Source organism: Zootoca vivipara, chromosome 1 (genome assembly GCF_965207765.1).
Source record: "Zootoca vivipara chromosome 1, rZooViv2.hap1.1, whole genome shotgun sequence".
Classification (NCBI taxonomy): Eukaryota; Metazoa; Chordata; class Lepidosauria; order Squamata; family Lacertidae; genus Zootoca; species Zootoca vivipara.
The window spans coordinates 50101643-50223538 of record NC_142582.1 but is presented as its reverse complement, the minus strand read 5'-3'; the positions used below and the strand labels follow the sequence as shown (position 1 = coordinate 50223538).

Here is a 121896-nt window from a genome sequence, read left to right as displayed (position 1 = left end):
GCAGCCACACTGCTGTTGGGGAGGTGGCTTTGCAGCCCCTCCATGGCAGCCTCTCCTGTGTACTTGGGCTGAGTGTGTTAGCTCCCACATCACCATTTCAGCTGTGTGTGGAAGGTACTGGTGAGCAGTTTTTTGTCTGTGGAGGCTCCATCCTCACAGGGGGGCCAACTTGAATAAAATATTGGGGGGGGGAGAGGTAAGCCTCGCCCTGCATAGTTGATCACAAGTCACGGTGTATGCACACCATAGGAATGGCAATGCCCATAAACATTTTTTTTGGGGGGGGTAGCCTGACTCTCTCTAATATTTTATTGGGGGAGGGGCGAAGGTACCTCAACCCCTAGGAGTTGGCTCCTATGCTTCCTCAGTCACCATTACCAAGTTAGAAGGCCAATGAAATGATGGTGGAGGGGAGGGAAGCCAGCATCCCTGCCTGCTGCTTCACATTCACCCTGCTTGTAAAGTCCACATCTATGTATGTGGTTTGCAGTTGATTTCTCCATAGGCATCAAGAGGCAGCTTCTCCTTCCTCTCAATCGGCAGCTTGAGGGCTCACAGACTTTGGCACAATATATAGCAAGAGAAGGCAAGGCAATCTCTAGCAGGAGTGGGGAATCTCAGAGCTCTCCATCTGGCCCTTGGAACTCTCTCCAGGCCATACTCTCACTGCCCCCTCCCCTATTTTTGCCCAGCTCGAATGTGTCCTTGGAGATGTGTGTGTGGGGGGGGAGAAGCAATCTGCTCCCCATTCCCTCCTGTTCTAAAAATAAAAAATATATTCACAAATAAGGATGACACGCGATTAAGCAGTTGTTAATGTCCCCCCTATCTTTTTGTGCCACGACTCCCCATCTCTGTAATGCTCTCCCCAGGGCGGTATGCCTGGCGGCTTCCAACATCTTTTCACCTCCACGCTAAGAGTTTTTTTTAAGGCACCCAAGTATTTGAATGTTCATAGTTGTTCCTTGCTTGCTTTTTGGATGTTTTAGCTGCTTGCTGTTTTGTGGTGATTGCTTCTGATAATTTCATGGTGGGAAATATTTACTTGGGGGATTTCAGTGTGGTCACTTTTCATGTGCGTCTTTAATATTTACTTGTTTGCTGTGCAACTCACCTTGAGACCTTTGGATGTAAGATGAATCATAAATGAAGTAGTAATAATAAGAAATCGAGGTAAATACCATAATGCTTTCCAGTTTGCTTGGATGGAGAATAGGGTATGTGTGAGAGGGAATTTGAGAGGGTATAGAAAAGTAGTCTATTGCACAAAGGTAAATTTTACATTTGTTGCCCTGCCTACTTTTGCCTCTTGCTCCACCCACCTCTTCCATGTGACACTCATAAGGTTGCCCAGAAGAGAATGTGGCCCTCAAGCTGAAATAGGTTCCCTACCCCTGGACTAAAGGGAGGTTTAAAGCTAACACTATCTATCTGCATTCTGATCAATGACTGTAAACTTCCACAAGCCTTTCAGGCCAATAATTTCATTTCTTAATGCTTAAGAATGGCAGCAGACATACGGGTATTTCTCAAATCCTCAACAGGGATTTGAAGCACATTAAAGGTACTAGAGTGAGTGTCATAAATGTAAGTACAAATAATGCTAATAAAAATACATTTTGTAAACAAACACCATCCATTTCCCCCCAGGCTATTTCATTACCATGATGGGAATTGATAATTTTTAAAGGTTTCAGAAATCCAAATAGCTCTGGTTCTCCTACAGCACCTACTGAATAGTGAAGGCCTCATAAGGAACACCATCTAGAGCCCAGACTCCTGTATGAGGCAGGAGCAGCCATTGACCAGGAAGCCCCTCCCTCTACTCAGTCCATCTACCCAGAACAGACAAGTCCTAGCTATCTAATGATTAAAGAGCAGGGCTGTGTAATTGAATGGGGGCAATTTGTCTATTAATTAAAACATTCCTAAGCTGTCCTATATCTGTTGATATTAGAGCAGGATACAGCAATAACATAACTCATGAACCCTGTACCTGTATGTGTGAATATGGAAAAGCTAAGGCTGTACAGTATATACATGCGTACCTAGAAGGATCCATGGACCGTTTGCAATATTCTTTATTTACACGAGGACGCATACGAACAGGCTGTACGTAAGTGGCCTTATAATGATGATGATGATGATGTGTGTGCGAGCCTTAAACTATCGGATTGCACAGTTGTGCATGCATTTGTGTGGTCATTTGCAACTGTGTCGGTAGGTACTGCAGTTGTGTTTCAGCCACACACTGTGATGCAGCTGCATGCCCGGGCTGGAAAGTCCGGTGGATAGTTAGCAAAAAATATACAGGGACTGAGTCTGCCAGCATATAAATAATCTATGCAAATATTTGTGACTGCTGGGTGTTGCGCCTGTCTTGCGCGAACGTGTCGTGCGCCCATTTCTCCCGATATGCATCCTGCTGTGTGCATGGCGATGCGCGCCTGTGCGCGTGTTCTCAGCGTTGGGCCGTGCACGTGTGGGCGTGCATGCAGCATTGGAGCCGTTACTTCTGCAAAGGATGTGGGCGCGCAAGTGCGGCCGGGGTTGCACGGGATGGCTGTGCGCGTCTCTGCAGATGCGTGCGTATGTGTGCGAGGGTGCATGTCTCAGGGTGTGCGGTTGGCACACGCTTCCCGGCCCGTCCTTTTCCCGCCTGCCCGCCTGAGGGCTCCTGCACGGGCGTGTCGGGACTCGGGCTTGGGGCGCTGGCTCGGCGGTTGCTCGCTGCGCGTGGAGAGCTTTTTGCTGCCTTCCCGTCCCGTCCAGGCCGAGAAGAATCCGCCTCCGCCGTGGTCGCCGGTCTCGGCGCGCTGCCTCGTGCGCCCTCCTCCCCACGGCTCGGTCGCCAGCTGCCCCGGCGGGAGCAGCCGCGATGAGTGGAGGGGCGGGCTGCGGGGGCCGCACGTGCCCGCCGGGCCCAGCCTGACCCCACCCTTGCCCCCTCCCTTCCCCCCGAAGAAAGATTACCCTGCCCTGATAGAGCCGCTGCAGCCCCTGCTTGCAACTTCAGCAAGCCGGGTGGGGGGGGGGGTTCAAAAGTTGCAAAGGAAAGAGGGTGTGTACATAAGACAGGGAGGCAGAGAGAGAGAGATCTTTGCCAGCCTCCTTCTTTTTCTTCCCAGCGCTCTCGGATGGGGGGGTGGAGGAGGAGGAGGACCTGCCCGCATGGAGCTCCGAGGACAACCGTGGAGCCCGTTGCTACCTTCACGGACGACGACTAACCCTCGACGCCTCTTCGAAAACCAGCTGCCCTGGTGAAGGAACGAGAAGGGTGGGGAAGAGAGAGAGAGAGAGGGCAGGCCCGAGGTGCTCGCTGCAGTTTGGGCTTGCAAATCTTTGCAACGAGCTGTCGAAAAAACAAAACCACCTCCCTCTCCCAATCCAAGGCGATCAATGAGGTCCTAAAAGAGCAGGGGAAAGTGACAGGAGTAGAGAGAAAGAGCGCAAATCGGCAGCAGCAGCAGCAAGCAAGCAGCGAAGAGACAACCTACCCCCATCCCCACCCTACTAGCCCTTAAACAAGAAGAACCAGCTGGTAGACAGACTAAAACTTCCAGCAGCCAGGATGGGACAAACTCTGCTTCTTTGGCTCTGCCCCCTGCTTCTCCTCAGTCTCTGGGGCCAAAGGTAAGACCCTCGCCTTTTGGTTTTCTCTGGCTTCCCCGCTTTCCAAACCCTCTCCACTCGTTGGCAAGGCCTTTACCACGCAGCCGGGAATTGACTGCCTTCCCCCCCTCCAATGCCCCCAGCATAAGCACCATGCTAAGAGGAGATTAATTACATATCCCCTCCTAATGCAGCCCCTCGAAACCCCCAAGGGCTTGGAGGAGATGTCACTTGGGAGCCGTTTCTATAATTACAACTCTCCCAGGAATGCAGTGTCGAAGCAGATTTGTCTCTTTTACGAGTGGTTCTAGTCATCAGGATTATTTCACGCCTCCTCTCTCCCCCACCCCCCAGCACCTTATAATCCGGGCTGTCATCTCCCTCTACACTCCATCCGTAATGGTGAAATTCTTGCCAATGGGCATTTGCTCTGACATGAAAACATTTTGGGGAAGAGCCTCCATTCCTGTCAGTTTTTGAGTTCGGGGTTAGGGGTCTGTGCCTCTTCTCCTGGAAGTGGTGCTAGAGAAATTGGGGGGGGGGTTGGGCTCCTGGATGTCGCTCTCATTTACCAGTCACAATTCCCGCTTTGGAGCCGGGAACAGAATTTAAGAGTCCCAATGTCATGTACAGAGCAAAATCCATTGGTTTTATCCTCTGGGTAAGATTGACACTATCTGCGACTAGAACAAAACACCAGTTTGCTTGAGGCCATGGGTAGCTCTTTTCGGTCGTGCTGAATTCATTCATTTGAGACTCTCAGAAATTTGGCAGTCTTTTCTCCAAGAGGGCCTTACTCATTCTTCAGCACAGGATCCTTCTGGTGTGCAGGAGCAGGTGAAAAATCTCATGGTTTCCCAAAAGTCAGTTGTACTACACTTAGCTAAGCCTTAATAAAGTGTGTTGTATAGGATATAAACCCAGTGATCTGTCCTGCTCTGTGTTATCATAGGTTGTGTTCTACAGTATTACGATGGTAGTCTATTAGGGGCCTCACTTTTTTCTCTTCTTTCTTGATTGGGTAACCTGTTAGGGTGTGTTGGGTCCTTCTGTAGTCCCAATGGCTTTTGGTTTCATTGCAGCTACCCAATTTAGCAATTTTATGTGGAAGTGCTGCAGAACCAACACCCTTACCCCTATTATCTGACTGGAGTTTAAGCACATGGTTTGAGTTCTGAGTTTGAGCGTGATAGATTTTGTTCAAATCCCCGGCTTAGTCATGAAGATCACTGGGTGGCTTTGAGTTTCTATCCCATCTCGCTCTCCCTTTAACCTTCTGTATAGATTTATAATGATGAACAATTGGGATTGCCCTTGTTGAGATTTTTGGGAATGGGAAAGTGTGTATGTAGGAATAGAAAGTGAAAATTACCCACAAGGACCAGTGCTTGCGGCATTGGTACTGAAAATGTGTTAACCCAAAATAGGTTTAACAGTGAAGTTATCAGCAGAAAATGAACATCCATTCATAGAAGAAGAGGAAACTTGGAGGATATAATCACCAATATCTATTCTAGCAATGGAAAGGAAGCAGCATTCAAAGCATATGGGATGGGGGATCATTACCTTTCTAGTTTAGGGACTGGGAGAGAATTTGGGGTCTAGTGGAGAAACTGGATTCCTGTGTTCGCTTCTGGAGTCCTGGCTGTTGTATCATTCTGTGGAATTAGCAGCCACTTTGTCCCCTCTTTGTGAATCATTTAAACAGAGGAGAAAAATGTTTATATACTTTGTGTTTCTCAAAGACCCAGCGGGATTGGAAGCATTTTCTCATATATACACATGCCTATATAAAAAGGGTGGTGGGGAGGTGATGATTTCATTAATCAATCAATCAATCAATCAATCAATCAATCAGCATCATGTTTGGAAAAGGCTCGGAGATGCTTGGATGAAAGGCATGCGCCAAGGCACGCAGAGGGCTGCTCTCATTAGGGAGAAATGCTGCGCTGTTCTGAGCTGCCTTGTTATGAAAGACACACAATGTCTTAATCGTTTTCTTCGAAGGGCAGGTCCCTTCCTTGAGGGCTAGAGCCTGATCAGTGCCAAAGAGCAGAAACTCCTCCCCTCTGAGTTTGGGGCCCGGTTGTTTTGGGGCTCAGAATGAGCCTTGCATTTGGCACAGACTCTGACACTGGCTCTTCCTGGGAGCCCTTGGGCCAGTCCCTTCCCTCTTGGTAAATAATATACTGTACAAGGTAACTGTCTCTCAGGCTCCTGTAAGTGGGTGCAAGGAAGGAGTCATCTCTTGGAATGGGTTGTGGGGGAAGTGAGCTCTTCCTAACACCCTGAGCCATATACATCCCTCTGCACATGAGTGATCTTGCGAATTCTGCTGTCAACTGCGAGTCAGGCAGTGGATACTAGATTTCTGGCTGTGATGTTAAATTTCAAAAGGAAATACTACATACTCCTTATCAAGAGGCTGTGGTTAGAAGGGCCACAGACACAAATTAGAAACAGGGCATGTTTTAACTATCAGACGGTCATACCCAGTTAAAGCTGGTGGGGACACCTAGGATACAGTGCACTTCCCTCCTAGGAGTGTGAATTGGTAAGAATAAATGCATTGCTCATTTTTGTTTAGCTTTAGTCCTGCTCTCTGTTAGATATCAGATGACCACACTACATTTGGGTGGTGGTGGGGCACATAGGAGGTACAACCAGTGAAATAAGGGGATAATGAATGGCTTATAGTAGCCTTCTCCAGTCTTGTGTTTGGGACCACAACTCCCATAATTCCATGTTGGCTGGGGCTGATGGATCCAATAATGACAGGAGGACAAACTTACTTTTCCTCTGCGCTTTCCAGGCACTGCCTGCCCTTTAAAGCTCAGTGTCCAAGCACTTTTTTTTGCTCTTGAGTTGTCCCCATGGAAATCTGCTCTTTACAGCTGAACTGGAGCAAATGGCAGTCCACGGAAAACACAAATTGACGTTTGTTGTGCATCGGTTTTAAAGAGCGGGTTTTTGCAGGGAAAGAAGAGCTCTTGGATATGGAGCGCTAACGTTTGGGCCTGTGCCTGGAAAGCATGGGGCAAAAGGTAAGTGTGGATAAGCCCCAGGTTGAAGAGAGGCCTGTTCTGAGAGCACATCCAGTCTGGGTGCTTGAAAACAGTCAAATGCACCTGATTCAGATTGAAACGTGGATACTTTTTTAAAAAATTGTTACTTGCTGCCATTTGCCTTGGGATTGCCCAGTCTTTGCCTGCTTTTTCTTTTTCCTGATAGGGCTTTTCTGCCGTGCCAGCAGAGGTGGTGAAAAGCAGAAATGCCTCAGAACATTTGCTTGTGATGGCAGTGCTATGCTGGAAATTCACCTGCTGCATTTCTGCCTTTTGCCACACAGGTGTTGAAGGTAGAAAATAATTCGGCATCTCTGCCAGCCGTTACAGTCTGCAGCCCAGAGGCCGCAATCAAGGCTTGGGAGCCTACATTTTGCTAGAGCTTGGGAAGGAGATGGTGGGGGGAAGGCCTTCTCCTAAACACCTCAAGGCTCTAGCATCCAGGTAGGAGAATCTACTGTCTCGGATGAGTACAGGTGGTCAAATCACATGTTCTCAAACAAACTTCTGATTTTCTTTTGTGATGATGCAGGGACATTTCCCATTTACAGTATTTTGAATTGTGGGGAAGCTACAACATCTGTTTGAATGGAGGTCATCTCAAGAAGTGGAAGACTCAGGCTTGCCTGTGCATTATTAGCCTGGAAAAGAGGAGACTGAGAAGCGATAGGATAGCCATCTTCCAGTATCTTCTTGTTTTCTCATCATCTTGTTTTCTCTTGCTCCGGAGGGTAGGACTCGACTCAATGGATTCAAGTTATAAGAAAGGAAATTTTGACTAAACATCAGGGAAAACTTTGTGACAGCAAGAGCTGTTTGACAATGGAATGGTCTCCCTTGGGAAGTGTGGACTCTCCTTCCTTTGAGGTTTTTAAGCAGAGGTTAGATGGCCACCTGCCATGGATGTTTTAGTTGAGATTCCTGCATTGCAGGGGGTTGGACTAGATGATCCGCAGGGATCCCTTCCAACTCCACGATTCTATGATTCTGTACCTTTAAAGTGCATTGGAAACACATTTCCCACCTTTTAGGATTTTGGGCGCTGTAGTTTATCCTTCCAATACAATTCCCAGTAATCCTTAAGAAACTACAGTGCCCAGATTTCCTTGTGGGGGGAAATGTCATTTGAATGTGGTTGAAACACATAATGTGCACTCAGCCTCCTGTTTCTTAAGGTTACCTCAGTTCAAACAGGTATCACGGCTCCCTCTCTCCTCCCCCCATTTCGGGATAAATGGGAAATGTTCCTCATTTCATCATTGTGTGCTACTATCTGCCTCCTGATTGAATCTCCCCCCCATCACAAAACATTTGTGTTGAAAGTCTGGGTTAGGATTAATAATTATATATACTTCCTTCCCGCTCTCATCTCCATTTTGCTTTGTTTTGTTTGTAATAGTTATTTTTGGGTTAGTTTTTTCTCTCTCCACCCCCTACTGCCACCCCTCCAAAAATATAATTTATTACCGTTGGAACTTGTGTTAATTAAAGCAGTAGCAACCACAGCCTGTGACCTGCGGGCCTTTCACTGTGAAATCGTGTTTCAACTCATTTAGTGCTATAGAGTGAGAGGGTGGGGGGAGCACAGGTCAATCAGATTCAAAGAGCAGACATGGTAAACTGCCCTTCTTGACACTTCCATCTTTCCTCTCCCCAAACTCTGTGGGTCTTTTTGCTGGAATCTGCCCCCTTCCATAAAGGTCCTTGTGCTTTTAGGTCTTGACAAGGACATGTGCATGTGGTGTTTGTGTTGCAATGTCTATTTGGGGAGGGAGAATGAAGAAAGGGGGATTAAGGAAGTCTTGCTTCTGTGGGGGTGAGGGATGATCTCCGCCGGGGAGTAGGAGGGATGTCGCTGTATGTCGGTTATTTGGATGGCAGGATGTGAGGGGGAGGAAGGGACACTGGTTCGGGTGAGACTTGGATAGCACAAGAAACTTGCCTGCCAAATGGGATAAGTCCAGTTCCTAAGACTGACAGACACTTGCTTCTCAACACTAAAACAGTGGAAGGATGCTTAAGGCTAGGGTAGGTGGGGGGGGGGATGATAGTGCCAGTGGCGGATCTTGGAGTCTCCGATTTCAGCAGCACCCCATGTGATACTAAAATTCAGCACTCCTCAGCCTCTTGCCCTTCATTCTAAATCATAGTTGAAATGCCCCCTGGGGCCCGGAGGCTCTGTGCCCAGTGTGATTGAACCAGTCACGCTCCCCTCTATCTGATAGTGGGTTGGGCGCTCAGAATCCAACCCAACCATCCCTTGGCCATCATGAGCCACCCCAAGTGAGTGGAATAGGTTCTGTTCAATGAAGATGTCAAGGCAGCGTCTGTTTGACACTCTCCACCAGGATGTAGCTGCAAAGGGAGAGAGAAGGCCTGTTGCATTTAATCCATGGGGAATTTACCAGTGTCCCAGGTGAAGGTCCGGGAAATTGCATTTCAGATCTATTATAATAAACACATAGAGGAGAACTGAGGCACAGTGGCATGTAAGGCAAACCACTGGGTGGGGGTGGGCGAGAGAGAGAATTGGTTATGTACATGCATGGATTAATGTCTGCGGTGTGTGTTTCTGCTTAACATCTGCTTATGCAATTGAATGGATAGAACAGACATTGTTGTCGGCATCCCTCTGTCTTGAGAGACAATGGATTGTGTCTCCAGGGGGGTGAAGCCGGGGGGGGGGGGGGAGCAGCACTGAAGTGACCTCCCTGGGCCACAAGCTTAGGCAGTGTGTATGGAGGTCCTGGGCTGCCCAGACAACAAGACCCGTTCACTGATGTTGCCCAAAGGAAAGCAGAGCAATATGTTCAGCACCCTGCAGGAGTTGCCAGTAAGGAGGCATACAGTACAGTATGTATATGTGTGTGTATTTTATGTGGGTGAGGTGTGTGTGCGTGTGTGTGTGTGTGCGCGCAAGCAAGCAGTGCTGGACTGTGGTTGTGTGGGTGTAAAAGGGAGTATGGTGAGTGAGGAGCTTGAGTTCATGATTCTAACAGGTCTTTGCAAATGCACCTACTTTCTGATCTTGTGTTTGCTCTTACAGTATTCTGCAGTTCCCACATTACAGATGTGTTAAAGGGGCAGGGGGTCCAGTGATGCCCAAGAGCCAGTGTGGTGTAGTGGTTAGAGTGTCTTACTAGGACCTGAGAGACCAGGGTTCAGATCCCTACTTGACCATGAAGCTCACTGGGTGACCTTGGGCCAGTCACTGCTGCTCAGCCTTCACAGGGTTGTTGTGGGGATTAAATGAGGAAGGGGAGAACCTTGTACAACGACTAGAGCTCCATGGAAAAAAAGGTGGGATATAAATGCATGAAATAAGTAATATACAGAGTTGGTGATAGGGATGAGACTTGAACTCGGGGCCCATGGATCGAAGTACAAATTTCTGTCCACTAGACCAATTGGATGAGCTTTTTATTACTTTGGGGTGGGGAAGTACGGAGTGGAACGTTCCCTGAGTAATAATCTCTGTGGGTTGCTACATGCAGCCAGGAGCAGGAGCTGGAAGAGGCATAAACCGCCCCAATATATTTGCAAAACTAGGTGACTTGTTTCTGGGTGAACATACTGTACACTTGCCTCCTGTTCCTAAGCATAGTCAGATGTAAATAAGGTTCATGGATTTCAGGGATCTTTCATAGAATCATAGAATTGTACAGTGAGAAGGGACCACAAGAATCATCTGGTCTAGCCCCCTGCAATGCAGGATCTTTGCATCAATACATACAAGATTGTAGTCATAGTGTGGACTCATCCCAGGTTTTTCACAGTTCCCATGGCAAGAGGGTAAGTGGTTTGCCTACATGGATGAAGTACAGATTCCACCCTGTGTTAATGATTGTCTCAGTACAGAAGCAGAGGATGTTAGCTTTTCCCAATTAGTTAAACAAGGGTGTGATCCTGCGTACATGGCATCTGATGCCTGGTAATCAGATTTCAACACTATCTGGATGTGTTGGGGTGACATATTGCAGATTTGCTACTGTGTTTCCTTTTTATAAGACAGGAGGGTGGAGCTTATTTTGTGTGTGGTCCTGGGTAAAGTTTGCCTTTTCTTGGCAGCTTAGCCTCAGGTCTCCTTAAGTTGCAGTGCACTGGTTTGATATATGTTGAATCTTGACTGTTGCAATAAATGAGACCTGACTATGTCTGAAGAAAAAACGTCATAGGGCTGCTGTTGAATGGGTCAAAAGGTACCTGCTTTTTCTACTTGGTGCCTTCTGTTCTGTGAGAGCGACACACCTGTGATACCTGGTAGACCAACAGCATGGGGGATGCTTCTCCTGCATATCCTTAACAGTGCTTGCAAATCAAGGAAGAGGTGGGGAAGGGTTGAAGGAATGTTATGTTGTTTAGCACCACCATAGGCGTTGGAGTCATATTAAAAAAGAGCAACCCTGTACTTCAGCTTTGCTGGCTGATAAGACATAGGATTTGGCAGAACTCCTGCTATGCTGACAAAACAGGAGATACATTGACACAGAACTGCAAATCTGCTGTGCCAGTGAGATTATGCTGGTGGAAGTACTGAAACAGAGGGGAGTTGTGGGCAAGGTGGGGTTGGCACAGGGGAGGAGCAAACTTGCACTGTCTCCTCAAGACCATGATCACACCCCTATTGATGGTGCAACTTTACACCCCACAGACCTGGAGTAAGAAACCTCCCTCCTATTAACTAATGGGAGGGGGTTTTGCTTTCTGTTTTTTAAGCTGCCTGGATACTCAAGGCCACCCCATCATGTTGTCACAGTGGAGCATAGGATATGGATATATGTCACAGCCAGTACAGTGGTACCTCTGGATATGCGCACCTTTGGTTGTGTATCCTTCATGATGCAAATGCAGCAAACCCGGAAGTTTTTTCCGGGTTTCGCTGCATGCTCAGAAGCGCTCTACCACAACATGCGCAGAAGCGGCACCTCCGGTTGTGAATTCCTCGGGATCCGACCGAAGCTCCGGAACGGTTCCTGTGCGCAACCGGAGGTACCACTGTCTATAAACTTTGCACAAAGAGACCACAACTCTGATGATAGGATGTGTGTCCCTATGATAGAATTTGTCCCTATGCCATAGACATTTTTTAAAGCCCATCAAGGGGGAACACTGGTGAGTGGAAGCTCTGGAGAAAGGGCGCATGATGCACAAAGGGAGCATTTTGCACTAAACAACCTACCTCCAGAACATGCATGGGAACTGGAGCGCATTGCAAACGGGTCTTTGCTTAGAATGCTCACAGGTACCTCATATTGGGACTTCAGACACCAATTTCCAGCACATGGGTGTAGCTGGGGTGGGATGGGGATGGGGTGGGGTGCAGCTGTCCCCCCCCCATCAAGTAAATAAATAAAAATACTGAACTAACTGAACAATTATATCACAGATAATTTGGTTCTCCCCACCTAACATAATTCCTGCCCTCCTAAAATAAACCCTGCCTATGCCCATGACCCAGCAGTGACTTCTGCACCTGGGGAGGCCAGGAGACAGCAGTCCACACAGGTAAATGCAGGGGAAAGGGATCAGATGATTTAACAGATAACTACTGCAACTGCCTCTCATATATCTGAGTCTGTTGCTGTTCCTCCCCAACAGTGAGGGGTGGTGTTCCCCCTATACAGGGAAGGTGCCCACCCCCATATGCAGATGAGCCCCCTGTTGGCAAAGGCCAGACACTCTATCCCAATCAATGCCACTGCTGTTTCCAGGGATGCTGAGAGCATGACAGCTTTTCTTATGCTGTTCTGCAATTTTCTGCATTTGTGTGTTTCCGTGGCCCCAGCAAGTCCAGGACAGGGGCTATTCTGCTCTCGTAGTAGCAGCAGCATCTCTCCCGCTCCCGTGTACCTGGTGCATACATTTGCTCTGTAAGCCTCTTCGCAGGAGGAAAGCATGGATTCATTAGCTGAGGGGAAATAAAGGTCTGGCAGCTGGTTGGAAGTGGGGGTACTCTCCATCATGCAGAGGACACACCTGTGCAATAAATGGGGAACTAAGGTGGTGTACACATTACTGGCGTAAAACTCTGCTAGGCTGTTCCTTTTCCTCAGTTCATAATGAAGCTGGCATAATGGGAAGATGCATCTAAAGGCAGCATTTCATAAGAAACAAAAGGATAGATACAGGATAGATGGTGGATTGTAACTAATGCCATTTTTGTACTGCTTTCCCAATTCAGCAGTGGGAGAGCACTGGATCCAGAATAAACAGAAGTGTAGTCTACATCCCAAAGGCTTATCCACACTTGCCTTTCCTCTGCTCTTTCCAGGCACTGTCCATGATTTAAAGTTCTGTGTTCAAGCTCCTCTTCCCTCCCCCCCCCCAGCTTTTTTCCACAGAAACCCACTCTTTAGAGCTCAATTGAAGCAAATGTCAATCCACAGAAAACCTGAATTGACAATTGCTCCAATCCAGCTTTAAAGAGTGGGTTTTCATGCGGGAAGCTTCGGGGTGGGGGAACACACACTTGGATATTATGGCATGCTAAAGCACAGACCTGTGCCTGGAAAGAGCAGGGCAAAAGGTAAGTGTGGATAAACATGAGTTGTGACTTGTGAAGGTTTCCAGAGCTAAACCTGAGAATGTTAGGATTGCTGAAGAGGCTGAGAATTGTTTTAGATGGTGAATCTGCCAGGTTTGAGTGGCTGCCGGGCAATATGCCCTTAGGGGGCAGGGTGTCCCACTGATGATGCTTTGTTAGCCCCTTCCACCATTATCACAACCCCCCACCCCTACCCCGCCACCATCCCTGTCTGTCTTGTCTGACTTTTCTTTCCCTTCTGCCTTGGTCACGCATTCTACAAGTGTTGGTGGCAGAAAGGCTGATACTAACTACCCCACTTATTAAAGCAGGCATGGGTAATCTCTGGCCTCTAGGCCAAATGGGACCACCAGAGGTCCTAATTTGGCCTGCAAGGGGTGTTTTTACCCATAGTCACTCAGCAGACCCAGACCTGCTTAGCTTCAGCAAGGTGGTGGGTTCATGTATCTTTTGACCATACCCTGGGACCAAGCAAGTAGAGGGCTCTGCTCTCTCTCATTCCACTTGCCATTGCTTGGATGCTCAGAGAAGGCAGGTGAGCAGGCTACCCCAATGAGAGGAGGAGGACTAGGAGGCTCTAGAGAGTGGGCAAGTGTATGGGCTTCAGCAGATGTCCATTGAAACCTCCTACTCCTGACGCCAGCCCTGAGTTGAGTTCAGATGGGTTCAGGTGACTTTTGTATGCAGAGAGCTGCCGGGTAAGCACTAAGGTGTTATGGTGATGGGAGAAACTTGAGCTGCCAGTTGTCTGACTGCCAATAGTGCTTTCTGAAGGCATGGGGAACCTTTTGAGGTCAGGGATTGGTACAGCTGCCAGATTCAGAAGAACAGGTATGGGGAACCTTTGGCCCTCAGACTACATGTCCCGTCATCCTTGGCCATTGGCCTTGCTGCCTGGGGCTGATGGGAGTTGTAGTTCAGCAACATCTGGAAATCCACAGGTTCCCGATACCTGGAGTTTAAGGAAGAGTCACGTTGTGTAGAGAGAAGATACACAGCATGATGTACAAAGAGTCCTACAAGGTGGAAACCTCCCTCTTACACAACTATTAAATGCACAGCAGCCCAGTCCTCTGCAGAAGCTGGTAGCTCTGGCCTCAGCACCAAGAGAATGGTGGCAGGGTGTGGAAAAATGCTCCACAGGAATCTGGGATCGTCACTCATTCTTACGCAACACATGCTCACCATCTTGCTATGCTTTTGCTGGTACATGGTTAGAAAAGTGACACAGAATCTCCCAGGCAGCTGCCACCTGCGTTATGCAGATGTGGGCGGCTGGCAATTTTGATCATATGCATGAGCTTATTCTCTAAGACAGGCTTGCATGGCTTGTGCTAGCCTTGTCTCGGCTGAACAGAAATGGTGTAGTCCTGCTCCGAAACAGATGATTTGTAGACAAATATGAGTGATGGCCGTGATCTGAGCAAGAGGAAATTCTCTGGCTGGGAGAACAGGCCAGTTTCTATTGCCGATGTGAAAGCCGTGACCCAGCTGGTGTAAGAGAACTCAGTACCTCACTCCTCCACCTTTGATCAAGCACTGTCATTAGTGAGTTATAAGCACCTTTTGCATCTCCCCTCAAATTGAGTCATTAGAGGCTCGAGTTGGGAGTCCCTGTTTTTTAAAACCGCCAAAGGGAGCACTTTGCCGTGTAATTAAAGCCTTCTTGTCTGTTAACCTGCGTCTCTCTCGCTCCCTCTGTTCACCTGGACTGGTAACTCGCTAGGCTATTCACAGATCGAGGTGGTTGTGGGAGGGCTGGGAATATTTAGACACAGGAGCATGGGCTGGTTCTCTCCCCCTTTGACAAATCGTAGGCGAGGATCTGAATCAAACTGCAAAGCTGATTGCTGCGTTGACAAGAAAAAAACAGAGTTATTTATAGAAAACAATACCATGGCACTGTGTATGTCACAGTAAATGTACAGTACAACTCTTAACTTATAAAGTCCTGGACAGCTTAGGACCAGGTGATCTGAAAAAATGCCTTTCCCCATACTGAGCTGCCCATTCACTGAGATCTTGGTTGGGGCCCCTGTTAGTTATGCTGCAGCCTACAGAAGCTCATCTCTCAGCAACTTGGAGGAGGGCCTTCTCCATGGTGGCCCCCAGTTTGTAAAATGAGCTCCCCACCAAGGTACGGCAGGCTCCTGCTGTGGTGAGCTTCTGCCAGCTGTTAAAAACCTATTTGTTTACTTAAATTTTCTCTCATCTCTCTAAAGAAGAAGAAGAGTTTGGATTTGATATCCCGCTTTATCACTACCCTAAGGAGTCTCAAAGCGGCTAACAATTTCCTTTCCCTTCCTCCCCCACAACAAACACTCTGTGAGGTGAGTGGGGCTGAGAGACTTCAGAGAAGTGTGACTAGCCCAAGGTCACCCAGCAGCTGCATGTGGAGGAGCGGAGACGCGAACAGTAAACAGTTGAACAGTTCATGGCTACTGTATTCAAGATGTGTTACATATTTTGTATAGGATTGTTTCCATTGCCTATGGAATTGTTTTTTGAATTATTGATTTATTATATTTGTTTGTCACAGAGGGACCCAAAGCAACTTACATAAAAAACCAGTTAAGGACATCCAATGAAGAAAAAAAACTAAAAACACAGCTAAACGAATTTGCATGGAATTATTTTATTGTACACCATCTTGATGTTATTTTAATGGAAGGCAATATAGAAATACTTTAAAGAAATAAATATGGTCCAAAATGCAGAGATCATGGACAATTCTGAGGGAACACCTTTCAGTTCATCAGAATTGTAGAGTTGGAAGGGACCATGAGGGTCATCTAGTCCAACCCCCTGCAATGCAGGAATCTTTTGCCCAGTATGGGGTGCAAACCCACAATGCTGAGATTAAAAGTCTCATGGTTTACTGACTGAGCTATCTGAAACATCTGTTGCTATTAAACATCCAAGTCCCAAATTAGAAGAACATACCGGTAAATGAAAGTTCTGCCTGATACCAACATCTAATAAGATTCCCTTCTGTGCAACATGAAAATGCCCTTGAGACACTCACCTGGTGCCAAGTTTGCTTTCAGTAACTTGCTGTATAATATTTATAACTCTTTCGTTTAATATTTATGCTGCCTCTTTTTTTTTACTCATCACATATTGTGTGAATACTGCAAATTATGCCTGAAAATTCTGATATAGACCTTAGCATTTGGACAATACAGTGGAACCTCGTGTTATGTACCATCCTCCTCGCGAACGCTGTGGGTTACGAGCTCCGCTAACCCGGAAGTAGATGCCCCTTGTTGCGAACTTTGCCTCGGGATGTGAGCAGAAGTCGTGCGCTGGCAGCGCGGCAGCACGCCTCGTGTTATGAGCAGTTTCGGGTTATAAACGGACCTCCAGAATGAATTAAGTTCGTAACTGGAGGTACCACTGTAACCTAATGGATAATTGCCAACAACATTCAACACAAGTGGTTTGGGAATCTGGTCTTTAGATAAATTCAGCTTTCTTTTTTAAAAAAAGAGGTAAATGGTTATCTAGCTTTCATGATAGCAAAACTTCAAAACTGGGGGGCTGTGCAAGGCTTCCAATAGTGATGGTGGACTTGCTCACTTTGCTTATGGAAGTTAAGAAATAAAGACTTTAAATTATGTGTTTTAACTCTGTTGGCTATCTTTGTAGCCCTTTCTATATTGACCCAGGGTACTTCTCTGGAATTCAGCATAGTGCTAAGTGGGCTATGCTTCCAGGGAATGAGGTCCACTCACATAATGAGACTTTTCCACGATTTGCTGATTTAGGGCATTGGGGGCAGGGTGTCCCATTGAACAGGCATCATTACACACATGCAACAACTTAGTTGAATTGTGCCCTTTGTCTCAAAAAGGTAGAAACTTATATGGATTACTTTCTTCCTTTCATTTTGTAAGGGTTACTTTCTAAAAACTCAGGGTAAAGGAATATTCATAAGGGGCAAGGAAAAGTCTGTTTATAGAATGCAAATACAAAACAAGGTAGATCAGTAGGGTATTTTCCATAAAAAATGCACTATACACTGGAAACTTCATAACCAACATGGAAGCAGTTGGGCTAGTGAAATACAAATTGAACATACTTACGTAGCTTCAACCTGGGATGTTCTAGCTCTAAGAACAATCATGATTTGGAAGCAGCTTTCAAGGGAGATTGCAAAGTTTCCCTTGCTAAAAGGTTTACTTTTTTCCTCTGCAGTTTGCAGTGTCAGCTCCAGAGATACCGTAGTTGCAGCAGTAGGTGTTGCCCAGCCTGGATCTTGACATTTTCTTCCTAAGAAAAAATGTTAGCTTTGAAGGTCACTTTGGTGTACATGGTGATGGCACCACTGACTTGTCTGTTTTCTTCCCAGCTCCTTATCCAACGAGATTCTGGGCCTGAAGTTGCCATTGGAACCTGTGCTTAATGCCAACACGGTGTGCCTGACCTTGCCTGGTCTGACACGGCGACAACTTGAGGTGTGCGTGCGGAATCCTGACGTGACGGCTTCTGCCATTCAAGGCATCCAGATCGCCATCCACGAGTGCCAACACCAGTTCCGCGATCAGCGCTGGAATTGCTCGAGCCTGGAGACCAAGAACAAGATCCCCTATGAAAGCATCATCTTCAGCAGAGGTTAGAGTTCTCTTCCTGCCATTGGCTCTGTGAAAGCTCTTCACAGGCAAAAATGGTCACATCCTTGTGGGCGCTTGGCTGGCTAAAAATCTGAGAGCAACGAAAGAAATGATGGAATGGGGATTTGTTGAATATGGCACCATGTTCCTGGGTTTTAAGGCAAGCTCATAAATACCCGTGATACAGAGGTTTCCACAGGTGCTTTATTGTGAAATGGAAATCTGATAGTTTGATCACATTGAAAAAGAATCATTTAGATTTGGACAGAGGTGGGCTGACATCTGTTTGTTTGTTTGACTACAATTTAGTGTTCGAATTTACAATTCAGGGGTGTGTTCTTGGGAACTATCTGTTTACATTAAGCTGAATTGGTCTTGTGTTATGTTCTTCTGTTTCTGAACCTGCCTTGCTGGATTTCATCAAGGTTCAGCATTCTTTGCAAGAATCCCAGCTGCTAGAAGCAACCATCAATGTGCTTGTGACAGTTTTGAGGAGCAGTGGCCCTGCCTAACTCTAGCTGATTGGTAGAGCTATTAAGAAGGGGGATGAGATGCATCATAGAAGCCTAGAGGTGTTCAGCACTATCACTCTTTCTTTAGCCTCAAGACATACCAAACCCATTCTTAGCTACAAAGCAATATGAAAGCTTTGTTCAGAATATTGCTTAGCAGAGGACAAAGGTAAGAAGACCTTAGGAATTTCAGATTGTTATCAAATGGAAAGCCCTAAGGAAATATTTCGGTACTAACTGAATGAAACAATTTCCACACACAGGCTTTCACTAGTGGGTGGAACTTAGTGCTGCATAATATTATGCACAGTCTGAGAATTCAAGATTAAAAGGAGGAAGGACTATTTGCACACTGTTGACACTAATCACCAAAAGGAGGGAGACTTAGGCCATGATCACACTCGTGTTTGCTGTGTGCTCACTGTGTCTTGATTCAAAATGGTGCTTAGCACCCAAACATGGGCATAAACGCCACCTCAGGAAGCCTCATCCTGAGTTTGGCAACATTGTCTTGAGATGCGGCCCAAACTACAGTGGTGCCTCTACTTACGATTTTAATGCATTCTGAACGCACATTTGTAAGTCGAAAAAATTTGTAAGTCAGATCCCATAGGAATGCATTGGGAGAAAAAAATTGTAAGTAGAAGCAACCCTATCTAAAAATTCGTAAGTAGAAAAAATCCTATCTAAACCACATCCAAGATGGTGGGCGGAGCTCCATTCGTAAGTAGAAACATTCGTAAGTAGAGGTACCACTGTATATCACAATGAAGTCATGTTTAGGTCCACCATTTGATTCAAAATGTCAGCCAGCATCCAAACATCAACAGTGAGCTCTACCTCCACCTCTGAAACACTTGTCCCAACTTGTTTGGTGGCAATATCTCAAGAGGTGTCCAATGCATAGAAAACAAACAGACAAACCACTTTCCAAAAGTAGATTGGTTCTAAACTGTCTTGGCTTCTGCAGGTTCTGATACTTTTCTCTTAGGGATCCCTACCCTGACCCACCGACCCCCACCCCATAATTTCCCGCTTCCCCTCAAGAGGAAACGACTGTCAGCTTAAGACTGTAACCCTATACACATTTATCGGGGCTCGAGGCCTGTTGGGCTTCATAGTAAATGTGCTATAGGCTTGTGCTGTAAATTCTCTAATCCATTGTGACTGTACAGGCCCTGCCCCAGTCTGTTGTAAAAGCAGGGCAGTATCCTCTATTCTGCTTTACCCTCCATTGTCCAGTACCGTTGCCCTCCAGAAAGCTTATGAAGCCATTCCTTCTAATGATCAGGACCATACAAAGCTACTAAGTTTTTGCACTTTTCTGTTGCTTTTGCTTGAATCGTGGAACAAGAATTTGACTCCTCAGTCGAAATAGAGCCTGTTTGAGTGGAATTCCATAACGTTCCCTGGACCTTGACAAGGATGTGCATGTGCAGAGTGATGGCAAGGGGCAGATACATGAGTCCCTTGTCACCTGCATTAATGCTGCTTGTAAGGGGAAGGGTGAATTGTGTCTTCCTGTGTCTCACCTGGGAATTTCTTTTGCTTACGAGGATGGTTCTTGGTAACCTAAAGTGACAGATCCCTTGAATCTTTCATGCCTCTTCCCACATCCGCTGCCATCAGCTCAGCCATGCGTGCTCCTCACTTTAAATAATTTGTAGATCACTCCATTCTTCCCCATACCAGTCCCCGATCTTTTACGCCTCATCATCTCTTCCAACCAAGTGAGAGAGGGAGGGAGGGAGGGAGAAAGAAAGAAAGAAAGAAAGAAAGGGAGAAAGCCCCATCAGTCTCTCAAGGCTGAGGAACTGGCTGCAGAAAACCGTCTCCTTCCAATCCTGGCTCAGCTAGGTGGACTGAAATGAATGGATGCCCAAGTTCTGGTTACAAGACCTTCTGAAGACTTGATAGAAGGTAGATGTGAAGCAGTTTTGTAGTGTGGGAACAAAGATGCTTGGTATAAATGCTTGTGTCTTGCCAGATCCAATAAAATAAGGGTGCATCTTGATTATTATTTCTCCCTGGTAAACTGTTGCAAAAAAATCATGATAGAAGCTGATGCACTGCATACTGCACATCATGGAAATAGGGGTGGGGTTGGCCATTGTTAATGCATTGCTTCCTGGATCCCCCAACTTCTATTTATGCCAAGCATTTCCTTAATTCAACCTGTCATTATGCATACTACTTCTGAACAGAAGTCTCTCCTTCCTTCCTTCCTTCCTTCCTTCCTTCCTTCCTTCCTTCCTTCCTTCCTTCCTTCCTTCCTTCCTTCCTTCGATAACCCCCCCCCAAGGGGGAGGGGGTGCTAAATGAAGCATCTGCAGGATCCACTGAGGCAGCAGATCCCAATGTTAGTCTTTCTTTCCCCCTTTGTTCCTGATGTAGATCCTTCCCCCACCTCTTTTTCCCTGTTGGGAAGGGAAGCACCATTTTGGGGTCTGCCAAAATGTATTGGGCCAACCCTGAGGCTCTAAGTATGATCTGTGGAGGAGAAATGGTGGACAGAGCCAAGGGCTAAGCATTCCCTCCTCCTACCATTTCTCCATTCTAAATTCCACTTCCCTCAGCCTGCCGCCTTTTTCTTTTAAATGGTACTGCGGCTGTTGCACATTTGCATGTAGCATATAGCTAACTTTTTTACACTCCAATGTTTGGGGGAAAGGAATAAAGTATAGTTGCATTCTGACCTGCTATTGTCAACAAGAGGACCATGTGGTCCCAGTGAAATGTGGCCAGATTCTTCCAGCCTGGAGAGTCACAGCTTGGAAAGTTTTGGCAGCTCTAGGATCTGTAATGTTAAGAAAGGTCCCCTCCAGACAGGAGCAGTGCAATCGTATTGGGGAAGCATCTCGGAACAACTAATAAAGCCGAATGGTGTGTGAACAAACAGTATGAATCTACCAACGAAGTTAATGTTGAAGAACCATTGCTTTGACACTGGTGATCTTTGCTTCTATCAGTACACTAACCTTAGTTCGCTTGTCTTTCCAAGTGATGTGTAAAATTTTTGGGAGACACCGTTGATGGAGTTGGAGATGTTATTTATAAGTGGTCCATGTTTCGCAAGTGTACAGGAAAGTTGGTAGTACAATGACTTTCTAAACAAGCATTTTTGGTTTCCCTGTGAATGTCCCAGTCCTCAAACACTCTGCACTTTAATTGGAGAACAGCCTTTACCAAAGGTGTCGTGGACTTTGAAGAAACACGAACTCAGGGCAAAAAGGAGAAACGAGTTAAGAGGAAGGCACTTTTGGCAAACCCTCACTGGAATCAACTCCCACACGGAAACCTATTTCCCCACGGTGGAAGGATGTGTGGGTCCAGAATTGGCCTCCACAGTCATGGACTCACTGTTAAGACTGTTTTCATGAAAGACAATCTTACTCGGCTGCGAGTGATCTCCAGAGAGAAAGAAAGAGATGAATCTACCACTAATGTACTGTTACTGTGCCAAGGATATGTTGGGACCAGTCTAAAGGGTCCCTCAAGTTCTACCTCTTTTGGTGCATATCACTTGGCATGTTCTGCAGCATGATGTTGAAGATCATTAGCTGGACATGAGTTTGACACAAGCTTAGTTGGGATAGTGAAAGTATGGATTCCCTTGGGTGTAGAGGACAGGAAGATCAGTCAAAGTATTCTGCTCTCTTTCTCCCTGTTTACCTTAGATTTGTCAGTTATACAACTGTATACTGTTTGTTTTTAGGAAGGCCATGAGGAGATGAATAATCCTCCTATTGCTTTCTTCCTTTTCCCCAGCCTGGGGGAGCTTATGATTAATTCTCCTCCTCTTAACATTTCTACCTTTTCTCATAAGAAACTAACAATTTCCAGCTCCCAGCTATACTTCTATCTGATTAAGGTACTTAAAACATTACTGCTATTAAATCCTGTCCAGAGAATCTGTTTAATAGTTCCTTGATTCCTTGGGCTCTTGCCAGTACCAGTTTAAATGTTACATTACTCTCTACAGAGCAGGATCCCAGCCAACCAAGGCCTTCTCTGCAACATCCTAAATTTTGAATCTCCCCAAAGCTCCCACCAGCTGCCTGCAAATGGGATTAGGCTCCCTCAAAATTCTCTGAAAATCAGGACATGTTGGCTGTTACTACACAACTTAGGAGTAGCGGCTAGCTTTCCAAGCCCAGTTTAGCTGTGGAAGTTGGTAATAAAGCCAGTGCACTGACAATCACAATGCTTTCTGGGAGGCACAATGATAGGGCATGGTAGAATGGAAGAGTTTGTAACATGCAATGTGTGCTTATGAGACCTTTCCTGTGCGGCATGGAAGCAAGCGTAAAAGGATGCGCAAGTGAGTCACACTTGCTCACAAATGTCTCTTCACACAAATCAATGGAACCATAGAATATGCACAACCCACTTGTATATATCCTGCTAGCACCTCATTGCCACATGCAAACCCACCTTTGTGTCAGGAGGGGGGTGTCATTTGTCTGTGTCCATCTTTGTTAAAACTGTCAGGTGAAAAAGAGTGCCATTTGGCTGAGTTGAGGGCCTCCCAAAATATGTTTCAGCATAGGGCTTGTCCTCGATTCTCATTGCTAGGCTATTCTCGCCACAGCTCTTTTGCAGTCCTAGAATGTTGAAACTTCTGCCTAGCCATGGATCCAGAATTCACTGGTTCTCAGCCTCAATGCCTTATCTGTAAAATGGGGTAACCTACATATATTTCAAGTTTATTATGATGCGAAAGAAATTGACCATTAGCAGTGTTTAGGCATATATAGCTAACAGCGGGTAGGATTCACCTAAGCAACTCCATCAGCTTGCACAATGGGACTCTCCGCTCCCCCTGCATGCCCCCAGTGCCCCTGAAATTGGCTTGGAGAAAAGGCATGCTGAGGGAGGAGAGGGGGAACACTTTTGCAGATGGAAAAATCGGAAGATCGACATTGAATTCCACCTTGGAAATCCTGCAAAGAGGAGGCTGTCTCTTACCTCCCTACCACAGCCCTCTGCAGCTAGAGCGAGCAAGGTCTCAGGGGCTGCTTTGGAAGATGGAGGGAGGCAAGTTAAGATCCGCAGCAGAGAGCTCAAGGTCTGGCGTGTTGCCAGTCCCTGGCGGGTTCACCTGCAGTTTAATTAGGGAACGAGGGAGATGGGGCAGAGGAGAGGGAAAGGGAGGCATGTTTCAACTGGCTGGCTGCATAGCCTTTGGAGGAGTTGGGAAGGGGGAAGCAGTAGGCAGCAGCATTTGGGACATGGCAGACTCTCCCTGCGCCCTGGGCAGGAAATCATCCAGTTTTGACATTGCTGGAGGAACCGTGGAACTAACTGAGGAGCCCTCTGTTACTAGGGCACACTGCAGTCAGCTCAGATGCTGTATACGAAGAGGAACTCCATTGGAGAGACGTTTTAGCAATTAGTTGTAGAAGAACAGAAAATCAGATTTACCTTTGCGTGCTCAAAACTTTATCATATAGCAACATCTCATTATTTTGCAGTATTTATGCAGCTGTGGGTGTGTAGTTTTTCCTCTGCATTTTTGTAGCTCTGTGGGAACTTCCAGCAGTATTATATTCTCTGGTAATTGTCGTACATTGTGAACAAGATGTTCACAGTATGAATTTCCTTGCCTACATATTTAGCAGACAAAAGACACTTGCAAAAACAGCCTCTCCTAGCAGGCTGTTCATGTTGGTGACGCTCCTTTACAGCCCACTGCAAAGTGAGGATCTGTTGGAAACGGGATGGTGGCAGAAGGCCTGCTGTATCCTATGAAAGAGACATGTGCGGTGTGGTCTAAATTCTGCTGTGCTGGCAGATGACAGTGCAATGCCTATGGAGTTATGCCATTTTGCACTTGCAATACAAAATGCAGGTGTAAGGAGCAAAAATTGGGCCAAACAGGCATGAGAAGATATGTGAAGCTGAGATCTTGTTCTGAGCTCCCTCAAAAGTTGGTTCGACCATGTTGTAATGACACTTATGTTCTATATGCCCACACTGCAAAAATGTACTGGAGGATAGGGTTGTGATTCATTCGGGAGCAAATCATGCACAGGAGTATACATGTAAAGGAATTCAGCTGCATGGCATGTATGTGATGTAGCATGGGGCTACATCAGTCTGCCCCCATGTCTAGAAGGTTGCAGTCACCCAAGTGAGAACGTGGTGGAGATTTTCCACAGGCATTTGCTTTAGCACTGTGAGTACAGGGTGCTTGACTAGATGCGCCATTGGTGCTTCTTGTGTTCTTAAGGGGAGCTCTTTTGCACAAACAGCCAAGGCAATGACAAATATTAAAAGAGCAAATGAATGACACTTGTCCACCCTCAGAACTTTATAGGTCCTCCTGCTGCAGAGATGAACTGTTACACCCTGGCTGCATTCGGGGCTGCAGGAACAGAGCAAGGTAAGCAAGACAAGACCTTGGTCAGGAAAGCAGAGCCTATGCTTCAGAGTATGACTCCTGAATACCCTATATACCCCTCTCCCTTAAGCAGCCCAAGAAGTCCTGAACACTCAAAAGCACCCAGGAGCACAAAGTCTCCCTTTGCAATGTGGCTCAAAGTGTATAGTCATACCTCGGTTTAAGTACGCTTCGGTTTGAGTACTTTCAGTTTAAGTACTCCGTGGACCCGTCTGGAACGGATTAATCCCCTTTCCATTACTTTCAATGGGTTAAGTGCGCTTCAGGTTAAGTACAGACTTCCGGAACCAATTGTGTATTTAAACCGAGGTACCACTGTGGAAGACAGGAGTGCCTGTCATGCTATGGTCCATGGGGTCACGAAGAGTCAGACACGACTAAACGACTAAACAACAACAACAACAACAACACTGTACTGGCTTAACAGCGCACTCTTGCAGACCACAACCCTCTTCTCTCAGTAGATCAGTACCTGCAATGTCCTGAGAAAGGCTATAGGGAACACAACCACGTTTAGTGAACACTGACCCCTCCACTCCACCCCCAAACACTAATGACACTTTTTTTTTGTAGGAGCAGACTTGGGGATACACGAAGCAGAACAAACTTTAACCAGAGACAGAGCTCCACGGCAGCTTCCTGTACAGGATAGATGACTATTGTCTCAGTGATTGCATTATATTTCCCAAGAGGTGACATCAGGGGGAACTGCTGATGGGAGAGCAGGAAGCGGGACTGGGTGGGTGGGTGGCAACTTTAATGTGCCAGCTGCACATGGACACCCAGTCACAGGAATTGCTTCTTGGCAGCTGTTGCTCATTCTTAGATTCTATCTCCACCTTTATGGAGATGGTCCCCAAAGGCAAAGTTGTTTCTGCAACCAATGCCCAGCATGCCGTGTAGACCACAAGCGAGGCCTATATCAGCAGTGACCTGTGGGGAACTGGCTGTCCCAGTGTGGGGTTTCCACCTTTTTTCACCCCCAGACTTCCTGTCTCTTGGAAGTGGGCTGCAGACAGGATTGTAGCAGGTGGCAGACGTACCCAGTGTGGAGATTTAGTGGTGGGGGAAGCTACCCTCTGCTGCTGGGCTGCCTGCCAGCCATCTAGTCCTCAAGGAGGTCCTGCGCAAATAAAAAAAAACATGGTTATGAGATGTTGTCAGAACTCCCTCCGCTGTTGATGCTGCTCAATAAAAACAATGACTGTTTCAACTGCCTGTCTCTGTTTCCTGTTGGTCAGCTGATAGGTAAGCTGCACTTCTAAGCAATTCTGCATTTCAGACATCTTCAGGATGGGACATGCAGCTGGGGGAGAGAATATGTCCTGGGCTGCAGCTCCACCTGAACATTTTGTCTCCTTTTCCCATCTAAACTTATTGTTGCCAGCAGGTTGCCCAAAGATGGACTTTAGTGGCTTGTAGTCACTACGTTTCCATTTTAGAAGTGTGAGGGACAAACTCACCCGCTTCTGTTTCCCATTGTTTTACACTTTCCCACTGAATTTCCAGCCTGTTCAAGGTACTGTCTCTTTACTGTGAGTTGCTGCTGATGTGTTCATTTCCCCCTGTCTCTTTGTCCCTTGTTCCTTTCTCTTCCAAAATGCTTGTTTCTTCCACACTGAAACCAACAGAAGTGCACTGTGTACAGATTTGTGTACATCATATGTGCAACCTTTGGCACCACTGTGGGACTTGACCTCTCGTTCTAGAGGACCTGTTCATGCAGGCTTCTTGCCCACTGAGCTACGATGTAGGGTAGCTGTTGTGAAAGGAATAACACTCCTTCCTTCTAATTCTGGCCTTGACTACTGTCCTGTCCAAAAGTGGTGTTTTTAGGGTTGTTTGCTGCTGACTATATCTAGAACTGTAGCCCTGAAATTAATCACACCCTCTCCTGGTGATCACTGCAAAACTACTGTGACCTGATCACAATTCTCCCAGTGTATAATTTTGTTCGTGAGATAACTTTTATAGGGTTTGTTTAGTAACAAATAATCATTGCAATAATCATTGCGTATCAATTTTCAGTAGTAATAATAGCAGAATGTGTCGCACATAAAATAACAGCAATCCTGTATGCATTGCAATAAGTTTTCCCGAAGAAGCTAATAAAGATCACCACCCTTCAGTTAACTTCCTCAGAGTTTCGACATAGGTGGTTTTCACCTTCCTTTTGCTGAGAGAATGCAAAACCTCCCCCCTTCCACATTTACTTTGATATTCCCTTTTGTTTTTTGTTCAAACCACCGCATGGCCTCTTTGATCATCGTTTGTGCAATACTGTCTGTGGCAGCCTTTGAACAACATACTGAGCACCTATCATCCCACAACTACAGCACTTGCTCTCTGCACTTCCTTTCCTTGGATGGGATGAAAATCCTGGTTTAATAGTTAAATAAATAACAATGTTGTGCTTGGGCTTCTGGGACCGAGAGGTCCTAGCCTACTGTTGATAGCAAATATTTATATCCTCCTTCCAGAGCTCTTGGGAAAGACTTGCATATGGTTCAGAGAAAGTTTCCCATCAAGGCAGCTTACAGGACCAGACCTGCATAGCTTCAGTAGAGAACTGTGTCACATGCCTAGTTCAGATAATTCAATCAAAAGGAAAGGAAAATCACAGCTCAAGGATGGTGGAATACGCAGGACAGTGAATGCTGAAATTAGAAAGTTTGGACATGAGCTTCAGTTGGAAGCTGTAGCTAGGAACAAAGATAGAGAAACCTGAGAGGGGGGGGAGCATGATGGTGGGAGCTAGGAATATTTGGATGCAGAATGAGGGCTGCTTCCAGGCAAGTTTTTCTTGTATATTCTGCTGTGTTCCATCCATACCAGTGGACATTGCATAGCTGCCATAATGGGGGAAAGGAGGGTCAGTTTTGCTGAGTGGCCACTTAGAAAACAAGTTGTGAGCCATGCTTTAAAATAAAATCAATGTATTGAATGCTAGCAGTTCATTCATCTAAGCATGATTGCTCATTGCTATTCATGAAATGTCAAAAAAAAAAAGTTTGTTATGGATTGTTTTGAAGTTTCTAAGAAAGCATGTTGCTAAATGGTGGTGACCAGAAAGGGTTCTCACCCTCCGCCATAGGTGGACAACATGTGGCCCCAACCTCATTTTTGTTAGCCTCCCAATATCTCCCCAAGTTGCCGCAGTCTTCTGTCCTACTTCAGTTTCTTCTTATATTTCCTGGCTTTTTATAGTGTTTCTCCCCTTTTCTATATAGTTCTAAAGCAATTAGAAAGAGCAGTATTTTATTTGCTAAAACTAAATGTCATTACTTACTCACTTTTCGCTTGGTTGTTTGGCTTGGGGAGGAACTCTCTCTCTCACCCCCCCCCCAGTTGCCTAAAAACTTGTTGGTAGGCTGTTGCCATGTGTATATCTAGCAAAGTGAGAAAGCAATTACTTTCACTTGCTTTCCAAAAAAACCCCAAAAACTGCACTGGTCTGTTTTACTACTGAAAAAATAAACATCACCTCAGTATATTTCCTTGTGAGTAACTTCATCAAACCCGGTGGAGCTTACCTGCATAGGTTTGAGAATTCTAATTGAGATAGCCATGATGAAAATTGAAGCAGGGTGGTCTTTGTTTTGGATTAGTCAGAAAGTTGTCTTAGCACTAGAATGGGGTTATAAAATGGTACCTGCTACAAAGGTTATAGTGAATGTGTGCTGAACTGTGATAGGTTCACCATCCTGATAATCAGATACTGCCTCAAAAACCAAGCAGAAGAGTAGATATTTTGCCTTCTCTTCTGCTTTCAAAAGTATCTGACCTTCTGCAGTAAGGAAAAAAAAGACAGAAGCAGCACTAGGGAAAACATGAGAGGATTCCAGAATGTGAGTGAACAACGCGTGGCAATTTGACACTAAATGCTCAATGAGGAAGCAACCTGGTGCTCACTTCTGGCCTCTGGGGTGTTTCTTCTTTGGTGTCCTGTTCAGGTCATGAAGAAGAGTCCATGGGGATGGGCGGGGGGGGGGGAGGTTGTAAAGCAGCACCAAGGAGAGCTCCTGGTGAGCAACATGTTCCAGCAGTGTCTGAGACCATAATGAATCCTTTCATGCCTTGGCAGTTGGGGAACCCCATGCTGGGTTCCACCCCAGCCTTGAAAAGTGGGTGGCCTTAAAGGGTCAGCTCTTGGCCTGGAGGCTTGCATTTTGCTGCCACTATGGGAGATCATGCCAAACATGCTGCCTGTGTTTCCCTACAAACTCGTGTGTATAGTATGAGGCCCCTGGGAGGTAAGCATGCCGGTCCTAGGCAGTGATGCAGTCTCTGGTCCAAGCTCAGGAGTTCCCAGTTAAGGGATCTCTGTCTTCTTGGTCCCAGAATCTCTGGAATCTTATGCTAGGATACCCCTGGTTCAGTGGTGGTGCCTGGTTCCAGCGCTGCCTTGGTAACACTATTGGTTCCTCAGCCTTTGAGGCTGTCATGATACCAAACTAGCAATCACAGTTGCCCACCTGGGAGAAAAGCTGGGAGCAGAGGCTGCAGGCAGAAAAATCTCCTTTGACACATTAAACCTGGGGCCCTTAATGTAGTGTCTGTGGGTACCACAGTACCCTCAAACACCTCTCTTGGAACCTGCCACAGCTTTCTGCTCTTCTTGTTTTTTAATTGAGTGTGTTTTTTTATATTTACTTTGGGAGATTTGGTGAGAGGGTGCCTGCTTGCTGTTTGTTGGCAAGATGTTGCCTGTTTTGGTGGGGCATAGGTGTTTTGTTTGTGGGGTTTTTTTGGGGGGTGGTGTTTCTAAGATTGGCAGTTTCTGTTCTGTGAAGTGGGTATTTTGTGTTGTCCATTTTGATTTGTTCATTTCCAAATGCGCCCCCAACTTCCCAAAATGTTGGGGAGCCTGCATTAAACAAACAGGTGTCATTGGGGCCTCTGGAATCCTCTTGGCTGGTTCCACTGGGTCTTGCTTAGAAAACTGGGGTGTTTATAGGATTGCTACCTCTTCTGGCAGATGAGTTGTCATTGCTCACTTGCATATATGAATAGAGTTAAATGTGTGCGAATTAAAATTCCAAGACTTCTCATTAATGCCTGTCTAAGCCAAAACAACATACTGGATAGTTAGGAAACTGGTTAGCCTGATTTACTAGGCCAGATAGCAATCCGCTTATTGGCTGGTTCTATTGTCCTAAATAAAAGCCACCAACCCCCTCATAAACACGCTTAATCACAAATGTTATCTATCCGACGTGTACTTGCATACTTCATAAAACACACATACTTAATCCTGCGTGCATAGGATATTTTGTCATGGGGTGTGTGTGTGCGTGCTTACATGTGTTACAGCTTGTAATATGAAACCTTCCTTGGCAGCAGACTTTTGAGCAGAGTTTGTCTTCTCTCATTGATAAACTCAGTTCTGGAAATTCCCCTCTGCACAGTGAAACAATGCTGGGCTATGGGGATTGCAGCCTGCAGCTTCTGCTGTGGGAGCTTGCGTGACTCCAGCGCATCTCGGAGAGTATAAACAAAGCCAAAGCCAGAAACATGCTCTAATTATAGCTGGCAAGCTTTGCAATGGTGAGAGACTCTATGGTGCCTAAGAGTTCCCATCCTCACCTCCCCATTCAAATTGCTCATAACTGAAGGGTCTGAATGGATCTCCAAGGTCACCTAGTACAACTCCTGACCCCAAGGTTTGACCTTTGGCAGCAGCCTGAGATCCAAGCAATAGTATGACACCAGAGCACAGGGGACTAAAGGACAACTACCTTAACACTGCACCCCTGTGCACTCTTTTAGCTTCGGAGTGAGGTCCATTGTGTACAGTGGAAATAATTTCTAATAAGTAAGGTAATAAGTAAGCATAGGCCTAGTCTGCCTGTTTGTTTATTCAATATATTTATATCCTACCTTTCCCCCAAGTTGTTATAAAATACAAAGTAGTCAAAAACAATAGTTAAAATACAACAAAACACATTTAGAACCAGCATTAGAATACGGATTGCCCAGATAGCAGACCAGTGGTCAATGTACTCTGCACCAAGTTTTCAAAGGTTGGTTTAAACAGGAAGCTCTTTGCCTCATCCATTGCTGCAGTGGGCCTTAGTGGGATCTTCTCACCCTGGCATGATGGTCTCTAGGGCTTTCCAGGCTCAAAGCCCAGAATGCTGGATGGAACTCTATTCTGGAAAGTGTAAGGCAGCAACTACCATGGCTGCCAAAGAGGCCTTAGCTGCATGGTCTTGCCTTTTGCCCCCTTGAATCCTGGTGGAGGAGAGGAAAGTAGTAACTGCTCCATGTTTTTGTTTCTGTCTGTCTGGATCAGGTGGTCAGTGAAGGACCTCTTGTAGCAGAGGGAAGAGGACTGTGTTGTGGAGACTGAGGCTCAGTACATTCCAGAGCATTAACACCCAAGGGGCAGTCATAACTCTGGACTATTGGCCAGTAACCTCAGCATAGTAGGAATTGTGCATCATTCAGCAGAGTCTGAAGCGGGTGACAAGAGCAAGTAATTGCTACAGATTTGGACAGTGAAAGTGTGGAGCTACAGCTTGTGTTCAGATCTGACTCACCTGTACCCCCATGTTCAAATAAGCATGTCAAGAGGAAGCCAAGAATACACAGACAATATCCTGTTTTCCCTGTACAGTGGTACCTTGGGTTACAAATGCTTCAGGTTAGAAATGCTTCAGGTTACAGACTCCGCTAACCCAGAAATAGTACCTCGGGTTAAGAACTTTGCTTCAGGATGAGAACAGAAATCGTGCTTTGGCGGTGCAGTGGCAGCAGGAATCCCCATTAGCTAAAGTGGTACCTCAGGTTAAGAACAGTTTCAGGTTAAGAACGGACCTCCGGAACGAATTAAGTTCTTAACCAGAGGTATTACTTTATTTCCTTCTCCCATAGTCCTCATGCTGCCTAGTACAGACTCTGTCTATAAAGTCACCAGCCCAGCCCCTGCCAGAACAAATTTTAATAGCTCACTTGATCACACAAGTGAAGTGGGCTTGGGGGGTGGGGGAATAAATTTATTCCAGTTTGCAAACTCATTCTTCCTTAATCATCTGGAGGTGAACTCTACTCACCTATTTCACAAGCAAGGCCTAGTGTGATGTAAGGCAAGAGTTGTGGTACAGGAGCCAAAGAACACCCCTCTCCCAATGTGCACATATAGAGGTCTAGGAGCTAATCACCCATGGAGGCGACAGGGACTGTTTGACAAGATAGCATTCACAGGCCTTAGGCCATCAGACAAGGGGATGAACAATCAGACAGTGCTTAAGCTTTGAAGCTGAGCAGCTGTCTGAAATAAAAGGACACCAGTCCCTTATCTGTCATCCTGAGGGGCTGGGATCAGAACTGCTGCCTCATCTTTATCAAGGAACATAGTTTGTTGTTTTCCTATGGGCCAAAAGACAGTGTGATATGGAAGATCCATGATCAGGTCTCCAAATGCCTTTTTCTTTGGTTAAAAGCAGCTGCTGCGGAGTGGGGCTGAATGAAGGGTAGGGCTATGGCGCTGAAGAGGGGCTGGTTAACCCTTCACCTATCCCCAAAATCCCTTGCCTGAAACCTCTGTTCCTTTTAGGGGATAGGGTTGCCAAAGGTGTAAAGTGCTGTGATTTGTGCTGTGACTTGAAAAGGCCATGCCTGTTGGAATGCCTGCTATGTGTCTGACAGCAGGGGGCCACAACAAGGACTGGGGAATCTATCACATTCCAGGTGTTGTTAGACTTCAACTCCCATCAGCCCCAGCCAGTGTGGGATGAAGGGAGATGTAGGCAAGCAAAATCTGAAGGGCCATCCCTTTCAGGTTTCGCCATCCCTGGAATAAGCTCATGGGCAAACCGTTTGCAATAGTGACTAAGTGAAATGTGCTCTTTCTTGCAGGTTTCCGTGAGAGTGCTTTTGCCTATGCCATTGCAGCCGCAGGGGTGGTACATGCTGTCTCCAATGCATGCTCCCTGGGCAAGCTGCAGGCATGTGGCTGTGACCAGAAGCGCCGTGGGGATGAGGAAGCTTTCCGCCTTAAGCTGCACCGTCTCCAGCTGGAGGCCATGAACCGAGGCAAGGGGATGATGCATGGAGTGCACTTGGAACACATGCCAGCTGAGGCCCCAGGCCTGCAAGACTCCTGGGAGTGGGGGGGCTGCAGCCCCGATGTGGACTATGGGGAGAAATTTTCCAAGGACTTCTTAGATTCCCGGGAGACCTACCGAGACATCCACTCTCGCATGAGACTGCACAACAACCGTGTTGGCCGGCAGGTGAGCTGAAAGCGCAGCGATGGGTTGGGTGGGGAGTTGGAGTCAAGGCTTGGAAAAAGGTTTCTGGGAAGGAGTCAATAACCCAGACAGTTCCTGATCTATAGAAATAAAAGAGGCTGATCATTCCAGCTCAGACACTCATGTACTTGGTTGGTCCAAGATGGTTTGTATAGGGCTGGCGTAACTGAGAAATGCTGTCTGCATTTAACGTGATGGCAACTTCTGATGCAATCAGATGCAGACTTGAGTCAGGGCTTATCCACACTTACCTTTTGCCCTGCTCTTTCTAGGCACAAGTCTGTGCTTAAAAGCTCTGTGTCTGAGCATTTGTTTCCTTTTTCTTTTTTTGCCCTAGAGCTTTCCCCTCACCCACAGTTTAGCATTCAATGGGAACAAACATCAGTTTGGGTTTTGGGCATATTGCTGTTTGCTCTGATTGAACTTTAAAGAGCAGGTTTTCATGGGAAAAGCTCCAGAAGGGTGGGGAGAAAGGGCGCTTGGACATGAAGATTTAAAGTGTGGACCATGCCTGGAAAGAGAGGAGGAAAGGTAAGTGTGGATAAGCCCTCCCATAGTGTACTGTGCTTGCATTCTGCCAGTGCTTGATCCCTGCCTGGAGCAATCTGAGAACCAAGAGCATCAATTGTGGTTTTGTTTACCAGCAGAAATGATAGCATGGTAGGGCCATCCTCATCTCTGCTTCCCTGATGCACAGTTTCTCATATTTGCATTTTAGATGAAACAGAAGTGTGGAACGTGCAAGAAAATTATGGTAATTCAAGAGATTTCTTGTTCTGTTTAACTACTTAATCCATAAGCAAAGGCCCCATTGCTCTGCATACTTAAGTCTCATTCCAAGCTCACTGGAAAGCAAATAGAACACCCATGATTAGAAGCAGTTTACTTCTAATCACTGAATGCTTAGAAAACGGCATGGACTGGATTCATCTATTTGTTGACTATTTATCCCACCATGACCAGAATGAGTATTGTGTTATGCTTTGCTTATGAGACTGACATGGCATTTGGCTGGACACGATGTGCATGAGAATGCTGGACCCTCTGTTTTCTTACACTGCTCGGTGGATTTCTGCTTTCCATAAGAAGTGAGCATAGATCTGGCTCCAGAATTGCAGCAGCAACCTGCCCAGCATAGGGATGGTTTTCATACCATGATACCTTCATGAGTGGCACAAGGGAGCAAATTCTTAAAGTAAATATAGAAGACCATGTTTTCACTTTTGCCATAAGAAGAACCCGCTGGACCAGGCCAATGGCCCATCTGGTCCAGCATCCTGTTCTTTCAGTGGGTGACCAGATGCCCGTGGGAAACCTGCAAGCAGGACCTGAGGACAGAACACTCCATTTCTGAAGTTTCCAGCACCTGGTATTCAGAAGCATGTGGCCTCTAACACTGGAGGCAGAGCATAACCACCATCATGTCTAGAAGCCCTGAATTTGCCTAAAATTTACTAGCTAAAATGCATGCATATCTGACATGCACAAACTGTACAGTGACCAGTTCCAGCACTATATTTTCCTGGTGCAAACTGCCTTGTGAAATGGAGCCTGTAAAGTGGCAGCTGGTGTAGCCACAGTCAGCCCTTTGTAACATGCTTTTAAAATCCTGACCCTGTGAACACACAGACACCGTCTCCTTGCACAAAAGTAGCTCATGATGATTAAAGCTGTTGATCTGCTTAATGATCTGCATGCACATCTCTGAAATTGCTCTGTATTCAGAATATTTGTTGTTCACTGAGGAACAATCAAGCTGCAGGTAGCAGAGATACTATCTGTACATGCATTTGGCAAAGTAGATTCTGGCCCATCAAAACTTACGCTACAATATGTTGTTGTTGTTTAGTCGTTTAGTCGTGTCCGACTCTTCGTGACCCCATGGACCATAGCACGCCAGGCACTCCTGTCTTGCACTGCCTCCCGCAGTTTGGTCAAACTCATGTTCGTAGCTTCGAGAACACTGTCCAACCATCTTGTCCTCTGTCGTCCCCTTCTCCTAGTGCCCTCAATCTTTCCCAACATCAGGGTCTTTTCCAAGGATTCTTCTCTTCTCATGAGGTGGCCAAAGTATTGGAGCCTCAGCTTCACGATCTGTCCTTCCAGGGAGCACTCAGGGCTGATTTCCTTAAGAATGGATAGGTTTGATCTTCTAGCAGTCCATGGGACTCTCAAGAGTCTCCTCCAGCACCATAATTCAAAAGCATCAATTCTTCGACGATCAGCCTTCTTTATGGTCCAGCTCTCACTTCCATACATCACTACTGGGAAAACCATAGCTTTAACTGTACGGACCTTTGTCGGCAAAGTGATGTCTCTGCTTTTTAAGATGCTGTCTAGGTTTGTCATTGCTTTTCTCCCAAGAAGCAGGCGTCTTTTAATTTCGTGACTGCTGTCACCATCTGCAGTGATCAAGGAGCCCAAGAAAGTAAAATCTCTCACTGCCTCCATTTCTTCCCCTTCTATTTGCCAGGAGGTGATGGGACCAGTGGCCATGATCTTGGTTTTTTTGATGTTGAGCTTCAGACCATATTTTGCGCTCTCCGCTTTCACCCTCATTAAAAGGTTCTTTAATTCCTCCTCGCTTTCTGCCATCAAGGTTGTGTCATCTGCATATCTGAGGTTGTTGATATTTCTTCCGGCAATCTTAATTCCGGCTTGGGATTCATCTAGTCCAGCCTTTCGCATGATGAATTCTGCATATAAGTTAAATAAGCAGGGAGACAATATACAACCTTGTCGTACTCCTTTCCCAATTTTGAACCACTCAGTTGTTCCATATCCAGTTCTAACTGTAGCTTCTTGTCCCACATAGAGATTTCTCAGGAGACAGATGAGGTGATCAGGCACTCCCATTTCTTTAAGAACTTGCCATAGTTTGCTGTGGTCGACACAGTCAAAGGCTTTTGCATAGTCAATGAAGCAGAAGTAGACGTTTTTCTGGAACTCTCTAGCTTTCTCCATAATCCAGCGCATGTTTGCTATTTGGTCTCTGGTTCCTCTGCCCTTTCGAAATCCAGCTTGCACTTCTGGGAGTTCTCGGTCCACATACTGCCTAAGCCTGCCTTGTAGAATTTTAAGCATAACCTTGCTAGCGTGTGAAATGAGCGCAATTGTGCGGTAGTTGGAGCATTCTTTGGCACTGCCCTTCTTTGGAATTGGGATGTAGACTGATCTTCTCCAATCCTCTGGCCATTGCTGAGTTTTCCAAACTTGCTGGCATATTGGGTGTAGCACCTTAACAGCATCATCTTTTAAATTTTTAAATAGTTCAGCTGGAATATCATCACTTCCACTGGCCTTGTTATTAGCAATGCTTTCTAAGGCCCATTTGACTTCACTCTCCAAGATGTCTGGCTCAAGGTCAGCAACCACACTACCTGGGGTGTATGAGACCTCCATATCTTTCTGGTATAATTCCTCTGTGTATTCTTGCCACCTCTTCTTGATGTCTTCTGCTTCTGTTAGGTCCTTACCACTTTTGTCCTTGATTATGGTAATCTTTGTACGAAATGTTCCTTTCATATCTCCAATTTTCTTGAACAGATCTCTGGTTTTCCCCATTCTATTGTTTTCCTCTATTTCTTTGCATTGCTCATTTAAGAAGACCCTCTTGTCTCTCCTTGCTGTTTTTTGGAAATCTGCATTCAGTTTCCTGTATCTTTCCCTATCTCCCTTGCATTTTGCTTGCCTCCTCTCCTCCGCTATTTGTAAGGCCTCGTTGGATAGCCATTTTGCTTTCTTGCATTTCCTTTTCCTTGGGATGGTTTTCGTTGCTGCCTCCTGTATAATGTTACGAGCCTCCATCCATAGTTCTTCAGGCACTCTGTCCACCAAATCTAAATACTTAAACCTGTTCCTCACTTCCACTGTGTATTCATAAGGGATTTGATTCAGATTGTATCTTACTGGCCCAGTGGTTTTTCCTACTTTCTTCAGTTTAAGCTGGAATTTTGCTATAAGAAGCTGATGATCTGAGTTACAGTCAGCTCCAGGTCTTGTTTTTGCTGACTGTATAGAGCTTCTCCATCTTTGGCTGCAGAGAATATAATCAATCTGATTTCGATGCTGCCCATTTGGTGATATCCATGTGTAGAGTCGTCTCTTGTGTTGTTGGAAGAGAGTGTTTGTGATGACCAGCTTGTTCTCTTGACAGAACTCTATTAGCCTTTGCCCTGCTTCATTTTGAACTCCAAGGCCAAACTTGCCAGTTGTTCCTTTTATCTCTTGATTCCCTACTTTAGCATTCCAATCCCCTGTAATGAGAAGAACATCCTTCTTTGGTGTCATTTCTAGAAGTTGTTGTAGGTCTTCATAGAATTGGTCAATTTCACTTTCTTCAGCACCGGTAGTTGGTGCATAAACTTGGATTACTGTGATGTTAAAAGGTCTGCCTTGGATTCGTATCGAGATCATTCTGTCATTTTTGAGATTGCATCCCATTACAGCTTTTGCCACTCTTTTGTTGACTATGAGGGCCACTCCATTTCTGCTACAGGATTCTTGCCCACAGTAGTAGATATGATAGTCACCCGAACTGAATTCGCCCATTCCCTTCCATTTTAGTTCACTGATGCCCAGGATGTCGATATTTATTCTTGTCATCTCATTTGTAGATGACGCTACAATATATTTTAGTTTTTAAGGTGTCAAATAATCTTTTTTCCTCTGCATTGCACATACTGAGATGTAGATCAGCCAGTGCAGTAACCCCCATCTTGGAGAAGAGCATTTGTGAGGTTTCAAGAAAAGCTTGATTCAGTCAAGCACATTATTCTGCTGATTAAGGTTTGAACGCTAAAATACTGAACAGTTTGAGTGGGTGGCCACCCATGATCTGAGCTAGGTTCAAGCCTCTTTATTCCCCCACAACTAATAGTTCTACAGGAAAACCCAGTGAGAGTTACTATTACTAATTCATTACCTGCAACTTGAAAGTGGTTTTATAATAACAAAAGATGGATGAAGAAGTTAATTGCTATGGGAAGAAAATGGCAATGAACATTTTCAGTGGAAGTAAGCCTAGCAAAAATTGTGCAGTCATCTCTAAGTTGTACAGCTGGGGAGGGCCAACTTTTTTCTATTGATGGACACATTTGAGGGTCACATTCCCGTGGGAGTAATCTGTCAGACAGCAGTAGAGTCAGAAGTGGGTACAGCTACTCCCTTTCTGTCTTTTTGCCACCCACTTTCTCCCCTTTTCCTTTTCCACCTGTTTTTCCCATTTGCCACTCACAAGAAGTTGAGCCAAGAGTTACCGATTGCTCACCTGCATTGTATAGGTACACCTATCTGATCTGATGCACCCATTTCTAATAACATGCAAACAGAAAAAAGAGGGATGTCTTCATGGACTTGTCCACTCCCTTGAAGAGAATGGGGAAGCCCCTTAGAGGCAGGGGGGCTTCCAGGTGATAGGTTTCTTGAGCATTCATTCTGATTTGTTTTCAGGGAGGTTAGATGATATTGCATCAAAGCAAATGTTATCCCACACTTGCTTTGATGCAGTTTCACCTAACCTCCCACACTTTCCAGTGCATTATCCCATCACTTCCCTCATTTCCAAAAGTCTTATCTTTTGGGAGGTGCGTTTGTTAGTTGACTTTCCAATCAACTATAATTGCACAACCTGAATTTGATGGTATATGAATCCTACCTGAATCTCACCTGAAAATGGCAACAGTCTGGAAGTGTTAGGCAAGCGTTTGGATGGATTAATTTATGCAGCAAGATGATTGATCGGAGGACCTCTTAAGGCTACTATATACTTTGCTAGACAAAGTTCTTCAGCAAAAATAGCTTTTGGCTGCTCTTGATAAAGAGTGTATTTACCTGTGATCAGAGCTGTGTGTAGGGGACCCAGGTGGCGCTGTGGTTAAACCACTGAGCCTAGGGCTTGCTGACCAGAAGGTCGGCGGTTTGAATCCCTGTGACGGGGTGAGCTCCCGTTGCTTGGTCCCAGCTCCTGCCAACCTAGCAGTTCGAAAGCACGTCAAAATGCAAGTAGATAAATAGGAACCGCTACAGCGGGAAGGTAAACGGCGTTTCCATGTGCTGCTCTGGTTTGCCAGAAGCGGCTTTGTCATGCTGGCCACATGACCTGGAAGCTATACGCCGGCTCCCTCGGCCAATAATGTGAGATGAGCGCGCAACCCCAGAGTCGGTCACGACTGGACCTAATGGTCAGGGGTCCCTTTACCTTTACCTAGAGCTGTGTGTATTCTGTGACCACTCTATGCAAGTGTAGAAGTAGGCATTGGAGACACCTTAATTTCATTTTAACTTCAGTTGTTCAGGTCAAAATTCAAAACCAGCACTTTGAATTGTTCCTGGAAAGCAGCAGGAAGCCAGTGCAGGTGTTCAAGCACTAGTATAATGTGTTCCATATTTTAGAGAGAAAGATTACTTAACAATGCATTTTTTTGTAATTTAAGAGAAATAGTGTTCTAATTATAGCTTAGTGCACCAGACATCCTCAAGGGTAGTATATGCAAGTGAAAACTGAGTAATGCTTAACATTGCAAATTAAATAATAGAGATGCATGACTGCAGGAATAAAAGCTTGTCACCGTAAAATGACTTCTCCCAGCACATTCACTTCCTCTATTACCTCTCAGTCTGCATCCTAAAAAGAAATGTTCCTAAAAGTTGCATCCTTGAACTCAGAAGACAATCTGCAGTAATTTGGGATTGTTGCGCATCATAACAGCCTTCAGTCTTTTGCCAATCAGTTTATTTTATTTACAGGTAGGTAGCTGTGTTGGTCTGACGTAGTCGAAACAAAATAAAAAAATTCCTTCCAGCAGCACCTTAAAGACCAACTAAGTTTTTTATTTTGGTATGAGCTTTCGTGTGCATGCACACTTCTTCAGATAAATCTAGTTGGTCTTTAAGGTGCTGCTGGAAGGAATTTTTTTAGTTTATTTTATGATATACGTTTAAAGTACCAATTACCTGAAGTGGCCACAATGTATGTATTTGGATTCACCATTCCTAACTATAAAGTCGGCCCCAGTGAAGATCAGTACTTGAGATACATCACATTAGGATAGAAGGAAACCCATGAACTGTGTCATGTTACTTATAAGTAATCTAAAAATGAGGTGTACAAAAGAGACATCCAGTCCTATAGGGCTAACTTCTATTTATATGAGTTCATCAATTACAAGTATTGAAGGTTGGTACATCCAGATCCTGAAAGTGCTCCAGTGCCTTACAAGAATTTTCTAGAAGGGGTCATGGGTGGCTTTTCTGTCTCTGCATGACTTTGATGTGAAAAGCCATACATGGTGAAGCTTTGCCTTCTGTGTACATTGTAAAAGGTTGCAGGAGTCCTCTCACACAATAACACTGCTCAGTATGCAGTGAGCTGGGGAGTTGCTCTAATAGGACTGTTTTAAGAATCCTCAGTAAAAGCAGCTGACTGTCCCACTGATATATACCACTGAGAACTAACTCACATATGTGTTAAGCAAGACCGCTTCATGCCAGCACTGCCAAGGGCTGCTGCAACAAACAGCAGTACCAGCCTTTGGGAGGCAGAGACGCAAATGGGCATCAGAGGAGGCAGGGAAGGAAGGAAAGAGGGACAGAGGCCAGCGCTGCCTGAAGCACCCTGACCATCATTCAAGGCACCCCAGGGTGCCACGACACACTGGTTGAAAATCACTGGCCTGAAGTGTTTTCCTTTCTATCATTCCTTTGAGATGGAATGGTAAAATCTGCAGTTCAAATGCCCTTGCTGTGTTGATATAGGAGAAATCTAATCCAGGTTAATGACTGCTAATACAGGTTAAGCCTTCCTCCTGTAAACAAGCTTGCCCTAAGTCTGACCTTTTGGCTCCTTGACAAGGGGGAAGGAGCCCTGCACTCTGCCTAATCCATCAGAGTCAGACCACTCGGCCACTGCTTTGTATCTGTGCTTTTAGGAGAACCATTGTTCCACCAAGGTTGGTACAAGAATCAGTGCTTTTGAAATCCAGGGAAATCTAGGTTGTGTATGGGATACATGGATGGAACAATATGCCCAGGCTGATCATGGAATCTCCTTTTAAAAAAATCTGTGGGAGGATATGTGACATATAAGATATTATGCTTCAGTGAGGAAAGGGTCTGAGGAAGATGCTCCGCTGGATCCCCAAGAGCCAGGGCCGGTGCGTCCATTTAGGCAAACTAGGCAGTTGCCTAGGGCGCAAAAATGGAGGGGGTGCTGGCCAGCCTGCCCCACAAAACCCCCACGCCACTGCCGCCCTCCCACGGCGCGCGCGCGCTCCTCCCGCCTATGGAGGGGACGCTGTGAGTTCCTCAGCGGCTGCAGCAAACGAGCGGTGGCGGTGGCAGCAGCAACGCCTGTAGCTGAAGCCTTCAGCTATGGCGCTGCCGCTTGCTCGCTGCAGCCGCTGAGGAGCTCACAGCGCCCCCTCCATAGGCGGGATGGCACTGAGCTCTCCTTTTGGCTTGCGCTCCTCCCGCCTATGGAGGGGATGCAGGGGCGTCAGCGGCGTTGTGCGTGGGGCGTGACACATGCGTCATGACACATGCGCCGGGGGGCGCCAGAAGGTGATTTTGCTTAGGGCGCAAAAAGCCCTAGCACCGGCCCTGCCAAGAGCCGATAAATCTGACTGCTAATGGCAGCCAGAAATTTTATTTGAGTGACTAACAGGGAAATCCTTGAGTGTGTTCCACCGCAGGATTACCCATTTTTCAAAATACTGGAAGCAAACAAGGAGGCGGAAAATGTCTCTATTAAAAAGATGTTAGAGCAAGTCGCATACTAGGATGCAGTATCAATGTTAGGAGCTGGGAGGGAGGGATTGCTACAAACAGTGTTAGAAACTGAGATTTGAAAACTAGAAGCTAAATGGCACCTTAAACCTAGGTTATGGGCACCCTTTTTTATAACAAGAATACAAAGCTGAAAATGAATGAACTGCAACTAAAATATTACATTCATTTTTCGCATGGTCTACTCCTTCCCCACCCCCCTAATATTCTTAAGAGGGTCTCTTCTCCAGTCTTCAGAGAGTAGCTGGAAGTGGGGAGGCAGAAAAAGGTCCTCCTTTCCTTCCACTCTGCAGTTTTAATCTGTAATCTTAGGCACAGTACTGCGCCCAGAGCTCAGAAACTGCTCACCCTAATGAAATTCTCTGTCGCAAAATGTGCCTAGAACAATGGGAGTTTTGAACACTGGCTACAAATGCACCTTGCCCATTGATCTTTGCTTTGTGAAGCTCTTTTGACCAGTGGCAGTTAAAAAGAATGCACTTATTTTACTTCTGTGGAGCAGAAAGGCTCACCTTGTTGCTAGAACAGTGTTTGACTGCTATATCCAGCCAAAGTGTGTGGCTCTCTTTCGTCTCTTAGGACTAACCTGGAATTGCTTTGAAGCAGGAGAATGATGGTGTGTGTGTTTGTGTATACATGATATCAATATGTTTGATAGGCGTGCAATGAGAAGACGATGGTCAGTGCCAGGAGACAGCAGAGTAAGATCCAGGCAGGATAGGAGCCACAAAAGGCCCTGTCAAAGAGGCATATATCCAATAATGGTGTTTGGGCCTGGCAATAACACATGCAGCTGCACAGTTTGCATTACATTGACACCCAGCTACCCCAGCTGGGTTCTGGGGCTGCGCTGCCCACAGTGCTCCAATGTAGTATTGCTACAGTGTATTGAAATGGTGTATTAGACTTACCCAGTGGGCACTGATCGCAGTGCTTTGCTGCCTACCTCTGCCAGCCTTATGCTATCATTTGGGTTACCCTCACTGGAGTTTACTGGCACAGAACGTGCTCCACAAGAGAGCATTCTTCAGAAAAGACTTTTCAGACCTATAACCTGGCTCTCAAGGTGATAGAAAGGGCTTGTTCCTGTGGCGGGTTTTAGAAGGGAGACTTGGGTGGGAGGAATGGGACACCTCTCGATTGCAAGTTAATTTAATAAAGCAACAGTTCTCATTAATATGAACAAACTAGGCATATTTTGAGGAGCCCTAATAGGATTTTTTAGAACTGGCCCATGATGATGGGATACTTGTCCCCAATTTCTTACTATGTTAAGCATCTTTTTCTTTAAAAAAAACATTTTGAGTCCCTCTGCCCTTCTCCCCTCCTGGGACCAGTTTTCCACCGGATGCTTTCTTTGTGACCTAAAGGGCAGAATATTGGGAGTGAAGAAACTAAACCTTGGCTCCTACCAGCACTATTCAAGGAGACCCACATTCTGGCTTCTCCTACGAAGCCTTTCCTGAAACATGCTGGTGGGTGTTCCACCCACTTGCAGAAACTGTCCCTTGCTGACAAAATTGCAGTAGATCCCTTGCCAGAGAAAAGAATCTTTGTGGTTTGTTTCTTTAAAAAGAAAAAAGGAAACGAAAAACTCACTACAGCTGCAATCCTATATATACACTTACTTGGAAGTAAGTTTCATTGAACTTGGTGGGATTTTCATACAAGTAAACATGCAATAGGCTTGTACTGTGCAGCTGTTCTTTGAGATTAGGTGTCCTTTGAACAGTTGTACTTTCAAGCTCAGTGTATTGGGCTGGAGAGTGAGCGGAGGTGGGGGAGAGGAAGACATGCCCCTGCCTGGTTGCTGTGAATGACCTTTTGTTATCCCCTCTGCATGGTATAGAGCTCTGATTTAGGAAAGATGGCTCTGGAGGGCTTCTCTGAGGGGGAGCACCATTGTCCTCCCGCTGGTTCCTTCGGGAAGCCCCTGCCTTGGGCAGGATGGGAACTTTGTTCCCCAACACCCTTCCCCAGTAGGGGAAGCACACAGGAAATGGTTTCCAAACCACTAGGTGGGTTGCAAGGGGGATAATGGCTCCAGCCTATTAGTGCTCTGTAATTTGGTGCTAATTTCCTTTATTACAGTGTTCCTGCACAGCAGGGGGTGGTGCTTGCTGCTTGAAGCATGTGTGGGGTGTGTGTGGCTGATCTTGCCATCGAATCTGTGCAAGCACTGGGGCTAGCACTTGGTGGAGAGATGGCACTGGCTTGCTCTGCAGGCTGGTATCATGTGCCTGCCTTGGCCCCTTTTGCCTCTCTAAGAGGCACGGAGGCGCTCGCTTGGCAAGGCAGTCTGTGCTGCAGCTGTGCTTGGTGAAGGGATGGATCTGTGGCAACTGGCATTGCTGTGGCATTAGGAAAACTCTGAGCTAGCAAGGCTAGAGCTGCACTCATGAAGGACATAACTTGCCTTGTTGGATCAGACCAAAAGTCCAGCTGGTCCAGTCCTCTTGTCACAGCCAGGTCACCCTGGCAAGCTTCTAAAAAGGCTCTAGCCTCTCCCTATTCTTTGGTTCCAGCACCCATTAATCAGGCTTATACTGCCCTTGAATATGGAGATCTTATTTTTTAAAAGCACTGCTGTCTCAGGTTGTTAGATGTAAGTGAAGGTGACCTGCTGCACAGACCCACACCTACCCCCCCTTCTGACTTAAAGCCATGTGCTATTATGTCCTGCTGCACTCAATGGTGTTTCTGGATATTTAAAGCAATTCACAGTAAGCAAGAAGTAAACCAGGCAAATGCCTGGCTATTTGGCCAAAGAGTAGGAGACTATGGGTGTGGGCTCTATGCCAGACTTGTGTGAACAGAAGTCAAGATAGCACAATCCAATATGCTGAAATTTGTGTCTAATGGAAACATTACTTTTGGTACACAATTATATACAGAATAAACAAAGTCCCATTTTCTCCCTCTACACATGCACTTGCCTGACAATGCATGCAGGAGCAGGTGTCATATAGCTAAATGGAGCAGGTCTGCACACTTTGTGACTTGTCATAAAAAGTGTACTATGGGTTGCCAGGAGCCTGATAACACTTGTTTTTGCCCCTTCCTGAGACTGCAGGAGCAAGGTGATTGTCAAAACAATCTGGTACACTGAGTTTGGCTTGGTGGGTAAGCAAACTGTTACACACACACACACACACACACACACACACTTACAGACATTGGCAGTTTTCCTGATAACATTCTTAATTCACTTGTGGTAGAATCTACTATGTATTGGAATGCCTCCCAGGTGCACTGATTTCCTGCTTGCAAATAGAGCAGAAAAGACTGCTGTTAAGTCCAAGCCAGTAGCAAGAACAGTGTATAAAGAGCTTTACAGCATTTGTTCTATTTTGCCTTACACATCCCAGCGAGGTATATCATGCTGAGAAATGGTGTGTTGCCAATTGCCCCTCAAATAGGTTATATAGCTGGGCACAGACTGGGCTTCCCAAGGCCCCCATCTTGTCCAATCTTGCCTGTTGTTCCAAGAACAGACACAAGATAGAACAGTCATTGTTGTTTCCTGATGTTGTGCTTTGAATAACCATTTGAGGCAGGCAGAAATTCATAAGGTGGAGCTGTGTTCTTGCATGCAGCAGTGAAAGGCAAAGAGACTATATGGATCCATTTGTAGGATCTTCCCCAAAGACTATAGATATGGTGTATAGTGGCCAGATGCCAAAGAGGGCAGGGCTTTTGCCCCTTTAATAGTGATGTCTGGGCTAAGAGGCATCAGTTTACTCTGTCAGTCCCAGCTCTCTCCTGCCTTTGCCCACCCATTAGGAAGACGGGATTTCCCAGGCTGGAGGCAGTCACCTCTCCCCTGGTTGGAACATGCCTGCCTGACGGTCGGGGAGGTACAAGCACACTCCACCACTGCTCCAGGCGTCAGTACACATAACAGGCAGGGGGCCATAATCCTGCTCCCTCCAGATCTTAGAGGGAGGGAGCAGCATGTGGTGGGCGAGCTGCATTCAAGCAGCAAGTAGGCTTCTCTGCCTAGCCACCTATCCAACCTATCCAAACTTGGATAAAGATCATTCCCTCTCTTCATAGCACCTCCCACCATCTTTGCACATGGGCTTTTCCTTGGGTAGAAGCAACCTCACACAAGGGCACTTCTGCCCAGGAAGCCAGCAAAAGGACATCCTTCACGAGTCTTTTCACCCACGCATCTTGAGCCAGGATGAATCCAGCATTAAGCCATCCCAGGCTGAGGCTTGTTCCATTTACAGTATTTAAAATGATCTTATGCAGGGAATCACACCTTGGGTGCTTCTTTCCAAGTTGCCCATCTTTATCCCTAGAGGAACTCATAGGGGTGGCTTAGCCCCCTGCTGACCCTCCCTCCCTGTTGCTTTCTTCTCAGGCATTCTCTTCCCAATATACGTGGACCAGGGATGGGGTACCTTTGGCCTGCCACATGTTGCTGAACTACAACTCCCGTCAGCCCAGCATGTGGCCAAGGATGATGGGAGTTGTAGTTCAGCAGCAGATAGAGGGCCAAAGATACCCCACACCTGACCTAGGCCTTCCAAGCACACATGCAAGGTTAAACAGAGAGTTAACTTAACCTTCAGGGCCTCGTTACATGCCAATCAAGTGGATGCTTCTGTTGTACAATGCATCTAATTCTCTATTAGCCCCAAGGTCTTCTGCATCCCAGTGCCAAACCAGTCACCTTAGCTGGATCCAAACATAATATAAGTTAGATGCTACGGCCGGACCCTCTAGCTCAGGGGCAGGGAATCTGGCCCTTCAGATGTTCTTGAACTCCTGACAGCCCCAGTCACCATGGCCAACGGTCAAGGATGATGGACGTTGCAATTCAGCAGCAGCTGGAGAACCACAGTTTTCCCCATTCCTTCTCTAGTTGGTGATTCCACCCCCCCCCCAAAAAACCCCCGTGAATCTCAGCTTTGGGACTTTTTTTCTAGTACCGAGAACACATTTGAACATTCAGTATAGGTACCAGGCAGATGGGCAAAAGCATGCTCCCTCAAGATCCTGGAGATGGTTGGTCATACAATAAGTAAGCTGCTCTTCCCTGTGCTGGAGGGAGATCATTTATGCTGGTTATCCCAATGAGTTTGCAGCAGTATTTCTTTCTCCCTGTTTTAGCTTTAAGCCTCTTGTGAGTATTTTCAGATATCTCAATGTTCTCCTCCTCTGTATCAATCCTTTCTTCTTTTTCTCTGCATTGCTGCTGAGACCCTTCTTTCTAGTTCCCAGCCCTTTAATCAGTCCTAAACTTGCACTCTCTGTTCCCTCCATGGATCCCATTTCTCACCCTTCCACCTGGCAAACAACTCATTTTCTCTGTTTTTATTCTGAAGAGTCTTGATTGACCCTGCTCCTTCCCCTTTTTCTTTTTCTTTCCTCCCTAATGTGTCTCGTTTTGATCTTCAGATGATAAACTTGGGCAGGGCCCACTTTAATAACAATAATCATTTCAGTCCAGAGTCCCAGATGGAGCTTCAGATCAAGTAAAACTCAGAATAAACACAGTTGCAATAGTTAGGGCTTGGGAAACCAAATCAGGATGTTGAAAGTTACATTTCTTCTCGCAGAACCAGAAATTTGGAATCCAAAACAAAACTCAAATGTCTCTTCTGTGGCCTTTATCTATGCAGTTGCTCAATACTTGGAAGTAGTACACACACACACACACACACACACCTTTCCATTTGAGAGGGAGGGGTGATTACACATTGTGCTGTTCCTCTCTGCAGCTTCAATTTTTTAAAATTGCATTTTAGCTTTAGTTTTTTCCTGCAGAAATCATGAAAGTTAGCTTTTACACTTCTTGCCTTTATAGTTACAGAAAGGAACCTTAGCACCCTGTGTACTTCGCAGCAAGACTCCAAAATAAAGTGTGTTGGGGAGGGGGAGAGAAGCACCTTTTTGAAAACACGGCTGTTTTCTCTTTCTTTTTAAATGAAAAGGTCCTGTGATATGACTGTTGTCTAAATCTGAGTTACTGATGCATACATTTAGAGCATCAGCTTCATCTTTCATTCTCACTCTGCAAACAGCCCTACCCTCTTGCAGCCGTGTAATCCCTGACCGCACGTCGCTGCATGTAACCAGGTACAACAGCTGCACCCATACAGGGTTGAACAAACTATCCTCATCCCACCTCTTAATGAACACCATAGCAACTAGGAACAGTTTGGATCTATTTATATGGAATCCTGGGAAGGGCAAATGCCTCTCACACCTACATCCCACATGCGGAAGGACCTCTCCTCCCTCCGTTATAGGTGACAATGATTAATCACATTATTGAAATTCAGATGTACCAGGCTGAGTTCAAGCTGTTACAGCCTTTAACAACTTGGGACTAATTCCTAAGCCTTTCTCTCTATGTGCCTACTGGATCACTTCGATCTGTGTTACTTGCACTTTTTACAAGTGCCGTAGAATGTTAATTCTGCACTTTGGTGTGGCGGCTGTGTCAGTGTGACTCTGGAACTCTCTGCCTATTGACGTCAGGCAGGTGCCTCTACTATATTGCTTAAGGGCTTATTCACACTTACATTTTGCCCTGCTCTTTCCAGGCAGAGGCACTCTGTGTCTGAGCAGTTTTTTGTTTTTGTTTTGCCCTGAGCTTTCCCCATGAAACCCCACTGTTTAAAGTTGAATCAGTGCAAACATCAATTCGGGTTTCCCACAGATTGATGTTTGTTCCAATTGAGCTTTAAAGAGCAGGTTTTCACAGGGAAAGCTCCAGAGGGGACAGGGGAAAGGGCACTTGGACATGGAGCTTTAAATCACAGAGTGTGCCTGGAAAGAGCAAAGGAAAGGGAAGTGCGGATAAATCCTTGATACCTGTGGGGGGGGGATCTGTTTTGGCAAGCCCATCCAGACACATGTTTTAGGGCTAATCCACACTTCCTCTTGTTCTACTGCTTTCCCCTAGGGAAAACCGCTCTTTAGTGTTTAGTCGGAGCAAATGGAATTTGAGTTTCCCCCAGATTGCCATTTGTTCCATTCTATTGCTAAAAAGTGGGTTTTTCCTTGGAAACGAGTAGGTCAAGTGGAAAACTGCTGGGACCTGTGCTTTCTAGGGACGGCACAAGCGGAAGTGTGGACGAGCCTGCAGTTACATTTGTGTTAAACAGTTATTGATGCTAACACTGTTTGTAATGATGCTTTTGTTTATATTTGTTTTTAGTTAGTTTGTGTGTTAGCCAGGTTTTATATAAAATTTTAGTCCTGTTCTTTCAACCTGGAAAGTTGGGCTGCTGCTGTATTCAAGGTTTGTGCTATCCGGCTTCGTGAAAGTAGCAGTTTGAGCTGTGGTGGCTCTCTTTGGCCCAGCAAGATGAAGCAAGCCATTGAAGAACCCTTTGTGTGGCCACTTGTTTCAACTGGGCAAAACTGCATAGAGAGCCATTTGCTTCAGCAGCATGCACTGGTTCCAAGGGATGGCAAAGCCAAGCTGCCCATTGGGAACAAGGTGTGCTAGAGGGGAATACGAAACTGCAGTGCAAGGCAAAGCTTTAACTGAATTCTGCTAACCACTGTCTTCTTGTGCCCCTGGCAGGTGGTGATGGAGAACATGCGGAGGAAATGCAAGTGCCACGGCACCTCGGGGAGCTGCCAACTGAAGACGTGCTGGCAGGTGACCCCTGAGTTCCGCCTGGTAGGCTCCCTGCTCAAGGAGCGCTTCTATGGGGCCATGCTGATCCGGCCCCACAACAGGAACACAGGGCAGATGGAGCTGAGCCACGCCCGCCAGAGGCGCCGGGCCGGTATCAGCGACCTGATCTACTTTGAGAAGTCACCGGACTTCTGCGAGCGGGAGCCGACACTGGACTCCATGGGGACGCAAGGGCGCTTATGCAACAAGACCAGCCCAGGCATGGACAACTGCGAGAGCCTGTGCTGCGGGCGGGGACACAACATCCTGCGGCAGACGCGCAGCGAGCGCTGCAACTGCAAGTTCCATTGGTGCTGCTTCGTGGCCTGCGAGGAGTGCCGGCTCACGGAGTGGGTCAGTGTCTGCAAATGAAGACCGTGGCCCCTGCTGGATGCTCCAGAGACTCTGCAGTTTCTACTGGGCACAGTGGAGCCCTGCAAAAAGCAGGAGGCATGGCTTGGGCAGCCTAGCACGTTTGTGTTTCACATCATCTCCCTGGCACTTCCTCTCCTCCTTTCTGACTTGTGCATGAGCACTCAAGGGGTTCGGTTGTACATGGGCGTTAGTCGCAAGCCTGGCACCTCTGAAGCACAAAGAGCTGCACGCCAGTGGGCTTAGCTGGAATCCTTGACATTAACTCCAGCTGCTTCTGGCCACTGGCATCTCCAGCTGTGGTTTGAAGGCCCAGGAGACACCTACGTAGGTTCCTTCTGCAGAACCTCACTCAGTCCTCCCCCCGTGATGTATCTTATAAATCTCACACTGGGATCATAGAGGTGGCAGGCAGCCCTTACAGAACAAAATACCTGTTTTTTCTTTTTTAAAAAATCCTGGGTTGCAATCATAGAATTGTAGAGTTGGAAGGGACCACGAGGGTCATCTAGCCTAACACCCTGCAATGCAGGAACCTTCACCCAACATGGGGCTCAAACCCACGACACTGAGATTAAGAGCTTTGTGCTCTACCGACTGAGCTATACCAGCTGCCACATTTCACATTGGACCAATTCAAGACCTGTTTTGGTTGCCGCTAGTATCTTTGTTATTCAGGAGAGGGAGAGAAAGAAATTAAAAATGCTGAGTTTGTTTAAAATAAATGTTTCTAGCAAGAGATTGAAGGGTGGGGGCACAGAGACCTCTGACTCCAGTGTCCCATACAGGCACTGTAGGCATGTAGTATGATGGTTACTGTGGTTGGTAAATTATTTTATTATTGTGAGAATAAAAGTGAATCGGAGATGGTGTGTGTCTGAGGGTGTAATGATGGAGAAATGAAATTTGTTGTTGGGTGAAGCCTAGGGAAGTCTACTTCCTTTGCATGGCATCTCACAATAGCTCACATGTGCGTGCTTTGGTTTATGCCAAATCTGCAAAATGGAACTGCAGGAAAGAGAGCACATGGAGGCCCCCTGGAAAGAAACATGCAAGTCTCTCCTTCCAAAGCTCAGCAGTTGAGCTCCATGGCACTCATTCTGATGGGTGATGATCCACCAGGCAGCCTTCACACTGGGAATGTTATATTTATGGTCTCAACATGCATACACTGCTGAGCTTATTTGTGTGGGGCGATTGCCACGATACTTGCAAATTCTGAGGACTGCTGCCGCAGCTGGAAAATGTTTGCTGGATCAAGGCTGCAGTGGTGTCTCTAATCCTGTCCAAGAATCTGCTGTACTTAGGAAAGGGGAACAGGGGTGACACTGGGGAGGACCTCAACATTTCCTAATTTGCAAAAGCACAAGAGGAGAAGAATGATCATTTAATAGCGAGAGGGAAAGGCTTCCCACGCATCAATGGAGCAGTAGCAAGGCTCTGGAAAGAGTCCCAAGTTACGTCTTTCCAAGACATAAATGACTTGAGACTGGGTGCTCTTGCTTGCTGGCTATGAATGCCCAACGACCCTTTTAGGTGGGCAGCCTGGGGTCCCAACGTACGGGCAGAATGTGCAAAGGATTTGGGGCCTGTGCTTGTGTGGTGGGGATTCTGGTGAGAAGCAAGCTGTTGCATCCTAAACAGCCCTTGTTGCCCGCTTTGCCCTGCATGGGCTGGGTAACGATGAGTCACCCTATTGGTATCTGGTGCTGTCTGATAAATCCCCACCCTGCCTATAATGTTGGCCCTGAGGCCCTGCAAAAGGAACACCAGACGGGAAGGGAAGGGAAGAGTGGGCAGGGTGCACCAGTCTAGCCAGGGGCACGGTGCACAGGCCTCGCCAGGGAGGAGCTCCCTGCAACCTTGTTTCATAAGGCTCCAAAGCGCTACAGGTTGGTTGGTGGTGCGTGGTATCTTAGTTTCACATTCTGGAGCTGTCAGCTTTTATTTATTTATTTAATTTGCACTCAGCACCTGGAAGGCCTTTCTATCTATGGAGGGGGCACACGAGATTCTCTAGGGCCTCTAGATGGATGAATCGGGGAGGGCAGAGAAGTCTACCACAATGCTCACTACAATATTGGCACCTCTGGAAGCTTACCTTGCCAACCCCTCCTTCTACAAGCTCTCAGTGTGCTCAAGGTGTGCTCAGGCTGCAAGGGGAACTCGGGAGCAGAGTGCCTGTTAAATTTTGTTTGTTTTACTTATCAGATTTTCCACCGAAACGGTAAATCCTATTCTAATAGCAAGAAAATATGGGATGGCAATGTCATATGACGAGACTGCTGTCATGTGGATATGGATGCTGCACAGAGGCCACAATAAAGTGTTGTGTGGAAGTGCCCAGAGCTTCTGTCAAGAAAAAAGATGTCAACCTCAGGAATAGTTTTGCCTTCAGCTGGGTCTTATTGCTGTTCTGTCCAGAAGAAACATACGTGCATGTACATGTACACACACAGAGACATCTGCATAGGCTGGCCGTCTTTGTTTTCCATGCCTCTACAAAGTCTTATGTAGTGTAGCTCATCCTTTACCCTGTGAGCTTGCTCGTCTTGGCCTGGTGCCTCAAGTTCCTTCAACTCTCTGCTTATGGGTCTGCGTAGTGGTGGTGGTTGGTCTCTGTGAACATTGGTAAGGAGGAAGGCCAACAATAGGTGGAGCCAGAGCCAATGACAGGCAGGGCCAAGTCTCTCTGGTTGAGTTTCACATAGGAAAGACTAAGGAAGAGGAAGTTGGCAGGCAGTGCCACCCCCAGGACCGGGTGGAAGTTAGAAGGCAGGCAGGCAGGCAGGTTGGGAGCTGGCTGGTGGCAGACTGAGGCTGGTAGGGCAGTGCCTCATTCATACTCATGGGCCGGCCTCCACTGGGTATGGATTAATCAGTTCTGCTAATTTGTTCCATATGAGTGCAGAGAATTCATTTTTCAGTCTTGCAACAACTGTTGATGGAGGACTTTTGCTGACCATACTGACTATACTGACCACTGGTGCTGTGTCATAGTTAAGTTGTGAGTTTGATATGAAAGCTTACATCTGATCTGCTAGAGAGAGTCTAGAATACTCTGTTCAGGAGCAACTTTAAAAACATTTTGTGTCCTGTGCAAATTATGAAGATGACTCGCCCGCCCGCCCCACTTGCTAATGCCTCTAATTCTCCTGGTTCCTCCTCACACTTCTGGCTAGATCCTGTGCCATTGCTGGCATTCTAATTCCTCTTTCTTTCTTCTTTTCTCACTTACATGCACTCTAACTCAATCTCTTCTCAATCTCAATCTCTTCTCCCCTGGCCCTGCCAAATGGCAACCCCTACTACAGTAGTCTCTCAATGTGCCTTTTAAACTGAGCCTTGGCCCCTGGGTCTCAATGTGTGGTTGCTGCTTCCACACCTGATCCATGAGATGTAAGTCTCATCAGTTCCTGGCACTGCCGAGACATGCATTCTGATAGCATCAGCCCATCCGTGTTTCCTTCTCATTTGTATCTGTATCAGAGGCGAAATCTGTCTGATCCTCTGTTCTGAAGCAGACCCTCCAAGTCTCCCTATTTTCCAGAGAAAGTCCAGGATTTACAGAAGCTGTCCTGGTTTCTGATTTGATCCCGGAATGTCCTGCTTTCCCTTAGGACGTCCCTATTTTCATGGTAAGGTCTAAGCTCAGTGCCCTCACACACTTCATCCTGTTGCCCCACTCCTTAAATGCTCTTGACTCTTCCTAAACCCATGTTGGATCCCTCTGTTCCTATTAGCATTCTCCACAACCACTTTGCAGGCTGGGGAAAGGAGTGTGTGTGTGTGTGTGTGTGCGCGCGCTGCTGGGCAAAGCAGGGGGGAGAGAATTATCTTCACACATCAATCACACCTCAGCCCTTTGAACTCAGCATCCGTTGGCAAGCTCAAAGCAAGGGGGTTTGGCTGGGAGCCTGTGATCTTGCTTGGCCACCGCTGATGATAATGCACGTTCCCAAAGCAGCCCTGCCCCTAGCTCAAGCTACTAATCCCGCAGCGCTCACCCCCTGCAACAGCTGCACAGTGCTCACCTGTCCAGCAAGGAACATACACCAGAGGGTGCTTGATATAGCTTGTGAGGAGGGACAGCAGCAGGCATTCTACTAATCCCTCCCGCCAACACATGCACAGACATACATCACGAGAAGAGCCTTGCTGGATCAGACCAAAGGCTCATCTGATGAAACATCAGAACCCCAATTTAAATCAAAATAAATGCTGCAAAATGGATCAAATCTCCCATCTGATCTCACCATATCCCACAAAACACTGGGTGAACTGCTTGCCTTTTTTTCTTTTGAACAATTTAATTTTAAAAACTGGAACATGACACATATCTTACATAAGGGCCAGTATACTAAGTTCTTGCATCCTAGCTTGTCATACAAGCTCTCTAGCTGGTAGAGGTAGAGCCAGTGACAGGCAGAGCCACCCGCTTTAACTGTGACAGCAGGCAGCTGGGAGCTGGCTGTGAGTAAACAGCAATGGCCCTTTTGCCCCAGTGGACCAATCTCCAATGCAGTCTTTTGATGTGTCTGAGGCTGTTAGTCAAAAAAGTCATTAGTAAGATTGCTGGGCTGTAAACTGGAGAGGTTTATTTTACCTTTAGCAGTACAGTGGGAAGGCCTGTGCCTTCTCCTTTCTCTTCTTCCTCTGTGCCAAAGCCAGTAGCATTCTAGTTTTGTCAATGGGAAGAAGGTGAGGGACAGAACCCAGGAAGGTAAAAATGGCACCTCCAGGTTGCAATCTGGCAACCTTACAGCAAAACCATTAACAAAGCTGCTTTCTGATCACGTTTAAAAAGAGCTCTGCATTCCAATGAAGCCATTTCCCATTTGATGCTGTTTACCAATAAGCCCAGGTTTGAACAAACACCCGCCTAGGGAAGCGAGTGGCCACATCTCGTGGGAGCAGAACAGACAGCAAGCAAAATCCAAAGGTCTCTGCTTCTTTGGGAAGGGCACATGAGAGGTTTTAGTACAGTGTTAGGCAACTTTACATCAAGCACACTGGAGTAACTGCGTGGCATAGAAGGGTCTTGCATGCAATGCTGTGATCTCCCTGACATCACCTTTGCTGGGATGTGGCAGGAGGCACAACTTAGTTGGACTGGTAACAGTGGGGAGACACCAGGCATGCATCTGGTTGCATCCGACAGCACCAAACTGGTGACACACACACATGCACGTGAGTTAACACTATCCTTTGTTACAGTGGGTGAGAGGAAATCTCTTGCATATGGGCAGACCAAGTTCAGGTTGATAATGCAAGAGCCCGGGATGAATTTTGACAGGTGCAGCTTCTTTCAGTCTAGTGCTGCAGCAGTGGGACAACTCCTTTCTACGGGATCCTCAAAGGAGAATGGCCTTTTTGTGGAATATTTCAGCCTAGATAAACACTTCAACTTCTTGCTGAAAGTGAATGTTTTGTGACAAGAGAACTGTTGCCCAACACGAGGAGAGAAAAGTACTCTGTACATGCTCACATATTCAGATGCACTTTTGTTAACTATTCCTTCATGTGTTCAAGGCCTTGTCCCTGCTACTGAAAATATGCTCGCAACAACCCTACATGGTTGGTTAGGTTGAGAGATGATGACTGACCCAGTGTGTGACATGGCTGCCTGTGGATTTGAATATGGATGTCCCTAGAGCTAGTATGGCATTCTAACTCAGGGGTTGCCACATGTGTCCTCCTTTCCTGGTGCCCACAGGCTCCTCTCCCCTTGCTGAAATTAGGCATCAGAGAAGCATTCTGATGTAGCCAATAGAATAGATTGCAATGTGTGCAGTTCTTTGGTGCCCATAATAATTTATCCAAATTGCAAATGTGCCCACAGGCCCAAAAAGGTTGGTGGTCCCTGCTCTAACCACTATACCCAAGCTTTGCTAAGCCCTGAGTCTAGGGATGTAAGAAGGTGAGCAGTTTGTGTTCCAACTTGTATTTCTTACAATGAGCGATGTTTCTATTATGCTGCAGTTTCGTTTCTGCCAAATACAAAGTCTGCAAATTTAATGTAAGTTATATAACTTACCTACTTATGTAACTTATGTAATTCATTTCAATATAAAGGAAGCATCAACACAGTGTAAAAATATCATTGTCTGTGGACCTAAAAACAACAGTGATGTGAAGGAAGACCAATCAGATTCACTTTAGTGATTTCCATTTCTGAGCACAGAAAAACACACTAACTGCAGCAACTTCCACTTCACTTTCCATTTTTGTTGGACTTCTTTGACAGCCCAACCTTGTCAGAAAAAAGATGGCAAACCTATTCCATAAGCACCAGGTTAAGACCAACCTGAGAAGAACAGAGAGCTGGTGGTGAAGCTGTCCCACTGCTCTGCTTAAAGACCCAGAAAACTAGACAATGGGTGAGCCTGCTAACCACCTGAAATGTCATTATATATAGGCTCTTGCCTGTCACAAGCCCCACTGGGGAATCTTGGCACACTAATTGATGCGTGCACGTTCTTGTGGACTTCCAAGTTGCAAAGCAGAAGTTACAGGCTAATAATCTTATGAGGGGGTGTCTGTATGCTTCAGAAATTGCAAGTATAATCAATTAGTCCGTTCTTTTCCCCAGACATCTTTATGAGTTTTAAAACTTAGCCCAAACTCCTGTTTGCTTAATTTTTCTGAACTGCTTAATTCCTTTCAGTTTCTGGAAAGTTCTAGCACTGATCAGCAAATATTTTTATATCACACTGGGATTTTCCCTTGCTGGAGATCACTGCATCTCCTGGAGGAAGGTAGTGAGCAATTGTAAGAGCTCTCCCTCCCTCTCTCTGAGTAAGGCTTTTGGTATTTATTCCCTGCTCAGAACACCCATCAGAGGAGAGGTATTCCCCCAGGGGCACTGGCGATGCACAGGGAACGCCCAGCTGCAGACATATTCCATTCTTGCTTGAAAAGGAATCTGAAACAAGGTGGGGGAGCAATCACAGCACCACCCCAACCAACTCTGCTCCTGTTGTCGGAGGTGACAGGCAAATCAAGCGCTAAGGAAGAAGGTCCCCCAGTTCTTCCAGAAGGCCAGTGACACCCTTTCTTTTCTATTGCTCAGGTGAAGAAAAATATTGTTTCCAAAAGAAGGGCTATAAATCAGTAGCTCAAAGAAAGACCTTCCATTATTGTTTCACAAGGCCCAATACATTTTGCTGTCTGAGTTATAGCAGCAAATAGCACCCGAGCCCCAAGTCAAGGTGCATAGTAGCTCTGGGATGCTTGTGTTATTTTGGCACTTAAGGCAAAAAAATCCCACAAATGTCTCTCACTGGCAATAAAAGTACAAGACTGTAACAATAAATGAAAACCTAGGAATGCGCTGCTCTTTCATGACATTCAAAATCATGAGGCTGCCTCGCTTTGCCTAATGTTTAAGGGCTGACCCTGCACAAAGTTTTGATGTTCTGGGTCCTTGGATCGCCCAGCCCCAACTTGTGGTTCCCCACTTCTACTTCCTAATATCTTCATTCAAAGTGGATAACTATTATCCAGCCTCACCTTTTATTTCTTACCCTGCTAACCTGATCTCAGTCTTTGACTCCACTTTCCCTTTTGAAGTCTTTGACTCCACTTTCCCTTTTGAAGACCCTAAAGCTGCAAAGTGCAAGGTAAAGTTGGCCTGCCTGTCATACCAAAAGTGGCCAGGACAGAGGGAAAGTGGGTGGGAAGGGTCTTTCTCTCACGTAATTCATGGAATGGCTTTGTACTTGGAGAACAGCTGGGCGAGAATAAAAATCCATGCCTGTGATTCTCCCCAGAGCCCCCTAAAATCCCACCCTATATGGGGATTTTTTAAATTGCTCGGCATAGAGAGTAGACCAGCTGTGCTTTGTATCACAGCAAGGTCCTTAATTTAGCTGTTTACGGCATACTCAGCATAATGATTAAATCTTCTCTTGGTAACAAAGGAGGTTCTAACATGGCTGGAGAGCTACTCTGGAAAACAAAAAGATACAAAGGGGACAGTGAGAAGTCTTGAAAGAAGAAGCTGAAAGTGAGAGGAACATTCCAAGCAGAATTCCACATCTTTGCAGGATGCACATTTTACTCATAATTTTCATCACGTTACCCTAGCTTTTTTTTTAATGCAAAGGTGTCCAAATGGTGATCCAGTAAATCTTGTGCCAAACTTCTCCTCGCTCCAGTTAAGCATTTGCATATCTGCGATTCATGATTGCAAGTGAAATTGATTCAGTTCTGTTTATTTATTGCATTTATATTCCAACTTTTCCTCCGGGGAGCTCAGGGTGGTGGTGTACATGGTTCCTTCCTCCCCATGTTCTCCTCACAACAACCCTGTGAGGTAGGTTAGACTGAGAGACAGCGACTGGCCCAAGGTGAAAATGCCTTTTACTTTACGTGTTCTTATAACTTTCTCCTAAGAGTCATTCTTACGGCAAATGAATGCATTTACCGCACTTAACCTCCAAAATCAGATACCCCAACCCCAACCCCCTCTCTTTTACAGTGGAAAGCAATCTTCAACATGCTTATTGCTACTAAAAATTTTGCTTAAATCTGGTTATTTTTGAACAAGGCACTTATACTCATTTTTAATTACAAAAATCTGATTTCAATCAAAATTGGACTTAAAATAAAAATGCATTTGTCTCTACTCGGCTCCTTACCCAGCTCCTTGCCCATATAACCTAGGAGTGGCGATTTCTGAAGGAGTCACTGGAAAAATTCACATAGCTGCCAAGTTCTCCCTATTTTTGAGGGAAATTCCCTTATGCTGAATAGGCTTCCTCGCGAGAAAAGGGAAAACTTGGCAGCTATGAATTCATGAGGTTGCCGGTGCTGAGCAGGAAATACCTATATGGATGGATTCATGCCCAGTGCCATTCACTCCCTCAGCTGTGGAATCAGGTTGAAGTTCTCGTGCTGCAAAGCAGCTCCCACAGCTGGTTCGAATCAGGCCTTGCCTATCCTAGTTCAGCCTAGAAGTCTCTGGGCCTGACTGGGCAGCAAAGCCACTGTGTCTGTAGTTGCCATGGACACCAGGGCAGAAGAGGGGCAGCAGTGTGTGTCAAAAGCCTCTGCCTGCTCCTGATCAGCTTGGAGGAGATCAATGGGCCGGGTGGGGCCTCACCCTCTAATCCACCCTCTCATGTGGGTGCCTGCAGCTGCCTGTGGTCGGCCCCATCCCCAGCTCTTGGGTGCTGGGGCTTTCCAGCTGCAGCTTAATTACAGCCCAAGGGATGGAGAGTACGCAGAGGCAAGTTTGGGTGTTTGGTGGGGGTGGTCCACAGTGGCTGGGTTTGGGGCTTCTCGGCTCTCGTGGCCCAGAGATCCTTACATTGTTGCCTGCCTGGAACAAGGTGGGAATCCATCCAGGCCCATCCATGCAGCCTAAGAGATGCCAAGATATTGGCGCTCACTGAACAAGAGCCAAAGAGCCAGCTTGGGAAGAATCAAGGCCAAAACTCCTAGGCCTGACTAGAAGTTTGTGTGAACTCTGCAGATGGTGAAGAACACATGCCAGAATCGTGCAAGAGGAATCATTGGCAAGGCAAGTTAACAAGGAAAGTGTTCTCTGATGGAGTGCTAGAGCTGAGGGCCAGACTGTTGTTGGTGTCCGTCTTAGGAGTAAATAGAGGAGTGTGCCTTTGGGAGTGAAGTCAATCTGTTGGAAGCCTGCTGTGGCTGTAGAGACTGACACAGGAGAGAGAAATATTTCACAGCTCCTGGTTGGAAAGAAAGGCAGCATAGACATCAAATGAATAATATCAGTAACAATAATAATGGCATGTGGAAGTCTGCAGGTCACCTGGGACCCAGTCCTGCATGGCACAGATGGATGGAGCAGGTAAGACCAATTGAACCAATGAGACCTACTTACAAGTAATTAAATGTATATGCTTTTTTTATCTTGAAAGGCCCACTAAATTGGGCTATGCATATCTTTATTTATTTATTTATTTATTGAATTTGTATCCAATTGTATCCAATTCCGTCCAAAGATCTCAGGGCAGTTCACGGCATAAAAATATACCGGTACCATAAAGCCACAAAGTACATAATAATAGCAAAAACAAAGCAAACCAATAACCCTTTCCCCAAAACATATTTAAAAGGTTAATCTAGCAGGGTCTACAGAGAGATGATCCCATCTCTGATAGCATTATTTTCATAGGCTATACATAAGATTATAGTAAGCTGCTTTTTACCAGAGTTTTTGGTCTACCTATCTAGTTCAGTCTTGTCTATACTGACGGGCAGCAGCACAGGATATCAGATAAGAGTCTTGCCCACCTTTACTAGGAGATGTCAGGGAATGAACCTGGGACCTTCTTCCCAGGCCCAAAACATTCTGCTGTCAGAGGTGGAGCAGCAAGTTGCACACCTCCTCCCAAATCAAAGTGTGTGGTACCCAAGACTGATCGTACACCCTTTTCATATCTGAGGTAACAAATTCTACAAATAACTGCCTGGGAGTAAAAATACAACAAAAATACTTTGAGTATATAGGGTAAACCAGCAATCTGCTGCCCTTTCATGACACCTAACATCAGTAAGCTAGTGTAGGTTTGCAATGTCAGGTCAATTATTACTTAAAAAGACAAATCAGCTTTAAACATTTGCCCACAGACTTTCAAAATGTAGTTGAACAGCAGATCTGAATTGTTTTTAAATGACATAAGACTTAAAACAAAAATTGAGGCGGCAAGCTTCATCTTCAAAAAGACAAATTCCAAATTCTATATGAGAGAGAAGGTAGGGCTTATCAAAACCTCTTGTCCCACTGCTTTCCCCCAAGGAATACCACTCTTTAGCGCTCACTTGGAGCAAACAGCAATTTGGATGAAAGGCAGTATAGAAATTTAATAAACAACAACTACAATATTCCAATGTACGGTGTGCTGCCCTGGATGAGATAACTTTTCCACCTGCACAGAGCAACTTTCCTCCTCTCCTCAAGGGAGAAAGTGTGGTGCTTTGCATTGCATGCTGGGTTTGGATTCAAAACTCACCTGAGCTACAGACTTAGTAGATGGGGGTTGCGAGGCGGAGGGAGGGGGGAGTTGGATGAGGCTTCAATTACCCTTTTGTAAAGCGGGCCTAGTAATTGCCTCCTTCTCCTTGTATGATAGGGATAATAATATAGTACTTCAAAGTGTGTGCAAATGCCAAGTACATGATTAATAGGAATAATAAAGTGCAAACAGGGCAGTTTGCGCTGAGCATTTAAGTGTTTGTGCTGCCCCCCAAACAACAGGCTCTTCCAGGTAGCCATGGACCAAGCCTTGCATTGGGCTTGGAAGAGCCCAGCCCATTTCAGTTCCCCTGTACTGTCTGCAGGGCTGGCAGAAAACAGGTTGGAACTGGCCAGGGAGAAATCCTCTTTGATGGTGGATGTTCTGCTGCCCTGAACTTCTGAGAGTTCAGCCCAATTCTGTGCTGGGTGAGGGGATGGGCCAGGCTACTCTGAACACACACAGAAAGCTGGAAAAGATGGACCCTGTGACTTCCTTCTCTTTGAAGCATCCAGCATCTTAGTGACATGTTGCCTTTTCCAGGATTTGCCTCTTCTGCTGAAATAAACTGAAATAGTATTTGTAATTCCTCATTCTGAGACCTGGCTGGAGGTCAATGCAAGTTGAGATGCCTTGAGGATGCTATGAGCCATAGGCTAGCAGAGGCAACCTTGATTCCTGGCAAGTTCTATTTTTACTTGTGGAGTGCCAGTATAACATAGTGGATGAGAATGTAGGCATTGAGATGGACAATCTATGGTTCAACTATTGTCTCAGCCAGAGACTTACTAGGTCACCTTAAGCAAAGCCATTCTTTTATTGTCCCTCATCTGCTATATGCAACACTAATACTGGGCTGCCTTTCAGGGTCGTTGACCTTTCAGGATTGTTGACTTGGCCCCTCCAGCTCCGTGATTCTCACTGCTTAAGCCAGGTGTGGGGAACCTGTGACCCACCAGATGTTGAGCACCATTGGCCATAGCAGCTGGGGCTGATGGGAGATGGAGGACCACACGCTCCCCACCCCTGATGTAACTGGAAACTACTGCAGCAAGACCATGCTGCAGTGTAGCAGCCTGAAAGCTACTTCCACTGTTGGAGACAATATGCTTCTGATTGCCAATGACTGGAACCCACAGGAGGGAAGAGTGCTGTTGTGCTTGAATCCTGCTTGTGTGCTTCCTGCAGGCATCTGGCTGGCATTATAAGAACAAGATGCTGGACTAAATGGGCCACTGCCTTATCCTGCTGGATCTTATGTTCTTAGCTTGGGGTTTATGACCTCAATCAGATTTTTTCTTTTTCTTTTTAAAGGACCAGCTCAATTCATTCGGTGATAAGAATATTGACTTATTTTATTCAATTACTAAAACGTGAGAGGATTTCCATACTGGTTGTTAGTGCCATTCAGTGCTGATTTGAGGTGCCTATAAAGCATATCCGACCTGCCCTGCTTGTGTTTTATGTATGTATTTATTTGTATTTATAGCCAGCCAGTCCCAGGGCAGGTTAACAACAACAACTGTATATCAGGAGATGTAAAACATCTGACCTGCATCTGAAAGGCGTTGTCTGTGGTATGGGCACATTCTTAATGCATTGAACATTTTACTGGGTTGAGCATTTCTCCATGGGGAAATAGGTGTTTAACCTTTTAAAAAGGGGGGGAGGGGAATAAAGCGATTTATTGTTGATACAATAAAAATCCAGCCGCTAACATTATTTACTGTTGTTGTTGTTGTTGTTGTTGTTGTTATCATCAGCATCTACATCAGTATCATTAATTAATTAACCCCCTTTTACATTAATCTCAAGGTGATTTATATGTCCACAATGAGGAACACCAGATTGCTTCAAAAACAAATATGTGCTGTATAGAGTAGATTTGGTGTGCTGAAGTTGTTGTTAGTCTCTCTGTGCGAGTCTCTGCCTAGGCATTATTATTTGGATGCATGATTTGGGTTTACTATGGCAGGACAGATAAACCCAATTAGAAACCCAGTTACTGAGAAGGAATCAGGACTTGAAAAACTGGTTTTCTGATGCGGAGAAGAGTAACAGAGCTCAGAGACTCAACATACCTTGGCTGCTGTCAACATATTATCTGACCCTGTGTCTTGAATTGCAGCTTGATCAGAGGACATAGAAAAGGGTATCCTAAATGCTGCCACCACCACTCCACAAAACCCCCTCAACTTCCATCTGCATATCAAGTTGCTGTTAAAAGCTTTGGTAAACTGGTAACAGTATGAGCAATAGCTGGAAAGCTCACCATTGTTACTTACTGGGGTGAGTGTCCCCTTGTGGTCCCTTCCAACTCTAGAAGTTCTATGATTCTATAATTTGTTTGCAGCAAGGTTAGACAATGTTGCATCAAGCAAATGTTACCCCACACTTTCGAGTGTGTTTCCCCATCGCTTTCCTTACTGCAAAAAGTCCAGTCTTTGTGGGAGGTGGGTTTGTTGCACAAGACCTCCACAACGGATCACTGGGCCATCTAGCCTGGCACTGCCTCCATTTACTGGCAGCACAACTCTCTAGGGGTCCAGACAGGAGTCTCTTCCAGCCCCAAGTGGAGATGCCAGGGACTGAATATGAGACCACTGAGCTGCAGTCACTGGAGTCACTGGGTGGTGTAGGCAGGATTGAGAAGAAGTGTACATGGTTACGCTATTCTGTAGCTCGCTCGTAGCAGAACCCATGCCAGTAGAGGCTGGTGTGGCTCGACCACTGATCTGCCCCAGGTTGGTTGGCTCTTACCTTGCTTTGGGACCTGAGGTGAGCTGCGGTTTGATGATCCAGCACATTCCCAGCTGCTTGGGCGAGGCCAGATGCCCAAGAACGATGCCATGTCTAGCCAGGCTGCAAACAACCAAACTCCGGCAGGCCATAACTCTGTAATTACTGCAACATAGACAGTGGGGCTGGGGTGGGGGGGAGAACAATTCAAACCTGCGTATATAAACACTGCTGTGCTATCTTCTCCCTGGCATCACCCTCGGGCTCAAAGAAAGCTCTAATTTTAGGGCTTAAGAGTGGGGGTGGTTGTTATTGAAAGGGCTGTGGCCAAACAGAGCTTTCATCTCTGCTGGCTGAGGAAGAGCACATGGGGTTTCAGGATGGGTGACTGGCTGCTGGGAGCCCTTCCCTCAGATGCAAGGGCAGCTCCGGATCTGGGGGTGACGAAGCCTTGTCCTTTATAGCCTGCATTTCCCTGGCACTCCACCCCGTACCATCCTAGCATTGCACTGCTGATCAGACATTTCCATTGGGTGGGGCCCATTGGGGGTTGCACAAGAGAATCTGACCCAACTGCTAACTCAGAGGTCTCAGCAACAGAAAAATCATGGCTTCCTGGATTATCTTCCCTGGCAGGATTCTTTATGACCCCTAACAGATGCTCATTGGTGTCCTACGAAAAGCTTCTGTAGGATATGGTTCCAAAGCTTCCTGGGGTGAGGAGATGAGTTTGCCAGGGGACCCCTTCTTGCCTCAATTTCAACCAATTCCTTCTTGTCCCTGCTTTTGGTTGACCTTTGGAAATATTTAATCTCCCTCTTCTTTTGCACAGCTTCATAGAATCATAGAGTTGTAGAGTGGAAAGGTACCCAAAGGGCCTGAAAGCCAAACCACCTGCAATGCAGGAATCACAGTTTGAAACCTGGAATTTATGGTTTCCTTGAAACTTTATGTCCATTACATCTTGCTTTCACTGTTGACCTTTCCTAAAAATGTTGGTTGTGAGGCAGATACTTGGGTTTTGGAGGGTTTTTTTGTATCGCTGTATGAAATGTCTATCAACAAGGCAGATACTGGATGCATGGAGGGAAGAGAAACAGGCTTAGATGTGACAATTGGATCTAAACAAATCTGCTCTAATATTTGTGGGTTCTTGATGTCTGCTTGCTAATCCCCCTGAAATTCTTTACAAATTGGGAACCGTGCGTGTGTGTGCGTGTGTGGTTGTTTATAATTGTGAGCCATATCCGTGGACTGTTGTATCATAGTCTTCCCTGATTTCCAGTGCTTTGTGTAATATCTGCTAGGGACCTTTCTCAACAGCAGGGCATAAGAACATAAGGAGGACCAACCAGATACCTCTGGAAAGTCCTCAAGCCAGACCTGAGCACAACAACACACTCCCCACTTGTGCTTTCCAGCAACTAGTGTTTCAGGTTCATACTGGCTATGATACTGGATACACAGTCATCATAACTAATAGCCATCGAGTGCCATATCCTCCATGAATATTTGTAATTCCCTTTTGTGAGAATCTGACTGTTACCGTGTCATGATAAAGTGAATTCCATAGGTTTATGTGCTGAATCTCTCACCATCCAGCTTCATCGGATGGCTTCAGGTTCAAGTATTATGAGAGAGGGTGAAAAATGTCTCTGTCCACTTTGCCTACATTGTGCATAATTTCAACCGGGGGGGGCGACTTTTTTCAGCCCAAATGCCACATTCTATCATGGTCAGCCTTCTGGGGGGCCACCTACCTGGGGTTGGTTGGGCCAGAGGCAAAAATAAAAATAAATGATGGACATATGTGACTCTTGCATTTATACAGTCAATCAGCAGGGTACATTCAATCCATGTAAAATCTAGAGGTTTATACGCACACATTTTCCATTCAAGCAAGCAAGAGGCGTTATTGCAGTTGAAGGACGTATTCCAACCAGGCAAAAGAGGAGGAGGTGGAGCAGGGCCAGGAAGGGGCGTGGCATGGGAAGACTCTCAAGGGCCAGTTAGAAAGGGCTGGAGGGCCACTTTGGCTCCTGGACCTGGGCTTCCTGTTCCCTGATCCTTCCTCCCTTGCCTGCCTATTTCCTAAATTGAAAAGCCCCAAATGTTGTAGGATTTCCTCACAGAGGAGTCACTTCAGTCCCTGATCATTTTGGTTGTTCTTTTCTGGGGGATCTTGGCCAAAATGCATATCTTAGATACATTTATATAGCACCTTTTCCTCCAAGGATCTCAAAAGGGTGTACATGGTACTACACCCCCTTATTTACTCCCCACCACAACCCTGTCAGGTAGACAGTGACTGGCCCAAGGTCACCCAATGAGGTTCATTTGAACTCTGATCTCCCAAGTCCTAGTCTAACACTTTAACCACTACAACACACTGACTCCCCACTGTGCTACTGTAGTTTCTGAGTTCTCTGTAGCTCTTCATCAGGCTGGATGGTAAAACTGAGCAACAGGAGCACAGGCAGAAGAAATAAAGAAGAAATAATGGCTAAAGCCAGGAAAGTCTGCCTCTGGTGATAGTCTTAAGTCGAACACAGGAGGAGGCAGCAAGCATTCAAGTGAACCTCTGTGAATGAATGGAACAGCAACCCCAAGTGAACTTAAATAGAAGCTGGTCCCACTGAAAATAATGGTGCTTACTTCCAATTAGGTAAGCAGAGTTAGGATCATGCCATTGGAAGCAGGAGACTTTTCAGCACAGTATTCACATGGATGGGAGACTAGCAATGGTGCCATTTTGTCAAAAAGTCTTCAGCAAAACTCAATAGCCTGGTGTTTTCACAAATGAAGGGATGAGGTCATAGAAGGCTAACTCTGCATTTGGAAAAGTGGGGAGAAGTTCTTCCCTTATCTCATTCTTGCACTTCTCCCAGCCCCCTGTGCTGGTCAAACTTTTCTCCCAGGTGCTGTTTTGCACCCTCCATCAGGCCTGTGGGATCTTGTATGTTTGTTCTTGTTTGCATAGCAATTATTCTTTCTTTCTTTTTTTTGACTCGGCTAGTAATTAAACTAAATATTTTTTAAAACAGTATGGGCATTCAAGTGTAATGAATTGGCCCTAGCAACCACTAGAGTGAGACATTGGGCAAAGATCTGGACTACAGGGAAGATGCATAGCTTTATTTTGTGTTTTCCTCCAGGCATGCCAAGCGGCAAGCCTTAGGGACATAGGTCAGCCTCTTTCTTCATCTCGCTTAGTATTGACTGCTGCTCTGGCTAGCAGTGATTCTACAGGGTTTCAACAGGGTTTCAGAAGTCTCACATCACTATCTACCTCATTGTTTTGAATCTGAGGACCTTCTGCATGCAGAACATGACCTCTGCCACTAAACTATGGTCCTTTCCCAAGTTCTTCCATACACTCCAAATATTCATAAAAGAGAAGATAACAGGTACACTTAGTAATAGGAGAAAGCACATATTTTCATTAAATATACAGTATTGCCAAAGAAGATGGGTCCTAAAGCATTAATATGTAAGGTCCTGTTCTCAAAGAAAAGTACTGTGCTCAGAGTTCTCAGTCTGTGCACTAATACTCTGCAGAGCTAAAAGTACCTACAGAAGTGTATCAGGATATACCTAGACTGCAAGCCTATTTGTATAGGATTGGGATTGAGCTGGATGCCCTCTCAGGGTTCCTGCCAGCCCAGCAATATTATAGCTACAAGATCTGAGTCTGCAGAAGGGGTGTGTGTGAGGGGGGGCGGGACAAAAAAGTGGGCCTGAAGCTGGAAAGTGCACACAGAGGCCTGACATGTTCTCGGTACAAGCCATGCTTTTGGAGCCTGTCCCCTTAGAAACCTAATGGGGGAGCAGAATCTGTTGATGTGTTAATGCCATGGACCCTTCCATCTTATGCTCAGTCTGTATATATGTGTAAAAAAAATCTTATAAATCACACAGGCACCACAAACTGACCATCATTTCATTCCAGTCTCCAGAGGCCATTCAAACCCAAGGGGTGTGCTGCTGCTGAGACCCTTGAAACCTCTCACTTTGTAGGTTTTGTACCACTTTAACAACCATGGTTCCCTCACCCCAATAATTTTGGGGATGTAATTTGATACAGTGCTGATAATTTTCTCTCCCTGAACTCTGCCCCATAGCTTCCCAGACCTGCACTTCTAAAGGTTCTCTGGCAAAAGCCCGGTGAATGATTATTAGATCAGTCTGAGGCTGTTGTGTAAATATGTCCTAACATTCTGCCCAAACCAAAGTCTTATAGTGCTTTTAGAAGACGCCCAGGTCTGGGCAAACCTCAGGAGCCAAGGAATTCCAGAACTGGGGAGAAACTACCAAGAATGTCACTCTGCATGTCCTTGTTTGCCTAATATGTTACATACAAATGCTGTGCTTAACTGCTTTAAGATAGGAGTAGGCAACTATTTTTCTGCTGAAGGCCTCATTCTCTTAGAGATAGCCTGCCAGAGGCCACATGCATGAGGTCTGTTCTCTGCCCAACCGAGGAGGGGATTTCCTTTAAAAGAATGGATCTGGCCAGATCTGTACTTTCAAAGTGCTTAGCTCTGCCTGCCTGAGTGGAGATGTCTTTTAGTATGTATGTATGTATGTATGTATGTATGTATGTATGTATGTATGTAATGCAATGTATGTATTTTCTTACATTTATTTCCCACCTTTCTTCCATGATGAAACCCAAGGTTGTGTACCTGTTCGTTCTCAGGTGGTCACCCATCTAAGCACTGACCACACCACACCCAAACCCTGCTTAGGTTCAGCAAGGTGACAGCCTCCTGTAAGTGCATTCAGACTGACATTTTGAAAGCAAACAGCTTACTCTGAGCTTTGCAGCCCAATGGTCACATTATGTATTTCACACTTTTTAAATAAGAAAAGAGGGGGGGCGCTTAAACTGGGTACTTTTATATTGAAGGGGGAAATAGCCATGTGAGCCCAGTCTGGAATCTGCTTCCAGTGTGACCTGTGACCAAATTTTTGCTCTGATGACTATTTACCTTGTTTGCAACCAGCAATGTGCATTTGATTGTAGCAAGAAATGAGTACAGAGCCACAATCTAGATCAGGAACATAGTCTGAATAGGGACTACATGGCTTCTTCACCTCTATCACCACCTCCTCCTCCTCCTTCTTTTTCTCCTCCTCTAAATAAGTGACCAGCTTAAACTTGCTTTTTTGAAATAACAAAACTTGTAATTTGGCTGTAAAAATATTTTAGAATTTCATCAGCTATGCCTAGAAGACAACAGGAGGTTGGACAGTGCAGATGCTGAAAGAATGGTGTAATGTGCTTCTAGCAATCAGGCCCTCCTCAAAGGTGGGCTGCTGGATCCTATCTCAGCAAGTGTTTCTCAGCAGTCCCCCAGGGCATCCCACACAGAGGGTATTGCAGTTGACTAGCTTCAAGGTTATGAACTGCATTATGATGGTCTCCAGAGACCAAATTTGAAAGCAAAGACTGTAGCCTTCTCTTAAAGTATTTCCATCAGTCCAAAGGTGGAGAACCTGTAGCCCTCTGGAAGTTGTAGAGATACAACTTCCATCATCTCTCACTATTGGCTGTGCTGGTTGGCTGAGGATTGGAGGGGAGCTGGTACGATTTCCCCATTTCTGTATCAGTCCAATTCCCTGTAACTCTGAAATGGATCGTGACAATTTTTCAAAAGTTCTCCTCTGGCAAATACTGGTAGATTTGAGTCTGGATTCCATTTGTGTGTATGTTTTGGGGATGAGTGTTGTGGGGTAGAGAGAGGGCGGGTAGAGACGGCAAGAGTGAGCAGAAAGAAACAGCCTTGGCCTGTGGATTCCCTTGTAATCAAAAGCAGGTGACCCTGCCAAGGGAGAAATGCCCTTTTTTCTCCTGCCATTTTGTGGCTGCCTAAGTACAGGCTTCGTCACTCGCGCAGCCCGGCTTGAGTTGGGTGCTTTTGCCAGCACCGCGTGTGCCTTGCACAGCTGGTTTAAACAGCAGCAGCTGTGTGAAGCGGTGACATGTGGCACACTCCCCACCACGACCCCAAACCACACTCCCACACATTTGGGAGAGAAGGAGAGGGAGGCAGGCATAGAACGAGGAGGGGTATACAGGAGCATTTCCCCAGCGATCCACAAACAAAACAAAACAAAAAACCCTGATGAGGCTTTAAAAAAGGGGGGGATAAAGGGGTTGTTGGATGCCTCTTCTTGATATAACTGGTGTAGCCTCATTGTCCCCAGATCCTCTCCCACAAGTTTGAAAGGATTTCAATGTTTGCGAGCCTTGCTGTGTGACTGGGTCACACTTTGTTCGCTGATTTCCATCCTGTCCAAGTTGCCTCAGTCTGTGCATTCACAGAGATTATACTACCTCTGACCATTTATTGAGCATTCGTCTTGATTTGTGAGGGGAGGTTAGAAGACAACGAGAATCGTCCTCGTTTGCTCGTTGAGTGTTTCTACATTTCCTTTTTTGTTTTCGTGTTGACAAGCCCTCTGTCCATCATTCGTTCATGCCACACTTTCTTAACCACAAAAGGCCTGTTTCTTTCAAAAAGTAGATTTGTTGCACTAAGGCGGCAAAGCTAAATTCCCTGTGACCTGCTATGTGCTTGAATCCCCACAAAACCTTGATAGTCTGGAGGCACTGAACAGTAGGTCTGTGACCTCTCGCTTACAGAAAAAAGTTTTTTTCCACATCCTGCCCGTGCTTCTGGGATCTTGGGGTACATAGAGGAAAAATTAGGAAACAGAGAAGTTGGAGCAGGAGACCTCTAGGGAAAGCTTGTTTTAGAAAGATATAGGAAGAGGATGAATTTAAGGGGAACCAGGAAACCTTGACATGATTGTAGGAGCAGGCAAATTCTCCCAGAACCCAGGAGGAATCCCTGAGGCATTGGGTGGTGATGGAACCAGAAGACCCCTTATCTTGTCCCTTGCCTTTGAAAGAACAACACAACAGTCTTCCTCAATGGCAGGCAATGGCTAATTACATATTTGCATATATTGAGATGTAGTGACCATGGCTGGTGAGAAATTGCTGCTATTTCTCCTGTACCCTTCAGTATCTTTCCATACCAAAACCATTTCTGTCTGTTGGTCTTTAGCTGTACAACACTAGTGGTGCTGTTAACTCTTGTTGGCAGTCTGTAACATGATCCAGGCACTGACTCTAGAAGTGGTTTCTGTGTATGAGGCATCAGGGGCGTGGGGGACCTTTCTTAGCTTGAGGGCCACATTCCCTGGTGGGCAACTGTCTGGGGCCACATGCTGGAGGGTTGACATGGCCAGAGGCAAAAATGGGCAGAGCAGTTGCTCTTACCTTTATACAGGAGACAACATTCTGGCCAGGCAAAAGTCAGAGGTTTCTATACACCTCTCCTGCATGCAGCTCTCTGTTGTTGTTGTTGTTGTTGTTGTTGTTGTTGTTGTTGCTGTTGCTGTTGCTGTTGCTGTTGCTGTTGCTGTTGCTGTTGCTGTTGCTGTTGCTGTTGCTGTTGCTGTTGCTGTTGTTGTGTTGCTTACTACAAAAAATTTTCTCAGTGACTTACTTTTTAAAACTAAAGGATAGAATACCAAATTAAAATACATAATTTTTTTTTAAAACACATTACTAATAATAATATAAAAAGGGCACATCCCACAGCACCCAACTATCACCTATCCATTTGCTATTCAGGCAAGCCAGACACAACATTGTCACAGTTCAAGGATAGCTTCCAGCCAAGCAAAAGCACTTTAGAAGGGAGCAAAGTAGCAGCAGTGAGGGATGTGTGATCACTGAATGGCCCTTGGCTAGCTGACCAGCTAGTTATGGAGTTGCCTATATGCCCAAAGTAGTGGGGTTGCGATCCAATCTGTGATCTTGAACGGTCATCTGCAAAGCTTCCTTCCTGTCCACATCTAACATAGATGTAACCAAGATGGGGATGTGGGGTAGGAAATCCAAAAGGCAGCTAGAAAGTCTGTGCAGCAGAACTCTAAAAAGACCAGTCCCATGCGCACATCTGGCCAACAGGTGCTGGGAGCAAGCTGGAATGTGAGTGCCCTCTGGTGGACTGAGCATCTAAGTACAGAGACATATACACTGACCAAAGAGACCACATTTGGGGCTTTGCTAAAACACAACACCAGTGCAGATGGGATGCTGCTCCACAGGAGGGCAGGAATCACCTCCCTGCATACAGAGAGCAAGCATGTCAGGAGGCCTAGTTGTCATGAGAGTTTTCTATGTGAAGGGTTTGGGGGCTTTTTGAAGCAGAGGGACGGAGCATCCCAACATGCAACCCCTCCAACATCTGAGCTTGAAATGGCATTAGCCATGCTGGGTTATACCAGAGGCCTCCTGTTTCTCAGAGTGGCCACCCTGATGCCCATAGGAAGCTCACAAGCAGTTTAGGAAATACTGTAAGGGAGTATGTAATGGACTGGTTTCAGTACCACCAATTATATGAGACATTCAAAATGGATAAACAAAAAGGTTTTGCCACAGAGATTTCTAGATTTGAATCTGACATAGTAAACTCAAAATCTAAAACACTCTCTAAAGCAGGGGTCCCCAAACTACGGCCCCCGGGCCGGATGCGGCCCAATCGGCCTTCCAATCCGGCCCGCGACGACCCCCGCCGCCCGCTGCCGCCGCCCGCTCTCACGGCGCGCGGCGCAGCGACGATCTAAAAAATCGGCAAAAAAACGCCGAAAATCCTTTGTGCGCATGCGTATGGGCCTCTCCCGACCCGGAAGAGGTCATTTCTGGTGCACTTCCGGGTCGGGGGAGGCCCATACGCATGCGCACAAGCGATTTTTGGCGATTTTTTCCCGCCCGTGTGCGTGTGCGCATGCGCACGGGCGCGCACTCCCCCGCCCTCCGGCCCGCTGCGCGCGCACTCCCCTGCCCTCCGGCCCACCGCGCGGTCGGCGCGGCGGGCACCGGCCCGCCGCGTGGTAAGTCTGGGGACCCCTGCTCTAAAGCATACCAACTGAGGAGGTCACTGCGGCTATGGTTAAATGGTCACAAGATTTTGGGTACACAATAATCATGAATCAGTGGGAGAACTTGTTGAAAACAGACTGGAGATTTACAGCTTGTTATTCTTTAAGAGAGAACTTCCTTAAAATGCAACACTGATGGTATATAACCCATTGGAAGCTCTCCAAGATGTGTAAAAGTGTGCCAAGCAACTGTTGGAGGTGTAAAGAAAAACCAGGGAATCTGTACCACATGTGGTGGCAATGTAAAAAAATCAAGACGTTTTGGGAGGATAGCCGTTTTGAAATGGAAAAAAAGGTTAAAAATATCCTTTAACATGAAACCAGAAGCCTACCTACTGGGAATCACAGATTCAGCAATCCCTAAAAAGGCAAAGGCAATTTTTCTTTATGCTATGGTCGTGGCAAGAATACTTATTGCGACAAACTAGAAAAATGGTAAAATCCCTTCAAGATCAGAGTGGATTCAGAAAATGACTGAATATGCAGAATTAGAAAATCTATCAGAAAGAATAAAGAACAAATCAAAGGAAGTATTTATTTCAAAATGGGAAGTCTTCAAAATTTATTTGAAAAACAGTAATGATAATTTAAAATCTGTAGCAGGATTTGAATAATTCCAGTAAGAATTCCAAGTTAGATGGAAAACATATAAATTACAACATATTAAAACCAAAATATGTTATGATATGGCACTGAACAATAGATGAGAAATAGAAGTAAGGAGTAGATGGGAAGTCTTAGAAAAAAGAGTATTTTTATGTTAAAAATACTGTGAAAATTATTTATGTACTGTTGTCGTTGTGGTTGTTGTTTGTATGTTAGTTTGTTTGGTGGAGGTGATGAATATTTGTTTATGTATTTTCCCCTTTTTTTCCTGTGATGTAATAAAGTGGGTAATAAAGAGCTTTTAGGAAGTTATCATTTAAAAAACTGAAGTTAAAAAATAAAATAAAAAAGATATTCCAGCAGGATTTGGGATTCCTGCTGGGTCTGCCTATGTGAACTTGGATATTTTGAGCTTGTAAATGAGAAATTTGCATTCTGACAGCTATCCTGAGCTGTGTCCAGCCTAGGATGATTCTGGGACACTTAGAACTGGGTCATGCCACTTAACTTACATTTGGCTCAAGGAATGTTAAATTGACTGGTTTTAGTTGCCTTTCCTTACATTGTACAATATGAGTCAACACAAAAACCACACCCAGTGTAAAGGTAGCATCCTAAATTTCTCGAGCTCATCCTCTCTCATTTTGGAGAGATGAGGTGCTGGTGGTTTGTGGGTAACAGAGAAGGTGGGTTTTCCCCAGCCACTTTGATCTAATGGCAAAACTATTTCTTTCTTACCTGATTTGGCCACAAACCTGAAGGCTGAGATACAGGGATGGAAAGAGACATAGGGATCATCTAGTCCAGGCATCCCCAAACTGCAGCCCTCCAGATGTTTTGGCCTGCAACTCCCATGATCCCTAGCTAAGAGGACCAGTGGTTAGGGAAGATGGGAATTGAAGTTTGGGGATGCCTGATCTAGTCCAACCTCTGTATTTGTATGTAACAGACGAGAGCAGTGTGGCACCATATAGCCACAGCATAGCCCACAAATATGTGTCACATTTGCTGACCAAAGGGCTGTTAAGGATAAGTTAAAAAAGGTAAAGGGACCCCTGACCATTAGGTCCAGTCGTGACCGACTCTGGGGTTGCGCGCTCATCTCGCATTATTGGCCGAGGGAGCCGGCGTATAGCTTCCAGGTCATGTGGCCAGCATGACAAAGCCGCTTCTGGCAAACCAGAGCAGCACATGGAAACGCCGTTTACCTTCCCGCTGTAGCGGTTCCTATTTATCTACTTGCATTTTGACGTGCTTTCGAACTGCTAGGTTGGCAGGAGCTGGGACCAAGCAACGGGAGCTCACCCCGTCACAGGGATTCGAACCGCCGACCTTCTGATCAGCAAGCCCTAGGCTCAGTGGTTTAACCACAGCGCCACCTGGGTCCCCAAGGATAAGTTAGAGACCCCAAAATTCAAGAAGGAAATTTCCTCCAGCTATGATGAACTACCAGTACTGACATTGTTTGGCTGGGGCCTGGACTTGCTATTGCTCTGGAACCTTACAACATGCCTCCCTTTTGCTTGTGGCTCACAGTGAGGAATCTGTTGAGGCAGATAGTCCTATCTTCAGGCACAGAGGAGGGACTCTTTTGGTTCCAATCCCACAATTCCATGAGCAGAAGGATTATTCATGGAGTAGGCTGGGAGATCAGGAGCTAGAATGTGACCAGAAAGGTCGTGCCCGATAGTGGCATCATTTTGGATGGAAGCAATTGTCCATATTAACTTGGTAATGGGGAAACCCCTAAAATCCTCAGATGTTCACACCATACTGAGTTATATTCTAACATTATGGGCCTTGACAGAGGGGTTACATAATTGGACTTTGTGTGCCTTGTTGGTGGCCAAAAGCTGGAAGGAGTGTACGTCTCCCCTGATTGCTCTGTGGTTGGGAGACTGAGCCACTCTTGCACCATATTCAGCTAGCATCACTAAGAGAATAAACACTCAGACATCTGGGACGTGTACTTGTTTGCATGAAGTACATGCCCAGCGGGCTCTGTTGGGACCTATCCCAACTCAACCAAACCCCATTTCCCATTTTACTTTTGTTCTGATTGTATTTATTTAACTGTATGGTAAAGGTAAAGGGGACCCTGACCGTTAGGTCCAGTTGCGGACGACTCTGGGGTTGCGGCACTCATCTCGCTTTATTGGCCAAGGGAGCCAGCGTACAGCTTCTGGGTCATGTGGCCAGCATGACTAAGCCGCTTCTGGCTAACCAGAGCAGCGCAAGGAAACGCTGTTTACCTTCCCACCTATTTATCTACTTGCACTTCGTGCTTTCGAACTGCTAGGTTGGCAGGAGCAGGGACCGAGCAATGGGAGCTCACCCCGTCGCAGGGATTCGAACTGTATGGTACTGCACTACAAATTGCTATTATCTGGTGTTGGTGTTCCACATTGGCAAAAATGTGGGGCACAATAAAATAATGTTATTGGATACCTGGCGTGGGGACGGTCTAATCCCAAATGGCAGTGGGAAGAGGTACATTAATTAAACCAGATTTCTAGAGGGGCACAGAGGCTTCTCTGTGTTTTTTTCAAACAGAGCAGGAGTGGCCCACAGGCCTCTATCTGACCCATTTTTAAATCTTTTTCATGTCTTTAAAATTCATTATGTCCATTTATAATAGAAGCAATGTAAAAGTCTCCTCACAATTGACAGTTCTCAGTGTCAAAAGGGTAAACAAATTCCTTACTATTGTGGCGTCATAATGGCGGCTCGCTGCTTCCTCCCGGGACCCGACTTCAGTTTCCAGGGGGATTTTCCCCAATCTAAATTAAGAATTTTTGCAGGGATTTTGATAAATTTGATCCTTCTCCCCTTTACCCTGCCTCCGGGGGAAGGAATTGAGTCCAGTCCTTGATATTTAAAAGATTCCTTTCACTTTTCCGGCTATAGGCAAATTAACTGCATTGCAGTCCTTACAATGGGGGAGATCGACTTCCTGTTTAAATCTCCTCCCGTGGCCAATTCATTCCAATTATTAGAAAAATTCATCAAATTCCTCCTTTTACTCACGGTATCCAATGTCCTCGAATTTTTTCAATTTATAGGAAGAACCGACCGCTGTTGCCTGGCAGGGTCGCAGCTTCATGCCTCCGAGGTAGCTTTGTTCCGATGCGCCGCGATTTGCTCCGACCCCCTGCTCTCTCGGCGCCCAAAAATAGACAAACCGGGGGAGGGGGGAGCTTGCTTCTGGCATCTGCCGGATCTATGTCCCCAAAAAGCTCGATTTGGGGTTTCTTCTGGGGGGCCGCTGCGCTGGAGCAGTCCCCCTCTTCCTCGAAAGCACACCATTCTCCTCAGCCGAGGAAAACGGCACCCCCATTGCTACGCGATCGACCGGAAGTCCCACACCCCAAGTATTTTTACCTGTCTGGAATGCATCCTTGAACTCTGATAATGCCTCTTGCTTGCCTAGATGGCAGATACAGAGGTGTGTGTGTGTGTGTGTGTGTGTGTGTGTGTGTGTGTGTGTGTAGATACTAACCTACCATACACAGCATTCTCCTGATCCACCCAACTTGTGGAAATGTGTCAACAAAAGAAAGATGACCTGACTTGTTTTTGAGAAACCTGTGCTGGCTCTTAGTAATAACAGCATCCTTTTCTACGTGCCCACAGACTGGCTGCTTAATTATCTGTTCTAGAACCATTCCTGGTATCAATGTCAAGCTGACCGGTCTGTAGTTGCCTAGGTCTTCCTGACTCCCCACCCCGCTTTGAAGATGGCAACAATGTTTGCCCACCTCCAGTCTGCAGAGGCCTCACCTGTTCTCCAATCATTCTTAAAGATTATAGACAGAGGCTCTGACATTATTATGGTAGCTCAAACGTTCAGGTATCTTATTTTTTATATTGTGAACCCTACTATTCAGAGTTCATGACCTACACCAATCTGGTACCCACTGCTGATTATAGTATAGCAGATCAGAAACAAGGAAGAGACTGGCGTGGGCAAAATCCATAGTGCATGCTCAGACTGCAACACATGCATGGCGGTATCCCTTCAAAACTGCTATGCAGGCATAAACCCTACTTAGGTGCTTACATTTTGGTATATTTGTGACCTTCCATGCACTTGTGTGCATGGGTCAAGCTGTATGTGTGCATGCATTTATGCACTCATGATGTGCAGCTTGGTGTGACAATCCCTAGTTTTTGTGCAAACACACCTCTGCAGAGGCACCTCGCTGGCCTCTTTTGGAAACAGAATACCAGACTAACTGGGTTGTGGACTGACCCAGCCAGGAGAGTCCTGTGTCCTTTTGCGTGCTAGCAAGCTAGGTGTTTGTATATCTGTAGGGCTCATGCACCTGCATGCATCTCTTTTGTGTTTTGCTGTGTGCATTTACATGTCTGGGTTTTTGTTTTGTTTTGTTTTCGGCATGTCACTCATGTCTCCAGGCCCAGCTCACTCCGCAGGAATCTCTAGCCGCCGGGCCCTGTTCTAGATGAATACACTTGAAAGCATTTTTTCTCTCTTAGCTACTAAATTTCCCTTTGAGAAGAAAGGAGTTGGCTCACTTCATCTTCATTAGTGTCGGGGAGCATTGGGGGGGGGCTGCTTTTGCTGAAGTGCCACCCCTTCCAGAACTCTCACTTAGCCCCTCCCTCCTGTCCTGATATGGGCTTCCAGCCAGGAGGAGGCGGCTTCCTTCCCTGCACTGACCAGCCTCTCATTTTAATCCAAAAAGGTACCACAGAGGATATTATGGGATACCCAGGTTCATGGCTCTCAGTTCACCCTTTCATACTCATTGTAATTATTATTATTATTATTATTAGTAGTAGTAGTAGTAGTAGTACACCACCCTTCAGCCAAAGATCCCAGGGCTATTCACAACAGAAAAATACAAAATGAGAATACAAAACACATAAAAAAACCAAAAAACAAAAACTCCATTCCACAAACACATTTAAAAAAGCCAGAGAATGTTAATCAGCCGAATGCCTGGTTGAAATGTTTTCGCCTGGTGCCTAAAGATATGTAATGAAGGCACCAAGCCTTTTGATACTTTGCTGTAGAACTTCCAAAAGTTTCTTTGTTGGTAACTTTGGAAGTGTTACCATTGGCTTTGTTATACCTCAGCGCTTATAGTCTGTCATACATTTTGTGGATGCAGATGCCATGGTTCATGAGATAGGTGCTCTAGGAAGATTGTCAGTTGCTGTTCAGGAAAACGGTTTCCACACACTGACTTATGCCAACCTGTTTTGTCTACCTATATTCCCCCCCCCCATTCCAAATCGTGCTGTGTCATACAAGTGGAAATCTACATCAGTGATGACTTTTCTTCTGATTACTACAGGGATTACTACAGGGACTGTATAAATATGTGTATTCGTCAACAAGAATTCTCAATTGAGATCGAAACATTAGTTAAAATCTTCTCCAGCCCCCTAAAGCAAGAGGATGACACAAAAAGGAAGTCTCTGTCAAATCTCCAGTGCTCCCCAGAAGTCTTGGAGAATAGGATATATCATGTGCTGATGCAGTGAATTCTGGGAGTTTGTTCCCTAATTAAATTAGGGGGAAATAAATCACTAGTGCTTTGAAAGACAAAATATTAAGAGAATCAATCAGCCCAGTTAGTTCCTTCTGTTTGTCTTCAAAGGAATCCTTGGAACTCTTTAATGAGTAGGAGGCAGTGTTTATGCTGTATATGAGTAGCACAGGGAATGTGATGCACTGATTTATAGATGGTGTGTGCATCTTAAGGCCAAAATAAGTGCAGTGTGAATATACAGGTGCCTGCGTTCTATTTGCATTTCCCCCCACTGTGAAACTAAATGTGAAACGGATATGGGAGGGGCAGTTTAGATCTGGGCAAGGGCATGAGCATTAAACTCCCCAGCACTGCTGCTCCAAACAAAATCAGAGCCCACCCCATAAAATTAGAGCCCCTTCCCCCATTTACTTTATGCGACAGCTTTAAAGTTCAAAAGAAAAAACTTAAAGAGATAGGAGTATTTCCCTGTAGTTCCCTCCCCCCTCACAGAGCTACAATCCCATGCACCCTTAACAAACTACAGTTCCCACGATTCTTGGATGTGTGTGTGTGTCATGTGCTTTAAATGTGCATTGAATGTGTTTCACATGCACAGTGTGGATCTGCCCTTGACTTTCAAGTGACCACTTTAGGTTTTGACACTGAACGGCATTTGATTACACTTCACACACATCCATGTACTTGCCACTTTCTTAGGTCTTCGTGCATCAGAATGGTTGCCGCAATGAGTCCATTGGCATTCTAGGGAGCACACTTTTTAATGCCAGTGGCTGCTATGCTCTTCACACATGTGAAACTCTGTAGGAGCTGCTTCTGCAGGGGCTCCTACACCTACTCTCCACCCCCGCAGCTGTGGTGTGTGTCCCCCGACACAGATCTCAGACATGTCTGTGGTTCACCAATATTCCAGCCACAAAGGAGAAACCATGAAGGAAAGAGCATCATCCGGCTAAATGGATATTAGTGTTAGAAGTGAGGGAGGGCAGGAGGGGCCCTAATTGATCTCCCATTTATTCAAAGCTCCTCTCATGCAACTCTGTTTTGAACCACAACTTCCGTTAGCCCCATGCCAGCAACTAGGTATTGGGAGTTGTAGTCCAAAACATCTGAAAGGCACCAAGTTTTGCAAGGGCTGCTGCCATGTTTAAGGGTGGCATTTCAAACTCTAATGCAAAACAAAACATTGACCTGAATGGGTTTCTGGTAGATTTAATCCAATTGTGCTTTTGATAAGCTGAGAAGGGCTAGCTGAAACAGGGGCCTTCCTAAGATGTACAGGATCAAGAAGAGGATGGTGGTGTACTTTCTAACCCTGTCCCACCTACCAGAAGAAGTCCTGTTAGTCACTATTGTTGTTTTGGGTAACACCTAGTAACTAGCTGACTGTTACCGGTCTACTTTTGTTAAGCTTTGGTGAGGGAATTAATAACAGGGCCTCTCTCCTCTTCTGACTTTTTAATGTTTGCTTTTAATCGATGATCTTGCCCGGCTACCGTTTTATCAACCAGTTTGAATTCATGCCACTGCTGCTTGCAGTGGGGCTGTGATGATGGTATCTAATTAGCTAATACCAGAGCAAATGCCTTTAGTTATGAAAAGAGAGATCATCTTCATCACAGATTCCATCAATTGGTCAATAAATGTGCTCGAATCCATCTTGCTCCATATTGTCATATGCATTTGATGTTGCTATGTTGGTTCTGGTTTGGGAAGCTCCTTCCCCACCAAGGCCTCTGCTCCTATCCCCTGTTTTTGTCCCCACAGTTCTCATCTAGATTTAAGCCAGCCTCGTCCAAAATCTTCTGGACCATGGACATTATGAGTTGTCCTTTATCTTTCATGCTGTCCGAATGGCAGGGGTCTGCTTTTCTGTCGCATGACCTGAATTTTGGACCACAGCTCCCCTCTGCCCTGTCATAGTCACGGGGAATGTAGCCATATGAGGAGGTGTTGCAATCACGAGGTCTACAGTCTTTGTTCTTTTCCAGCAGGTGCTGCTGTATCTGCTGCAGTGCTGTTACCAGAAGCTCTTTGGCATACAGATCCAGGGATTGCTTGTCCGGCACCTTGGTTCCTGCTGGAAAATGTTTCCTTGGGCATGAGCCACCTGCTCTTTCCTTTCCATAGTCACAAGACTCCCTTTTCATGGATGCAAACTGCATGCCCTGACTGCAATGGCCCCGGGGCCCCCCTGCTTTATAGGTTGCAAAGGCGAAGTTTTGAGCTCTGTACTGCTTATCATCTCCCAAGATGAGTTTAAACAAGCGCTTCACCATGACTTCCAAAATCTCTGCGGTCTTCTGGGTTCCAGCCTTGTAAAGGTTCCTCTTCAGTCCACAGACAAAATCAGAGTCTGTCATGAGCGCCCCTGTGATGTTGTGCAGGTTTTTCATGGAGGAGTCTATTAAGTCTGATACGATTTCCCTGGTGTGCTTCATAAGTACCTCTTTCAAAACGGCACATGCTGGCGGAGGGTGCCTACCTTTCTGGACTCTCATGGTCTTCAGGAAAGACAGCATCATGTCTGAAGCAACCTGATTTGCATACACCATCATCCCTTTGTTTATGGAAGCCATGTCATCTTTCCTTTCTTTGTCCATATACATGGCTTCGTGTTGCTTGAAGTCGTTGTCACATGAAAATGGGTCGTCCCTCTTGATAGATATTTCTGGAGGTGTCTTGCATCGTTCCATATTCTCAGCTGCATTTGCCTTGTTCCTGTTGCCAATGATATGGCGGGTGCATTTCCCTGTGCTTTCCCATTTCTCCTTGATCTCCTTGCGTGTCATTTCAACAACTAAGTTGCAGAGCTTATTGGCGTAATAGGCAATGTCATCTGAATTCCCTCCCTCACTACCGGCGCTGGAAGAAGTGTTGTTGTTGTTCCTGGATGCCAAGTCAAGCACCCTCTTTCGAGGCGTTTTTAAGGATGTCAGCGCTTGCTGGAATCCAACTGCATATTTCTGGAGGTCATTGTTGAGCCAGCCGACAATATTGTCGTCATCAATGGAGCCTTGCTTGAAAAGGCAAACTGCTCCCTCAGTATTAAAGTAGCTGTTTTGCTCATTGTCCTTGATTATGATGATCTCCCTCTCTTCCATATTCACCAAGTCCAGCTCATTGGCAGGGTCAGAGGTGTTCTTGGATGGGCCAGTAGCTACATCTCTCTCCTTTGAGTTCAGGTTGGCAACATCGACAAAGCAAATCACTTTACGTTCCTGGTCTTTATGTGTATTAGGGCTGTAGAGGTTTATCTTGCACACACCAGCCTGGCTGCTGAGCCAGTCAACTTCCTGTGCCATCTTTGTTGGTTACAAGTAGAAATGGATCAAGAGCTGTGCAGTGTTCTTCTTCCAGCTGAGCAGCTTGGATGACCCGGCCAGACTTGGGATGTTGCCTCCTCTTAATCTTCCATGCTCTTCCTACCTCCAGGTGGTCTTCTCACTTATGTGGACACATAACAGCAGTGGTGACTTCACAAAGCATCAGTGTCTTCCCACCAACCAGCAAAGAGTTGCCAAATGCTTTAGCAAGAGTGTGCCTTTCCACCACTACTGTAACCAGGGCTGTAGAGAGTCTTTCTTTTCAGATGAGCTGCTTTGGTGACCCTGCAAGACTCAAGATGTTACCTCTCTTATCTTTCCATGCTCTTCTGCCAGCAAAGGACATTTTCACTTGTGTGGACATGTAGCAACAATGACATCACAAAGCATCCAACCCACCCACCCACCCACCCACCAACCAACCAACCAACCAACCAACCAGGGAGGTGCCTGTGTTTTAGCTTTGTAATTTTTTTAAACTATCATCTAGATGAGGATTAAGGCAATTCCTTCGAGCAGTCAATTTGATGATCAAGAGAATAAGTGGAAGCATGTGGATCTCTGAGCAGGTAAGAAAGAGACCCACTAGGAGGCAGACCCAGTTTGTGTGTTTCATCCTGTTTGATCTTTTGATGGATCCACATTTCAGGTTAACCTGGTACTTGCTAATGCTATTTTTCACAAAGTATGTTCACATCTTTCTCAAAGTACATCTTACATCTTTTCACAAAGTATGTTTACAAGTTACTCATCACTTTTTGTAATCATTTTTGGCATTGCTGAAAAATGCCATCTTTTTTGACACTATGCAAAAATGTTTGCTTTTTGGTTAAAATTGCTATCATTTCCCGATACTGATGTCAGCATATACAGCCAAATCCAATTGGTTGCTTTTAGTCCCATGATTTTATTTACTGGTGTCGAAGAACATCATAATGTCAGATGCTAAAAAGCATTTACACATACAGTGCTTTGATAAGTGTTCAAAGTGCTGGGATTACATTTTCTTTTAATCTTTACAACCTATCCCTATAAGGTAGTATTATTGGTTCTGTGTTGCAGAGGGGGACAGAAGCTGAAGGGGAAATTGTTGCTCAAGGCCACCAAATGAGCTCTATGGCAGAAGTGAGAGACACACCAGTGTAGTGTTCTGATGCTGTTCTGCTCATTACATGATCTCTGATTGGCTTGGATCACCCACAGGGAAATTTCTGCTCCAGCAAAATTATTAGATTCAGTTGCCAGAAGCAATCACACCAATGTGATATGTCTGGCAGCCATCCCACGGTAAGCCAAAGGACACCACCCCCACCCCCGGATTGAGCCCATTTGCATTATATTTTGTCTCATCATTCTCCCAGCCCCTTTTGGATAGCCCCTTCCCCAGTGCATTGGGAATGGAACAATTAGCATTTTGACTGTATTCCAAGGATGTTGCATTTGCTAATGGATTATTTCTGCTGGATTTGCCGCTCTCCACTCTTGAACAGACACAGGTGGGCAGGCCAGCTGTGAACCAGATTGGGCAAAAAGCTTAGTCCACATCCCAGGTTATCTGTGCAAGTGGTCGCTTTTATGCCATATGCTGGGATGCTGTAATCTTTCAAGCATGGGCTTTAACAAAAAGGAACCAGTCAGCTTTCACAAGGCGAAGGGAATAAAGAAGCCAGAGAAGAACAAGCCTGCCTCCTGGTGGCGGATTCTGGAGTGGTACCCAGCAGCAACATTAAAATGAGCTCTGAGGCCCCATTAGGTAAAAGGTAAAGAGACCCCTGACTATTAGGTCCAGTCGTGACCGACTCTGAGGTTGCGGCACTCATCTTGCATTATTGGCTGAAGGAGCCGGCGTATAGCTTCCAGGTCATGTGGCCAGCATGATAAAGCCGCTTCTGGCAAACCAGAGCAGCACATGGAAACGCCGTTTACCTTCCCGCTGGAGCGGTACCTATTTATCTACTTGCACTTTGACGTGCTTTCAAACTGCTAGGTTGGCAGGAGCTGGGACTGAGCAATGGGAGCTCACCCTGTCACGAGGATTTGAACCACCGACCTTCTGATTGGCAAACCCACAGTGCCACCCATTAGCTTTCACCAAACTGTTGCCCCCCAGATGTTTTGGACTATGATGGCCATCCGTCACAGCCAAGCACTACGTTGGCAAAGGCTGTTCCACTGTTCTGCACTCCAGGGGCTGAATTTCTTATTCCTCTGGGATTAGATCCTCCATTGTTTTGCCCTGCTGATGAGATTTTATTAAAATACTCTCTGGCCTTTGGCAATATCCAGGTGAGCATTACTGGCTTACAGCACCATCTCGTACCTGTCTCAGAAGCTCAGTGGGGCTTAACTCCCAGATACACAGGTATAGGCTTGCATCCTTAAAATGTAGCATAGAAGAGGAATGCTGCCATTCTTCAGGAGAATTGGAAGGGATGCTGTGGGGACCAAAGTTCAAATCCCTACTTGGTCATGAAGTTCACTGGGGGCTGTTGGGCCAGACACAGCCTCTGAGCTTAACAAACTTGTGGGGTTGTTTTGAGGATAAAATTGAGAGGGAGAGAATGATATATATCATATTAGGCTCCTTGGAAGACAGGTGTGATATAAATATACAGTAATAGGTAGATAAATGGGCGTAGCCAGGATTTATGTTGGGGGGGGGCAGAACTGAGCTATCTGGAATATGACTGATCAGTTAACTGAGAATTACTGCCCATGGGTAGGTAGGTAGGTAGATTTGGGAGAGGGAAGTGCAGATAGATTTAAGGAGCTTCTTTCCCTGCCTCCTGCCCACCAATATTATGTGTGTTTGACCCGCCTGTCTCTCTGCAGATGCTTCAGGGTGCGCTGATATATATTTGATATGCAGTGTATCTGTTTAAATTCTCAGGCTGGGATGGGTGGTGGTGCAAAATTGCTGCTGCCTAGGCTCTTTGTGTCAGGCCAGTGGGTCTGGTCTCGGGGCGAGTGTCACATTCCTCTGGCAGCCACAGACAGAAACGGTTGGGGGGGTGACTTAGTCCGGCTCCCCCTCTGTGTGACAGAGCAACATTCTGTCTGGTCCCAGCCCCCACTTAAGCTGCAGGTGTGTGGGTGACGGGCAGGCAGCTCTCCCACTGACAGGCAAGGAGGCTTTGATGCCAGGGGCTGGGGGAGGAGGCAGCCCATGGACCCGAGTTCCTTTCCCATGGGCCTACAGTAGCTTTCCACATGCACCCTCCATCTCTTCCCATGACATAGTTTGCATTTCTCTCTCTATCTTATCTTGCTCTTGTTCTCCCTCGCCCTCGCCCTCTCTCTCTGTTCACTCTGTTCCCAGCTGCGCCCCGGTTGTTTTATGGTTCTCAGCCCTGGGCCTCCACTAGATCTCCACCTGTGCCCCCACCAACCATCCCGCTGAAGGAGGAGATGGCAGGTCTCCTTGATAACAGACAGGCAAAACAAAGACCTTCTGTGCCACGATGAGTAAGGGAAGAGCAAGGGGGGTGCAGTGGATGTCTTGTACACACCGGACAAAGAGACCTGATCAGTAGATTTGAGTGTGTGCATATGATGTGCAATTGCTAAAATATTGTACCTGCCATTTCTGGAGCTGACATATACTGGACTGGCTGGGACTCTTGGTGTGTGTGTGTGTGTGTGTGTGTGTGTGTGTGTGTGTAGGGCCTGTTGTCGCACTGCACTGCTCTGCTCTTCCTCTAAGACAGCCAGAAATGGCTGCCGTTGGAAGTGCAACACCGGACTCAGGATAACTCACAGCCTGATGTTACCATCCAAACAAAGGTATTTCCTGGCCAAATCCCAGAGCTCTCTTCCCAGCGATCAGTTCCATTCAGTGAAAAGTAGTACTGAACTAGCGCTAACTGGCCTTTGAACACAGTTCCAAAACGGAGGTGATAAAACTCTCTCCACCCACTCCCCTTCCTCCTTCTCCACAGTGTTTAATATTCCTTGCAATGACAGATTCCTCTTTTTATTTCCCTCCATGTTCTGGCCAATAATCTCTGAACAAGTGGCAATTATTTCCTGCCCAGCTGTCTGAAGGTAGCAGCCTTGCTGTCGATGCCAGCAGTAAAATGCCCTCTAAACCAGGGAAAGAGAAGCGCTGGGTCTCCAGGAGGTATTGGAGTACAACTCCCACTATCCCTGACTATTGGCTGTGCTGGCTGGGGCTGATGGGAGCTGGAGTCCAACAACATCTCGAGCACACTAGATTCCCCATACCTGCTGTGGACTCTGTGTAACTGGGAAAGGCTTACACCAGCAGCTTCTGTAGCATATTAGAAGGAGCTGGTTCTGTCAAGCCCTTTCCAATGACTCTTGATTCTCCCTGGTGCATGTATGTAGAAAAACTGTGGAGCAGAGGCTGGGGTCGAAAATCAACACCTACCCAAAGACTTCCAAGCTGGCCCCAAGCACATCCATGGATCCCCGAAACACCCACCCCCCATTTATGCCCTGCTGTAGCCATTTTCTCCCAGGGCTCTTTAATGAATCCCTGTCCCACAATGTGAACAGCAAGTCAGACTTTCACAGAGCCCATTCCCCATCATTAGGCACCTCAGCTGATTATTCCTGTGAATGAGTCAAGAAGGCAGGAAATGGGTGTAAACACCTAAAGGGCCTAAAAGGCAGGTGCTGCCTATGCTGGTCTTTCTGTTTTTGTTCACCTATGCAGTTACTGTTATTTTTTCCTGCCTTGCTCTGCTGGATCCAAGAACACCCCGGGGCCCATACTTCTATCACTGCTATGCAGTGTGCTGGCATAGATTTGATGTTCCCTGATCTCAGAAGGGGCAGCAGAATTGGGGCAATTCATGGTCCCCTTCATATAACAAGCACAAGGCAAACTTGGTAGCTTTTCTCCATGCTAGAAAAGCTACCAAGTTGGAAGTGATGATAAGTAGTGGAAGTGATGATATTCCAGCTGAACTATTTAAAATTTTAAAAGATGATGCTGTTAAGGTGCTACACCCAATATGCCAGCAAGTTTGGAAAACTCAGCAATGGCCAGAGGATTGGAGAAGATCAGTCTACATCCCAATTCCAAAGAAGGGCAGTGCCAAAGAATGCTCCAACTACCGCACAATTGCGCTCATTTCACACGCTAGCAAGGTTATGCTTAAAATTCTACAAGGCAGGCTTAGGCAGTATGTGGACCGAGAACTCCCAGAACTCCCAGAAGTGCAAGCTGGATTTCGAAAGGGCAGAGGAACCAGAGACCAAATAGCAAACATGCGCTGGATTATGGAGAAAGCTAGAGAGTTCCAGAAAAACGTCTACTTCTGCTTCATTGACTATGCAAAAGCCTTTGACTGTGTCGACCACAGCAAACTATGGCAAGTTCTTAAAGAAATGGGTGTGCCTGATCACCTCATCTGTCTCCTGAGAAATCTCTATGTGGGACAAGAAGCTACAGTTAGAACTGGATATGGAACAACTGATTGGTTCAAAATTGGGAAAGGAGTACGACAAGGTTGTATATTGTCTCCCTGCTTATTTAACTTATATGCAGAATTCATCATGCGAAAGGCTGGACTAGATGAATCCCAAACCGGAATTAAGATTGCCGGAAGAAATATCAACAACCTCAGATATGCAGATGACACAACCTTGATGGCAGAAAGCGAGGAGGAATTAAAGAACCTTTTAATGAGGGTGAAAGAGGAGAGCGCAAAATATGGTCTGAAGCTCAACATCAAAAAAACCAAGATCATGGCCACTGGTCCCATCACCTCCTGGCAAATAGAAGGGGAAGAAATGGAGGCAGTGAGAGATTTTACTTTCTTGGGCTCCTTGTTCACTGCAGATGGTGACAGCAGTCACGAAATTAAAAGACGCCTGCTTCTTGGGAGAAAAGCAATGACAAACCTAGACAGCATCTTAAAAAGCAGAGACATCACTTTGCCGACAAAGGTCCGTATAGTTAAAGCTATGGTTTTCCCAGTAGTGATGTATGGAAGTGAGAGCTGGACCATAAAGAAGGCTGATCGCCGAAGAATTGATGCTTTTGAATTATGGTGCTGGAGGAGACTCTTGAGAGTCCCATGGACTGCAAGAAGATCAAACCTATCCATTCTTAAGGAAATCAGCCCTGAGTGCTCCCTGGAAGGACAGATCGTGAAGCTGAGGCTCCAATACTTTGGCCACCTCATGAGAAGAGAAGAATCCTTGGAAAAGACCCTGATGTTGGGAAAGATTGAGGGCACTAGGAGAAGGGGACGACAGAGGACAAGATGGTTGGACAGTGTTCTCGAAGCTACGAACATGAGTTTGACCAAACTGCGGGAGGCAGTGCAAGACAGGAGTGCCTGGCGTGCTATGATCCATGGGGTCACGAAGAGTCGGACACGACTAAACGACTAAACAACAACAACTCCATGCTAGAAGGGGAGAGATACATGGACAACCAGAGACCAGCATACAATAACAGAACATACAAATAGAGTTGTGGATTGGTCATAGATTTAGTGTCCCCCTCTGGTGGCAAGAATCAGAACTCTGGAGCTTGGCTTGGCTCTCTCTCTCTCTTTCTCTTTCTCTTTCTCTTTCTCTTTCTCTCTCTCTCTCTCTCTCTCTCTCTCACACACACACACACACTTTTTCACTTTTAGAATGCAAGAATAACACCCATTCACCTTCATAAGATGCCAGTTCCTATGTCTGTGTGTGAGCCTGGGTGAGCTAGTTCTTCAAAGACAGGTAATTCTATTGCAACTCTGCAAGATCAGGTGAACCTGATGCAGAGATGCAGCAAAGTTATTCAGTTATTCAGTTCCATAGCTGCCTGGTGGTGCCTGGAAGGTGAGTCCAAAGAGAGATTGGGGGGGAGTATACATAGAGGAAGGCAACGAAGTGGTAGCTCTCTCAGATGGCAACTTGGGCAGCCCAAGTTTCAAACTCCAGATCCCTATGCCTTTGCCACTCTTTCTTCCAAAGCTGTCAGCCTCAGTCTGCCACCCACAATTTACCCTCTTAGGCCTTTTCATGTGGCACTGTGTGTGCAATGTGTTTCCCAAGTCTCATACAGAGAAGTAACAAAGTCTGATGTTCTACCCTTGCCGCTCTTCACACCCTCCCTCTGTCTCCTTTTTGTCCTTCAAACTCTGCCAATGGTTTTACTTCTCAGCTCGGTACATATTGTTGCAGGCCCCGTCCCTATAGAGCAGGGGTGTCAAACTCAAATTCATCGGGGGCCACACCAGCAGTTTGGTCACCCTCAAAGGGCCGGTTGTATCTGTAGGACTATGTGTCCACTCTTTATTATCATAAATTATTGTCACTGCATTCAATTATTACTGTTTTTTGTAATAATGTAAGTAATAACTAGCTCTGAAAGCAGAAACATAGCCAGAATAATGGCAAGTAGATATTCAAATGTACAATTATTGTACAATTTATTGAAAAATGATTTTTGGTAACTGCACTGGGTGGTGGAGGCTCGCTAGGGTTTCATGCAGGACCTTTGCAGAGCTACTAGTGCCTGGAGATGCTGGGGTCCTTCTGCATGCAGGACAGATGTTCTGCCAGTGAGCCACCACCCTTCACAAAAGGGACTGGCTGAGGTTGACTCACTGGAGCTGCTCTCCTGGTTCCAGGGTTTAAGGGCCAGAAGTATAAAGCAGCATCCTATGTTTCTGAGGAGAGGGAGAGGGAGAGGGAGGGAGGGAGGGGAGGAAGGAAGGAAGGAAGGAAGGAAGGAAGGAAGGAAGGAAGAAAAGAGGGAGTGGGAGGGAGAGAGGAAGGAAGGAAAGAGGGAAGAGAAAGAAGAGTAGGAAATAAGGAAGGGAATAAAGAAGGAAAGAAAAAGAAAGAGGGAGAGAAGACGGAAAGGGAGAAAGAAGGAAGGAAGTAGAGGGAAAGAAAGAATAAGAATGAGGGAGAGGAAGAAAGATGGGAAGGATGGAAGGAAGTAAGGAAGGAAGGAAGGAAGAAAGAAAGAAAGAAAGAAAGAAAGAAAGAAAGAAAAGAGGGAGTAGGAGGGAGAGAGGAAGGAAAGAGGTGAGAGAAAGAAGAGTAGGAAAGAAGGAATAAAGAAGGAAAGAAAAAGAAAGAGGGAGAGAAGACAGAGATAAAGAAGGAAGGAAGGAGAGGGAAAGAAAGAATAAGAACGAGAGAGAGGAAGAAAGAAAGGGAAGGGGGGGGGTCACCGCCTTTATTCAGCGCCAAAAAAGAGCGTGAAGGGACCCAGGGGCAAAAAGCATTTCCCGTGCAGCGTGAGGCAGCGGATGTCAGTTTTAGGAGAAGTGCGTAAAGCCTCAGAGTTGCACGTTCGTGAGGCTGAGCCGCTGCTGAGCTCACGTTCATGAGGCTGAGCCGCGGCAGGAGGAGGAAGAGGTGAGGCAAGAGGAGGCGGAGGCGGAGGCTTGCCGGGTCGGTGCCCGGCAGCGCCGTGCAGAGAGTCCCGAGCCTCTGGGACACAGCAGTGCTCTGTAGCACTTTGAATCCTCCTCCACACGGCGCTGCTGGGTGCTTTGTCTGTGCTTCAGCAGCAGCAGCAGCAGCCGTTTCCAGGCGCCGAGCCGTGGCAGGAGGAGGAGGATTCAAAGTGCTACAGGGCACTGCTGCATCGCAGGGGCTCAGGACTCTTCTTGCGGCGCTGCTGGGCGCTGACCCGGCAAGCTGCCTCCTCCTTCTGCTGTGGCTCGGGGCGCTCCACGCAGCGCTGCTCTGGCCGCCTTTCTACCCCCCCCCCGGCCCCAGCTGTTTGTCGGTGCTTTGTCGGCGCGGCGCTTCAGCAGCAAGGTCCCGCTGCTGGGTCCCGCTGGCTGGGGCGCTCGGCGGGCCACATGACGAGGTCTGGCGGGCCGGATTTGGCCCCCGGGCCTTGTGTTTGACACCCGTACTATAGAGTGAAAGACGCCCATTCAGGAAACATGCATCCACAGTAACTTAAGAATACTAACATGCTTTTGCCAAAAAGGCCTGGCTTCTAGCAGGATGCCATTTTAAGCAAACCCCATCCACTTTAACTAGGTCTTCACACATATACCCATATCTCCATGCTACAGCAAGTGTTTAAGTTTATTTAAACACATTAACATTAAGATATTTATATGGTTATTACTAATTTTTTTAAAATTGAAAAATATTAACTAGTACAATTTAATGATTAAGTTTGGTAGGCCTCCATGTCTACTCAAGAATTCTGTATATCCCTGAATCATCATCATCATCATCATCTTCATACTCCGCCCATCTGGCTGGGTTGCAGGGGGTTGGACTAGATGACCCTTGGGGTACCTTTCAACATTATGATTCTGTGATTCTATGTAAGTAATACCTTCAACAGGGGTAGACAACATGGTGTCCTTCAGACATTGTGGACTACAACTCCCATTAGCCCCAGCCAGCTTCTCTGGAGGGCACCACATTTGCTATCCCTGATCTTCCAGGTAGTCAACGTTTCCACATTACGGTGTCGTTTGTTTGCCCTGCAGAAGAACAGAGTAGTTGCTGAGGGATCTGACTACTTGTCAAGCTCATTTAAATTGCCCCCAAGAGATCCAGAAAAGAATTAGCAGCAGCAAAGGTTGCTATGAGATAAACTACCTAGGCGATAACTACAGAAGGCTGCTTCTGTGTTACCTTTTCAGTGTGAATAATGGTGAGGATGCAGCGCCACCTGTTGAGCATATTGGATTTTACAAGTACCTGAAGAGGAGAGAGCCCAGATGAATCAGGAGCCTTGCAAACACACTCAGTGTGACAGGAGTAGAGAAATAGCCCATGAACCTATGACTGCAAGGTGAGACCCTACTATTACCATTAGGCAGAACTGAGGCAGTTGCTGAGGGGCAGGGAGAAGTTGGGGGGGGGATTCGTGGACAGAGCTGTATGTATGTACCATGCAACCTAGTCCTTGAGCAAGCTGGCTGTCCTCATGTGCAGCAGAGGGTGCCATTCTATTGGGGAAGGGCCTTAGCTCAGTGGTAGAGCATGAGAAGGACTCAGGCTCAGTCCCTGGCATCTCCTGAGCTGCAGTTCCTCAAGAGTAATATTTGGGGCCACATATCGACAGTTGGGGGACGCGGGTGGCGCTGCAGTCTAAACCACAGAGCCTAGGGCTTGCCGATCAGAAGGTCGGTGGTTCAAATCGCTGCGATGGGGTGAGCTCCTGTTGTTCGGTCCCAGCTCCTGCCCACCTAGCAGTTCGAAAGCATGTCAAAGTGCAAGTAGATAAATAGTTACCACTCAGGCGGGAAGGTAAACGGCATCTCTGTGTGCTGCTCTGGTTTGCCAGAAGTGGCTTAGTCATGCTGGCCACATGACCTGGAAGCTGTCTGTGGGCAAACGCCGGCTCCCTCGGCCTATAGAGCGAGATGAGCACGCAACCCCAGAGTCGTCCGCTACTGGATCTAATGGTCAGGGGTACCATTACCTTTATCTTTTACTGACAGTTGGCAGACCTAGAGGCCATGACGGGTGAAACCACAGACAGAACTATTTTGGATTAACTAATCCAGAGTGAAAACTGCCCTGTTTCATTTTTCACCATGCTTACCTCTAATTAGAATTTCCTTCCTAGGAAATGTAATAAGCGAATAGAAAGAGAACCTATCCAGTTGACGCTGACACAAAACCCCACATGTACACTATGTAAAAGAATACTGTATAAGTTTCACCACAAGCCCCCTCCTCTCCACTGCTCTCTTCTTCCCCGACCTTATACTGTACACAACACTAATTTATCATATCAAATGTAACTGATCTGTAGAAAAGATTTTACAACCTGAAAAACGAGAGAATGCATGTACTTTCGTAAAACAAGAAAATATTTCAATAGAAATTATAAAAAAGAATTTCCTTCCTAGGCAGCTCTAATCAGAAACAAGCCCCGATGGGTTGTATCCAGTTGTGGTTGCAAAACTATGTGCAAGGTGAGGCAGACACCCCATATTCCCAAATCTCTTCCTACCAATTGCAGTGCTTCCTAGGCAGCTCTAATCAGAAACAAGCCCCGATGGGTTGTATCCAGTTGTGGTTGCAAAACTATGTGCAAGGTGAGGCAGACACCCCATATTCCCAAATCTCTTCCTACCAATTGCAGTGCTCTGTGCCACAGACCATACTGTTCCAGAGGATCCCCAAACCCGGGAGTATAGTGAGGATGCATTAAGTAAGAGGGATTCACAAAGATCAGGTGCCCTGCCTTGTGCTAAAGAGAAACACTTCCAATGGACCACCATTATATTCCATTAGGTGACCTTGGGCCATTCACTGCCTCTCAGCCTAACCTGCTTTACAGGGTTGTTGTGGTGATAAAATGAGGAGCAGGGATAACCCTGTTTGTCACCTTGAGCTCCTTGGGGAGAAGATGGGATATAACACTACCCAAAACAGAGAGGTCATCCATGCCTAATCCAAAATTATAAAGTGCGCAACAATATTGATAGTACTTGCGATAGTAACAGAAGACACATGAAAATGTTCTAGAGTAAAATTAGTAACTCACTCTTAATAGCATGACGTAACTAGATCTTTATCACACAAAGCAATTAAGAGTGAAATAAGAAAGGGAAAGCAAAATGGGTAAGATTACTGATCAGATATGCATTTATCTTAATCGGTTTGTCAATCAGAAAACATACATTTGTTGGTTAAGGATATGGAGTCGAAGCACATCAGTCAGAAAGCTAAATAGGTAATTAAAAGGGGGGAAGAAAACATGGACCCTACGATAGCTTCACCTTAAGTACCGGTATTAGCAATGGGGTAGTGGGTGAGGTCTTTACCGGTTGTTCCTTAGTCATAAAGGTAAAGGTAAAGGGACCCCTGACCATTAGGTCCAGTCGTGACCGACTCTGGGGTTGCGCGCTCATCTCGCATTATTGGCCGAGGGAGCCGGCGTATAGCTTCCAGGTCATGTGGCCAGCATGACAAAGCCGCTTCTGACAAACCAGAGCAGCACATGGAAACGCCGTTTACCTTCCCGCTGTAGCGGTTCCTATTTATCTACTTGCATTTTGACATGCTTTCGAACTGCTAGGTTGGCAGGAGCTGGGACCAAGCAACGGGAGCTCACCCTGTCACAGGGATTCAAACCACCGACCTTCTGATCAGCAAGCCCTAGGCTCAGTGGTTTAACCACAGCGCCACCTGGGTCATACAATCTGTCAAACAGATTGATGAAACAGATTAATTTGTGTAGTCCACATGACAGTACCCTCAAAAAACTCAAATTTTAATGCTTTCCCCTGTAAATTTGGGTTTACTCAATAAAGGGATAATTCAATAAACTGGGGGAAATCAAGCTTCAAACCATTCCACTGGGGGTTGCAGACAGTTTATTTCTGTGCTTTTGTGTGGGTGGATCAGTTGTTGCTTTCTGCTATTCCCCTTCCATGACCAATACTTCCTCAATGCTTTCATTTCTTTTTTGGCAGAGCTCATGTAACTATTTTTGGTGTGCTCTTGAGTGAAGGTCCCCTTCCCCCATTAGATCGCTCAGATTTGCATAAATTAGAAAACTGTGCAAGCAATTTTTACAATGGCCTGACTGCGTGCTTTTCCACACTTTTTGTATGGGGATTTGTTTATTTAAAATGCGTGCAAGCAGCTAACTGCATGCATGCCCTGTTGGTACATAACTGGCATAACAGAATCAACATATCAGAAGGCTGGGGCAAACACAAAAGAGAACTCCTACTGGTATGAGCGGGAAAGACCAAAGTTGCGCCTCATATATAAATTCAAGTACGTGCAGGTTTGGATTACTCCGGTTGAATTCTAATTGAGAAAGCAAGGATTAAAAACTAAATAATGCTCAAATGTGGATAAGCCCTGATGGAAACACAGGAACTAATGCTGGTACATTTAGCATAATTGGTGCTTTGAGTAGGAAAGGAGAAAACTGGGAGTGCAGGATAATAAGCAGAGCAGCGTCAGATACTGTGAAGAGTAATAGTCTGGGAGTTGATGTCTCTAGGTGTGCTGACACCATCATTCTTTCTCCATCCATAGAGCAGTACTGTGGCATAAGAGAAGCCCTACTGAATCATGCCAATGGTCCATCTTCTCCAGTACTCTGTTTTCACAATGCCTATGGGAAGCTCGCACGAAAACTTGTGTGCAACAGCACTTTCCTCACTTGTGATGCCCAGCCACTGGCGTATAGCACTGGTAGTGCACTAAGGCACTTAAATTTTGCAAGGGGGCTAACATGCTGCAGGTGTTTTAATGGTCAGTGATGATAGGAACAAGGATATTACTGTAATAATTTCTTGGGGAAAGTGCCTAAAGCCATTAAGCATCATGGACACTAGAGGGCTCCAAAGAGAAAGTAGCAGTTAGTTCAAGCTATAGATAAGCCACTGAAATATTGATAGGGAAGAAAATTAAGCTTTGAAAGTGGACAAATGCTTGAATATAGGGGGGAAAAGGTGTGTTTTGAGGGAGTTTTGAAACCCTCAAGCCTCACTTCCTGAGTTCCCCCAGTCTTAACCAAATCAGCGTCCCACAAGCTTCTAAGAGCAATACCTAAGAAGGCTACAATAAGGTTTGTAATTTTGGAGAGTATATGGATGGATGAAGCAGAGTTCCCTTCCCCCATGGCCCCTCAAAGAGGACTATGCAGTCCTTTGGCAAACTCTCTTGATTCAATCAAATTTACCTGTTAAAAACAAGCATTCAGGGACATAGTGCCTCTGTCAGTGGTGGTAGAATATAATCATTGTGACTAGTAACTATGCAACTTGACCTAGGGGTGGCAGGAGTTAAGCTGATCTTTATCTCGTGGACCACTTTGCTCCTGTGGGTGTCTCCAAGTGGCCTCACATGTGAGGCCGAAGCAAGGGACTCCTGGTGCAAAGGGATAACTTTCACATCTACATACGCACACATGGAGGGAGATACAGTATACACAACAAGAGCACATGGATTCTCCCTTCAGGGAAAACTCATGAATTCCCCCTTTGCATGAGACACTGAAAGCAGAGAAAGAAGGTGCGTTATTCATTCCAACGGCCTCATTCCCTCTGGCTTCCAGGTGAGGTGCAAAGGGACTCAGACTTTTTTGGTCCTGGCAATGTGGAAGGCCTTAGCTGGAGAAACAAACACCCTTGAAAGCTACCGTAATTGTTGGTCACTAGGCCAAGGCTGGGAGACATGGCCTCTGTGCCAACACACTGTCCCCTCCTGTGTATACTGTATGTTGGCGCTGCAGGCAATGATTCAATCACCCTTCTCTTGCATCTGAAAGTCTTGCTCCTCTGCTTCATGCTGGTTGCCACCCAGAGGTACAGCTTGGTTGCCTTCCCATTCCCCATGCTCCCTTTTCTTCGAGCTGCCCTTGATAACATACACATCAGTGGCTTCTAGGGCTGAGCACACCAGGGGAAGCACAGAAATAGCTTATCTCTAGGGCTCTGCAGTGCATTTTGCAGATGCTTCTCTCGTTCTGTCTCTCATACACATGCACATACACACACCTACAAGTACAAGCAGGAACACTGAGGAGGAAAAAAGCCCCAGGGCAGGCTTTTGTGAACCCCCTGGCTTCACGTGGCTTGATCCTCCACACCCACAGGCCTTCCTCACTGGTCCACCCCTGATTGTTGTAGGCATCTGCCATTCCCCACTCCATCTTCACTACCCTGTCTTTCTTGTGTAAATTGAAAGCCATCCAGGCGACAACAACACTTCTGTGTTCTGTAGCACAGCATACAGCACTCAGCTAAAGCTTCAGAAATGCTAAGCAGCAGTGGTAGTGGAGTGCTTATCCAAACCATATCCACTGGCAGAACTCTTCAAATGTCAACTATGAGCTTTATCCTGGTTTCTGCCCCCCCCCCCTCTGCCATAGAAGAGCATAAAAGATGGAAGTAAAATCTCCAAAGCAGGGAAGTTGTAAGCAAGCTACGGTAAGCACAGAAACTAGGCTAGTGACCAGAAGTGAGTCACCAGTAGCACATGCTGTGAAATCTGGAGAGGATGAGGTGCAACAGTCCTGAAGTGGTAGAATGGACTGTTTCTCTTCAGACTGCAGGAGAGAGAATGAATGAATATATTTCTGTCTGTCTGCAATCCACTGTAGAATGGTCTGGGCTCATTCTGTGTGCTCTAGTAAAGGTAAAGGGACCCCTAACCATTTACCAATGCCGTTTCCCTTCCCGCTTAGAGCAGTACCTATTTATCTACTTACACTTTGACGTGCTTTCGAACCAGAGCAGCGCAAGGAAACGCTGTTTACCTTCCCGTCGGAGCGGTAGCTATTTATCTACTTGCACTTCATGCTTTTGAACTGCTAGGTTGGCAGGAGCTGGGACCGAGCAACGGGAGTTCACCCCGTCACAGGGATTTGAACTGCCGACCTTCTGATCAGCAAGCCCTAGGCTCTGTGGTTTAACCCACAGTGCCACATGTGTCCCTGTGTGCTCTACCACTGACTAAAACAAGGATGGGGAAGCTGTGGCTCCTTCGGGTGTTGGTGGGTTCCAGGGGTTGTAACAAGCATAGCAGCACTCTGCAAACATTCCATCAGCACAAGGTTTTCTGTTTACAATGGACTCAACTCCTCCCCCCCACCAAATATGCTCTGGGGGTTTACCCGGCCATTTGCAGCAGATTTGGGTAGGGTGTGGGGCATTCACAGGGAGAAGAGAGGGAGGCAAAGGTCTTATATATATATAAATGTTCATAACTGTACAAGGCAAACACATACATAAATATATAAACCACCTGTCTGGAAACAGTACAGGAAAACAGTCCTAAAGCCATTTTGACTCTTTCAGTCACCTCAAATATTTCTCTGCAAGGAGGAAGGAAATGGAAAAGACTCCCCATTGTCTCTTTATTCACAAATCCTGTCTTAAGGGTGTGTCTGTGTATGAATAGGGTGAGCCTGTGACCTGGATTCAGGACCTGGATTCAGGAATTAAGTAGTTATCATCACAAAAGATTGATCTTTTGGAGGTCTTTAAGCAGAGGCTTGACAGGCATATGTCAAGAATGCTTTGATGGTGTTTCCTGCTTGGCAGGGGGTTGGACTGGATGGCCCTTGTGGTCTCTTCCAACTCTATGATTCTATGATCAAATGGCCCAGGTAATGCAATCAGTGATCCATTATTAGGGAACCTGGCAGACAGGAAAAAACCAACACACTCAGATTTCTGCTGTAGACCGCCCCCTCTGTGATGTATGTATGATGTATTGGGGGTGGTCTTGAGCTACAGGGGAGGCAGTTTCAAGTGACTATATAAGAGTTTGCACACCAATGTTCTGGGTCTCCTCCTCCCTCCTGCGTGTGTGGGGAGCACCCTGTTGCAACAGCTTTAATAAAGATCAGGCTTACTAGCTGCTTTGCTTCCCAATATTCTCTGGTTGGCCTGTTATTTTCTCCTAGCAATAGAGAACCTACATAAGGACTCTATACAGGCTCTTTGGTAACCCATAAGGGAAAAGGAGCATGGCCTAGCTAGCATGGCCAGTAGTCATGGAAGATGGGAGTTGTAGTTCAACAGCATCTGGAGGTCCAGTGGTTCTCCATCCCTGGACTAAAGGGCAAGGTTGCTCCAGTATCAGGCTGCAGTGCTGCAACCAAGAAGTAACTACCATTGAGCTCAATGGGATTTGGGGCTAAGAAAACATGGGAAGGGTTAGAAGGGTGAGTGTGTATGTTAGATGAACAATGAATGCTGCATAGGTGTATTGCTTTTATCAATTTAATGTAAGACTTATTTGTTTTCTGAAATAAGGCATTGGAAAACCTATGTGCTGGGCAACCTGACAAAACCCCAAAACTGAGAGGCAACATTACTCTATTGCACCCAAGGCACAAGACACAGGCATTTGCATTCCCTTTGAAATGGTTAGTTAAGACTAGGGAAGGACAGACAAGGATCTGATAACAGTTTCAGACAGAGCTCATATGCAAACAGCATTTTATTGATGTCATTCACTTCCAGCCCAGACAACTCCCCCTTCCCCAGTCTTCCCAATTCCCCTGTAGGAAATGTCACTTTTTTTTCTTGCCAGGGTCTCAAGAGGTGCATTTTTTTATGTCACAAAGTAGCAGCAGCATGACTGCATAGCTGCCAAGTTTTCCCTTTTCTCTCTCGAGGAAGCCTATTCAGCATAAGGGAAAATCCCTTTAAAAAAGGGATAACTTGGCAGCTATGCATGACTGTCTGAGAAAAAAGCAGCAGCTGTTGAATGCAGCTTTTAAAGGCACAAGAGGCCCTGCCAATAAATGATATGGCAATCTTATCCCTGATAAAGTGAAGTGTAGATCAATAAAGCAAACACCATAATAAATCTAGTAAGTATTTAGCGAGCTGCAAGGAACTTTTGTGTGTCTGCTGTGTGCCATTGGCTGACATAAATTCAGTTAGAACAACAACAAAAAAACCATTTGGTTTGATGAAGCCTACTCAAAAAACATGAATAGTCTTTAACTTGTGTGGTTTTGAAACCTACAGTAAGTGGTGATCGTTTTCTTGATTCAAATCATTGTGTGTGATCTTGTACTTGGAATGTAAGTAGAAGCCTTTGCTCATTTACATAGCAGTAAATCCTGCTGATTTCAATGGAGCTTCAAAGTAAGTAGAAACAGAATTACAGTGTGATGGAAAACACCTGTGAAAGCTTGAAAACTCTGGAACAGGAGAAATTGTGTCTGGATTAATTGGTGATGGAGAGAGTTGTCAGCATGCTTATACATGAATTATTCTGGTGCTTCTAGAGAAGGGAGAAAAGAACTCCCAGTTCCAGTAGTGCCAGTGAGCTGGATAAGTTTCCTGAGGCAAGAACCTCCAGGCATAGGCCTTGTTAAAAGAGCAGATTTAGATGCCAGGGATGAAGGCCTGCCTGCCTTTTCCCTAATTTGTAGGAATCTCATGTGTTTGTGTAGTAAACTACCATGTGAATAAAATTTGAAATAGTACAGTTCAAACAAAGGCTTACCACCACTGCTCTTTGTGAGAAGTGGGATGAAGGCGGGTTGACGGAATGGCTCTACAATGTGCAGTGTTGTCTGAGGCACACTTGACTGTGAATTGAGTAATATCTGTAGTAAATGCACACTTTTCTTTTTCTTGTGTCAGGTGGCCTTCTCTGGGTCATCCAGTGAGGCCACAACCCCTCCTCATCCAAGGCTCTCCTACAAATTCCTTTCCTCTTTTTGTTGCTAACTTTATCATAAGATCTGAGCTGTTCCGTCTTGTTTTTCTCAGCCAACAAAACATGCTAACATATTCTTTTAACCAGTTTAAACCAGTTCAAGACTTAGTGTTCGCCTAAAGTGCTTTACTTCAGTACCGTCTCTGGTTTATGAAGAATGAGTTAGAATATTTATATACTCTCCAGCCCCCAGTAATTCACTTATTCTAATGTTGATCCCAAGGATACATGGTGTAAAGTAGGTACAATTATATTATTTATTATCAATTTGGTGTAGGAGTGTGCTCATTTTTTATTCTCACAGTACTTTTAATCAGATGGGTTTCATTTATCCAGTTAAGAATTTTGAGAAGCTCAAAGGTGCATATCCACTCACACCAACCTATGTAGGTCCAATGAAGAGTAAAATACAGTAACATAACCTTTGCATTTCATTTTTTTCAGGATAGGTCCTTTTGTACAGTAATGCATAGGTGCCATGATCTCGGGAATCTCCCTGAATCTGAAGGTGATAAGACAGACCACTGTGAAACATCTCAGCCTGTGAAATGGGAATGATTACCATCTACTTCCTTCTTACCATATTCTCCAGCAAAAGAGGTAAAGAAACTGGTGTACTCATGTATAGAGCATAGATGGATAGAGTGATAATTCTGTTACTTGGATTGATGAATCCCAGACTTGTACGTTTTTTCTCAGAAATTGGTTGTTGAGCAAATATTTACAAATATCCTTGGGGTATGCAGTGGAACAGACATCAAAGGTGCAATGTGAGTGTGAACACTACAGACCTTAGCCTCAGTTAAAGCCACTGAGAAGCTGAAGCATAGGATAAACACATAAGGCCGGCCAAAACATGCTATAAGGTCATCAGCAAACACCTTTTTGCTGTTGTGCAAATGCCTGGTGCTGTGCAAGTATCTACCACAGTCATTACCGCTGCTTTGCTGCAGGGTGAGCAAGACACATCCGAGTGTGTTCCTGCCACAGCCATCTCTTGACTGCAGATCAACATGGGACTTTGAGCTTGTTGGCCTTGCCAGACCTCTCAGCAGCTTTTGGTACTCTTGACCCTAAATCTTTGTGCAATCCTTTGGCAGATTTGGAAAGTTCAGGGCATTGATTTCCACTGCAATTCTGCTCCTACCTAACTGGGTATATTTGGATGTAGCCCTGCAGGCATTTCTGCCTGGCCCCCAGGACTTTTCACAAGCCACACCCATCCCCCCGGCTACACGGATGAACAGCCCTGCTCTGTGACCTCATCAAGCATTTTTGCCTGGCTGAAATGCGTCTTTGAACTGTGATAGCACCTCTGGCTTGTCTGGTGTGTGTGGTGGTGGTGGTGGGTATATTTTTATTTTTATTAGTATGTTGTAGTAGTAGTAGTATACTGTCCTATATCCGTAGGTCTCAGGGCAGTTACAACTTAAAACTACAATTTTATGTGTGTGTATAGTGGTACCTTGGTTCTCAAACGCCTTGGTGCTCAAACAACTTGGAACCCAAACACTGCAAATCTGGAAGTAAGTGTTCCAGTTTGTGAACATTTTTCAGAAGCCGAACGTGCTCCATTTTGAGTGTTAAGCTTCCAATTTGAGTGCCACACTTCCGTTTTGAGTGTTACACTGAGGTCTGTCTGTTTTTGCTATTTATTTTGTGTGTTTGTTTTTGCAGCTTTTTTGTGTGACTGTGTGGAACCCAGTTCAGCTACTAATTGATTGATTGTGTGACTGCTTTCATTTTATGGATCAATGGTCTTGTTAGATAGTAAAATTCATGTTAAATTGCTGTTTTGGTTTTTTTTAAAAGTCTGGAATGGATTAATCCATTTTGCATTACTCTCTATGGGAAAGCGCACCTTGGATTTGGAATGCTTTGGTTTTGGAATGGACTTTCAGAATAGATTAAGTTTGAGAACCAAGGTACTGTATTGAGAACCACTGTATGTGGAAACCTCTGCCTTTTACACCTGTTGCTCCTCCCACTTTGTTCTGGCCATGCCCACCACTGAAATACTGACCTTTGAAGGTTGCCCATGAGCTAATGTGACCATTGGACTGAAAAAGGGTATCTCACCCCTGATTTAAAGAGTGGCTTCTGCTTAATCCCCTTGGATTTTTCTTATAAAGAGTCCTGCAAGGGTCTATATGATTGACATGAATAGATAGTCCAACATTTGGGAAGTGCCATCAATGGCCTACAGCTTTTATTTCTCAGCCAATTCAGCTGCAACATTGGTTCTTCTGAATTCCTGTTGCGAGGCAGACTTGGGGTTCATTGAAATTGAACCCGCACACCATTGCTGTGTTTGGAGAGCTTTGGCGACCTGGGGGAGGTCAGAATATCGCCTCTGGACACGATAGCATTCCTCTTGTGTTAGATTTCACAGTTTTGCTGTCTTCCTGAACCCAGCCCTGCTCTTCGAGGCTGCCAATATTCATGCATTGTCTGCTGTATAGTATTCTATGTGGGCCTCACCTTGGAGACAGTTTGGAAGCTTCAGTAAGTGCAGACTACAGATGCCAGTCAGATCATGATAGGGATGGAATCAATCATGATAAGGGCTGGGTGGAAACTTTGTATGATACCCATTTTGGCTAATCAGTACTGACTTCTTGTCTCAGTGCAAGGTACTAGGCCTTGTATACTTTAGGACAGGTGTGGAGAACCCTGGCCAATTAGTATGCTTACTGGGGCTGATAGGAACTGTAGTTCAGCAACACATGGAGGGCCAAAGATTCTCCACACCTGCTTTAGAAAATGTCTTCTAAGCAGGGTAGTCAACAATTTTCTCATGAAGGCCTCATTATTTATTTATTTGAATTAAATTACTATACTGCCCTTCATCTGAAGGTCACAGGGTGGTTCACAACATAAAAATACAAAATGAGAACAAAAAATACATAATAAAAACAAGAACAAACGTTTTCACCTGGCACCTAAAGATATGTAATGAAGGCACCAGGCAAGCCTCCCTGGGAAGAGCATTCCGCAAGTGGGGAGCCACCACAGGAAAGGCCTGTTACTGTGTTACCACCCACTGGACCTCTCATGGGTAATCTCCAGGGGTAATCTGGTAGGGGCCACATGCTGACTGTGGGCCGAGTTGAAGCCAATCATGGGTGTGTGGGTGACATCACAGCTTCTTCTCTTTTCGCCTCACTCTGTCTTACTTGCTACCCAGCTGGCAGCTGGCCAAGCGACAACTTGCTGTTGCCAGAGGCCTGAACTGATCACTTGCATAAAGCTTTTGAAGTCTGGGAGACATGGGGGCCCTCTGGCCGCAAGTTGCCAACCTCAGACCTAAGAGATACAAAGCATCAACTCAAAGCAGTTAGTGGAGGAGTGAGGAAAAGAGACAGAATAATAGTTCTTCTCCTAATAGGGAGACACCAGGATTTATATCCGCTTGTAAAACACACTCCTGATAGTAAACCTACTTGCTGATCAAGTAGGTGCTCAGGGACAAGATTAAGATCTGGCATGGGAGGAACTGGGGGGAAAACAAGCTCTCTCTTTTGTTGTTGTTTGGAAGCCCCCCTCCCCTCCCCAATATTATTTCTCTTGAATTTTGGGATCCGGGAAGTGCAGCTGTTCTTACCATCACAAGGATCTCTCTCTCTCATCCTCAGTGGGAAAGGAAGGCACCTGGGGGTCGATGCCTCGCGGCGATTGGCTGAGGGGCGGGGGAGCCGCGGCACGGGATTGGCTGCTCAGGGAGACGCCGGGCGGGGCGCGGCGGGGCTAGTGCGGCAGCCAGTGCGGAGAGTGGAGCTGCTGAGCGCTGGTTGACCCGAGTCCTCGTCCGTCCTGGCGCGCTTCACTGCGGCTCCTCGAGGTTTCTCCGCAAGCTCCGACTCAGGGCGCCGGCGCAGCTGCTGCGTCCCGCCCCAGCCCATGGCCGGTGCGCGGGGCGCGCCTGGGCAGCAGCTGTAAGAGCTCGGGCGGCGGAGCAAAGGCGCCAAGCAGCCGCTCGCTCGCAGCAGCAGCCAAGATGGGGACGGTGCTGTCGCTGTCGCCCAGCGCGCCGGGGAAGGGCGGCGGCGGCGTCCTGGCCGAGAAGGCGGCCCCGGGCCGGGCGCACGGCAAGGGCGAGAGCCGCCTGAAGCGGCCGGGCGTGCTGATCTCGGCGCTCACCTGGAAGCGCCTGGTGGCCGCCTCGGCCAAGAAGAAGAAGAACGCCAAGAAGGTGACGCCCAAGCCGGGCTCCGCGGGCGCGCCCGACCCCTTGGTGCAGCAGCGCAACCGCGAGAACGCGCGCAAGTCCCAGCCCGACGGCGCCAAGCAGGGGCCCTTGGCCGTACCGGTGCCCACCGTGCCCGCCTCCGCCCAGGAGAGCGGGAAGCAGCCGCCTCCACCGCCACCCCCGCCGCTGCCCAGCAACCGCGCCGCCGCCCCCGGCTCCCCGCGGCGGGTGATCGTGCAGGCTTCGACGGGCGAGCTGCTCCGCTGCCTGGGAGACTTCGTGTGCCGCCGCTGCTACCGCCTCAAGGAGCTGAGTCCCGGCGAGGTCATCGGCTGGTTCCGCAGCGTGGACCGCTCGCTGCTGCTGCAGGGCTGGCAGGACCAGGGCTTCATCACGCCGGCCAACCTGGTCTTCGTGTACCTGTTGTGCCGCGAGGCGCTGCAGGGCGACCAGGTGGGCAGCCAGGCGGAGCTGCAGGCCTCCTTTCTCACCTGCCTCTACCTGGCCTACTCCTACATGGGCAACGAGATCTCCTACCCGCTCAAGCCCTTTCTGGTGGAGGGCGACAAGGAGCGCTTTTGGGACCGCTGCCTCGCTATCATCCAGGGCCTGAGCGCCAAGATGCTGCAGATCAACGCCGATCCTCACTTCTTCACGCAGGTCTTCCAGGACCTCAAGAACGAGAGCGAGGGTGCGCCAACAAAGGACTCCGGCTCCAACAAACACTGGACTATCAGCCTGGACCGCTAGAAGAGCCCCGATTACCCCCACCCGACCCCGCCATCTCTTCCCTCCACCTTTCCGGATGCACTGCTCCTATTTTTCTCTCCTCCCCGCCCAAGCTCTTCTCAGCAAGGATTTCACAGGGGCAGGAAAACACTGGGGAGTTTTGGGATTGGGGAGTTGCTAGGGACATATCTTTTCCCCATCTCATCATACAGGGTGGAGTGCTGCTCTCCATGGGCCAGTCAGGCTTTTTTTGGGTGGGTGGGTGAGGACTTGCTGGAGTCCAGTCTTTCCACCCTCCATCTTGTGGGCCACACCCAAAATTACATCAGCCCCTTCCTACAACTGCAGCACCTGAATATTGGGGGATGGGGATGGTATCTGACCCATGATGTACTGTTGCCTTCTGGCTAGGAGCAGGACTTGCCCCTTCTTGATTACCTTGTCCCAGCTGGGTGCACTTCAGGCCCTGTGGGTGCATCCCGGGAGGGAGGGGCTGTTCTTCCCCTCTCCCTTCTTCCAAATGGGGAGAATTCCTAGACTAATGGGTCAACCTTAGGCATTACCTATTGACAAAGTTCTGCCTTTTGCAGGAAAAAGCAGCTGCTGTGACCTCACCTGTGGAAGCCCCACCAGTGTATCCATGGTTTTGGATCTCTTTGCTGCTACTGTGAATCACAGTACAGCCCAGAGCATTCTGTCTTGTATTTTACTTTTTCTTTTCCGGTGAAGCAATTCCTGCATGTTTTTTGCCCTTTCCTGCTGTTTGATGGCTCTGCCATAGTGGTTGTTCTACAAAGTAGATGATGGTTATATACTACTGCTGTCCACCTCTGCAAAGTCAAATGCCTTTCATCATTTATTTCCCTCCTTCATTGCAGTGGTGGGGAAGGGGATGGGGAGAGTGAGGTGTGTGTATCTGCTTCCAACACTGAAAGGAAGTGCTGGGGAAGCTGTGCTGCTATCCTTCAATGGCCCTTATTTGACCCATTCTCTCCCTGCCTCCTCCTTTTCCCCTCCCATCTGAAGCAGAGGCTAGGAGCTGTCCAGGGTGCTAGCCTCTTAGACTGACATACATTTGCACATTCTTGAAGCTGAAAACAAGCTGTCTCATGGTGTTTGAATGTAACAGAACAATGTTTGACTTACAGGATGTCTGTGCCAATGTTGCTCAAATGTACAATAACATATTGTTTTCTATTGTATATTTAAAAGAGATAAAAATTATGAGTCAAAGCGGAGCTTTGGAATCCTTTGATCATTCAGAACCGCAGGTGTATGGGAAGAGGAATGCAGAATGCATTGGGACTGGCAAAGTAGGGAGGAGGGAAGAAAAGGATGGCAATTTGTGTTGGGGGGGGTTTACAGTCAGCATCAGTGGTGCATTAGCCCTTGGCTGATGATTTCCTAAATGGCTGTGTTGGCAGGAGATCCCAGACTTGCTAATGGGAATTGATATCAAACTGCAGTTCATCTTATTCTGGAGCCCTTTTAGATGCGGACACACACTGTTTTCTTGAGATCTGGCCGGGCAAATATTAGTCAATAACTAATTTTAAAATGAAACACACATATTCTCGTATTAAAATGTCTGCAAATGTACAGAAATTGCTTGCCATTAGTCTTGTTTGCTAAAGTATGCAGAATTTAAAAAGAAATAATCTATGGCTGATATCTTCTAAACAGACAAGATCAGAGTAGGAATTGATTGGATGCCTAACATTCATTTGAGAGAGAGAGAGAGAGCTCTTAAAAGCAATCCTGAATGTCCCCTGCTGACCAAACAAGACAGCCTGGCTGCCATGTATCAAAAGTGCAGCTAATAAAAAAGCTGCATATATTAAGAGCACATTGTTGGCTTATTGTGTGCTTCTTCCAGACAGGAAGTCTGTTTGCAGACTGACAGTCCTAATGCTCAGTCCTCTGAAGAATGCTGATGGGCCACAACCTATGCTGTGCTTTGCAATCCCTTAATTACATTAGGATAGGAGATGTGTATGGTTTTGGATGTAGCCTTGTTCGTGCCATCTCCTCACTAGTATTTTTAAAAACCATTTTCTTCCCTGCTTGCATTTATACAGCCATGATGATGCTGTTTGTAGATTCTCCATCTTAATTCAGATTTTATTTTTAATTTCTTGATTTTTTTTAAAAAATTGAGCTGTCCAAAGTACCGAATTCTGTGGGCTATTTCTGTTGCCTCAATCTGCCCCTCATCCACCCTGGATGGTTTTGGTTTTTTTTAAAACTGGGTTGAAGGTGTTTAAAAGAACGAACAATGCCACTTCAGTCATCAAAACACCCTTGCAGTTGTCAGAAACATGTTGATAAACAGAAACTTGGAGAGGGAATTTTTTTTGTTAGAAGGTAGTTTGGACATGTGACTAAATAAAACTGGAGATTCTTATTGCAGTGATCAAGTCAGTGGCAGCTTTAAGTATTAACTGCCATACAACTGCCTTGTGTAATTTGGCCTGTGCCTTAACCTTACTAGTCAAATGGGCTAGAATTGAAATATTGATTTTGAATTTGAAATAGAACAGATTAAATGGATTTTGATTCCAGATTTGCAACATGCATCTAGATAAGCTGAGCCAATCAATGTTCTATCATATTGGACTATGTGTGTGATGAATTCACAATGTAGGGCTGCGGTATCGCCACCTCCAACAGGAGAGCTATGACTAGTCCATGTTAAAGCTTCATTCCTTTATTTTGTCGTGTGAAGTCAACTAGTCCTTCATAACTATGGAATATTAATTCAGATCTAGAAGGTGGTTTTCTACTCTGAGTGATACAATATTTGACATCTGGGTTTTGCTTTTCTGGCACAGAATAATTCAAACATTTATTGGATATATTATGGCAGTCGTGTGCCAAAAGCATTTTTTGACTGTCTGCAGCAGCTGTGGGGAACTTTTTGCCCACCATGTGTTGCTGAACCACAACTCCCATCAACCCTGGCCATTGGCATTAATGTATTCACATTGTGAAATGGTGATGGTTTTTTGTTATTTTATTTATTTATATATTTATCTTACTTTATTTTTTCTTGTCCCTTTTTTGTTAAATGGGCAAATAAAAAAATTAATTAAAATGCTGGCGGATGGGAGTTGTAGTTCATCTGGAGTCTTCCAACTGTTGTAGCATCTCAGCCTGGGCCAGCATGATCAAGGATGGTTTTTTGTGATTATGCAGAATTAACACTTACTATGATAATAATGCACTTCATAATTGACTAGTTTTCTGTATGTTAGAATTGGCTCTGTCAGGCTGTGTTTCAATAGTACTTACCACCACAGATTGAATTGTAAGATATACCTGCTTCATTATTCCTTCTTTTTTAAAACTGTCAAGATAAAGGAGCCAGATCCAGCATAATGCTGAGAGGGCCAGAGTTCAGACCTTGTGCATTAGCAAATTGATTCCACCACTAACTGCACCTATAGCTTCCACAATTTTACAGGCATTTATGCTACTCATACATGGTTTTCTATTATTTTGACTATGGAGTGCACCAGGCTGGGGAAGGCTGCATTAGTACAGCTGTGGGCTGGTTTCATGAGTTGATAGAATTTCAGTGGAGACTTATGTTTTGTCTCAAGCACACCCTTTCTATAATTTGAATATTATGTCTTGACAATTTAAAACCATTGGTTTTGAGAGCATGGAGAAAAGTGATTTAATAGCCTTCCATCTGCTTACATTATCTCTTGACCTTTTGACAAGTGTGATTGGGGGGGGGGAAATTCCCCTTCAGCCTCAAATGCCCCAGACAGCTTAAAATCAGTGGAGAAGCACATAGCTGAGGACAACCAACTAAATATTAGTTGATTATCCATGTTAATTGGTTTAAATTTGGATACATTTGCAAATAAGAACAGCAGTTCTGAAAGGGGGCAGCCTGTTTTGTGTTTTATTATGTATGTTTTCATAGAAGATAACTTCCTGTGTAAGCAAAAATGGGATCCTTCTCAAATGGCATCTGGTGTCTTTTGCTTTGCTGTTGTTGTTCTCTAAAGTATGCATCCTGATAGGGACGCTCCTTAAATCAACAGACTTTATGTAGACAGATAGGCATCTAACAGTTTAAGGCTGCAGGCTGCAATCCTGTACTTTGAAGCTAGGTGCTACATATATAGGCATACATAAGACTGCACTCAAATCATGTGTTTGGTTTAATTGCTGTCCATTGTGGGGTGGGGGTGGATGGGCAAGTATTTCTATTTTCCCGCAGCCAACCAACCAAATGGCAGGTGCCGTTTAAAAAGAATTTTTTTAAAAATAATGTAGCTGGAGAAAATTTAAAATTTCATAACATTCTTAAAATAGAAAGGACTATTTGGGGCACCCTCAATACTGACATGTCACTCATGATACTGAGATAACTACACATTCTTACTCATGATCTCTGGTTCTAATTTTGTAAGCAAATGTCATCTTCTTTCAGAAAAGTCAGTGCTTACAATTCATGATACTTATAACTATCTTTCCCATGAAAGTTGTGTTCTGAGAACTGAATCCACCTCTGGAACTTTATATGTTGCTCCATTTATATTATCTGCTTGCTATAGCTCATTATGCATGTATGTAAGAGAAGATTTCAATTTCCACACAAACCATGTTTGCTTCCATCTTGGGCGGACCCTGTCCCGCTGGATGGGATCTCTTAGAATAGTGTGTGGGCTACTCATAGGCTCTGCCCCCAAAGCACATACAACACAGCATTATGCAAAGTTTTGACAGATTTGTAAGGTTCATTCTAACCCCCCCCCCATTTTATATGCTTGCTTTCCAGTGGATGGTGTCTATAACAGTAAATATCACAACAGGGAAGAAAACAAGAGCCACAATTCATATAGTACTTATGGCCCAGAGACTGCCCCTCCAGGAGGGTTTAGCCATGCTAGACTCCCAAATATTACTGCTTACATCAGTAGGGTGGAGAGGAGGTCTGAGACACCCTTTTCAATCATTTAAATTAGTTGCTATCTAGAATGGCAAAACTCTTGGGGCTGGGTTTGTACTCTAAGTAATAGGGTTATAACTATGGATATATGAAAGACCTTTTACCAAGTCAGGCCACTGGCCCACTATTGTTTATTCTGACATGCATAGGGTCTCCATCAACATAGTACCCAGATGTGTGGCCTGCATTGTAGAGTGTTTATGAGAAAAATTGTGGGTAGGCAGCAAGCAGATGGTTTAGGGCAGGCATCCCCAATCTTTGGCCCGCCAGATGTTTTGGACTACAATTCCCACCATCCCTGACCACTGGTCCTGTTAGCTAGGGATCATGGGAGTTGTAGGCCAAAACATCTGGAGGGCCGAAGGTTGGGGGTGCCTGGTTTAGGGCAAGCTTTTTCCAAACTTGGGTATTCAGCTGTTTTTGGACTACAATTCCCATCATTCCTGACCACTGGTCTTCCTTGCTAGGAATGATGGGAGTTGTAGTCCAACATCAGCTGGAGACCCAAGTTTGGAAACCCCCAGTTTAGGGACTAGAAAATTTACTTTAGAGTGAGGAGCAACCTGTGATGCTGCCCAAAAATGTTTGCTGTGAACCAGAAAATAGTGGGTCACTGATGTTCCACAATGGCAGGACAAGGAGGACTTTTGGCACAGTCAATAGCAGTGTGGGAGAAATTGTGTGATGCGAACTTGTGTAATTCATAGTATCATACATCTCTGATAAAGTTCCACCTTCCCCTTGGAGCCATCAGAGCCAAGTGAATTTTGGAGTAGTTCAACTTAAGCATTCATGGCACAGAGGCAAGAAAATATCTGAAGCTAGTTAGGCTTCCCTGTGCATCAGATAAATTGAATAGGAAAAGCAACTAAGGAACTGAAGGAATAGGCTGGGAATGGGGTGCAGGGAGGGAGGTTTGTTGTTCTGAGCTCTTGACTGTATTGGGTAGTGGCAGCCGAGCTTTGGCTGAAACATCTTGGACCTGGACCAGTTCTACCTTGAGCATTGCACTTCCTGCTGCTGCCCAGCTATTACTTCATAGCCCATGAATGTGTAAATAAGCAAATGCTCAGACACCGATGCATCCACTGCTGACCCTGGACTTTTTAGGCATGGAGAATCTTAAATAGTGGAAACTGCAGGAAAACCTTTCTTGCTTTTTATAGTATAATATTGAATTGTAGAATTGGAGGGCACCACAAGGATCATCTAGTCCAACTCCCTGCAATGCAGGAATTATTGTTTATTCAATTTACCTGCTCTAGGTTGAAGGAGGGTTCTACTGCTTATAGCAGGCTGGGAAAGAATCATAGAATTGCAAAAAAGGTGGTGAAGGAATTGGGCAGGAATCACAGCAGCTGCCTCAGATATTTATGAAAGGTATTGGCGTTATCTCTGAATAAGGGCCTGGCAACTTGGTCTCTGCTGCAGTCAAGAATATGGCATGACAAGGTCTACTTTATCTAAGAAGCCTAGTCCATGGTGCTGATTTTCATAATTTTTTTAAAAAAAGGAATTTGCTGAGTATTTCTGTTGCACCTGACTATCCAACTTGCACCTGAATAGTGATTGAAAGAAGAATTATTTACTCACATTTTGCTGGGGTGGGGGGCACACCTCTGCTCCGCTGGCACAATAGCAGCTGTATCTAATGTGCGCTCAGCCCAGGAGGAGAGATTGGGAAGGCATGCACGTGGAAAATAGAAAAATGGTGTAATGGCAGCAGAGATACCTGCTGCATCTCAGGAAATATTGGCAATGCCCGCCAACCAGGGCCCACTTTCTATACCCTCTTCTGTTGTCCTGGATTTTACCAGCCAATATCAGGGTGGAGTGGAGGTGGCCCAGCATCAGGATCTGACTGTCAGGGCCCACAGGCTCTGGAGGGCCAACAAAGACATGTATTACATTGCCACATGCCCAGCAAGCAAAACATGGCAGCATCCACAGGTTCCAAGGGAATAATTCTAGGGCACTGTCCACAAAACCAGTGGCAAACGCACTCAGGAGATTGCTTACAATGACCTTCCTGAAAGGAGATGCACCAGGGACAGGGGAAGAAAAGCCAACTGGAGATCCATTGCCACAACTGCAGGAGGTGGTGTGTGTATGGGCAGGAAGAAGATACTTCATACAGGCCACTGCAGAACATTCACAGTAGCGGGAGCTAGGAGGTCCCACACAGTGCCACACTCACTCTGGCTGCCCTGGGCTTGGTGAGGCTCACTGAACAATGCTGCCAGAAAACATGTATGGTTGTGGAAGCTGCATTTCTGGTATCTCCTCTCCTTATTGTGGCATGTGTGAGAGAGGTGTGTGGTCCACATGATCCTCTACAATATGACCCCGAGTTGGAGGTTGGCCATCATGTCTGCAGTGTTGGACCAGGATGCTCCTGGGATCTCTCTGGTTGCTGAGGAAAGGCCAGCACTACACCAAGGCCAAGAGCCTGATGGTCTGCAGTGACTGTCATCCCGCCCACCCTAAATGCTTCTGGCCCCTATGACACAACATTATTGGATTGTCCTTAGAGTAAGGATATAGCAGCTGGGAGCAGAGGGAGCATCCATGGATGTTAGCTTGCTGCACCAAGGCCATTGGGTTGGGTGGGTTGGGGAGCCCATGGCATGCCAACCAGGTATGTGCATGCCTGGGGGTGAGCAGCAGAGGATGGAGATCCAGCCACTATGGTTTTGGGCATGCCAGGACAGTTGGGGACTGGTTGCCCCAGAGATGTGCCCATCATGATGTCAGGTGAGCCTAAGAGAGTCAGCTGTAGAGAAAATGGCAGCCTAGACATACCTGCTGCCTAACAATGTTCTGGACATCGACATGTTCATTGGACCAGTGAGACTTTCACCAAATCCTATAGCCCCCTAACTGGTGGACCTGCAGTATAGTATTGTGGCCCAAGAGCCTTCTTGTTTAGCGTCAGCTGCTGCGTCACCAACCTGTTTTCTAAATAACCGTCTCTAAACTAGTGCTTTTCTACCAACAAGCAGGATTCGGAGTCCAAGGACAGACCTCTGTGTTATACCTCTACACCTCCGGGCTTACTAAGCCTCTTTCAGATAGAGCAGTATGCAGATGGATATACAGAGATTAGCTAGTAAAGGAGAACAAGAAGGGGGATGATTTTTTAGTTCAAGGATGCCAATTATTGAGTACTTTTAGGAGTCTTGCTTTTAGTCAATAAATTAGTACGGGTTACCAATATGTATTCTCAGGACATTTAATAAAGACAACAATTTATCTTTATTAACAAACACCAAAAATAATATAATATAATATTTTGGAAATTGTGTTAAGCTCTTTGTCTAAATCAATGTAAGTCCAGGACTTTGTTTCAGCCAAAACTCGCCAAAACTCAGTTCCAGCACCTCTCAGGTGGACATCATTGCTATTCTAAGAGAACGGGGGCAGTGTTCATAGTGAGTTCCGGAACCTCTTTTTCTAGAAAAATAGCATTGTGTAAATCCATAGATTGATGTTGGTAATCTATCAGCTACTGCAACAGCACCAGGATCCATATAGTTTGGTTTGATTTAGAAACCATTGACCAATCTGCTTCCCAGAGTTTTCTAGTTGTACCAGTGGGGATTTTTCCCAAAGCAAATGTTTGCTTCAGGGAAAGGGTTTTCCCTCAAGACCACAGCAGGAGAAGAAAGGGTTAAATCCACCCTCTTCATCTGCTCAGGTGTCATCAGCTGTTACTCTCTCAGCCCTTAGGGAGTCCTGCTTTGAAGAAAGGTAGCTGCAGGGAAAATGTGGGGGTGTAGATGTGGATAGAAAACAACAATTTTGATTTAAAATCCGTATTTCCAACCTGTGCTTTATTTTTTGGACTGCCTAATCAGTTAATGTGTTTGGGCCATAGGGCTGATTTAGGTTGTGAGGGGGAAGGATATATTTTCCAGTTATTAGATGCAACACCTAAAGCTACCGGTACTAGTCATATTGTGGAATTCCCTACCATTGAGGAGGGGGAATCTACCTATTCATTGGTAGATTGTTTGAAGTACTATGCTTGGTTTCTAGGGGGGGGGGAGATAAGCTGAGAGTTAAATCTGTCTGGAAACACCAACCATATGTGAGGTCTCCCTGTAACTGTTTATTGGGAAATGCACTCTGCACCTGCTCAGGGAAATTTTAATCTAGTTTTGCCATCTGTTCCTGGGTTGAACCATGGCACTGAAAACCCATGCTGAGCCCCAGTCATTCCCAGCCACAAATTAAGCCCTGTTTGTAAGTATTTTTAGCTCAGTGCAGGAGAAGAGTGTAGATCTCTAGTAGTTTATTGCAGCTCTTGGTTTCCAGCCTGGTATGGGGGTTGGGGTTGGTTCTAATGAAAACAACACTCAGATTCCCTGCTCCCCTTTTGTTTATGCTTTTTGCAAAGTAAGCAGCTGTAGCAATTCCATTCTCACAATCCTTTCATAAATAAATTAAAAAGAAGTGGATATCAAAACATCCAATTACAGAAAAAACCCACTGAGTCATTTGAGATAACATCCAGATCTGTCAGTGTAAAAGATGGGACAATACTTGGATTCCAAGCACAGTCAGTTTGGCTTCCTAAGTCCATACTGTTCAAGGTCAGGGTAATTATTTGCAGAGTACAAGCCAATGAGATTTCTTTCTTTCTTTCTTTCTTTCTTTTCTGTCTGACAGTCAGTCTGTCTGTCATGGTGCTTTCCTGAAGCTGTGCATAAAGCAAGTAAAAGAACAAAAACATAACGAACATAAGAAAGATGTGCAACTTCCATCTCAGCCCAAGGCAGATGCAAAAATGATGCTGAAACAGGCAAGTCTTCTCTGGCTGGTGGACGGTTCTACCTAGGAAGGAAGTTCCACAATGTTGGCTGAACCACTGCTGAGAAGTCCCTGAATCCCTCCCCTCAATTATTGACTTGATCTGATGAAAGGGCATGATCTCCATCCAACCTCAGTGGACAGGGAGGGTTGCATGCAGAGAATATGGTCTTTTTGGCACACAGGACTCAGTCATTTATGTCAGGAATAGGGAGCCTGGTCCCCTCCAGATATTGCTGCCCTACAACTCCCATCATCCCTGACCATTGGCCATGGAGTCCAAACAACCACAGGTTCACCACACCACATCTGCTTTGGGGCTCTAAAAGATGGTTTGCTGAAGAAGCTGGAGATTCCCTGTTAGAGATCTCCACACATAACTACTTTCTCCAGAGAAGTGGGAATAACCAGCAAACAGACAAACAGCACAACCCTAGACACATTTGCTGAGAAAGCATCCCCATTGAATTCAGTTGGGCTTCATGACAAAGTTAATAATGATATATGGAGAAACATCTTAGTTCATATTATGCAGTCATTTATGCACAGCTCAGATTTATGTCTGTATTCATAACCACTCAGCAGTGAAACATTCCTGAGCTTTGTACCATGTGCATGATGTATAAATTACATTGTTAGAGACCACTTGACGTCTATCATGCTGAAGCAAGAGAAATTACCATAAGTCTGCACCTACACAGGCACATCCCTCCACATGTGGTGGGAATGCCCCCAAATCCAACCCTTCTGGACAGCAGTCCTACAAGAGATATGCAAAATAACTAAACAGGTACTGTATTAGAATTCACCCCAGAACTGGCCCTATTGAACATTTTCCAAGATAATAATGCCCATTCACATTATAAAGAGCTTATAACCCACATACTCTCAGCAGCCAGAAGCCTCATAGCCAGACACTGGAGAGACCTGCCAGAAGTGAATATGGACCACTGGTACCAAATCACATGGGAAACAACCTTACTAGAAAAGCTAACCAACAGTCTGAAACTGACAATGGGGACAAACAGAAGAGGATGCCTTCACCCCAGTATGGCTCCCCTTTATTACATACACAGCCCAACAAGAGGACAACAAGAACCCACCAACAACATACAAATCAATACGGCTTACTTGACACAACAATCCCTCCCCGCCTCACAAATGCAAACAAACCTCACTGCAGCCAACTACAGACAACCAACCACACCCTTCCCCCAATCCCTCTCACTACTAAGGAAATGTAATAAGCAAATAGAAAGAGAACCTACCCAGTTGACACTGACACAAAACCCACACATATACTAGGGGTTGACTGGAAAACCAAGAAAATCTTTAATAAAAAATATTTATAAAAAGGAAGAAATTAAGTCTGCTGCCCTATGCCTACTAACCTAGGAATAAAAGTCACAAAACACAGTTTTATTTACTTCCAGGCAAACATGTATAAAAGAGACGTGGGTGGCGCTGTGGGTTAAACCACAGAGCCTAGGGCTTGCCAATCAGAAGGTCGGTGGTTCAAATCCCTGCAACGGGGTGTGCTTCCGTTGCTCAGTCCCTGCTCCTGCCCAACTAGCAGTATGAAAGCACGTCAAAGTGCAAGTAGATAAATAGGTACTGCTCCAGCAGGAAGGTAAACGGTGTTTCCGTGTGCTCTTCTGGTTCGCCAGAAGAGGCTTTGTCATGCTGGCCACATGACCTGGAAGCTGTACGCCGGCTCCCTCGGCCAATAAAGCGAGATGAGTGCCACAACCCCAGAGTTGGTCACGACTGGACCTTATGGTCAGGGGTCCCTTTACCTTTAAACATGTATAAGATTGTGCTGTGAAATGTGAAATGCACACAAACTTTTGCTATCAACTCCCCTGGTAGGAAACTGTCCCTCTGATGAATTTATCCTGTTTCCTTATTAATGATCTGGATTATAGTGTTTCGTGTGTGTGTGTGTGTGTGTGTGTGTGTGTGTGTGAGAGAGAGAGAGAGAGAGAGAGAGAGAGAGAGAGAGAGAGAGAGAGAGAGAGAGAGAAAGAAAGAAAGAGAGAGAAAGAGAGAGAATGAGAATGTATCAATGTGCAAATTATGGGGAAAATATAGAGGGCTTAATGAAACCTAAACCTCATCACCTTAGTCAAATCATGTCCCCTGTATCCTTCTAAAACATTAGATGAGGGGCTCATCACAAAGTTAAGGGGTTGAGCCTCATTTGTGACACACATACCCAAATAATTTGACCACTGGTGTATGTGTGTGTGTGTGTGTGTTTGTGTATGTATAGAACCAGTGTGCAGTGGTTACAATGTTGGATAGTGCTATCTAAAGCGAGCCTGAAATTGTCCCCTCCCCAGCATAAAGCTCTTTGGGTGGCCTTGGACCAGTCAGCACCTCTTAGTCTAACCCAGGCATCCCCAAACTGCGTCCCTCCAGATGTTTCGGCCTACAACTCCCATGATCCCTAGCTAACAGGACCAGTGGTCGGGGAAGATGGGAATTGTAGTCCAAAACATCTGGAGGGCCTAAGTCTGGGGATGCCTGGTCTAACCTGTCCCACAGGGTTGTTGTGTGAGAGAAAATGAGAAGCAGGAACCAAATACGTTGTCTTGAACAACTTAGAGGAAAGGTGGAATGTAAATGTAATAAACAAAGTGTGTCTGACTGTTTGCTATCCATTGATAAGTTGGGCTCTAGTCCATGAAGGCTTATGCATACAGCAGCAGAGCATATGCCCATGCTGCCCAGGTGCCCTCCCAGGTGCGGGATAGCCAGTCGGGTGCCCGGAGCGGCATGTGCGCCCTGCAGCCGGGGGCGGAGCAAGCCGCCAATAGCGGAAATTCAGCAGCCTTCCCCAGCTGTCAAAATGAAGGGGGAAGGGGGGAATGCCACCAGCAAAGCGGCACAGCTCCCCCTTCCCCTGACGGCTTGGGGTAGGCTTGGGAATTGCGGACGGGTGGTGCACCAAATGTCACCGCCCTCAGCGAAGACACCCAGGGCAGTCTGCCCCCACCGCACCCCCCTTCCTCCGCCCCTGATGCCATAATCAATCTGGTAGTCTTTAAGAGGCCACAAGAAAATATTTCTCTCTCTCTCTGCCTTTCACCTTAATAACCCTAAGTAGGATATTCTTTTCCTCACATGCCACTGACAGTAAGCAAGAGGTCAAGCCTAGGACAAATTGGTGCTTATTGTGTGTGGAAGCCTCCACATTTACATGAGACAGCAGCAACAGGAGCACAATCAATCAGCAAGTGAGCAGTCCAGGCAGAACAGGCTCAGGATGTTTACAAATGAATGAGCAGTAGGTTTGAATGCTTTGCTGCACAGTGATCATTTCATCTCCTATTAATGAAGTTTTCCTCACCCCTGCCCCTGAAAATGGAAGGCTCAAGGCTCTTTGTCAAGACCTGCACTCTCCCCAGCTGTTCAGGCCATGGCTTTGCATTAGTGGTTAATCTGGCATTAGTGTGTGTGTGTGTGTGTTTATGTGTTTAGCTGGTTCTAGGCAATGCTCAGAGAAAGAAGTGAATGGAGACTGCTTTGTTTGTTTGTTTAGTTTATTGTTATGGTACTCGACCAGTATACACATATATACATAAAACAATCCAAAATACAATCTAAAATATAAGCAATAAATATAAACCATTTTAACCATTATAAAAATTATTAGATAAAAGAAGGTATCACTACTAACTAGGTCGGCTCGGATTTTTATGGATCTAGCACAGAACTTGGCTACCTTTGCTGTCACATTAGAGTTGGCATCTGAAAGAAGCCACTCTATATAGAAATTGTCCGAGCGTCCAGGAAGCTCAGCCAGCATCGTGTGGATGAGCTTGCCTCGCACCTCCTCGTAGTAGCTGCATCGCAGGAGTATGTGGCCTATAGTTTCCACTTCCCCAGATCCACACGGGCAGCATCTCTCGTACATTGGGATCCGTTTGTACTTCCCTTGAAGAACTGCTGAGGGCATTATGCGATTTCGGGCTACAGTGAAAGCTCTTCGATGAGAGGGTATTTCCAGATGGGATAGGTACGTAGCTGGGCGAGATATGTATCTCCTTTCCTCCTGAATAAGAAAGTGAGGTACTTTACTCAGATCTTTCTGCATTTCTATATCTGTTATCCTCTGTTTAACAATGATCTTTGCTGAGTCAAGGTCACGTGACATCAGGCTGGCTGGATGAAGGCCTATGCTTAGCATCTTATTTACTATGGCCTTACTCCAAAGGGAATGATACTTATCTTTTGATAACAGCAAGGTTAAGCCCTGTGGGTTCAGGTTGAGTTTCATCCATAGGTTGCAAGCCTGCATCCATACTCTGGCCTCCACGCAGATCATGCCTGTTTCTAACCGTATCGCAGTGTTTGACACACACAGAGGCATTTGTAAAGCTGCTCTGAGGAATTTTGACTGGACTCTTTCAGCTATATTCAGATTAGGTGGTGGAATGTTAAGGTTCACCCCAAAGAGCAGCCAGGCCATCACTTTAGCCTCAAACAATTTTAGAGACTGCCTTTTTCAGTGGGGGGGGGGAGGGTAGCAATGATTCCTAGCAGAGGATTTCCCAGTGCAGTGACTGCGTAGTAGAGTGATGCTGCAGGCTGAAGTCTGGTCCCATGTATTACGTTTCAAATCTACCAAACTTGGTATGAAAAAGCTTCAGGTGTGAGGCCAATTTGTGCCATTGCTGCCCAACCTAGCAAATGAAGGCCTCCTTCCCAGTGCAGTCAGGTGGTGAACACCCTGCATATAGAAAGCCAAAGTATCAGGCTGAAGAGTTCTACGCTAGCCTTCACTATGCTTATTTTCTATGTGCAGGGACTATGTCATTTTCTCACACACTACAAAGAGCTTTCAGTCATATCCACACTTCCTTTTGTCCCACTGCTCCCTCTCCCCCCCCTCCCGCCCCGGGTGGGGGGAAAGGACTGCTGTGTAGTGCTCAATCACAGCAAATGGCAATGGCGGCTTTCCCCGGATTGCCATTTGTTCTGATTTATCGCCTATGAGTGGGTACTTCCTTGGAAAGAAGCAGGGCAAGGAGAAAAACTACTTGGACCCGTGTTTCTAGGCATGGCACAAGCAGAAGTATTGCCTTTTGTCTGCATTCTGAAGTGGTACAGCATATAAAACAAATCCCTTACATCCTCACCTGTAATTTGTGGGAACCAGTTCTCTAATAGGGATGAAGCCAAATGCAAAAAAAGGAGAAATACACACTGTAAGGAAGATGGAGATGCTGCCAGTTTTGACAACATACATCATACTTTTGATAATGCAGATTGCCATTCTTTAAAGACTCTGAACCATTTATTCTGAATCATAAATACACAAAAAATACTTATATTCATATTTCTGTACCCACAGACATTGAATTATAAGGCTGCCAATCATCCACCCAGTGCCCCAAGGAAGGATCAGACAGATTCATATCATATTTATTTATTTATACATACCCCGCCCATCTGGCTGAGTCTCCCCACTCACTCTCGGCGGCTCCCAATCGAATATTAAAACAATACAGCATTAAATATTAAAAGCTTCCCTATACAAGGCTGCCTTAAGATGTCTTTTAAAATTAGGATAGCTGCTTATTTCCTTGACATCTGATGGAAGGGCATTCCACAGGGCGGGTGCTGCTACCGAGAAGGCCCTGTGTCTGGTTCCCTGTAACCTCACTTCCTGCAATGAGGGAACTATGGTCTGATGAATTTACATGGTAAGCTTTGTTGGGCTTCTGCTGCTGATAAGGATCAAGGCAGATCCAATGCAGGAGATCTGATGGATGCCCCCCCCCAACTTTTAAACTCTAAAGTAGATCTTGGGGTAGGTTTTTGATCAGAGGCTTGGTTGCGGGAAAGAGTTTTTAACCCCTTCCCCTGCACGCACTATTTCCCCATCGAAGTTGTGTGTGTACACACACACACACACACACACACTAAAGGAAAGGGAGTACCTATCTTTTTTTTCAACCAGTGGAGCTAATAGCAGCTGAGAGGAGTGATTTCAATCAAAAGGATGCTTAAAACACCTCCTCCGTCTCCATTGCTGTTCCAGTCAAAACTGGTTCCCATACTTTGCAAATGCTGCATGTACCGTACTTTACATTTTAAAGAAACCAACAACATTTATTCAAAAGATACAATACAGTTACAATGCAATAAATTTTCAATCAACGTATCCTCTCCACAGACACCTCTGGTACTTTACATTTTAAAATAAAAATAATGATTGGGAGTCCCATGATTGGATCTTCTGCATCACGTCTGTTTTGGCTGTAAGTGTAATGACTTAGCAGTCCCCACACCCTTGAATTGTGTGGGAATTTGAAATGGCAGGAAAATCACCCCGAGTATTTGCATACTTAAGCCTAGGCATTTACACTACATTTGTAGTGATTGGTGATTTTTAAAATAAATAAAACAGCCTTCTTTTCTTCTGAATTAGTAGCAGGACTTTCTACATTCCCCCAGATTTCATTTACTGGCAGTGTGCAGCAGCTATAAACAACACCCTGAATCAGACAAATCATCAGTTCTCCCCCCCACCCCACAAGCTGTTCAATGCGAAGCAAACCTCCCTTACTTCAGATCCTGGTGCAGCAAAGAGATACACTTGATGTTAGGAGCAAAAGGCCCCAATGGTGGACCTCAACAGGACGGTTCAAGGGGGCAAATGATAGACATTCTCCCCTACCAGGCACTCTTCATCCTGAAAAAGGATCATGGTTTTTCTGCCATGGAAAATGTGGTTTGGTGACTCATTTTTAAGGAGGGTGAAATTTAGAACCAAGCCAGGGCTAAAGTGCCAGGGACTTTTCATCTGTCCACTGAGTTTGTTTCCATGCAAACCAAGATACAGGCAAAGAACTCCTTTCTCCATCAGCTTCCCTAAAAAGGAACAATAGCAGTATGGGTAGAATTTCCCACTTATTATGCTCCCAGAGGCTCAAGCCCATTCGCCTATGGTAGAAACAACAAAGAGGTATAAATCTGAAAGAGGCTCTGTTGCTGTTACAACTGAGTGAGTGCAGGCTTAAAGAATCCTACCCATGTGGCCCGGACGAGGATTAAGTAGATGGACACATTATGCTAGACTCTAGAGCAGGCACCCCCAAACTGCGGCCCTCCAGATGTTTTGGCCT

General features: G+C 45.9%; 2 protein-coding genes and 1 pseudogene across 2 annotated transcripts; 2 read left to right on the top strand and 1 right to left on the bottom strand.

Moving 5' to 3' along the window:
* The first annotated feature begins 2664 nt into the window (after positions 1–2664).
* WNT10A (Wnt family member 10A) lies at positions 2665–56044 on the top strand. The gene is made up of 4 exons (XM_035127221.3): positions 2665–3633; positions 17573–17835; positions 32610–32986; positions 49338–56044. Exons 1-4 carry the CDS (start codon positions 3572–3574, stop codon positions 49803–49805), a joined length of 1170 nt encoding a protein of 389 aa, XP_034983112.1. The 5' UTR covers positions 2665–3571; the 3' UTR covers positions 49806–56044.
* A 24319-nt stretch (positions 56045–80363) lies between these two features.
* Positions 80364–81926, bottom strand: LOC118082458 (A-kinase anchor protein 4 pseudogene; annotated as a pseudogene).
* A 21905-nt stretch (positions 81927–103831) lies between these two features.
* On the top strand, positions 103832–106213 carry CDK5R2 (cyclin dependent kinase 5 regulatory subunit 2). Its single transcript, XM_035128112.3, has one exon. It carries the CDS (start codon positions 104062–104064, stop codon positions 105001–105003), a length of 942 nt encoding a protein of 313 aa, XP_034984003.2. The 5' UTR covers positions 103832–104061; the 3' UTR covers positions 105004–106213.
* Positions 106214–121896: the final 15683 nt, after the last annotated feature.

Bases quoted from the DNA above. Each gene is read 5' to 3' on its own strand.
- WNT10A (XM_035127221.3), top strand. From the start codon at position 3,572: ATGGGACAAACTCTGCTTCTTTGGCTCTGCCCCCTGCTTCTCCTCAGT. The intron at 17,836-32,609 runs GTTAGAGTTCTC...TCTTTCTTGCAG, and splicing joins AAGCATCATCTTCAGCAGAG to GTTTCCGTGAGAGTGCTTTT. The intron at 32,987-49,337 runs GTGAGCTGAAAG...TGCCCCTGGCAG, and splicing joins ACAACCGTGTTGGCCGGCAG to GTGGTGATGGAGAACATGCG.
- CDK5R2 (XM_035128112.3), top strand. From the start codon at position 104,062: ATGGGGACGGTGCTGTCGCTGTCGCCCAGCGCGCCGGGGAAGGGCGGC.